The following is a 124,212-nucleotide window of genomic DNA, read 5'->3' as shown; positions in this document are numbered from 1 at the left end:
ACACAGGTGTTCTTCACACTGATTCGTGGAAGTCGTTAGTCGAAAGCTCACTAGTGACGTCACGACCGCAAAAAATAACTGTGGAGTCTACTCGATACATAGAAATCAACTATTCCGGCATCATAAATTCCACGACCGCTTACGACAGGTGGTGGGAACAAAGACTTCGAAATTACAGTGTGGACGGCCCCTCAAGAGGTTTTACCTCGTTTCCTGGTCTTACAGCTCTTTGCTTTCTTTGTATGATTCAACTAATTGCTTCTGTGCGTTCTCTATTTCGCATCTGAATTGTTTCTTCAGCTTCCTATGTAACTGAACGTGCATGGATTTCTCCCTGTCTTTTTATTAACTAACTTGTCGTTTCTTTCTACACCCTTGTTCTGGCCTATCATTCACTTCTTACCATCCTCGTCGCCAAATGAAACTACAATGAACACATCATTCACTTCTTACCATCCTCGTCGCCAAATGAAACTACAATGAACACCTGTCCTGTTATGACCTCATACCTGATACCAGGCTATCGCCACACCACTATTCTGGTGGGATGGTGGCATAGCTATTCCTTTCCCTCGTCAAGGTTTCGCTATTTGCTATGGGCTGGCAGAAAGAAAGAGCTAATCTGCTCCTGTAGCCATTGGCCCACTGCACGAGGTCAGCAGTCGACCGCCACTCTAGTCCAAACCGCGCAAGAAGCTCTCAGATTGCCGGCAGCACTTTTGACCGGCTCTCCATGCGCGAGATACAAATGGCTCCCGACAACATTATGTATATTACCCATCTTTTTCAACACCTTACTCCTATTTTTCTCATAATTTTGATCATATTCGCACCAATTTACAATATCCAATGCTTCCTCTAGGTCTACAGATTCTATGAGTGTGCCTTGATTTTCCTTTAGCGTTGCTCCATTTATCAGCCTCAACGTCAGAACTGCCTCTCTGATGCTTCTACCATTCCTAAAGCCAAACTGGTCGTGATCTATTAGATCCGCAGTTTTCTTTTCGATTCTTCTATATAATATTCTTGTCAGCAGCTTGGATGGATGAGCTGTTGTGATGACTATGCGATGGTTCTCGCGCTTATATGCAATCTTCGGCGTTGCGAGCCTACATTTTTCCGAAAGTCTGATGGTACGTCGTCAATCTCATACATTCTATTTACCAGCTTGAATAGTCGTTAGTTCCAGGCAGTATTTCCTGGACTGAAAAGGGGCAAACAGTATTGGTGAATACTACACAACTAGATTAAAGCAAAAGAGTAGCGGTTAGCTCACTGGATGAGGATTCGGAAGGAGCAGGGTTAGAAACCACTCCCAAAATCATGTGAGATGATGTCCAGACAGTTACTATAAAGAGGAAGTGGTCAAATTGATTTCCTTCCATATCCAGTCTTACCCTCACTTTGGCTGTAATGACCTTGTCGTCCACATACATGAAGTCCTAACCTTTCTTTCTTTTTTCTTGTAAGTAAAAAATAGCACGATAATAGCCCTGAATTGAAAGTCATCATACTTCAAGCGACGTCCCTCTTCTAAATGAGCTTAGGTGATGACAAAGCTACGGAATTTCAAGTGCGAATTGTTAGGAAGTTCATCTTATTCACCAATTCTTCACCCTCTTGTTTTGAGTAGTCTCGCATGTCAATGCCATTCTTCCTGGAAAACGTTTCTAGTCCAATGAGGAGGCTGTTCTGATATTTGTAATTGTATTTTTCAGATATCTTAGATCAAAATTAATCGATGAAACCTACTCACTAGAAGAGACTCTGCACCAAAACTTATTGCCCAGAAAGTGATCTTCACGTTAGAGTGATCCTTTTGCAGCCACCAAGCGAGGTGACGCTGATGTTGGCACACTGGACTCTCACTTACTGTAACGACGGCTCAAATCCGCGTCCATCTGTCCACATTTAATTTTTGCGTGATTTCCCCAAATCGCTGCAGGCAACTGCGGCAATGGTTCCTTCGAAAGGGCACGGCCGATTTCCTTCCTCATCCTTGGAACAATCTCACGTCGTGCTCCGTCTCGTTCACTACTGGTAGCTAAATCCTAATTTTCCTTCCTTCTTCCTTTGGCAGCCCTTGGTTGTTGTGGTCGGAATTGAAGTGGCTTTAACAATATTGTGAACTAAGAAGTGTAATTAACGTTTACAGAAGAAAGCGTGGCTATTGGATTGAAATGAAACGAGAAAATTAATGTAAAACCATCGCAGGAATGAGATATTGAGTCGAGTATTCAGCTTTCTTCTAATGGTTAAAATAAAATTGTTTTGGGTGCACTGGCAAGGTGCTCACAACATTTTTCACTCATTCAATATGTAAATCAATTTTACACATCATTTATTCGGCTTTTAGTATAAATTATGTATAATTTTGTGTAAGGATTTCATTTATTGTGAACAGTACCCAACAGTGTGTTGAAATTCCAGAGGAAGAGGACATTCGCTAAATGCACTCTTTTCCTGTATGTTCATTTTGGAAGGATTTTTTTATTACGTTGTAAGTGTTCATAAATGAAAAATTTCTTTTCCATTTCTGCATGTAACGTTATGTGTACTCATTATAGTTTGGTTCTTTTAGAATTTTTGTTGATATTTGATCTTTTGAGAAATTATAAAGCTTTAGATAAGTAAATGACGACAAATGAAATGCAAGAGAGAAATGACATAGCCGTTATTTATTATTATATTTCTTGTATTTTATCCAACTGGACACTTCTGTGCCTGACTCAGTATCATTGGCTGATTAACAATGTACATAGAATTTACTCAAAAAAAGGAGGGAGCTGTGAAGTACGATAATAAAAGTAACACTTTCTAATGGGAAAAGAAATGACATAATATTACCAGCTGTAACATTCAACTGGAACGGGTAAGCAAATAATTGAAATAAGTATTGACGTCACTTAAAGAATATACAGCTTCTAGCTGAATGAAGTTATTACTTAACTACCAGTTGTTTATATACGTTATCTGTCATACCTGTCTACCATGTTACTACTGAATATGTAATACCTCTATAACTTCTATACGAGCCATTAAATAGGTGATGTAGACAAGTGAACAGTCAATCTAGACAGAACATTCACTGATAAAGGTTCCTGTAGGCTTTATATTCAGACAGATCTTGACGCTCATATATTTAAATTAGATTTGTTGAAGTCTTTGTGGATAGCTGACGTATTATGTAAAAATAATAATGAAACCTCTTATTGGCAAGTTTATCACGTGATAATAAATGTACTTTACCTAGAAATTTAGTGCAATTCCGACGATTCTTAAATATCTTTGAGGGCATATCAGTTCGTGTACTGTATAAGAAATGAAAATAAAGATTGAGGGAAGTAAGGTCAATGATCTTTGAGTTTTGCCGTCCATTTTCGTAGTTTAAACGGAAAGATGAGGAACATTTATCCGAGGAAGACGGTACAACAATTGTTCTGCCACCATCGTTTAAGTTGTGTGGGGGCTATGAGAATTGTAGAAACTAGGGCGCGCGCGCAGAGGCAAAAATATGGACAACATTCTTCCGTCGCTTAATATGAGCATGTAACTAGACAAAAATTCCATAATAGTGGCTTGAAGTACCCTGCGCCTCACACTGTGTAGTGTTTTTGCAGAGTATATGTGAAGGTATAATTAGCAAATACGTGTTCCTGCAGAATTACTACGGTTCAGGTTACACATAACGTAATACAAGCTTTGCTATGATTTACTAGAAGTACGAAGAAGCCTTGCTGCAATGCTTGCAGTATGATAGACGCTGAGAGAGTCAAAGGTGGACTTCTTAGCTGCATAGTAAATCTTCGCGACACCCCTACATGGGACCTTTCTCCTAGATGCAAAAAAGCAAATATATAAAGTATATACAATACTTTTTACTCTGCAACGACTATGAGATACACAGTTTTGCAGTTTCATTGCAAAGGCTCTTGAATAGGAACATATGAACAGAAACATAAGGCATACAGTAGAATAAGCTTATTACTCTCAACCAGGGCTATAATTATCTCCCGACATACTTGACATCTCTTCGCGACACCCCAACATGTCGCGACATGGCGGTTGGGAAGCGCTGATCTAAACCATTATATAAAGACATGAGGTTGTTTAACCCCTCGTTTTAAGCGGCTTCAATTCCATTCAAAGTTTTGTTTGCAATAACAATTAACAGTGTTCAAGAGCAGAGAAAGGGGGCAAGAGATGATGGACAAAGAAGGGGGTGAGGAAGACATGGGCAGAGAGACAGGGAAGGAGGCGATGGACAGAGGGAGAAAGAGGATCAGATGGATACAGAGAGGGGGAGGGGAAGATAGAGAGGCGGAAGGAGGACCTTAGGACTTATTTCAAATTCCAATACATATTAAGCAGTCGCAAAGCATTTATTGGGTTTGCTAGTCAAAGATTAAGCTTGCAGGTAAAAAGCCATCATTATTCCAGGAAATCAATTCAGGCAAGGGAAGTTATCGTATGTCAAAGAATGTATGTTCGATGGTTATTGGGCTAATGACAGCCGACAGCTTGTCTGCTGGAGTGTCTCAGCAAGAGCAGAGTTGCTCATTCAGTCTGTGACGAGTAGCGGAATTAGAGCTAAGAAGGACTCTGGCAAAAATACAAGACAGCGATGGCCTGGCAGCGGGAACTTGGCGAAACGGCGTTGGTGCTTCTTGCCGTTTTGTTTCATGTCGCGGCTCTGGACGAGTGAGTGCGACAGCAGAGAAGAGCATGCGACGTGGAAGCAAGACAACTGCATGTTTGTTTTTGGTGCTAATCGGAATACGACCTGCCATAATCGGAACTCTGCAGAGTAATTATTACGGGACCTGTTCATACACTAGTTAAGAAGCAGAGAAAAGAGACGTAAAACACTCACTGCTGTGACGTAATATAGAATGAACTATTTGGTCCAGTAAGCGAAAGACCAAGAGCCGTGTGTGACTGAGTAGCAACACAGACCTACCTTCTTATCCTGTGTCCAGTCGCACATATTCTACCTGTTAACCTTACCTGCCCTTACTAGTTATGTAATTGTTAATACTTTTCACCTCAAAGTGTGAAACCTGATTCAGATTGTCAAAAAATGGTTCAAATGGCTCTGAGCACTATGGGACTCAACTGCTGAGGTCATCAGTCCCCTAGAACTTAGAACTACTTAAGCCTAACTAACCTAATGACATCACACACATCCATGACCGAGGCAGGATTCGAACCTGCGACCGCAGCGGTCCCGCGGTTCCAGACTGAAGTGCCTAGAACCGCACGGCCACTCCGGCCGGCTCAGATTTTCTTTAACACAATAACACTCCATGAGAATTTAGCGCATATAAAGTAAATAACAAGCTAATTTGATAAAATCATCGTACATTGTTGTATGCAGTTTGGTTGGTGCACATTAGTTACAACGATTGTGCAACGTAAGATGTGACATTCATCATAATTCATGGAGCTTATCCAACTGAAATCTAATTTCGATAACCAACATACTCGTACATTCGCGCCGCGCGGGGTGTACGCGCGAACTGAGGCGCCTTGTAACGGTTCGCGCGGCTCCCCCCGTTGGAGGTTCGAGTCCTCCCTCGGGTATGGGTGTGAGTTTTGTCCTTAGCGTAAGTTAGTTTAAGTTAGATTAAGTAGTGTGTAAGCCTAGAGACCGAAGACTTCAGCAGTTTGGCCCCATCGGAACTTACCACCTCTTCCACCTCCGTACGTCCGCCTTTACCAAAATATCTACTCGGGTATACAATTGCCATAACAATGCTGCTCTATAAATTGGGGTGCAGAAATATAACTCCAGGGTAGTTTTGACTTAGTGACAATAATTCACAAAATATTTTCCACGACAAAAAATAATCTAATCTCACAATCAATTAGAAGGCCATCAGCGGCTATCTATTAACAGTAATATTGAAGCGGTACACAACCAAATAAACCACATCGTCGAACTCACCAGCAGAAGACTGAGTGATGTCACATTTCTTGACATAAGCATTGTTAATGACACTGCTTTCATTTGGGCTGGAAATATTATCACCATCAAAATATATTTACTGTGCGGCTCGTCCCGCGGAGGTTCGAGTCCTCCATCGGGCGTGTGTGTGTGTGTGTTTGTCCTTAGGATAATTTAGGTTAAGTAGTGTGTAAGCTTAGGGACTGATGACCTTAGCAGTTAAGTCCCATCAGATTTCACACACATTTGAACATTTCTGAAAATATATTTAGCAACACCAAAAAAAAGCAATGCCCACGTAACTATACTTATTCATACTTTGCCGACATAAAATCAATACGTAACTGAGGTGGAACTGACATTTGGCAAAGGTCCTGTCTCAGTTAACACTCGATCTGTTCTCACTCATACAATGGTCACACGTATTTAAAACTTTTGGACTACTGTGATACCAGACAGGCCGTTTTACCAATATTTTCCCTGCTAATAATATTGTGACCTACATCGGTTCCTTCAGTGGAGACCACTTGAAATAAATTTCCCTTCATTCTGTCTCTTAAAAAAATTTGGATTTTTTTTTTTTTTTCTTTTTCTGGGCTTCAGGGCAAGGGACGGATCCACGTGCTTGTTGCTAAGGGGTATCAATCCCCGCAAATTAAAATCGCTCGTGAGTCGTAGATCGGATGACAATGAAGTTGCACTAATCGATCTTAAATAACAGACCACACACATACAGGTTCCAACCCTCTTTCTTGTAGTGATCAGCTATCAGGATTTCATAGCGAAAGAACTTGGGAATGAGCAAGGTCAATGAGGTTACACTTACTGCCACGTCCCATGTACCGGAAGACAGTAGAAGAACACATGAATAGGGAAAGCATTCAGGGTAAAAGTAATGCCAGTTACAGAAGGTGCCAAAAAAGGTTAGCAAATCACTTACAGAAAAAAGAAGAGCTGTGGGAAGGAAAGTGACTATAATGGTCAATGGAATGAAAAACAATTAATAATCATAAGATTCGTTATTTAATAAAAAGAAAGCGTTCCGCTTTGCATAAATGGGTATACTTATTGGAACACTGTTATTAGTGGGAAATGAAGTAACTAAAAAACCTGCTCAAATTAATAGCACTGAGATCGAGAAAATGTTATGCTGTGGAGAAACTTGATAATGAGGAAAGGATTGCTGTACGCGGAAAAACAGGCCTAGTTAGAGTTTAGGAATAAAATGATTATCACTTTTAATTATAGGCAATGTTTATGACATAATACTGTATACAAGGTCATATTAACTTACACACATACTGTAATTACATCATTTATCGTTATACTCATAAAATGTGTATTGCATCATCCTCGTTCCCAGAACTCTTGAAGATAGACGTCGACTGCGGATACTGTATCACAGACACAGTCCCTTTGACTGTTCAGAGATGTCGCTAAACCCGGGCAAAGATGTAAACAACCATGCATGAGTAGCGCCTATTAGACGGAGGGGTCCGACAACCGATCAGTTACAGTCATTCCACCAGGAAGGAGGTACACGGCTCGTGTTGTCTGAGGTTCAACCATGTCTAGACGGTCAATACCGCGGTTCGATCGCGTCCGCATTGTTACTTTGTGACAGGAAGGGATCTCAACAAGGGAAATGTCCAGGCGTCTCGAAGTGAACCAAAACGATGTTGTTCGGACATGGAGGAGATATAGAGAGACAGGAAGTGTCAATAACATGCCTCGGTCAAGTCGCCCAAGGACTACTACTGCATTTGATGACCGCTACCTACGGATTATGGCTCGGAGGAAATCTGATAGCAATGCTTTTCATACAGCCACAGGACGTTGTGTTACAACTCAAACTGTCAAATAGGCTGCATGATGTGCTACTTCACTCCCGACGTCCATGGCGAGGTCCATCTTTGTATCCACGACATCATGCAGTGCGGTACAGGTGGGCCCAACAATATGCCGAATGGACCGCTCAGCGTTGGGTCAAAATGGCTCAAAAGGCTCTGAGCACTATGGGACTTAACAGCTATGGTCATCAGTCCCCTAGAACTTAGAACTACTTAAACCTAACTAACCTAAGACAGCACACAACACCCAGCCATCACGAGGCAGAGAAAATCCCTGACCCCGCCAGGAATCGAACCCGGGAACCCGGGCGTGGGAAGCGAGAACGCTACCGCACGACCATGAGATGCGGGCTCAGCATTGGCATCACGTTCTCTTCACCGATGATTGTCGCATATGCCTTCTACCAGACAATTGTTGGAGACATGTTTGGAGGCAAACCTGTCAGGTTGAACGCATTAGGCACACTGTACAGCGAGTGCACCAAGGTGGAGGTTCCCTGCATTATGTGGGGCCGACGTATGCCACTAGTGGTCATAGAAGGCGCAGTAACGGCTGTAATATACGTGAATGCCATCCTCCTACCGATAGTGCAACCATGTCGGCAGCATATTGGCGACGTATTTGTCTGCATGGAGAACAATTCGCGCCCCCATCATGCATGTCTTGTGAATGACTTCCTTCATGATAACGATATCGCTCGACTAGAGTAGCCAGCATGTTCTCCAGACATGAACCCTATCGAACATGCCTGGGATAGATTGATAAGGGCTTTTTATTGATGACGTGACCCACCAACCACGCCGAGGGATCTACGCCGAATCGCCGTTGAGGAGTGGGACAATCTGGACCAAGAGTGGCTTGATGAACTTATGGCTGGTATGCCACGAAGAATACAGGCATGTATTAGTGCAAGAGGACGTGCAAGTGGGTTTTAGAGGTACCGGTGTGTACAGCAATCTGGACCACCACCTCTGAAGGTCTCGCTGTATGATGGTACAACAGTCAATGTGTGGTTTTCATGAGCAATAAAAAGGGCGGAAATGATGTGTATGTTGATCTACATTCCAATTTTCTGTACAGGTTTCACAACTCTCGGAACCGAGGTGATGCAAAACCTTTTTTTAAATGTGTATATAAAATTTGAAGTGTCAAGTCAGAGGGGTGTTCTGAACACAATTTCGACAAAAAGCAGCTCAATAGGCTGTGGAGTGGAAGGGGTAGGCTAGCAATAGAACAGTGCATCACCATTGACTAGACACTCATTTATTGGATACATAAGTCAGGTATTACCCAAAAGGAACAATCAGTACAAATTACCAAATAATATTCTTTTCCTTTAAGTCACTCAAACATTTAAACAGGCAAATAGCAATCATTCAACTGAAAGCCTTTTAAGAAAGCAAGACTAGGAAATTTGAATAATGAGTTAAAATCATATTCAAATAGGCTCTGATTGAGCACATATTTTAAAACGAAATACTTTCTTTAAGAAACCAGCGACCAAAATTACAGAAATATATAAAATCAGAGAGCTGTAGTCCCAAGTTTTAAGCAGCACGTTTCAGATGGACTGCACTGCAACAGTACAATACAAGTCTCTCAGAGGATCTCCCCACACAGGAAGTTATTGCCGCAATCGACAAAATATCAACATCATTCCATGTACAGACATAAAACAAACTAAAAGCTCTCTTAGGTTTGGTACAGTTAATTCCCTTTCAACATAACATACATCACAAGCCTATCCCTAGGACTTCACCGACACCCCGCAATTTAGCACGCGAAAAACTACAGCGATGCACTCATCACGTATCCTTACAAAATCCAAGAACAGAGAGCCGGCTCTCCAATAGCGCAACATTTAACCACGCGCAGCGTGAGGGATTGCGGGATGCTGATCTCGCCCTTAACCTCAGCCTACAATCTTGAACCACCATGCACAATCCTTCACTTACTGCATAGAAAGCCAATGTGATAGGCAAACAGACCAGCATATGATAAAAGCTTAAGCAATTTCCTTACTAGACAACCCTTATGAATAGTAGCCGTATTTTTTTAAAACGTGAGCACACCCACAATCCAAAGAAAAACAACGCCAATCATAAGGACAGTAGCACATAAGCAAGTAGCAATGGTAACTTCTGCTTAGATTGGCTACAAATCAGCGCGTGATTTAACACACCAGAGAACAGTCCTTACAACTTAACCATCAATACAATAGCAATTTACTCACACGTGTACTCCCCCACGATTTCGATTCGCAAAGCCATAGACAAAACGTGGAGAACGTATCACTTAAACCAACATAATGGTGCTCCCTCAGTTACCCCAAATAACTGACTCCCTTAGTTGCACAGCAAAGAACCAGACCTAATGAAACCACCACAGTTTTCGCCTCTAAATTGTACAGTACAAGTAAGACTCAATCACAAATGTAATTTTACATCACCAGTTCCCGTATAGTCAATACGAGCGCCTGATTTTCACCCGTTTATAACGGCAGGAAGCAACATCGTACGGAAAAGAGCGTAGACACAAGCTCTTACCAATTCTCTTCTCCGAAAGCAGCCACCGCAACTCTCGGGAACCACTGGGACATTCAATGGAAAAATCGTTACTCCTTCACACAAATTACAGGACGCCCGCTTCCCGCTGCTTGCTACGGCGCCTTCCGTTCAGAGCCAACTTGTATAGCTCCATGCGATAGGTCCGGTCCCACACTCTCTGCGTCAACCCGACAACCGTCTTCCACCACGTCCCGGAGCACAACACCCCAGTACCTCGCCTCGTTACTCCTCGCGTAGGCCCCAGAGGGCGCTGCTTACCGCCCTGACCGTGGCACGAAAGATAAACCACCAGAGTGGCACTATCGATATGAGCCGCCACGGCTCAAAATTGTTTTTACTCGATTTGTAAATTTCATTGACATGATCGTTTGATACTAACTATACATTTAATAAAAATGTTCTTTGCTAGTGGAGGTAACAAGGAGATTCGAACCAGATATCCACAGCTGTTTTCAGAAAAATAAATGTTTCGAAATATTAACGGAGTTTTTAATATTGTTCCTCAATATTCGTTGCCGAAATTACCTCAAGACTTTTCTGAGCACTCTCAAATATCTCAATCAGAGTATCTTTTGTACCATAAATCTGTCAGTTTTTGATGTGAAAGTGCACATGTACAGAAACCCTTTTTTCAAAGTAACGAAGCAGTTCCATAAATCGTGCTCCATGCCTATGTGCAGAAAAATGTGGCCACATATTCACAGCAAAGATTTTTCACGTGCAGATCCTGACACATTATCACAGACGTGCTTCTTATTGACTACACAGCTGAATGTTTACTCAGCTTTGACCTCCACTCTAAATCCTGAGAGGAGCTGGGCGATTCTCCGAGTGGATATGTACACCAGACAGAATTCGATGGGGGTCATCAGAAGAACGAAGCCAATGACATCGAGTAGCAGTCGCTGCGATCAGTGGAGATCGAGGGAAGCACTGCGCATGTGCGGGGCCCCCTTGTGACGTATCACGTATTCCAGCCACCACACGGCGCGGTCCACTGAATCCGTCTTGTCCTCGCGGAATGTCGATGACAAAATCCTCATGTTCTCCTTGCACCTAGAAACAACAGAATGCTAAAGGACTGGATTTTACACTTGAGCGTAGCTGGAAAAATGAACAACCAGGGAGTCTGTCACCTTAACAGCGAAAGATTTATGTCACTACAGCATTAAACCAATTTACGAATTCAGTTTTATAATGTTGCAGCACACTACGCTCAGAGTAAGTGTTGTTCATGTGTTTACCTGCTGGCTCCATAAGCTTCAGAAATATTTACTAGCTTTGATATGTAGTTGTTCGGTTCTACAAGCTTTCAACATAACAAATATAAAGAATAACATAATCAATACTGAAGTCTGCTGTGTAGGAAACAATTTCGTGAGTCACTGCATGTATATCGCATTCTCTTTTACTCAACCTCTTTCTCTCTGTCTTTCTCTTCATAGCAGCTTCTTTTGGTGAGAGTTTTCCTTTGGAAAGTGGAGCATCTCTGATTTGCACTAAAGGACGTTGGAGCTGGTGCCAATTTTCTAGGAAGGCATCTCCGATTTTGCGAGTCAAATGACGTGAAGTCACAGGTACTTCTGTCCCAGGACGCAGAATTACATTCTTATGTATTTGTGCAAGCTGAACAGCACTGAGTCGGGTTGGTAGCAGGCTACCAGATACAGAGCGAAAAAAAAAGATATGACCAGTCTTTCCACAAACGTTCATCACACGTAAGTTGTATGGATATGGTTCTGGAAACCCTTCACCTACATATTAGGGCTCACTTTTCCACAACTCTTCACACATTAATCGTGCAGAACAAGTAGGAAGAGATATTACAGTATGAAACACTTTTCTAACCTGAATGTTCAAAATGCCCTCCATAAGGAAGGATACATGTATCAACCCGCAGTTGTATTGAATATCTGATGCACCAGTGCGTCGTTGGAGAACTGCGTGCTGTTCCACAGTCTTCTACAAAGACTCTGTGCATCTAGTACTGGAGTTCCATACACTAGAGCTTTCAAATCCTCCACATATAAAAATCTATTGGATTTAGGCCCAGAGAGCCTGGAGGCCAAGGAATGGGCCACCGTCTATAGATTCATCTATCACAGAGTTTGTTAAATTGAAGCCAACGAATATTAACATTAAAATGAGGAGGAGCTCCATGGTGCATGAAGTGTGCGTTTTGTCTCACTCGTAAAGGCACATTATCTGGAGAACAGGGTAATATTCCCTAAACGGAACGACATGTTTCTCCTTTGAGCGTGGATGGAAGAACATGTGGCCCTAACAAATAATCACCAGAAATGCCAGCTCAAACGTTGACAGAAAATCTGTGTTGATGATGCGATTGTACAATTGCATGAGGGCTCTCTGTAGTGTATATGTGCTAAATGTGAAATTTTACCTCTGATCACGATGAAACGAAGCCTCGTTCGTGCACTGAACATTTGCACTAATGTGGGAGTTGACACATTGTTGAATGAACAGTTTGCTGAAGTGTACCCTTGCAGGTAATTAGCTGCTGATAATGTATGCACACACTGTACGTGATACAGACACAGCACATTCTCATGTAGCTCTTCCGGACAGTCACGCGGTCAGCATTACCTGTTGCAGATAATTGTCTTACGCTGACACTAGGGTTGTCGTCAACTGCACAAAGAAGTTGCTCCTCCAGGTGAGATGTTCTCGTCCTTCTGGGCCTCCCATAGTCGCTTAAACATTCATGTTCCCCGAAACGACTCGCAGTACCATCGAACGTCCTTCCGTCGTGGCAAATGGGTATCTGCCATCTGCGCATTTGAGTACATTCGCATTGCACTACACCGGAAACTAAGTCCTTGATGATGCTAGTAGAGCGATAAGGTAATCGCATGTCAAGACAAGCAGTGAAATGAGTCACATGTCGTTATCTTCGTTCCATTGTAACAAAAAACACCGGCGGTGAACCTAGGAATTACACCTTACAGGGCATTGTAACCAAAGCTAACTAGGTGCATATTTTGAAGTTTCATGTAATGTCGGAACGCTCTGTTTTTGTGTGTTTCCCATGATGAATGTGATTTTTAAGAGAAGTAGAAAATGAGCTCTAACGTGGAAATATAGCGTTTTCTGAGCCATGCCATTTAACACTTTCTTTCTCTATGTGTGAGTAATGTTTCCTGAAAGTTGGTCATTCTTTGTTACAACCTGTACGTAAGTGTCGGAGCATAAACTAAATGGAGCAGTTAACGATGTATTCAACTCTAGTTGTCTGATTTAGTTTTCAATTTTATTTGTGGAGATTATAGTTCCGGCAGTAAAGTCTCATGTAGCGCTTGGCTCCGTTCAATCTCTTGGCATGTATTCTGGTCAATATGTTGCGTTTGAGTGCAATTCCAGGGTAATATAGTCACTGCCCGTATTTACTGTTTAAGCTCTAGATGAGAGATTTTTCTAAATTTCAACTTGGGCATTGTTCAGTCCACTTGTAACAAGGCATGGTAGTTTTAGTTTTTCTTTATTTGTACTGGCGCTTTCTTCACGGTCAGTTTTGTTCCGAATATCATTTCATAGCCTTGCATGTGTCTCATTTCTTGTGTTTACTTACTTATAAAAGTTATACAATAATTATTCGTGTTTTTCTCCTACCATTCACATTTATTAATTTAATCTTTAATTTAACACGTTTTGTGCATGTTTTGCTCATCATCAGACGTTTATGCGTACAGGTTTTACATGAAGCTAAAATGTTTTGGTTTAAATTTATGTGGGACTGTTTTGAGCACGTGTTCTGCTACTGGAGTGGCCATTGTGTTTTGTTTTTTTTTGCGTTGGGGGAGGGGGGGGGGCAGACATCGATGTCCAGCGTTGCCTCCTGCTGGCGTGGAACTGTGCCTCTCGCCTGTGCAGAATGCAAATAGTATTGTGTAAGTTGTCATCACGTGATGATCGTGTGACACGATATACTTTTTATATGTCGGTTGTTCACTTACGATTCTGTCGTCCCAAAACTTCATCTACATCGCTAGTGGACTGATGGAGCTGTTGTAGAACGTTGTACTGTTTCACTGCTTGTTTTAACGCTGGTTCTTGACGTTCTTTGACAGTACAGTCGTTTCTTCATAGATGTAAGCAACATACAATATACAATGGTTGTGAGATGCACATGGCAGTCAGTACATAAAGATCCTTTGTGAAAGGCCAAGAGATCATCACAGTCTGTTTCCTAGCATAGCTCACATTGCACCACTGATATTCACTATTCTTTCCGTCTTCTTTATTTGCGGAGCAAATGCGAATCTTCTGCTCCATCTACTATGCATGTGGTGGTCATGAAAGAATCTTACGTTCAAATAATGTAACCCTTCACGTGTTGAGCGCTAATAAATCTTGTGTACCTGCGAGCTAGGCTGCACACGTGTTAATGAAATTTTATATACATAGAAAAAAACCGTCATGGCTCGCGACTTTAATTTTCACAGTAGTCACATTTCTCGGCTTTTACTGATATATTTCAGATGACAGGTAAGTATGTCGCTCCCAGACTCTACGAAAACATATTTTAGTGAGCGAACGTAAAGGAAAAGTTTCTTCTATATCAAATCTGGTGATGAATTTTCTGTGATGTTTTGAGAAAAATGTATTGTGAGCACAGCCCATATTAGTAATTACACAAACACCACATTCACGTTCTGCATTATTTAAACGCTATTTCTGGTAGCCATCTGTACACGTTAAATACAGAGTGAATCAAACTGCTTGATTCTATTTCATTTTCTCTGATGGCAGCGAGAATTAATGGTAGAAAAGATTATTATTCTATCTCTACTTTTGCTAGCACTCATCGTATCAGTCAACAAATCTTTCTTGTATGTGCGTATGTGAAAATGTCAAGTTTAGACGTGATTTAGAGACTGTCTTATACACCATACTTCGCCGGGTCAATCAACTTGTTCGGTGGAGGAACGCAAAGCATACTATTTCCAATACGATAATGTCAGCAGTGATCTGTATCATTGGTATGTCAAACTTTAATATTTATGTTTTAGTAAACTTGACACAAACATTCATCACTGTAATTAATCCCTTCACTTCTTTTTTTTCACAAAATTGAGACTTAGGAATGCACTCTGATAGAATTCCAGTTATCTGTGAACTTTCATGATTAAGAAATCGATTTCTTGTAAATGTTTGATAACCAAATCGTGGAATCTGGAAAAGTGGTATCTGAGTTATATTTTCACTGCACATAACGCATTGAGGGCGTATAAAAAGTGTCTGATATTCGAACCGGAGATATTACTAATCAGAACTAGAGGAAAAGTCCTATAGATACATGTCCAGAAATACTTGCGGAGAGCCGCCCGATTTAGGTCTAAAGTAACAATACTCTAGCACCTCATCGAGATCTGGTTTCCTAGACGACAGAAAATGTGAAATGGCCCATTACCTGAAATGCGGCACGTTTCGTGCCTATGAAAGAGAAGTTATGATGTTTTTCACACGCATAATATAACACAGTAAGTCCTGTCCACATTCGTCAGTACAGAATACAGTTTCCTGTATCTGTAAGTTTATTTACATACACAGACAAATTCACTGATCACGAGAGTTTTAATCTAACAATGAGCACGTGCAGATGATTGGAAAACAATATCTCCCGCCAAGTATGGGTGCCTGCCGAGATATTTCGCCTGATTTCATGCAACCTCACGTAACATAATTGTCGTGCATTTTCTTCTGCATGACAATACTCGGCCGATCCCTATAGGAGCAGTGAAGACGCTTCTGCAGTATTTTCGAGTAGAAGTGTTCGATCACCCGCCAAACAGCCCGGACGTGCCTCCCTCTGAGCTTCATCTCTGCTCAAATGAGCCGCTCGCTATCAAGACAACTTTTTGCACAATCAGTGCGCAGCAGACCATAGCAGAGAACTGCGGAAAGCACAGGCAGGTACCTCCTATGATAAAGATACTGGATTGGTATAACGCTACGACAAGTGTCTAAGGCGGAGCGACGACTATATAGAGAAATAGCTGGAATGTGTGGCTAAATGGTTCAGATGAAACATTTCTGATTTTCACTATGTTTTTTTTTCCCATTTCGCTTCCGATCGGAACTTACTTCCTTCACAACTCTGGTAATGAAGAACCGTACAAATGACAAATTACAAATAGAATCCGAATGTATTTATACTCATTGTTTCATAAACAACCGAAATGGTACTTGAATGCGTGGGACGTATTGATCTGATTTCAGACTGAGAGTTTCTCTTAAATCCTGGCTACTTAAGATCATCTGATTTTAACAGTCAAATCGGTATCACATATGAGAGAAAAACTAAGTTATGGATTACATGGCGTGGTGACGTCACTGTACTCCAGCCCGACGCCTATCCCCGCCTGCTGTATATATCTTGGCGGCGTTGTGCGCCTGGTCGGAGAAAAACGGGATGACGAGCAGCGGCACGACGTGGTAAATGGCTTCGTTCAGACTCTGTAGGTCTCCTTGCGTGATGAAGAGCCGCACGTTTGGAAGTAAAATGTTACAAGTCTGAAAATTCATTAAACTTAAAACTAACGGCACATTACTGAAGAAACCTCTTCTGAACCTCACAGGTGGAAGTATTATTAACGTGTGTAGACAAATTAGGCTCTCTGTTGTAGATTTGTTGTGTCTGTCAGACGGAACGTAACTGATATGACCACATATCGTTATCACGGAACATATCCAAAATGCTGTGATGAAACTGTCAAGTACGATGTGAATGTCTGAAAACAGAGAATGTAACACTTAATTAATATGCTATTTACATCTACCTGATTGATCAAAGGCCTTGTCGCAGTGGTAACACCGGTTCCCGTCAGGTCACAGAAGTTACGCGCTGTCGGGCTTGGGTACCATCTGGATGGGTCATTGCCCTGGGTTGCTTGATGTTGGCAAGAGGGATTACATAGTGCTCAGAGCCATTTGAAGCATTTTTTTTTTTTTTTTTTTTTTTTTTTTTTTTTTTTTTACAATTCCTTAAGACTCTTCCTTTGTATCTCAGTCTGGTATATGCTTTTTCTACTATTTGTTTTATGTCGTCGTTGCACTTAAGGTCGCTCTGGATGGTTAGGCAAATAGTGTTTAGATCAATTTGCCATTAATAATGTAGTTGTAGAGTTGTGGATTTCTTTTCCTATGTATGTAGAGTATATTACTTTTCTTCCTTTTTTGCATTCAAAGTAAACTGCCAGAGCCTAAACTATCCACCAATCATCTGTAGGTCATTTTGCAAATCGATACTGTCCTATGGCGTTGTTACTTTCTTATTGACAACGACATCAGCTGTGGGTAGTTTAAAGAGCTTCTGATGATTTCTGCTAGCTCATTTATAAACATAAACAGATGAAGATGTGAAAGTTCCAAAATTGTAAGTCCACACACTAAGCACGCCAGAATCGAAGTTCAGGAGCGACGTGCAAAACCTAGTACCAAGACAACGGGCAAAGATAAAGTGCCAAACAGATGTACAAGACTTTATGTCAAGCGTATTGCCAATGAAAAAGAAAGACAAATGTTATACAGTACAGTTGCTGATCATGGCGTCAGAGGCGATGTCTCTATGATGTAGAGGTGACGAATGGTATAGGCAGCAGGGGGCAGCTCCTGGAGGCAAAGGTCGAGGTGAATATCGTCGGTGTTGTAGCAGCGACTCCAGAGTGACATAGTTTCGGTCATGAGACTCATGAAGGAGAGAAGGTCTGCACAGCCAGTGACTTCTGTTAGGACTTGTGTTGCCACGTGGTAGCTGGGTAGATCTTGGTCATTCACTATCTGTCGTCTGAAGAGCTGTCCCCTGCAAATTATGTGCCCAAATAATCCTTCTGTTTTGTTTGGTGGCTGAGTAGGTGCAAGACTTTCGCATCACATTCCTCCTCCCTCTCCTCCACTGAAGGGGACCAAGATTGTACCACATCTCTATGTCCCCAGAAGGGCTTGGTACCTGCCAGAGGCCAGCGTGTTTGGGGGCTGCAGTCGACTTCCATCGATACTGGTGAGGCATGTGTAGCACCTGAAGGCCCCTCTAGGGAGCTGACCACAGGCCAGAGATAAGACAGCCTGGTGGTGTCCAGTATGGTCATTGTGGAAGTTTTTACCTCTGGAAAGAAAGAACATCGGATAATACTGTACCCAGGCGAGGACCATGGTGATGCCACAAATGTCTTTTGTGTTTGTTGCACACTGTGTTGTCCTGAAGCATCACCTTGTCACAGAAGATAAAAAACGATCACAGGAAACCAGTTTTAGCGGCCTTTGCTGAAGACCCAGGCCCACATGGAATCTTGTAAACAGCAACAGTGATGGATGGATCACTGAGAGGGTAGTGGTGGCTAGTGGAATGGATGACAAATACTTCCAACCATTGTGGTTGACCATGGACTTTACTGCTGGGATTGACAGATACTGAGGAGTGGAACGACAAGAAGCCAGAAAGAGCATATGAGCCTCATCTAAAGGGCGTGGACAGCTGTGATTTAAAGGTATGGTCGAAGGGTATGGCTACACCATTACAACCTGGGTTGCAGGGTGTAGTATGTTACAGCTTTGTGCCATTTGCTTCACAGAAAATGGAAAATTCCATAGAAGCAAATTGATGGCAATTACCCACGACAGAAAAAAAATTGTGGGACCAGGTTTGAAAGGTCTATCATGTGGATGCATGTGACACAGGGAAAGTTTGCCAGCATCTATGGAGATTAACCAATAGTACCCCAGGATGGGACCTGCAAAATCCAGATAAAGCCAGGACCAGGGGCAAGAAGTGTCTGACTAAGGAAATAACTGATATGGAGGGGCGGTGTGCTTGTTCTGGCAGTGGGGGAGGTAACCAAGTGTGAGATCACTATGTCCATGCACCACCAAGCAGGCCAAGCGCTGGTGAGTGCCTGACATGCAAGAGAGACAAGATGCGCTACTGCAGGACTGTCAGGATTACAACTTGGTGCGACTGTTGAACTTATGGAGCAGGAGCACATTGTTGAAGGTAGAAAGCTCGTTCTGGCAATACCAGTATGCCTGGACCTCTGAGCGTTGCAGCTGCCTGCAGTCTCATGGCCAGCTGTGTTGCATCATGCAGCTACCTCTTCGACGACATTCAGGTGGAAAAGAACCTCGGGATCCATGTTGAAGGCTGGATTCTGGCCCAGGGGACACATATGGGAGGAATTAAGTATTACATAACAGTACTGAATGTGATAATTATAACTTGATAGGTACAGAGCATTCCTTTAAGGGTAGTGGGGTGTTTTGGTCAGAATAAATGCTGACACTTTGAAAAGAGGGAATAAGGGCTTGTGACTCATGAATGGCCTAAACTGGTAGCCATAGACTTAGTCATGAAAATTTTTTAGGCCAAATAAGATTGGTAGAGATTATTTTTCTATTCGATTGTAGCCACACTGTGCAGTGGAGGACGTCTTACACAAATATGCAGTTGGTCACTCCACTGTGTCAGTCACATGTGAAAGTTCCACCCCAAACCATAATCATATGCATCAACTGCCAAGATTAGGGGCTTGGTGGGATCATATGTCTTGAAGGACAGGCAAAGGCTTGGTGCAAGTCTTGGAAGTCTTTATCACATGCCAGAGTCCATTGCCAGAGACCATTGCCAGAGTCAATTGCCAGCAAATGTTCTTGTGTGAGAGGTGGTGTAAAGGTTCTGCAATGGCGGTTGCATGCAGAATAAATTTACTTTAATAACTGATTTGCCACAGCACTGATTTCGTCTGGCTGGAGTCGGTAGGGCCTAGAAATTTTGCACCACCTCAATTTACTGTGGGTACAGAAGAAGAATGACACACTAAAACTATGATGCAAGTATTACATATGGTAAAAAAAAAAACAAAAAGAAAACAGCACTTGTCATTATTACGTTTTAGTTTGGCCTGTTGGAGGACCATGAACAGACTGTGCAGCTTGTTAGCCAAGTCGCCCGCGATGTAAATGTCATCCAAACAATTTGCTGTGCCTGGCTCACTGTTGGTGGAGTGCTTGAGGTAGTGCTGAGGAATGACTGGAGCACTGGCAGTGCCAAATGGAAGTCTATTATACTAATCCAATCCAAATGTCTTTTTTTTACAGTGACATTAGGGACGACACATTGGCTGTTAGAAAGGGGAAGGGGAGAGAGAATACGATTATCCTCAGCTGGTAGTTCCAGCCGATGTTTGCCCCGGAGTGCGAAGGGAACATTTCTGACTTAGATGGACTTTGGTGCCGCTGATTGAACGAGAGCTACATGTGTCTTGAAGTCTTTGACACCCAAGGATGGTTGTGTGAACAATGAGCTAAGCTTGGGAAGGAAGTCCTTTAGATAGGGTTGTCACCCAGCAAATTGATGGTGGAGGCAGAATCATGCAGGGTTTATTGAACACATCCAGGTCCAAGAAACTGATGACTTCAGGACCATCGACAGCTGACATCCTGTCAGTGAGGGTGGTCAAATGGTATTAAACATGGATAGCCAAATGGCTGTTGACTTAACTGTTGTCATTGGTGTAACTATGCAGCAGAGTGTCAAAATGTTGAAGGGGAGAGGACCCTATCAAGGTTGCAGACTATCCTGTGTCTATCTCTAGCTCGATGGATACATTGTTGATGGCTACCATGAGCGATAGAGACTCCTCTGAGTGGAGAATCCCGTATTGGATATAGGACACATCTGGGTACAGGTCTGCTCGGTCGTCCACCCCTGTGCGTGAGGTGTCCATGCATGCACAGTCGACATTCATTTTGAGTGCTGCTTGGCATACTTCAGAGCTGTTTGTGTATTTCCCACAAGAGGTGCGCTTAGCACGCCAGTAGCTGCATTGTCGTATCCAGTGACTAAAGAAACACTGGCTTCAGGAATCTAGCTGTTGAGGGAGGCGCCTGGCCGCTGAGTCTTTGTCTGCAATGGGAGAATCCGACCTGGGTGGGAGGTGTGACGGAGGCTGAAGGTTGGTGATGTGACAAACACATGTGATTGGTCCTGCAGGGTGGTTGACTATCTGAGAGATTATTCAAAAGCTCTGACAATGGACAGACGTGTTTTTAAGAGAGAGTCCTACAGTTTAAGGATATCTATGTCTAGTCGTTCATTGGTGGTGTGCACGGAAATTATATCCCAGACCCAGGAATCAACATATAATTGCTTACTCTGAGGATTGTTACACTGGAAATGGCAATTGCGGATTCTGCATGGCCAGTGACCTGGAGGCAGGCGATCAATTCGCAGTAAGATTGTCCATTAAGTTTATGGCAACTGAAAAACTTGTGTCAAACTGGATGTCTATCTGCCATAGGGCAGAGCTTGGGGTTCCATTAACAGGTTAAGTTGTTGCAGAAGGTGGTAAATGTCTGGACCCAAATAAGCCAGAAATAAGGTGTGTTGCTCGGTATCATCTGCTATCCATGGGCTTCAAAGTGGGGAGGGGGGGGGGACAGTGTGTCCAGAAGCCCTCGAACATGGTGTCGATTCAAGAGACGCGTTGGAGAGATCTAGAGTTGATTTGGAGATGGCTGCCAGCCACTTGATTAGGAGTCTGTGGTTGCACTAGATCTGCTGGAGCAGAGACAACACTTGAGCAGAGGCAACCATGGGTTCCTTCATGGAGGAAGTAACGTAAGAGTAGGTGTTCCTGATTGTTGAAGAACAGATATCATAGCACCGTCTACCTGCGTCGGAGAACATACGTGAGTCACTGACTCTAAAACAAAATACCTTGTCACTAAATGGTACATGGACCGAAGGTGATGCAAGAAATATACCTAGCTACAAAATGAATGTGAAGTTTATTGTAACACACATATAAAATTATCTCTGATGAGAGTTAGTCTGGAATACAATTAGTGGAAACAAGTAACTTCCTGAATACTGAAAGAGTAACAATAATATCTGAAGGCTTGTAAATGTCACCATAAATTTGAAATTGCAAAATCCGATGCCCATACACTAAGTGCGCCGCAAACAAAGATCGTAAGGAATGTGAAAAAGTTAAAGTCCTGGGAAGAAGAGCAGGAGTTAAAATCATGAAGCAATGCACGAAAGTTTGGTGTATTGGCAATGAAAAATGAACACAAATGCTACCAAGTCAGTTGCTGTTCATGGTGACAGAGATAACTACCACTTGTTCCAAAGGTTGGCTCAAATGGCTCTGAGCACTATGGGACTCAACTGCTGAGGTCATTAGTCCCCTAGAACTTAGAACTAGTTAAACCTAACTAACCTAAGGACATCACAAACATCTATGCCCGAGGCAGGATTCGAACCTGCGACCGTAGCGGTCTTGCGATTCCAGACTGCAGCGCCTTCAACCGCACGGCTGTTCCAAAGGGAACAGGTCCTCAGCTGCCAGCTCCTGAAGGCGAAGGTCGACCACGGACGGAAGCGTCCTTACAATGGCGGTAGCGGAGTGAGATCCTAATTGTGGGAGTGCTTTCGTAATCGGAGACTGGGCTAGGATATTCACTTAGAGTGAACTCCTAGAGTGTAGCGTGCGCGTTGGCCTAAATACTGCCTGAGGACCAGGATACTGGTCTTGTGGCCTGCCAGTGATATTTAGCGGTGTTGGTTGCCGCCTGGTAGCCACGTGGAGTGCAGGCATCCCTTCTCTGTCGTGTGGAGAGCTGTTCTCTGCGGGGTCTTTGCCTGCATAACCTGTCTGTTGTTGGCTGCTGGCTGAGTAGGCCTAAGACCTCGACACAGCAGGAAGTACAATGAATTGTAGACAAGGATATTTGCTCCAACATTGACATCATGATTGTCAAATACTCAAGATCATAGTCTGGCAAAGGATGCTTGTAAACAATTAATTCTGTCTGAATCTACACTTACATATCTTGAGAGGGTGCTGTCGAGGTGAGGAAAGGTCTTAACTGCTTGAAGACTCACTCCGTTGATGGCGGCATTGATGTTTGTCTGTCCTTCCCTAGATGGTTCCATTATTTTTATCAAGTATGGTATGGAGAATCTGGAAATTATGAAAAAAATTACAATGACGTTGCTTAAATGCTATAAGCCACCACATTGTATTTATTTTCACCTGAACGCACAATTTATGCATAATTTCACGTAAATTTTAATCAGATGCAGAAAAAACATACAGAACGTTTTAAAGGACTGAACTGATGAATAGGTTTCTTTTTAGCTCAACATGATGACGCAGGCGCTTCACAAGCAGCAGCTCGGCGGATGTTCTTTCTGCCTGGCTTTCCAAACAAACCGTCATTTTGTCCACCTTCATTGTTCCTTTCGTGTGTGCCATAATGTATTCATATTGAGCACCAGCTTCTGAAAAGTCACGAAATTGTCGCTTATACTCGCTCTCTGTAATAGCCGAGCCAATGCACGAAAAACGGGAATTTGTGTTAAGGACTTATGGGACCAAACTGCTGAGGTCACCGGTCCCTTAGCTAACACACTATTTAATCTAACTTAAATTAAATTACACTAAGGACACACACACACACACACACACACACACACACACACACACACACACACACATGCCTGAGGGAGGACTCGAACCTCCGCCGGGATGGCGGGGGGAGGGGGAGGAGGGAGCCGCGCGGACCGTGACAAGACGTCCTAGACCAAGCCAATGTACGTACAGGGTGGAGCAAATAAAAGTGGCTCAGACGAGTGGATACGACTGGACGCGAATGTGTGCATATATCCATACCCCGAGACGCCTAAACGATATGTATGCCCGCCACGTAATCCACGCCAGTTCAGAGAATAGTACGGGCTGTGTCAGTGTGAGTGGAGCACTGCAAAGGGGACGATGCGTGGGAAGTTACGTGACAACAGAGTCATGGATAAGGTGTCGTCAGTTGTTTGCTGAGAAGTTCAATGGTGTCAAAGTGCTAGCAGAGTGCCATGAAACGCTTAGTCAGAATATGGTGTCAGACAAGGTGTGTTTTGAACAAGTCAAAAAAAGATTCTGAAAAGTGCCAGCACATCAGAAATTCTGTCTGAAGTACACCAGAAAATGCTTCAGGGTCTTATCAAATCAACCCAACGCATGATGCAAGAGACAGGCATACCACTTCGATCATGCCGGCGAATGCTCCTTGCGGACATAGTCTCTGGGTCACTTTTTTGTCCCAAACTGTACAAGCCGTTTTATAAGTTGTATTATATGTTGAAATATGTGTCTGTTATGTGAGTATGGAAATTATAGTTTTCTCTTTCCATGTAGCGACAGATCACGGGGAGAATGTGTGATGCTTTTAAACACTGGTCGCGCTGTCTAAATCCGGTCACATACCGTAACCCTCCGATGACTATCTTTCCTAAGAGCAACGATCACATATTCTCCATGTAATTTTTTCTTTTCCGTGAGACTTTCACAGTAATTATTCTACCGGGAAGTTAAATGGAAATGTTTTTGAGGTGACAGCAGTTATTATCAGATTGGTCTGTTCATTCAGATGAAGAAAGCTTACGACAATAAATAAATGTTTTTGAACCTAGCAGGTTAATGCTAAATTTGCACCCGGATGCAAATCAATTTTACCAAAAAATCTATTATAAATTTTATTATAGGCTGGAAGTGGAAGAGGAGTTTATGGGACGGGCAACAAGAGGTTGTTGAACTACGAAACGATATTGCGGTTGCGAATACGGACAACCGTCAGCTGTACAATGGAATGACAACAGTGAAAATTTGTGCCGGTCGGAACGGGATTCGAACCCCGATTTCCCGCTTGACGCGATCGGTTCCCTTAAACACCTGGGTGGGGAGGGGGCGCGGGGGGGGGGGGGGGGGCGGGGGGAGGCAAAGTGGACAGGAGTCATCTCTCGAGGCTTGACCACGGTGTCCACCTAGCACTCAAGGGAATAAACGCTATCCACAAGCAGGAATTCCTTAAAATTATTTATTTATTTTACTTTATTTTTGAGTCGATATATACGAGTCACGTCTTGCCATGAAGAGAGAGAGTCACCCTACCACTGAAAAAAAGTAAACATTCAGAATACTAGTAGTTGCAACAAGGGATTCTCACGTCGCAAGATCATTTTAGCGTGTCTTCTCGTGTCTTTTGTTGGTTCACCATTGTTTGTTCTAAAGTCATCTGCTTTACTTCATGTCTATCGCCTCTCGTCATGGATGATCCAACTGTGTGGCGGGTTGTATAATACACTCCACAGGTAGTTCGAAAAATATCGTCTATACTTGGATTCCTAACTATCGCGCAATGTCATTTTTGAATGTAGTTCCAAAAATCGAGAACCTTTGGAGCGTCATTTAATAAGTAATGGACAGCATGGTCCCGGATCACGTGATGGCGTTGGTTTTCGTCCACGGACAGTATTGAAAGAAGAAGAATTTGGGTGGTGATGTGCGTCGGTGTTATCCACAGTAGACAAGGCAACATTTGATTGGCGAAGTACCAAACTGCCGCGTCCTCTCCGCGGCTCAGGAGATATTCGTCCGAGTCAATAACGTAACATGGAATTGTCGGACTCTGCCAGCGCCAAACCATTTTTTGTAGACATTCTTGTGGCAACTGGTGACGGTCGCATGCCACGTGGACTGGACGTCTGAGTCGAGCATGACTGCGTGGACTGTCCGCCACATCACTATCGCGTGCTGGGGTATTTCGTTTCCGTCTCCGATGCAGGACCTGCTTAGCTGGGTGGTAACGTGCTCGCCTGCCATGCAAGCTGGCCCAGGTTCAATTCCCGGCTGAGTTGGAGGTTTTCTCCGCTCGGGGACTGGGTGTTGTGTTGTCCTCATCATCATTTCATTCTCATCACTGGCGCGCAAGTCACCCAATGTGGCGTCGACCGAAATAAGACTTGCACTTGGCAGCCCAACTTCCCAGGATGGGGCCTCCCGACCAACGATGCCATAAGCGCATTTCATTTCATTTCTGATGCAGGGTGCAGTAGATCTCCTTCACCGTCGCCAAGGTTGGAGGCAGGAAAGCGTCAGCGTGTGTAACTCAGTTTCAAGTAGAAATGCCCAAGATAGAAGAACAGTGCCGGGATGGTTTGCAACGACACCGGGGACTCGAGAGAGACCTGCACTTGTGTTTCCAGCAGCAAGCTCGTTTGGCTGCGGGGTGTGGGGAAGTGGGGCAACTATTCCATAACAATAACCGTAAAGCTGAACTAAAATCGGGCCACGTCTCTATCGTAGACGTTTACTATCCCTAATCCTCCCCCGTCCTATCGGAGGGTGAGGGATTCATATGAGCAACATTACTGTGCTAACGAAGTTACCAAGGATCACCATAAAGCTTCAGGCCATTGGGTTCGTAATAGGAAGAGACCGTGCAAGGTGCGAGATGCGTGACGCTAGGTAGAAATTAACATACCGTGTCGTTTGGAGGACGTTCACCGCAGGCGGTGAGATGCTATCCCTGCTGTAATTTGGTGCAGGAGCCGTCTTTAAGTACGGATCGTCGTATGGATTATATCACCCATGAGATCTAAAAGCAAGTATCTCATCTGGTGCTCGCCCGTGTATGACTCATGGCCACACCCATACTTCCACGTGTTGTCTTTCATGCGTCACAACCCGCACTTGTACTCAGTATGTAATTCCCGTCAGGCAACAGAGACATTGCAGTATCGTACTTATCAGCCGATACCAGGCAGTTACTTTCAGTAGAGATGTCCTCCTCTTGTACGAGAATTACATAACGTGTACAAGTAAAGGTTGTGACGCATGAACATACGGAAGTTTGGGTCTGGCCGTGAGTCGTCCTTGGATAGCGAAAGCGATTAAAACGACCGCTCGCGTAAAGCGGCACAAAACTTCATTGTCGTCATACCACTTTACAGCTGGTAGTTCTCCGTTTCACAATTGCGAATACGTTTCATGGGTTGTTGAACTATTTAGACAAGGCACTCTTAAGAAGCAGAAATGAGATTTATTATTTTTGGACGACAAATAGAAGTTCGCTGCGGGCCTGCTTCGATTTAATGATTGCTATACAGGACACGTAGACTCGAAGTTTATCACAGTCGTCATCCCTGCACTACGTTGCTTATTACCTTCTCCTTCTCACGCTGAACCCGCCAACATAAAGAATGAAATTATGAAGAATTTTGGTACACAGCAGAGTACAGAGTATCTGCAGAGAGATCTTTTGCTGTCTGAACTGTTACGTGATTTTCGGGGAGTGTTCGAGAAGCTAAAACCGTGTCATTCGACAACGAAACAACATCATACTTCGTTAGCTAATCCGTTATCATTGTCGTCTTGACTGCAGACGAACAAACGACGACAATCTCGTCGTTAGAAATCATACTGTAGCCAGTGTCATTGTCTTTTTCCAGCGTATCAAAATGGTTCAAATGGCTCTGAGCACTATGGGACTTAACATCTGAGGTCATCAGTCCCCTAGAACTTAGAAGTACTTAAACCTAACTAACCTAAGGACATCACACACATCCATGCCCGAGGCAGGATTCGAACCTGCGACCGTAGCGGTCGCGCGGTTCCGGACTGAAGCGCCTAGAACCGCTCGGCCACACTGGCCGGCTCCAGCGTATCATCAGTATTTTTAACATCCATGTCTGAGCATTCTGTGTGTCCATGGACACTACAACCATCCTTCTCCTCCGGACTATCAAGTTCTCTACACAGCTACTATATTAAAAATAAAACTTAAATATATAAAAGCGACTCGGATGCACTGAAGATAAAATTAGTCTACGTCTACAACTACATTCATACACTGTAAGACACCGTGCAGTGCTTGGCGGAGGGTACTCTGTACCAGTAATAGTCATTTCCTTTCATGTGCCATTCTCAAATAGAACTAGGGAAAAACGACTGTCTATATGCCTCCGTATGAGCCCCAATTTCTCGTATCTTCTCTTGATGGTCCTTATGCCCAATGTGTGTTGGCGACAGTAAAATCGTTCGGCCGTCAGCTTTAAATGCCAGTTCTCTAAATTTTCTCAATAGTGTTTCTTGAAAAGAACGTAGTGTCCCTTCCAGGGTTTCCCAATTGAGCTCCCGAAGCACCTACGTAACACTTGCGTGTTATTCGAACCTACCGGTAATAAATCTAGCATCCCGCCTCTGAATTGCTTCGACGTCTGCTTTTAATCCGATCTGGTACGGATCCCAAACACTCGAGCAGTACTCAAGAATAGGTCGCACCAGCATTGTGTATGCGGTCTCTTTTACATGTAAATCACACTTTCCTAAAATTCTCCCAATAAACCGAAGTCGACCATTTGCCTTCCACCGGCCGCTGTGGCCGAGCGGTTCTAGGCGCTTCAGTCCGGAACCGCGCTGCTGCTACGGTCACAGGTTGGAATCCTGCATCGGGCATGGAGGTGTGTGATGTCCTTAGGTTAGTTAGGTTTAAGTAGTACAAAGTCCAGGGGACTGATGACCTCAGATGTTAAGTACCATAGTGCTTAGAGCCATTTGAACTATTCGCCTTCCCTATCACAGTTCTCCCACGCTCGTTCCATTTCATATCGTTTTGCAACTTAGCGCCCATATATTTAAACGACATTGCGTCAAGCAGGGCGCTACTAATACCGTATCCGAACATTACAGGTTTGTTCTTGCTACTCATACGCATTAACTTACATTTTTGCACATTTAGACCTAGCTGCCATTCATCACACCAAGTAGAAATTTTGTCATCCTTGTATCTTGGTACAGTCACTCAACTTCGACACCTTACCGTACACTACAGTATCATCAGCAAACAACAGCAGATTGATGCACACCCTGAACGCCAAATCATTTGTGTTTACAGAGATCAACACCGGTCCTATCAAACTTACCTAGGGGCACGCCTGATGATTACCTTGTCTGATAAAAACTCAAAGTCGAGGACAACATAATGGGTTCTATTACTTCAGAAGTCTTCGAACCACTCACATATCTGCGAACTTATCTCATATGCTCGTACCTTTGTTAACAGCCTTCAGTGGGGCACCTTCTCCAATGCTTTCCGGAAATCTAGAAATATAGAACCTGCCTGTTGCCCTTCATCCGTAGTTCACAGTCTATCACCCGAGAAAAGGGCAAGCTGAGTTTCCACGAGTGATGCTTTCTACAACCATGCCGATTCGTGGGCGTAAGTTGGTCAGTCTCAAGAAAGTTATTATATTCGAACTGAGATTATGTTCAAGGATTCTGCAGAAAACCGAAGTTAGGAATATTGGTCTGTTATTTTCTGGGTCCGTTCTTTTATCCTTCTTATATACACGAGTCACCTGCGCTTTTTCTCAGTCGCTTGGGACTTTTTGCTGGGGGGAGAGATTCACGATGAATGCAAACTAGGTAAGCGGCCAGTGCCGTACAAATCTCTTTGTAAAATCAAATTGGGATTCCATCCGGACCTGGTGATTTATTTGCTTTCAAATGTTTCAGTTGTTTCTCTATGCCAGGGATGATTATTTTTATGTCATCCATGCGGAAATATGTCCGATGGTCAAATGACGGTATGTTTGTACGATTCTCCTGTGTGAACAAATTCTTGAAGGTGAAATTTAGAGCTTCGTCTTCCGTTTCACTATCTTCAACTGCCACACCAGATTGGTTTACAAGAGACTGAGCAGTAGCTTTAGACCCGTTTATCGATGTTACATAGGACCAGAATTTTGACAGGTTCTCTGCCAGATTTTTTTACTAAGGTATCACGGTGGTAGTTGTTATATGCTTCGCCCATGTCTTACCACAGATGTACGAATCTCTACTAATCTTTGCTTGTCGTCATTTGTGCGTTCTGTTTTCAACCGAGAACGCGACAACTTCTGCTGCCCTAGCATATTCCGGATTTCTGTATCAAGGAATGGTGTTTTTTACGCCGTTATCCTCTTATGAGGCACGTAACTCTCCAGACCACGTTTTACAGCCACCTCAAATTTTGTCCACAATTCCTCTACGTCCCCATCTTATTGGACCTAGGTGATGTCAGTTCACTGTCTAAGTGAGATGCTAACAACAACTTATCTGCTCTATCCTCCTAGCTTTCTAGAGATGTATTACCTTTCGTAACCACTATTGCTACAATGACATCGTGATTACTAATCCCCGTTTCTATACCCACATTGTCCGTAAGATCCGGCCTATTTGTAGCTACAGGGCCAATATATTTCCACTGCGTGTGAGCTGCCGAGGTAGATGCTGAAGGCAGTTTTCAGAAAAAGTGTTCAAAAGTACTTCTCACGACTGCCTGTCTGTACCCCCTGCAGTGAATCAATAGACATGCCAGTCAAAAAAATGGTTCAAATGGCTCTGAGCACTATGGGACTTAACTTCTGAGGTCATCAGTCCCCTAGAACTTAGAACTATTAAACCTAACTAACCTAAGGACATCACACACATCCATGCCCGAGGCAGGATTCGAACCTGCGGCCTTAGCGGTCGCGCGGTCCCAGACTGTAGCACCTAGAACTGCTCGGCCACTCGGGCCGGCATTCCAGTCAATACTGGCTGAATGAGGTATACATAAACGAGACTCCACAGAACCGAATGTCTAAGAGCCTTCAGGCGCATTTTTTCTTGTGTTTTGGCAGGTATTTGCAATTTCTTTTTTGCGCTGTGTAGCTGGAGTCATCCGAAACAATTACTGTCCACGTCTTTCATGCGACACTCAGTAACAACAGAAGTGTCGGTTTGATCCCATTACAATCAAAATTGATTTTAAATCGGAATTTTACTTCCCCATTCGACAGAGAGCTCACAAATTAATCTATTCCGATATTCGTTTTACACACACATCAAAGAAAGTTTTGCATCATGCCGGTTCCCAGAATTCCTGAAGATAGACGTTGACTGTGGATATTGTATCACTAAAGCCGCCCAAAGATGTAAACAACCATGCACGAGGAGCGCCAATTTTACGGAGGGGGTACGACAGCCGATCAGTTCCAGTCATTCCACCAGGAAGGAGGTACACGGCTCGTGTTGTCTGTAGTTCAACCAAGCCTAGTCGGTCAGTACCGCGGTTCGGTCGCGTCCGCATTGTTACTTTGTGCCAGGAAGGGCTCCCAACAAGGGAAGTGTCCAGGCGTCTCGGAGTGAACCAAAGCGACGTTGTTCGGACATGGAGGAGGTACAGAGGAACAGGGCCTGTCGATGACATGCCTCGCTCAGGCCGCCCAAGGGCTACTACTACAGTGGATGACCGCTACCTACGGATTATGACTCGGAGGAACCCTGACAGCAACACCGCCATGTTGAATAATTCTTATCGTGCAGCTACAGGACGTCGCGTTACGACTCAAACTGTGCGCAATAGGCTGCATGATGTACAACTTCACTCCTGACGTCCATGGCGAGGTCCACCTTTGCAACCACGACACCATGCAGCGCGGTACGGATCGGCCCGACAACATGCCGAATGGATCGCTCAGGATTGGCATCACGTTCTCTCCATCGATGAGTGCCGCATATGCCTTCAAACAGATAATCGTCGGAGACGTGTTTGGAGACAACCCAGTCAGGCTGAACGCCTTAGACACACTATCCAGCCAGTGCAGCAAGGTGGAGGTTCCCTGCTGTTTTGGGGTGGCATTATGTGGGGCCGACGAACGCCGCTGGTGGTCGTGGAAGGCGCCGTAACGGCTGTAAGAGACGTGAATGCAATCCTCCGACCGATAGTGTAACCATATCGGCAGCGTACTGGCGAGGTATTCGTCTTCAGGGATGACAATTCGCGACCCCATCGTGCACATCTTGTGAATGACTTGCCTCAGCCGGCCAGGGTGGCCGAGTGGTTCTAGGCGCTACAGTCTGGAACCGTGCGACCGCTACGGTCGCAGGTTCGAATCCTGCCTCGGTCATGGATGTGTGTGATGTCCTTAGGTTAGTTAGGTTTAAGTGGTTCTAGGTTCTAGGGGACTGATGACCTCAGAAGTCCCATAGTGCTCAGAGCCATTTGAACCATTTTAACTTACCTCAGGACAACGACATCGCTCGACTAGAGTGGCTAGCACGTTCTCCAGACATGAACCCTACTGAACATGTGTGGCATAGATTGAAAAGAGCTGTTAATGGGCGACGTGACCCACCAACCACTCTGAAGAATCTACGTTGAATCGCCGTCGAGGAGTGGGACAATCTGGACCAACAGTGCCTTGATGAACTTGTGGATAGTATGCCACGACGAATACAGGCATGCATCAATGCGAAAGGTCGTGCTACTGGGTATTAGAGATATCGGTGTGTACAACAATCTGGACCACCACCTCTGAGGGTCTCGCTGTTTGGGGGAACATGTAATGTGTGGTTTTCATGAACAATCAAAAGGACAAATGTGATGTTTATGTTGATCTCTATTCCAGTTTTCTGTACAGGTTCCGGAACTTTTTTTGATGTGTGTAGACATGTATTAACAGGGACCGTAAGACACGAAGAATAAACAGCAGCGACTTTCTATCACTGTATGCTTGGCAGTAGCAGACAGCGCTTGCCAGCTCAGTGGTGTCGTTGCTGGGGTACTCGTTACGCTACGTGTTTTACTGCCCCTGTTAATACATACTACAAAACGGGTGTCGGACGAGACTTACCTGGAACTGCTCTGTCGAAAGGACACGTAAAATTCCGCTATAAAAATAATTTTGTTTGCAAGGGGAAACGAACCGACGCCTTTCATCGACACAGAGTCATATGTGAGTCGTGATGATGAGCAGTATTTGTTTCGACTGACTCCAGCCACACAACACAAAAAGGAAATTGCAAGTGCCTTCTGGACGACCAGAGAAAATGTGCCTGACGACTCGGAGGATCCAAAAGATTAGTTTGACTGCTCTCCTGTAGGTAAGTATCTAATTATATGACTCACGACTGCCTACTTGTAACGTCAACGCTGTTGGGCCGTCTTAAAGGGGGGTTCTCCTCTTTGAAAGTTTCAAAGAATTTCTCTCTTTTCATTCTTTTTTATTCTTTATGCTTAATATATTGTTTTCATCTCAAGTCCGCAGAAACTCCGTTATCGAGTTACAAGGCGATTTGGGAAAAAACATTTCCGAAAACCATTCAAGCAAAGGGGGAAAATAGTCGACATCGCGGCCAGTGTGGCAGCATGTAATTTCAACGACGGGGTGACAGGTATTATCGAAATTATGAACATGTTCGAACTTGAGATCGGACCAGCCTGTTACAACTTCTGCTGACAAGCGGACTGAAACCGTATTGGGCGAACAGCGCAGCCGATGACAGAAGCTGCCAAAGAGGCCCGAACGACCACCATGGCCTCGGAAAAATGGATCTTTCGATCTGGAAGAATTGCTGTATGCTCCATAAATCGCTGATTACGGGCATGTTTAACTTAACTAGAGAAATGGAAGCTAAAACTCTAAACGCCATTCTCTCCAAACTCTATTTTTCAGATCGGTGGGAAATATAACGTGCGAACGGTACATACGAACGAGATCGAAATTTGATGCTGTAATTCTAAATTAAATTTTCTACCAGCGTATGTAGCTGATATTTTCAAAAATTTATTTTCTGTGAACGGTTTCGTCTCGATTTTGTGGGCAAAGAACATGACAATCGTTTCAAAGTGTCACCATTTTGCTGGAACTCAATATATTGAAAACTGCTTATGGAAAGTTATGTTGTCATAAGTCCAATAGAAGGGTGTCCGGAATTTCTACCGACGACCAAAGTTCAGGGGGCCATGAGTCTGTCCACCTGGTGCTGCGGTTACAGGTAGCGTCTGAAGTGAACACAAAAATAATTTCTTAAGGACAAAAGTGTTAGAAGAGAAACTGTCTCATCTGATACAGCATTAAATATTTTAGTTGAAAAAAAATCATGATTGTAACTTATTTTTCAAGCGTTCAGAGAGGGCGATCCCCTTAAGGCTACTAAACATGAAGTAATCATATTTTATGGCATACAAGTGCATTTATATCATAGATTTATTGCTTTAGTTACTTGCTGCATTATTTCTTGTTTTGATTTAAATTTAATGAAACCAATTTTTTTTCTTATTTTGTGTACTGGGACTCAAACGAGGACTCCTGTATTTCATGGACAATGTTCAAAATGGCTCTGAGCACTATGGGACTCAACATCTGAGGTCATTAGTCCCCTAGAACTTAGAACTACTTAAACCTAACTAACCTAAGGACATCACACACATACATGCCCGAAGCAGGATTCGAACCTGCGACCGTAGCGGTCGCGCAGTTCCAGACTGAAGCGCCAAGAACCGCTCGGTCACACTGGCCGGCTGGTCAGTGCTGTCACCATGCACATCAGACACAAGTGCTCGAGTCTACCACCTGAAATCACTCTAGACACGCTTGACTTCTTTAACTAGAGCTCCTGGAAAAAGAGGATACGAGGAAAGTTACAGGGACTTTTTGAGCTTCCTTATTGCAAACTTGAGTCCATGAGTTATCAAGTGGTCATATGAGCTGAGATAACAATCTTAAGGTCACTTCTAGTGACAGGCTACACCTGGGACAGTTGAGTAACATGTATTCATTGCCACCCAGAGGAACACCAGTACAACGCACATACTTCTCCCCCCCTCCCCCCCCCCCCCCCCCCGAGACCAGCCCATGCACTGGTAGTGTTACATTCCAGGTCACATCTCTCCCTCGTCTCCTTTCCGTCTTAAAAGAAGGCGTGAAATCCTTGGACCAATAGGAATCGAGTTCTCTCTTCACCTTCCCTACTTTATTTTATAAAAATCCTGTTGCCTGAGCCTCCTAATTCGAGTTCTGTGGTGAAAAGAGCACCATTGTCAGGGACTAAGCAGCGCTCCTAGGCAAAATAAGAACAATAAGACTTTCATATGAAAGTAAGCATTTATCCATCCATTATTATTAATATTTTTACTGTTATAATCATTTATTAATATATTCAATCATATATTCACATTGTTATTTACCAGCAGCTCTGTGTGCTTCTGTCCAGTACTTGCAGAAGGTGTGCCACCGCAGCTGCAGCAGCAGGCACAGTCTTGCTATCCTGTACCTCCACAACCGCTACAGCAGCGACGACTCGAACATCCTCACATCGCCCATCGTTGGTTAAGTTCTAGCAGAATACTTCTATTCGCCAACACATATAATTTGACTGCCAGTGGGTCTAAATGTGTAAATGTAGTCATAGCAATATGAGTTTGACAAGCATTATCTATTTTTTTACTATCGAGACCAACTTGTAGATCTTAAAGTTGGTCTCTCCAGTTTTACAAAACGAGGTCAGGACAGCCATCAACAGCGCAAATTTCCTACTCAAACCGTTTCAGAAGAAAATGCTCATTAACATGTACCCTCAGCCCCCAAAACGTCGGTCTCAATTTAAAATCCAATAACCTAATCATCAGATACGCCCGATATCTAATAGTATGAATAGTGCATACCATGATCTGGCCAAATTTCTGCATGAAGCTCTTAGGAAATCCTTTGTTTTTGTGAACAATTTTTCCTTCCCAATCAGTCACACCTTAGTCCAAAAAATAAAAGATTTAGAATGCAGTTCAGACACCAAGTTAGCTTCTTTCGATATTAAAAATCTTTATACTAACGTCCTTGTACAGGAAACGCTTACAACTGTAGAAAAAAAAAATACGTCGGTTCAAAAAAGATATTTCAATTGAACAAATCACGGACTTCATGAATCTCATCTCAGTCGTAGTCAAGTACAACTATTTAGAATTTAATGGACATTTGTACCAGCAATCCGACGGTTTCGCTATGGGAAATCTGTTAGATGGTATCCTTGCCGATATTTTCATCAACTCCATAGAAGAAAAATTTTTAATTGTTTTCCAGCTGCGTCACTAGGCACTCTTTCTTATCCCAGATACGTTGATCATATTCTAATAATCTAAAAAGGACCCGTTGACGGTGTTGATCGTATCTTTAACCTATTCAGTGATCTTCATGAGAAAATTTCTTTCACTATCGCATTTGAAAATTAGGCCTGTCAATTAAACTTCCTTGACTTGACGCTTACTATAGAAACAAATAAAATTTCTTTCAATATTTTTCGTAAAGTAACATATACCGACCAGATCGTTCCTGCATCTTCTACTCATCCACAATCGCATAAAAAAGCCTTCTTTCATTCTGCTGTTCACCGAGCCATTTCCGTCCCACTTTCTAAAGAAAACTTCAACGACGAAATCAATTTACTTAAAACAATAGCAGTTAACGACGAGTATAAACCTAACATAGTAGATGACGTCCTTAAAAAGGAAACTGCTAAAAGAATTACTACGCTAGGCACTTCTGTTATCGAATCTAACGAAAAAAAAAAAATTCTCTATTCTTTTCGTGGGGCCTATCTCTTATCAAATCCAACGCATTCTTCGAAAGAAATACGATTGCAACGTTGCTTTTTCTACTAATAACAATTTGAGAAAAAGAGCTTCATTCATAATTTACATCCTATGCGTTCCCCTTTAGAAAATTCTGGTGTCTACAAAATTGTCTACGATACTTGCTCCTCTTACTATATAGGACAAACTGGACGTGCCTTCGCTACCAGATATAAAGAACACTTGCTAAGAAAAAATGGCACTAGCCCCCAAAATTCGTCTTTTGCCGACCATCTTCTAATTACAGGTCATTCACCTAAAGCCATCTGCGATAGCAACATTTTGCACACCGAAAAGAAAGGGCGTAGACTAGATATTCTAGAAGAATTAGAGATTTTCAAGCATTTTGCTCGAAAGGATAGCCTCATCCTTAACGAACAGCTACAGCTACGTAACAAAAATTTTTTCAACGGTATAAAGCCGTTACTCGATATCTGACTTCGGATCTCCTTGTGCAGGTTGCCAATATGTTCTTTTCCTTCTAAGGTAGTCCTACGTTTTTCAATTATCAAATGTTTCTTGGCTCCATTTCACGTAAAATTGCTTTCTACAATTTGTCATTCAGTTCTATCTACATTTTCATAATGATGTTTTCATGTTTTATCTGTTACAAGTTTTGATGTAGACAAAATGTAATGTTGTATGCTAACTATCAAACTAACATTGCTTTCCATTATGTATCAAATACTGTTTATTTATAATCATTTCTGCCTATATTTCAATATGAAGTAGCCTAATTGTATCTACGGCTACTAGATGGCGCGCTCGTCGCAGTGCCATGTTCACCTGGCCGCATTTGTTAACGAGGGCACCTCGGTCCGTTTTTCAACCTGCACCACGCAAGTAACGAGCAGCCCTTAGTGACTCGCCATCACAGTTTTCTTTATCTTGAATATCTTTGTGACTAATGCCCTTTTGGCATATTTATTATTTTATAAATGACATAAGTACTGCCAGTCTTTCACGATAATTGCGTACTTATACTCTATCATACGTTTTTAGTCATAATTCTGTGACCATGTTATAGACCATTCTTTGATTTAAATTCTGAGGAAGACACTCCTAGTAGTGTTGAAACCCGGTTAATAGTGACCGAGGGCTGTTTCCTTTTAATTGTAACTATTCACGGTCTCTGAACGTGCAGCCATGTACAAAATTTTCGAAAACTTTCAGTGTGTTGGTGCTAGAGTGCTGTATTCTTATTACGAATGGGACTCTCTGTGCAGCCAGATAGCAGTGAAGCACGTTGAGAAGAAGATGAACACCGAGTTTGATCCATCACATACCCGAATCGACGTTTATATGTTTAGGAGGAATGTTCCAATAGTTAATATACATGAGGAAGCTGTGCTTGAACTGATTACGTTGGCACAGGAATCTACGTAAAACGAATTAGTATTCTTAATATGCTGTGCTTTGAGAATTCCCATAGACAGACTGAATCACTGGTGTCCGTATGTTAGAGGCGTGTACCACGACTTTGTGAACTATTTGCACAAAAACATAAATACATAATATGAATTTATAAATATCTAAATAATGTGAATCAATTATAACAGTGTATGAATGCATATATGCAGCCAGTGCCAAAGTACACAAGTGTTTTAAGAATACAAGTGTTGACCTTATAAAGTCCATAGAAGCACAATTCTCAGACAGTATTGCTACGTACATTGTCATGCCTACTGGACTGAATGTAATACAAGCTAAATTTAAGGCTTATGGAAGACAATTGTTTGTAAAATATCGCACAATACAATGGAAGTAAACTGTACGTATGGAAATAAAAACAAAATGTTTCCTACAAATTGTTCTTGTTCTTGCCCTGCCTTATCGAAGAAAGCTACCTATGTTGTTGAAAGAGTGAGAAACACAGAAAGTACTGTTACTTGCCATGAATGGGTGCTAGTGTCCCACTACCCTCTTCACCGCTGCCGCCGTCACCCTCTGTCCTGCCACGCGCCACATCAAATGCTCCCTTTATGCAGTAGCAGCAGTGGGAGACAGTGTCCAATGAACATAGAGATACTCGTATAGCCGACTCTAGGTCAAGAATCGCTGGCTTGAGAGCAGCTAATACCATAAGGCACCCACATTGTCGGACAACCACACAAATACAGCCATGGCTAAGTCGACAGCTGCTGGCTCTAGATTCGCCATTCCAATAAGCCACCCAAATTATCTGACGACTGTAGAGGTGCAGCTACACCTGCGTTGATAGCCAGTGGCTCGAGAGCTGGAAATTCGATAAGCCACCCACATGTGTATACCTTCATAATGGCCAACTCAATCACACACACACACACACACACACACACACACACACACACACACACACAGTTGTACTTCTTCTTCTCTGAGAGCGGTAGTCAATATTCGAGTATGAATTAAAAATTAATGTAGTCACAATGGCTTGGTGAGTAGCTTGTCTGATTCCTAAAGAGAATTAGAATCCCATTACCATAACCCAGCCTACTTGCTAAGTATGGTGACAACAAATGTTATTGCAGCCAATCATGCAGGTAGGGCAACCAGAGATATGAGCAATCATCTTGGGTAATAAGAAACCGCTTCATTGTATTCAGTCCTTTATTTTCATATCACCACCGGTTTTGTGGCATTAAAAACCACATCCTCAGGTGATCATATAACTAAAACATTATACCTAAAGTGCTCGGACCTTTGTGCCCACAAATCGTTGTCCGTCACACTACTAAAAGGCGGTATGTCAATTAATAAAAGAGCTAGATGAATGTATTGCTTCCAATTTAATCTGGTGGGTGGTGCCATTTCTCCAGTCTATAGACAATCATGAATAGGGGAGATGGGCACGTGCTGTGTCTAACAGAAGCACATGGCCGTGTCCCACATTTGTAGTTGTCTATAGAAGCGGCCCCATCTACCATATGAGACTAAAGTCAAACCATCCATCAGGCTGTTTTATTCAATGGCGCACCGGCGTTTAGAGGCGTTTTATTGTGACAGGCAACGAATGTTGGCTACAAACTGTCAAGCCTTTTAGCTGTAATGTTTTACTTAAATGTTCACCCTCAGATGTGCCTGTTAATGCCATGAAACCGATAGCGGTCTAAAAATAAAGGACATTATTTTAAGAACGAAAAAAAAAAATACACTGAGAAGGAAATCGATTACTTGTTTCCTCTTTACAACCAATACAGTGCAGTACAACAGGATCAATCTGGTGTTGTGCATTCGCATCATAATGTTTATAGCATGACTCATACTTAGAAAGAAGAGTACACTCTTCAACATTTGAGGCAGTTCAGTATGAGAAACGTGATTAAACAGCTAAATAGAGGCGTCGTACATCACAACTGTTTCTTATCTTTTCTCTTAGTATCCTTCATCGCAACAGTGATCTGCCGTATGAAGTAGAAGGCGGCGTACATAACGGCGCACGTTGACAGCAAGATGAAGGCGATGACGTCGAGTAGTAGCAGCTGCCACCAGTGCAGGTCGAGGGCGGCACTGCGCATGTGCGGGGCCCCCTTGTGACGTATCACGTACTCCACCCACCACACGGCGCGCTCCAAAGAGTCCGCCTGGTGCTCGCGGAATATCTCTGATAGCCTGTTCATGTTCTCTTTGTACCTGCACAGGAAGACGAAAGATATGAGTAGGAAGAGATACGAGCAGAAAGTTCGTAGAGTTTTTCCGTGAGCTAAATAAACAAAACAGATAAACGTGACAACATGGTTCAAATGGCTCTGAGCACTACGGGACTTAACATCTGAGGTCATCAGTCCCCTAGAACATAGAACTACTTAAACCTAACTAAGGACATCACACACATCCATGCCCGAGGCAGGATTCGAACCTGCGACAGTAGCGGTCGCGCGGTTCCAGACTGAAGCGCCTAGAACCGTTCGCCCACACCGGCCAGCTAAACATAACACTTTATAGTCGTCAATAATGTGTTTTCCTTCACTATTTAGGATAGTCTGCTAACGTTGGCGTAACTTTTCGGTTCCGCAACTGTGGAAATCACGTGGCTTTGAGACGAGGAACTTGTCGAGTCACGTTCGGAGCGCAGTTTTATCCAGAAAGGAAGTTCCTTGAAAGTTGTTCGATAAAGAGTGGAAAAGGTGAATATCTGTGGGCCCTAGATCAATTGGTTAAGGTGAGTGCAGAATAACTTCCCATAGGAACTCTCGTGCAGTGTCTTTTTTATTTCCTCGGGGAAGCAGTTTTTAGTACACCACACTGTCGTTGTTCCACCAGATGCAAAACACTTATCGTTTCTGTATGTGTACAGTTGTTGTTGTTTTTTGTTTGGGCTGAACCGTTCCTTCTTTTCCTTATGCTAGCATAAAGACATTATTTCTCGTCACACTAACAGTACAGGATACGAATGATCGGTGTTGTTCACGAGCTAATTGATGACGATCAAGCAGAGATGCACGTATGGCCACTTGCAGATTTCTACGATTTTTTCTTAGATAATGCAGTGCCCATATATGAGAATTTTCAACCTCTCTCAATGCATGTAAATTTTGCTCCATGATGAAATAGTCACAGTTCGTCACATCTGCCAGTTCTGGGGTACAGTGACGTCGATTATCGTGGATTAGATCTGCCTGAATATGGAGACTAACTAATATCAAAACGATCCTCCTTAAAACGAGAAGACCATTTGCTTTCTGTCCAATGGCATTGTCCCATGCACGACGCAAATGTCTCTGGCTCCCTCCGCTGCAGTCACTCCTCTGTTAAACTCAAAGAGAAAAGTAGGTTGTTAATGTCCTGATTGTTCTTGGCGTTCCACTGTCTAGCGTCCACAGCTTGACTCACTAACTCACAAAATGACGATGTTTAAACTCAAATAGTAACAGTGAACTACAAATGAAATACGACAATCTACAAACAGACCTATTGGAATGGAAATACCAAAATGTAAAACAAAAGCGCTATGAAGTTGTGCACAATACAGTATTTTGGATGTTGTGCTTTAACTTCTGTGATTGCTAAGAAAAAAAGGGCAGAAACTCTACTTAATCATTTATTTAGTTTTGGTTTCCCCAAATATGTTTCAGCATCTTCTGTCTTATGTTGACTGGGTTTTGTCTATTATTCCCCCCCCCCCCCCCCAAAAAAAAACGCAGCTGTACAAATGAACATAGAATGCCTACAGTACAATAACACGTGACCTGGCAGTAAAAACTTTTGTTTTGTGATAGAACCAATTAAACAGGAGTGTAACTGTCAAGGGCAGTAGTACTACAAGAATTGAGTCTTTTAATACGCCTAAAATAACGAGAAACAAGGTTACAACATCAGATGCCGTAAATAACGCGACACATAACTCGAATTTCAGTCTGAAGTGAACAAAAAACAGAAAATAGGAAATGGTTTGTTGTTTGCATGTGGCAAACTGTAGAAGGTATGATAGATAATAGGCAGCAGTCGCCGACCAAGGCAGAGCAGCAACACTTTACAAGTTCCTAACCAGCAGTGAATTATATAGTTTCATCTGTGTTCTTTGGTAGTTAAGATTATGACTTTCTGCGTGTCAATCTGTTTTATTAGACGCAGTTCTCACGTTACCGTTTGCGTCGGAAAGTATCCAATTAGGTTACATTTAACAGGTTCCTAACAAGGAGTGAATTATTTGGTCTCACCTGTGTGCTTTGGTAGTTTAGTTTTTGAATCTTTGAGTGTTAGGATAATTTATTAGACAGTTCTTGCATTTTCGTGGGGTCTACACTAGAATTCCGCAGCGTCTGCCGACAGTCCCATGCCTGTCTGTATAGTGTACTTTTCCACGGACTTTAGCACGGATAGGGACTGTGACTGCTATGTGCGGATGTGACACTTCGCTCTCAGCTTCAGGCTGTGTTGGCTTCAGGTACACAGCTTGAGGCTGCAGTGGATAGGTATCACTTATGTGGGCCGCCTGTGGGGACCCAGCGGACGTCCAGAACGACCTCTACGAGTTCGCCATTCAGTCCGCCCCTATGGTGAGGCCACTTTCTCCTTACATTGAAGTTGATCTCTCATCCGTGGTAGAATGGGAGTTGGCCTCAGGGCATGGAAGGCTGAAAAAAACTTCCCAGGGGCGAATGTAATGTCTACCCTGTTAGTCTGACAAACAGCTTCCAGGTGCTGTCTGTGGCTGACACTTTCAGCCAGATGCAGTCGCAAGAATGGGGTGCCGCAAGGTTCGGTCTTGTATCATCGGCGAAAAATATATATTAATAACTTGCCATTCTATATTCACGAAGATGCAAAGCTGGTACTTTTTGCCGATGATACAAGTATAGCTATCATACCCAACAGACAAGAATTAACTGGTGAAATTGTAGACGATGTTTTTTCAGAAACTCATTGAGTGGTTCTCTGCAAATGGGCTCTCATTAAACTTTGACAAAACACAGTATCTACAGTTCCACACAGTAAATGGAATGACACCATTAATAAATATAGACTTCTATCAGAAATCGGTAGCTAAGGTAGAATATTCAAAATTTCTAGGTGTATGCATTGATAAGGGGTTGAACTGGAAAAAACACACTGAGGATCTGCTGAAACGTTTGAGTTCAGCTACTTATGCTATTAGGGTCATTGCAAATTTTGGCGATATACATCTCAGTAAATTAGCTTACTAAACCTATTTTCATTCTCTGCTTTCGTATGGCATCATATTCTGGAGTAACTCATCATTGAGTAAAAGAGTGTTCATTGCATTGTAGTCAGAATAATTGCTGAAGCTCATCCAAGATCATCCTGTAGGCACTTATTTAAAGAGCTAGGAATTTTCACTGTAGACTCACAATATATATATTCACTTATGAAATTTGTTATTAACAATACTAACGAATTCAAAAGTAATAGCAGTGTACGTGGCTACAACACTAGGAGAAAGGATGATCTTCACTACTCGAGGTTAAATCTAACTTTGGCTCAGAAGGGGGTAAATTATGCTGCCACAAAAGTCTTTGGTCACTTACCTAATAGCATCAAAAGTCTGACAGATAGCCATACAGCATTTAAAAGGAAATTAAAAGAATTTCTTAATGGCAACCCCTTCTACTCATTAGATGAATTTTTGGATATAGTAAGTGGGTAATTTCCCCAATCGCCACAAAAAAATTAAAAATATTAAGTGTCATGTAATATTTTGTGTAATGTTTTATAACCTGACACGTTCCACATCATTACGAAGCGTAGTATTCATGATCTATGGATTAAGTACAAATCTAATCTAATCTGACCCTGATTCAGAGTAAACCTCTCAGCCTGCAAGATTCGGACAGTCATAGAGGATATGATTATTGGTAGTTGGAAACTCCTATGTTAGACGCGTTATGGGACCCTTCAGGGACACGGCTGCCAAGGATAGAGCGAAAGTCAATGTGCACTCCATGTTCATACTGGCTGAAATCATTCAGGACGTGGAATGTGGGCTTCCGACGCCATGTGGAGCACAGTGTGCAACGCCAAGTGCAGGTAGCGGCTCACGTTCCTACCAAAGATGTGTGTCGCTTTCGATCGGAAGAAGTTATCTCTGGTTTCGAGAGAGTCATAAAGGCTGCCAGTCTAGCTTACGAGATGGAAGCAGAGCTCACCGTTGCCAGCACAGACGACGGGACCGATTGCGAACGTGTGCTACATAGCCGAGTGCAGGTTCTGAGTCAGAGCCTCAGATGGTCCTGTTACAATGTAGGCTGCAGATTCTTCCACTTGCTCCATAGGCTGGTGGAGTTCAGACTTCCGCTAAATGGGTCAGAAGTCCGTTATACAGCCGGTCAGGGTGGCCGAGCGGTTCTAGGCGCTACAGTCTGGAACCGTGCTACCTCTACGGTGGCAGGTTCGAATCCTGCCTCGGGCATGGATGTGTGTGATGTCCTTAGGTTGGTTAGGTTTAAGTAGTTCTAAGTTCTAGGGGACTGATGACCTAAGAAGTTAAGTCCCATAGTGCTCAGAGCCAGTTTTGAATCCATTACACACAGGAGGTGGCTACACAGGTAGCGCCAATACGAAGCACTGATGCTCAAATCAATATAGGCACTGAAAGCTGGCTAAAGTCAGAGGTAAGTTCTGCCGATATTTCTGGGTAAGACCTAACGGTGCTCGGAGAGTATAGGCTAAATACAGTTGGCGGTGACGTGTTTGTTGCTGTTAGAAGTTCCACGTCTTCTCTTAAACCTCTAGAGCGATGTCAACCAAAGTTCGCACACATATCACTTATTACTTAGAAAGAATCACTGTGGGAGGTAAGAACCACCTACTATCAAAGGTATGGGGAAGGGGGTGAAAATGGATTAAGGCTCACGCCTCGACAGTACCCAGAACTTACTAATCCAGTATTTGAGAATGAGAGAACTTCGTGAATTCTAACAAACTTCACACAAAATTTAAAATCTTTACGAAACTTTTTCTCGCAGAAAACCCCCGCAAAATGACGAAAAAAATTATTGCTTACTACATTTTTGCTGTTCATGCATTGGGCATGGCGTTTTAATTTATTATTTCTTTACTGCTAACTGTATAGGTACATACTTGGCAGACACTGTTCACATAAGCCACTGAATATATCATTGTAGGCGCGCAGTCCGGAACCGCGCGACTGCTACGGTCGCAGGTTCGAATCCTGCCTCGGACATGGATGTGTGTGATGTCCTTAGGTTAGTTAGGTTTAAGTAGTTCTAAGTTCTAGGGGACTGATGACCACAGCTGTTAAGTCCCATAGTGCTCAGAGCCATTTGAACCATTTATATCATTGTAGGGCAGATAGTTCAGGAGACATAACCTCATAAACTCTTGAGATGCGTGAAAAATTACTGCACTATGCATGACGTTTACATTTGTTATTTCTTTCCTACTAACTCTATTCGCAACACATTTCAAAGAAGTACCTACACTGAAGTGCCAAAGAAACTGGTATAGGCATGTGTATTCAAATACTGAGATTTGTAGACAGGCAGAATACGGCACTGCGGTCGGCAACGTCTATAGAAGACAGGTGTATGACACAGTCCTCAGATCCGTTAGTGCTGCTACAATGGCAGGTTATCAAGATTTAAGCGAGTTTGAACATGGTGTTATAGTCGGCGCACGAGCGATGGGACACAGCATCTCCGAGCTAGCGATGAAGTGGGGATTTTCACGTACGACCGTTTCACGACTGTAACGTGAACATCAGGGATCCAGTAAAACATCAAATCTCCGACATTACTGCGGCCGGAAAAAGATCCTGCAAGACCGAGACCAACGGCTATTGCAGAGAAGCGTTCAACGTGACAGAAGTTTAATCCTTCCGTAAATTGATACAGATCTCAATGCTGGGCCATCAACAAGTGTCAGCGTGCGAACATTCAACGAAACATCATCGATATGGGCTTTCAGAGCGGAAGGCCCACTCGTGTACCCTTGATGGTTGCACGACACAAAGCTCTACACCTCGCCTGGACTCGTCATTACAGACATTGGACTTTTGGTGACTGGAAACATGTTGCCTGGTCGGACGAGTCTCGTTTCAGATTGTGCAGATGGACTTGTACTGGTATGGTGACAGCCTCATGAATGCATAGACCCTGCATGTCAGCAGGGGACTGTTGAAGCTGGTGGGAGGCTCTGTATGCAGTTGGGGTTTTATGGGACTCGTGATGTGTCTAGATACGACTCTGATAGGTGACAAGTACGTAAGCATCCAATCTGATCACCTACATCCATTCATGTCCATTGTGTATTGCGACAGACTTGGGCAATTCCAGCAGGACAATTAGACACCCCCACACGTCCAGAATTGCTACAGAATGTCTCCAGGAACACTCTTCTGACTTTAAACACTTCCGCTGGCCGCCAAAATCCCTAGAAATGAACATTATGGGGCATATTAGGAATGTCTTGCAATGTGCTGTTCAGAAGAGATCTTCATCCCCTTGCGCTCTTACAGATTTATGGACAGCCCTGCAGCCCGCATCTCGTGGTCGTGCGGTAGGGTTCTCGCTTCCCACGCCCGGGTTCCCGGGTTCGATTCCCGGCGGGGTCAGGGATTTTCTCTGCCTCATGATGGTTTGGTGTTGTGTGATGTCCTTAGGTTAGTTAGGTTTAAGTAGTTCTAAGTTCTAGGGGACTGATGACCTAAGATGTTAAGTCCCATAGTGCTCAGAGCCATTTTTGACAGCCCTGCAGGATTCATGGTGTCACTTTCCTCCAGCACTACTTCAGACATTACTCGAGTTCATGTCAGGTTGTGTTGCGACTCTTCTGCGTGCTCGTGGGGGCGCTACACAATATTAGGCAGATGTAACAGTTTCTTTGGCTCTTCAGTGTGTGTATGCCGTTGAAAGTGCCCTCAAAATTATATCATTTGTTCAAGAGATATGATGTCACAATCCTTAACCTGCATAAAAACGAAACTGCCAGGGGAATTTCGCTGGAGACACAGGAGAAATATGTGTACATATATATGTGATACGTGCGCATGTGGGCAAAGCTCCTGATAAAAAGCTCCTCCTAAACACCTCGATCGATTTCAATCAAAACTAGTACACACATTACTTACTATCTGAAAATAAATGCTGTGGGGGTAACACCAGCAACCTCGTATTGGGGTGGGGATGATAAAGCGGAGAGAGAATGAAGGCTTGAATCCAGTAAGCAGGTTCAAAATGATGTAGGTTGCGGTAGTGATGTAGCGATGAAGAGGTCTCCACAGGATAGACTGCCACAGAGAGTTGCATCGTATCACTGTTCGGACTGAGGACCACTATAACAAGGCAACGATTGTTAGAGTCGGGTCAGTGGTCTAACAGAAGATTGCGCTGGAGTGATGAACGTCACTAAGTGTAACAGTCTCGAGCGATTATTTAATATTATATTACATCACATTATATTGGTGAAAAACACAAGTGTAACGGACATCATCTGAAGTAATTGTAATTTCCTAGAGGCATTTGCAAAAATTTCACTTAGTTTGTTTGGTAAAAAATGAAGAGACTTGAACTAAGGTATCTTTTTTTCTTTGCCTCTGCGTTATGGTAGAGGACAGGCATAAATAACTGTTCTCGTGATTGTCTGTATACCAACATTACTCATATTTATAAGCTGTCGACCAACAGTTAATAAACTGGGTGATATATGTTCAACTGTGTGTGAAATCTTATGGGACTTAATTGCTAAGGTCATCAGTCCCTGATCTTACACACTACTTAACCTAAATTATCCTAAGGACAAACACACACATCCGTGCCCGAGAGAGGACTCGAACCTCCGCCGGGACCAGCCGCACAGTCTACGACTGCAGCGCCCCAGACCGCTCGGCTAATCCCGCGCGGCTGGGTGATATATAACGAGTTTTAATAATGTATAATGAGCCTTATGACTCAACTTCCCTAACGAATTTTTCTAGTTCTTTTAGCAGCATTGGACATCAAATCCTATATTGATTTTTCCTGCTGTGAAGAATTATACAGTACGGGTAAAGCTTTAATTAGCCTTTAGGTAAGCCCGATGCCACAACGAAGAATAGGAATCCAGCTCCAACACCGATCTGCTAGAAAGAAGGTATTTAATGGCTAGAAGAGAACCTGCTTTGGCCGTCCAGTAGCCTGGGTGGCAAATTTCTTATTCCTTACATAATTATCCCGCATGTCTAGCAATAATATTGTAAGGTTCCAATAAACCACAAATAGACGTCTAGGGCATGGTAACAGTGTGGCTAAAGCCGTCAATACTTAATTCGTGTCTATGATAATGAGTTGCCGTGGAGCTTCCTTGGTACGCCGGAAGTTTGGATGCTGTCTTGTAGTCAATGTGGATGCAAATCTTTAGGGAAGAGTGTAGAAACACCCCAGCTCACTTTTCCTCTCTTTCACCAGTGCAGCATAAACATGCCTAGAGTAAACTTGGCCAAAACCTGACCCCAATTCTCACAAGGGCATTCCTTCTTTCCCTGCCACAAAATTTAAAGACAGCTATAGTTTACCCATTATCCGTTGACAGATAAAGACCGTCTGGTGGCTTCGTGAGGTTACAGTCACTTTTACATGGTAGAGTAATTTTAGTAAAGTCTGAAGAACGTCTTCGGCTTATGACGTAGGTCTACTCTTCTTTGTGCACGCAATTGCAACAGTCAGAATGAGATAAAAAGAAACTTTTCAGGACTAGGAAAGGAAAGGAAAGCGTGAAAATTTAAATTTTAGAAAATAGTCTGTACCTGGATTTGACATTTTCCCGAAATTTATGGAGTGAACGCTGCGGAACGTGCAGTCATACAATATGAATACAGCAGCCCTGTTTAGATGGCTGCAGAGTACTGTAGTGTGCAATGAAGCGGAGACCAGCGGGTTGCCGCGTTGCAAATCCACCACAGGCAGTACAACACAGTCTGGTGCGCTGCGCATGTATACCAACACAGTGGCCGACCAAAACACGGTGGTCTGCTTCTGAGTTAGCTTCCAGTGGACTCCACGGGAATGAGTGGCACCCGCATAGCCACCCACTGCTGTCGGCGCCACATTCGCGGCACGACTTTGCATCCGCCGATCACGTATTCGGAGAGCTATTGAACAAGTATCAGACCGTCGAGATTGTAGTTAAGTAGCCACGAGGACACAGAGCGATCAGATCCGTTCATAAAGCCACAGTGGGATCTACTGCTCGTGCCATCTAGGGTTCCAACTGCAGCAACATCAATGGAGCATCTACACAGAAGTGGTACTGCGAGGAGTCACCAGTGTCATCGCCTACCCTGACAACGGCATCAGTTAGACACTGCGCTCCTGCGACAGTATACATTGCTTCAACTTAATACCTCATGCTGGTGTTATGCGATTGCCTTCATCTGACCAGATTCAAAATAATAAAAGTGTTGTTTTTCGCAATTAAGATTTAATAACCTTAGGGGAGCTATAATTTTCTTGCTACTCCTCATTCAGGAACATTACATCTTGTGTGTCCTTCAGATTTACCTAGAATAGCGTCCCTATGGAAATGCAGTGGAGACCAGGGCAGGTTGGCAGAACTTTTTCCTTGATCTTTTTCCAGCTTGTATATAAAATGTTTCCATTGATCTTTTATTCTATCGGGATCTTTACAACTAAATAATCATGGCGTCTCACCGACTGTCTTTTCATAAAAAAATTGTTTGGTAGAGTAATATCACCTAGGGCAATCTATCTCACCCATGGGGCAACTTGGCCCAGCAAGTGCGGCAAGTTGACCCAGGTGATTGTATCATTTGATTAATTACGACTTTGGTTATTTAATCGAAAAAATATCGACTTTAATATTCACAGTTTATTTTGATATAAATTCCTACAGCTTTATGACAAAGGCTACAATCATAAATCGTGTTTTCTTTGTTATAGTAATAGTTTGGCGGAAAAGTATGTCCAGAAATTTTATAAATCTTCGTTTGAGTGTCCAACAGTATCTTCATAGTTCAACATTATTTAAAAACAGTCCTTTTGTGTCATTTTTAACACATGACAGCTGTGACCAACGCTTACATTTTGTCCATTGAATCGTTTCACCCCCTAGATAGCGGTGAGGAAAAGGCTTAAGACAACTACGAGACAGGGCATCCTCATCTTCTTCGTCTTAAAGAATCATCTTAGGAATATATACTGGCTTACTGAGTTTTATCGTGTGATTTTGCATGATCAGGGGAACTTCTTTAGAGTATAGCTTATTATTACGCAGAACACCCATCTTTCCCTTTATAGTGTTTTCTTTTCTGTCTGTGGAGGCTTGTTGTTTTTATTGTAACGCGTATTTCACTGGAGGGTCGGTCAGTATTGCTGAAGTTCCTTATCGTCAGTTTTCTATCGTTTTCTTTGGTTGCCATTTCTCAAATGGTTACGTTTTTCAGGCGTTGGGTAGCACGACTTTCAAATTAATAGCTATTGTTTCGACAGCATAAGCCTACCACTGAGTTCTTGAATAATTGAAGGGACAACTTAAACAATGAAAACACAGCCAACAGTATCGGGATCACGTACGTCTATCTGTTATCTAAGAGGGAATCGGTGACAAAAAATTAAATAGAAATAAAAATGAAAATCACATACATGCCACCGGCTAAAAATCGATGCAAGACACAATTTTCTTACGTAAAAATTGCATCCTATGTGATGTAGACTTTGATTACGAATATACTTATTAGATAAGAGTACTTACTTTCATAAAGAGAGTGGGGCAGGCTGACCATATGAACAGACGTGCCCATACTTAAGTGGGCCACTGTGCTCCATTATCATATTGAAATTATTTTAGTTCTTTTATGAAAACGTTTAGAACTTTACCTCTGTAAACACTGTTAAAATAATTCTTAAGCTATAGACTTCGATCGCTCTACTTATTTGTTTAGAATGAGTATTGTATTCGAGCACACAACAAAATAGCTTGAGTAAGCAAAATTTACTTTCACGAACAAGAAAGCACGAAATGCGTGCATACCGTCACTCGACAATTTAACTGTATCGACATGTTTGTGGGAAAACGACGGTACTGTTGCTACCAACCCCCCTTGGTCGGTTGCGTGTTCTGACGGCAGTTTCACGAAATAATATCAACTGCTCATCGTGCCTCTACGGCCAATGTGCCCCACTCTCACCTACTTGTTACTTACTCTCATTTCCTGTGTTAGAAATAAAGTGTTCGTTGTTGTAATATCTGAGAACAATTATTTGTTTGTTTGGACTCACTGTGGTCACTATAGTCTTGGTTAAGTCTAAGGTCAATTTAACTATGGTTTTGTGAACGATCGCATATTCATCTAGTGGAATGCTGGCCCTCGATTCACTTTGTAACGAAATTAATTCAATGAATCCATTAACATAGGTGATGTAAAGTTTCGAAAGCAAACAAAATATTAGTGATTCTACGAAAGTTGTACCATAATTATTTTTAAAACTTTATTTCTTGATTTTCTATTATTTTTGTGGCTATACAGCAAAAGTTTCTCAGTCATTCTGACTTTTTCGAATGTCAAGCCATTATTATTGGTATGTGAATAAAATCATTAGCCACGCGGGGTAGCCGCGCGGTCTCAGGCGTCTTGGTACGGTTCGCGCAGCTACCCCAGTCGGAGGTTCAAGTCCTCCTCGGGCATGGGTATGTGTGTTGTCCTTAGCGTGAATTGGTTTGATTATGTTGCGTATAAGCCTAGGGACCGATGACCTCAGCAGTTTGGTCCCATAGGAACTTACCACAAAAATATGGAAAAAAAATAATATCATTTATTGTGAATATTTTCTAAATTTACTTGTTAACTGGAAGTGGACGTTCGATTTAATCATATAGAAATATAATTTTAAATTATTAGCTCTTAAAGGACGGCAGCCGTAATCATGTTAATAATTTAAAAAATGTGCACAGCATATACTAACGAAATGCCCTCACTTCTTAGGTGTTAATGTAAGTTACCTTAAGGGAGCCCGGAACCTAAAAATGATGAAATTATGGGTTTTCAGTTTATTGTGAAATAAAATACTACAGATCTTCCTCTTTAAAATGACATATTAATCTTACCTGTAGCTCAACTCCAAGTATTGAAAATATTATTTTCAATAATGTGCTGTAGAGCGCATGTCGCGACATTGAATTTCCATGGATACATGTTCATTGAAAACATCGTTTTTCAAAACTTCCGGTCTTTCCAAAGACTTTATATTATGTTGGCAACACGATTTGATAGGCAATTCTTTTGTCTGCGTATTGTAGTCTTTGGATACTGTTGTTTACATTGAGCATTTGGTGATTATTGCACGATTTGTGTTGTATTTCTATTGCGTAAATGGAACTTATCATAATGCCTCGATTTAGTGACAGAGTTCACAAGAGGAAGAAGCCTCCTCCGAGGTACACTAATGGAACTGTGACAATTTCTCCGACCTTGGGAAATGATTCTGAAAATAGTGAGGTTATTCATGAAGTGAAATCTACTCCTGTCTCTAGCAGAAGCAAGAAGTTGCATGGATCAACTGAAAAATACTGTAGTTTATTGGAGAAGTGTAGTGAGGATAATGTGAACGAAATAATTAACATTTCATTGCCCTCAGAGGTGATTGAGAGTTCAGTACTGTGTAAGGAATGTTGCAAATTGAGTATGTCAGTAAATGTTAAGCGACACATAGGACTTGCAGCAGAAATCTGTCTTCACTGTACTTGTTGTCATTACAGTGTTTCATTTTGGAACTCAGAATATGTCGAACTAGGCCAAGGTGAAACTGATAGTGAGAAAAGCAAGCACTATGGTGTAGATATTAGATGTGTTTATGCTCTAAAGTCAATCAGTAAGGGATACTCTGCTGGCCAAATGTTTTGTGGTGTAATGAATCTACCATCACCACCAACGAAATTCTCAAAATATAACTCGGTTGTTGGATCCTGTGTTGAAGATATTGCCCAAGAACCCATGAAAGAAGCAGTGGAGGAATCTGTGGCGGTGAATGAAGAAATTCCAGACGTTCAGAATCCTAGGGACCTGACTGTCGCACTAGATGGTACGTGGCAGAAGCGTGGGCACACTCCACATAATGGGGTAATAACGGCAACAAGTGCTGATACTACAAAAGTTATAGATGTTGTAATTAAATCCAAGCACTGTAGTGTCCTAAAAGATTGAAGGACGAGCATGCAGAAAACTGTCGAAGGAATTACAGTGGGTCTAGTGGGGCCATGGAACTTTCCGGTGTGAAAGACATTTTCAGTCGCTCTCTTCTGTGGTACAAGGTCAGATACCTACAGTTTCTGGGTGATGGTGAATCGAAGTATTTTGCTGCTGTATCTGAGCTGAAACCTTATGGAAATAATGTTACCATTACTAAACAGGAGTGCGTAGGTCACGTTCAGAAACGTGTGGGAACAAGGCTGCGTCGACTGAAGACCACAATGAATTTCCAAACAATTGTTATTATTTAGGGTAGACGTACCTTTGATTCTCTAGAACAGCTCCCCCCTAGATAGCGGTGAGGAAAAGGTCTGAATACAACGAGTTTCTGAGAGTTTATGGGATACGTTGACAGAACATACACGATATCTCTAGTAGCTGATTTACTGTAAACAGAAAATTATATTCGAATTCTTTTGGTAAGTGAATATTAAATATCTTAAATAATACTGTGCAGTGTTTCTGTGCAGTGACTTAAACTTTACGTGTGGTTGAATATACATCCCGCGGTGATGTGTCGTAAGTTTTAAGATCATCTATTCTTATATGTTCAGCAACAGTACATATTTATCTTTTGCTTTTTATATGTTCTGCACTCTAACAACTTATCATCGATCTATTTTATGTTTTATAGTTTATAAAAAAAATATGCCAATGCATTTTAGATATTCTCCTGCGTCTGCTATGTGTTGTACGTACATTTTAAATTTGAATTACTACACCATTCACAAAAGTACAAGAGTTATTTAGTGTTAATAATTCGCAAAACCAATAATACTATGTCTTCACGTGACACATGTCACATAGAGGGCGTGTCAAGCCCCGTCACACCGAGGTCTGCTGAACAAGTGCAGGTAAACAGCGACCTCAGTCTATGTGATTGCCGTAAGCTTAGTGACAACAGTGCATCCCAATTTAAGTTATGCAATATAGGTTTGTTTCTAACAAGTGTTATGTTCATATGCAGATGTAATTGTGATTTTCTATGTTGTACTCTCTGATCGTAATGTGAAAAAATTTTTAACTTCTAGCACTGAAGATGGTCACTCAGTGACAGAAAATCGATTTTGCAATAGTAAAAATATACGACCAATGCTGTCTCTTTTTTCAAGTATATCATCAATTTTTCGAATTAATCTTATGCTTAAACTCTACCACTATCTGATTCTGTTCTGGCCTCGATAAAACTCTAATAAATACGGTATGCTTCCTATTTATGTGTTTGTTGTATTTATTTTATTTATTGATTTGAGTACCCTGGCAACATTGTAATACATTTTCAGCATGGATTTTATTTTTAATGGTCTCATTGATCTTGATGGATAGCATGTCAAGCAGATTTTAAGAGTAGCTGTTGTATCTTTTTATTATTTTGATGGTGTCTATCTCCTGCCACAGCTAAGGTTCTTTTAGTGGTAATGAATGTGACCTGTATAACATGGATCTGAATACAACGAGTTTCTGAGAGTTTATAGGATACGTTGACAGAACACACACGATATCTCTAGTAGCTGATTTACTGTAAACAGAAAATTATATTCGAATTCTTTTGGTAAGTGAATATTAAATATCTTAAATAATACTGTGCTGTGTTTCTGTGCAGTGACTTAAACTTTGCCCGCATCTCGTGGTCGTGCGGTAGCGTTCTCGCTTCCCACGCCCGGGTTCCCGGGTTTGATTCCCGGCGGGGTCAGGGATTTTCTCTGCCTCGTGATGGCTGGGTGTTGTGTGCTGTCCTTAGGTTAGTTAGGTTTAAGTAGTTCTAAGTTCTAGGGGACTTATGACCACAGCAGTTGAGTCCCATAGTGCTCAGAGCCATTTGAACCATTTGAACTTAAACTTTACGTGTGCTTGAATATACATCCCGCGGTGATCTGTCGTAAGTTTTGAGATCATCTATTCTTATATGTTCAGCAACAGTACATAATTTCCAAACAATTGTTATTATTTAGGGTAGACGTACCTTTGATTCTCTAGAACAGCTCGCGAATGTTGAAGTATGGAGTCCTTTGTGAGATCGTTGAATTGCAGAGAGACTCCAAGTTCATCTTGCACAATCTTGGCCACATTGTACGGTTGGTCAGCAAAGAACGGAATGGCAAGAAAGGGAACTGCGTGATACATCGCTTCGTTCATGCTCTGGAGGCCTCCCTGTGTGATGAAGAGGCGCACTTTTCGGTGAGCTGTTGACAGAAGAAGTCACGTCATCCAGGCAGCATGGTGGCAGCTGTAAGAAATACTATTTTACTACGATCTTTTTGCAGGAGACTGCACATGGGGTGACCCATCTTTTGAGATCTGCCTACTCTTCTATGTTCGACAACAATCAGAGCTCGCAATATGAAACATTTTTCCCAGAGTCGATCGGGGTCCTTTGGTTTGGAGCCAAGTGGAGGGTCTCACTTAAAGGTTTCGTCGAGTCTAAGACGTTATTGGCTACAGATTTCTGGAGCTTTGTTATCGGCTGGGGAACTGAAGGACTCCCCTTGATAGGCGGGGGTGCACTGTGCAAAGGAAGCTGCTACTCGGGTAGAAGTGTACTTCTGGAGTGCACATGGGTCTTGTTTTAGGCTAGGTCATAGATTGAGGTTCTCTGATGAACAATCGCCAGACTTCTCGCAGACAGAGAAATCTGTCCGCGTTCAGAGTAATGACACTTCCAATGTCAAAATTTTAGCTGTCATTCGCCGAAGTATTCGTAACAAAGTTAGCGAATTTACTCCCCTCCAGGAAACTTCTAGCGGTCAAATCATTACCGGGACCGAGAGCTGGCTGAAACTAGGAAAGCTCTGAGGTATTCAGCGATTCATGGAACATATATCGAAAAGACAGATTAGAGGCCATAGGAAGGGGTATGTCCATTACAGCCGATCAGAACATTATGTCTACTGAGGTCGAATTTGAGTGCTGCGTTAAAGTTATCTGGTCGCGTACAACAGGTCTAGGTAAAATAAAGTTAATTGTTGGATGGTTTTACCGGCCGTCAGATTCCGCTGTGACGGTTTTAAAGCCAGTGAAAGAAAATTTGATTTCAGTAGCGCGGAAATACCTACACTGCTGGCCACCGTAAATGCAACACCAAGAAAGACAAGAGGTAGCACAACAAAATTTATTTTGTAGATAACATGTTGACCAAGTATCAAATGGACCACATGTTTTCTATCGGCGAAAGATCCGGAGAGCGAGCCGGCCAGGGAAGCAATTCAATCTGGTTATTGACGAAGAACCTTTGGACAATGCGTGCCACGTGTGGTCGCGCATTATCCTGTTGAAATATGGCTGTGGCCGAGCCCTGAAGGTAAGGAAGGACAACTGGCTCCAGCACCTCGGATATGTAGCGCCGGCTATTTAAAGTACCAGCAATGCGTACTAGAGGCGTGCGAGAGTAATATCCAATACCGCCCCACACCATAATACCCGGTGCAAGACCAGTGTGGCGGTGCATAATGCAGCTGTCCAGCATCCTCTCTCCACGGTGTCCCACACTCGAATCCGACCATCGTGGTGCTGCAGACAGAAGCGTGCCTCGTCAGTAAAGACAACGTCATTCCATTCTGCCGTCCACATCCGTCTGTCATCACACCATTGGCGACGGAGACGTCTGTGGTTCTGCGTCAATGGTAGACGAAGCAATGGACGTCTTGCGGACAGACCACTCTTCTGTAAACGGCGACAAATGGTACGCGCAGACACTGGATGATGCGTTACAGACGCAATGTGCTGTGCTATGGTTCGGGATGTCACTGAGCGATCCGTCACTGCCATGCGCACAATTTGCCTATCAGCATGTGCAGTGGTGCACCGAGGTGAATGCGATCGACCACGTCGGTCCATCGTACCCTCCTGCATCCAACGGTCACATATCCGCATTACAGTTGTTTGGTTTCGTCCAACACGACTAGCGATTTCTCTGTATGATAATCCACAATCTCGGTAAGCCACTATCCTTCCTCTGTCGAACTCGGATACTTGATCAAAAGATGTTCACTGTTGTCTATGAGGCATAACTAATCGTCTTGTGAAACAACCACGAGGTAAACACACGTGCCGAACGTACACTCGTCGAAATCGCCAAGCCTTAAATGGCGCTATGAGGTGGCGCCACAGGCGCGCGTGATATGCGTCTGCGCTGAAATTCTAATCAGTTGCATATCTCATCGCTGCAAACTCATGGTGTAAATTTCACTTGATTCGGATGCTTCCTTCAGGGTGTTGCATTTACGGTGGCCAGCAGTGTAGATCACGCAATTTTAGTTGGAGGCGACTTTAAACTAGCGATTGGAGACTGGGCCGTGTACGGATTCATTGCAGAAATACAGTCTTCTGATGTTCTTTTGAATACGCTTTCCGAAAACTATCTTGAGCAGCTAGTTCGATAGCCCACACACAATGGAAATATTTTAGACCTAGTAGCTGTAAACAGTCTTGACCTAATCGATAGCGTCACTTTAGAGACAATGATTAGTTACCACGATGTCTTCATAGCGGCTTTGGTTACTGAAGTTAATAAACCAATCAAGAAGTCTAGAAGGGTATTTCCGCTAGAAAGATTAGATTAGATTAGATTAGATTAGATTTACTTTCATTCCAATTGATCCGTAGTGAGGAGGTCCTCCTGGATGTGGAACATGTCAGAAAAACAACAATACATGACAAATATTTACAACTAAAACAAATAAGCTAATGTACCATTCCACAGGTCCCAAGTGGAATGATCGTCATTTTTAATGAACACTAAGAGTCATTTTACAAATACTAATGCACTGAATTTAAAATAAAAAACGTTTTTTATTTATTTATAAGTTAATAAACATGTAATACAACTACTGTAATACTTATTTACAATGAACACATTACTGCACTGAAATGGTGCAGAAGTTAGATTATACTTACACACACACACACACACACACACACACACACACACACACACACACACACACACAAATTTTCAGTGAACACATTACTGCACTGAAATTGTGCAGAAGTTATGTTGTACTTATATACAAATCAGTTGGTTTTACTAAGAAATTCATCAATGGAGTAGAAGGAGTTGGCCACCAATAAATCCTTTAGGCTTCTCTTAAACTGAATTTCATTGGTTGTTAAGCTTTTTATGGCTGCTGGCAAGTTATTGAAAATGTGTGTTCCTGAATAATGCACACCTTTTTGTACAAGACTAAGTGACTTTAAATTCTTGTGAAGATTATTCTTATTTCTAGTATTGATTCCATGAATTGAGCTGTTGGTTTGAAAAAGTGATATATTTTTAATGACAAATTTCATTAAGGAATAAATATACTGGGAAGCTGTAGTTAGTATCCCTAGTTCCCTAAACAGGCTTCTGCAGGATGTTCTTGAGTTCACACCACATATAATTCTTACTGCACGTTTTTGTGCCCGGAAAACTTTAGCTTGGCTTGATGAATTACCCCAAAAAATAATCCCATATGACATTATGGAATGAAAGTAAGCATAGTATGCCAGCTTTTTCATTTTTATATCCCCTACGTCTGACAAAATTCGCATTGCAAACAGAGATTTGTTAAGACGCTTCAGCAGTTCTGTGGTGTGCTCCTCCCAATTGAATTTATTATCAAGCTGTAATCCCAAGAATTTAACACTGTCCACTTCTTCTATCTTCTTGTCATCATATGTTAGACATATACTCTTGGGACACCCCTTACAAGTTCTGAACTGCATGTAGTGTGTTTTTTCAAAGTTTAGTGACAAAGAATTGGCTAGGAACCAGTGATTAATGTCCACAAATATTTTATTGGCTGATCTTTCTAAGACTACACTTGATTTGCTATTTATTGCAATGTTTGTATCATCGGCAAACAAAACAAACTTGGCATCTGGTAATGTTACTGATGAAAGGTCATTGATATACACAAGAAAAAGTAAGGGCCCCAAAATGGAACCTTGTGGGACCCCACATGTAATTAGTTCCCAGTTGGATGATGCCTGATAGACATGTATCAAGCTCTTTCCTAATAACACCCTTTGTTTCCTGCCAGAGATATAAGATTTGAACCATTTTGCAGCATTTCCTGTTACACTATAATATTCTAGTTTACTTAAAAGGATATTGTGATTTACACAGTCAAATGCCTTTGATAGATCACAAAATATACCAGTTGCCTGCAATTTTTTGTCTAATGAATTAAGCACATTTTCACTGTAAGTGAAGATAGCCTTCTCAATATCAGAACCTTTTAGAAATCCAAACTGTGACTTTGACAGTATGTTATTTGAGATAAGATGGTTATAAAGACGACGGTACATTACTTTTTCGAAAATTTTTGAGAATGCTGGTAACAGTGAAATTGGACGGAAATTTGATGCTATTTCTTTATCTCCCTTCTTAAACAGTGGCTTAACTTCAGCATATTTCAGCCATTCAGGAAATATTCCACTGATAAACGACTGGTTACACAGATAGCTTAATATGTTACTTAGCTCAGAATCACATTCTTTAATTAACTTTGTTGATATTTCATCATACCCACTAGATGTTTTTGATTTTAAAGATTTTATGATGGACATTATTTCTGTTGGGGTAGTGAGGGTCAAATTCATATTATGGAAATTACTTGAAATGTCTGGTCTAAGGTAATCCATAGCAGCATCTACCGAACCTGACAACCCCATCTTTTCAGTAACAGTTATAAAATGTTTGTTAAAAAGTTCTGCCACACTATACACATCTGTCACCAATGTATCATTTACTCTTAATGCTATTTGTTCCTCTTCATGTCTGGTCCTACCGGTCTCCTCCTTCACTATATCCCATATTGTCTTTATTTTGTTATCTGATATGACTATCTTTTCCTTGTAATATATTTGCTTTGACATCCATATTACAGTCTTTAATATTTTGCAGTATTTCTTATAATGTGCTATAGCATCAACATTGGAAATGTTTCGGATTGACAGATACAGTTTTCTTTTTGTTTTACAAGATACCCTTATTCCTCGAGTAATCCATGGCTTCTTTGTAGATTTTCCTCTAACCTTGGTAAGTTTTGGGGGAAAGCAGTGTTCAAATAAGGTAAGCACTTTATTAGCAAAAATGTTATATTTTTCATTCATGCCATGAGCACTGTAAACATCAGTCCAGTGAATGTCTCTGAGGAGTGTCCTAAAATAATCAATTTTTGGCTTACTGATTACCCTCTTGAGCTCAGATTTAACAGATTTTATATCCTGTTCAGTATTAACATTTAACAGAAGGAACTGCATGTCATGGTCTGAGAGGCCATTGGCTATTGGTTTTGTAATATAATTTTGTTCATTGGACTTTTCTATAAAGATATTATCAATGGCTGTTTGTGAGCAAGTGGCTATCCTAGTGGGGAACTTTACTGTGGGAATTAAGTTGAATGATAGTGTTACTAACTCAAATAAGTTCTTATTCGGAGAGTCTTTAAGGAAATCTACATTGAAATCACCAGCAACCACTATTTCTTTGTTTTTGGTTATTAAATGGGCCAGTACAGCTTCAAGGTGGTTTACAAACAGATTAAAGTTACCTGCAGGTGCTCGATATACACTTAATATTATGAAAGATTTTTTGTGAAAATCTAATTCTGTTGCACATGCTTCCATATGCTGTTCTAGGCAAAATTTATGAATGTCTATGTTCTTAAATTTATGACAGTTCCTGATGAATGTGGCAACTCCTCCTTTCTCCATTTCTGATCTACAAAAGTGAGATGCTAACCTAAACCCTGTAACACTTAAAAGTTCTATACCAGTGGTCACATGATGTTCAGAGAGGCAGATTATGTCAGCTGGGTTTGAAGACTCTAATTCATCTATGCATATAGTTAATTCATTAATTTTATTTCTCAGTCCTCGAATATTTTGATGCAATAAAGATAGCTGACATTTCACATTGTCTGAGTTAAAATTGGGTGGAGTTAAAATATCTGCTGACAGTTGAAAATTCTTAACCAATGGCTGTTTATGCTGATGTAATAAGCTGGAATTATGTTTTTTGATTTCTTTTTCAAACTGAAGGTTTGTCTCAGTTCTAACCTCTCTTAAAATTTGCTTTCTTTCTGTCCTCCCTTCCCTAAAAAAGGGTCTTTTCTGAATCCTATAACCACTGGTATTTTACCACTCATGACAGTGCCTCCCCCCTTTAACTTTCCTGCTATTTCCCCAGCCAATTTACCCTTCCCCTTCCTGTTGAGGTGAAGGCCATGCCTAGTATAATCCCACCTACTGAGAGAATCAACATGAACCACACCAATGTGTGACCCCGCACCCGACATGAGCAGCCGTTCCAGCTCCAAATTAACTCTCTTGACAGAAGAGTTCAAATGAGGTCGGTCATGGCGCCCAAGAACAGATACAAACTCAACACTAGTATGCTTCGATGCTGATGCAATCTTCGCCAGGTCACACTCTATACTGTACCCAGGATTTCTGTCAATACTGTTACCTGCCCCACCCACTATAACCACGGTGTCTTCCTTAGTGAAATCTTTGCAAAGTGATCCTAAATCCTCTGTCACCTGCTCCAGACCAGCACTAGGTTTAAAAAAATTGGTGACCTGGTATTCTGATCCTAGTTCATCCTGCAAGAGTTGGCCAACACCTCTTCCATGGGAACTACCTAACAACAACACTTTCTTTCTCTTTTCTGATTTCCCTACATTCTTACTTTTCAATCTGCTGCTGAAAGTTTGTTGTGCCCTGTCTACACCTGCAACTGCTTGAGGCTCACCAGCTTCTAACTGAAGCAACAGGTCAAATCTATTTTCCACATTCACCATAAAGCTGTCAGACAAAGTTCTAAGCCTGTTCCTCCTGTTGCCTGTTGCCACTTCCCACCTCTCTTTACCCTTCTCCCTCCTTAACCTGTCAAGATCTCCCCTGGCCTTGTCTAATTCAGCCTGAAGGGCAGCAATTTTCCCCTCCTGTTCCAGTTCCAGTTCCAGAGCAGATAGACAGTTGATAGCATTCCACTTAGACAATAAACTGACTTCATTTAGTTCCAGCACGATGGATATAGAGGATATATGGGCAAAGATTAACCGAAACTCGATAAAAGTTGCATGGATTTGACGTATGGATACATAGTACCTAGTTATCCATTATGAACAACGGACGAGCGCGAACTACTTCCTGCTACTACCTGCAGTCTTAAGTGAAGTAGGCTACAAGAGGGCCCTAGGGTAACAATTCGTATTTTTACATATAATAATTTTATAGACGTGTATATCACCATCATCATTCATCCCCACTACGGTCGGAGGAAGGCAACGGCAAACCACCTCCATTAGGACCTTGCCAAGTAAGGCGGTGCGGGTCTCCCGCATCGTTCCCCTACGCCCTGTAAAGAAGCATGGGACTTCATTTCCATTTTTTTCATAATAAATTAGACAAAGATTAAAAATGAAATGAAACAAGTAAATTGTCATATTCAGACAACTAACTGCACCGTTAAACGCATACGACCCATACTTTATAGCAACATACGTGTGGTTGCTTATGAAAAACAATTTCAGCATACTTACGATTAAAATTTGCTGTATTTCATAAATATATCCTTCATTTGCATTAAATTTAAACATATTTACAAACTCTGACGATAAACCAGAAAAGTCTTACATACGCGAATAGAATAGCTACTTCACAGGATAAAACTGAAACCATATGGTCAGTTGCGAAGGAACTGTCTGGTCAGCAGCGCGATGTCTACGATATAAAGTCAGTACGTAGTAAAAATATTTCTGTTACTGATAAGTCAGTTAAATGTAAAGTATTTAACAACCATTTTCTGAGCATTGCTGGTGAATTAAAAACTTAGTTTCTACAGGGAATCACATAACGCTCTTGGAAAATGCCTTTCCGAGATTGATGTCTGAAATACCCCTTTGTGATACTGTCAAGAGTGAGACTGAAGCAGTAATTAAATCATTGAAGACTAACGACTCTCATGGATATTATGGAGTGCCTAGCAGAATATTAAAGTACATATAACCCCTGTATTTAGCGATATTTGTAACTTTTCCAGTAGAAATGGTCAGGTTCCTGAACGATTAAAGTACTCGGTGCTAAAGCCGCTTTATAAAAAGGTAGGAAGGGATAATGTAGGCAATTTTAGACCTATTTCTATGCCATCAGTGTTTGCTAAGGTTATTGAAAAGGGTGTTATGAAAAGCTAATTGATCATTTTATTTCACATAATTTGCTATCAAACGTACAGTTCGGTTTTAGAAGTGGTTTAACAACTGAAAATGCTTTCTCCGCTATCTGTGAGGTACTGGATGGATTAAACAAAAGGTTTCGAACGCTAGGCATATTTTTTTGATTTAACTGAGGCATTTGATTGCATTGATCACAAAATACTGCTCCAGAAACTGGATCATTATGGATTATGGGGAGTAGCTCACAAGTGCTTCACGTCTTACTTTAATAACAGACAGCAAAAGGTCATCTTTCATAGTGTTGAGAATGGCTATGATATGGGGTCTGAGTGGTGTATGGTCAAATGGGGGTGCCCCAGGGATCAGTGTTGGGGCCACTCCTGTTCCTTACTTACATATGTTATATGCTCTCTAGTAATATAGGAAGTTCTAAAATATTTCTGTTTGCTGATGTTGGATAGTGTTAGATAAGAAGGATAAAGGAGACATTAAGTACTGAGTCAAGATCATTTCTGGTATGAGAAATCATTTTTGTTTACAATCACTTAAAAAAGGACACTTAACCGTTACATTCAGTGTATAAATCTGTTATTACAGTCTTAAAATTATTACAGCTAATATGAGAAAAGAGAGGGGTGGGGGGAGGGAAGGGAATGGAACATGGGAAAAGTAGCCGACTTCACTGAAGACCACACGCAGTACAAGGAATTAGTTGGCACTCGTCTTTTGCTCACAACAGATGACTAGGAACTATGTATCTGTGGGAATTGGTTGATCTCATCTATCGCTCTCGGATGCACTAAACAAATCTGTGACAAATCTTGCACCTCTGTTTCGAGTAATCTCCATCTTTTAGCTTTAAATCAGACTTGGTAAATGTGTCTGGGAGAGGAAGGATTGCTCTAATGGGGATTTCATGAGCGATCTTCTGGTGAGAGAATTCCGGATTCTACTTGGAAATCGCACTTTATCGTCTATACTAGCTTCATCAGTGTTAAATCACACCGAGTATATACTCTCCAATCTTTCACAGTTGTGACTGTCGCCGATAGAATGATCAATCTATATCGGGTCTTTTCCCCTGTTTAAGTACATTATGGAGGTTCAATGCATATGGGCAAAGAAATCATTTGGATTGGCACGACACAGTTGCAACATTTCCGCTGCTGCCGAAAACAAATGAAGCAGGGATTTCTAGGAGCAGGACCTTTGCGCTACTTTAACAGCATAGGGCGTTTTGCATTGACAAGAACGCTTAACTTACATAAGTCGCTCATTTATGTTTTCCCAGATAGCAGGAAACAGAAAGCGCATTAACTATTCACACTACACGTGCTGTCTTGGAAGAGAGTTCAGATAAAGTGTTTTACATTAACGTTGTTTTATTTGAGTTCTCTTACTTGTCTTATGACAACTTCACCAGTTTCTGTCCCAATTACTTCTTCACTATATTTCTAAAGTCAGGATTCATCATGTCTAATGAACAGATAGGTACAGACAATGCGTCAGTTAACAGTTCATCTTCCCAGGCACTCAAACGCACTTGTATCTTTTTAGCACACTCTGTAGATATTCTTCACACGAACGTAATGTGACATTCAGCACTTACTTCACTTTGAAGCGCACAACGCATTAAACTCGTCCAGACCAGTTAGCTTGTTACGTAAAGCACCGACGCGCTACGAATTGCGCCCTGATTACGTATCAGTGATTTGTTACTCTCGGGGGATGACATAAAATGCGGCGGAAAATTCCAGCTTCTAGGAAAACCTGGCTTTACGCACGATACCCCATATTACCAACGGGCTGTTCCATTCTGTGTTACAAAATTACCCGTCAGATTGTTTCTATATTTTATCATGAACAGTAACAGTTCTACCACATTGCCTTGAGCACCGGCGGACGCTTTTTCGTTTCTGCATGTGCAACCCCTTTACGAGACTTGTTTGGTAGCAAGGCTTCAGTTACGTACCTGATTTCATATTCCGAAAGTGTGTTTAGTAGGCGACGATGTGAAAGTGTATGAGATGCTTTTTAGGAAGCCAAGAAATGCACCGATGAGCCAAAGCATTATGACCACTGCCCACCACGAGATTGAATGCCGCTTGATGGTGATGCGCCCACGACATTCGCCTACATAAGTGTAGCAGAGGCGAATGGGTAGGAAACATGGATATCCACTTACATAGGTACCTTTGCCAAAGGGCATATTAATATGGCGCAATGCTTCGGGAAAAAAATTTTGAAAATTATGAATCAGTTGTTCGCGCGCTGATGTCTTAATAATGTATGGAAAGTGGATGAACGACTGTGAAACTAGAAGGCGACGAAGTGTTGGAAGTCCACGCCTAATCGTAGAACTTCGGAGATTTGCTCCCTCTGTGAAATAGAAGAGGCTGCGACCAGTGGCAGATTTGAAGACAGAGTGCAAAGCTCGATGTTGCAATCCATCGGAGCATACCGTTCGGCGCACACTGCTGAATATGGAACTCGTCAGCAGATGAAACTACGCATTCCCATGCTAACTCAACGACATCGTCGCTTACGATTGCAGTGGGCACGAGATGGTCGATACTGGACGCCTTGTCGAATGAATCAATTTTCTCGTTAGACCAGGGCGAAAGAAATGTCTGGATACACCGTCATACGGGACAAAGGCTGTTCCAAACATGCACCACGCCACAACTTCAGAACACTGGGGGCAGTGTTAAGCAGGGAGGGGGGGGGGGGACATTCTCCAGGGCTTCCAAGTATCCTGTGGTAGAAATCGAAGGCACCACGACAGCTATGGACTATTTGAAAGTTATTGATGATAACCTGAATCCGTTCATGCTTGATTTTTCCCTGACCGTGTTGCTATCTTCCAGAGGGATAACTGTCCACGTCACAAGTACAGAACTGCGCTACAGTGGTTTCAGGAGAATGATAATGAACTCGCGTTGATGCCACTAAATTAGTCTAATGTATACCCGATGGAACACATCTGGGACGCTGTCCGCCGCCAGCTCCGCACTCACAAATCAACAGCCCGATGTTTTGGGTACTGTGTGACCGGTGCGTAGAACTCTGGTACCATATAGAACTTGCCGAATACAAGCGACGTGCAATCACTGCTTGCGTTCCAACGATAGAGCAGCACACTATGTTTTCTCTCAACCGTGTACGTCATCAGTCAGGGCCTTTTCTAAAGCCTTCTGCATCTCATGAAATAACACGGTAGGGTAAGTTTTACTCTATTGATGTTTGCGGAAACCATGTTCGTTATTACAAAGCATTTGGTCTGTCTCCAAAAATATCGCAATTAAGCAAGTACAGAGTTTGTCTCATTACTCCATAACAGTGTGACGTCAATGAGATAGGTCTGTGCCACGCGGTGTGGCCGCGCTGTTAGATGCGCCATGTCACTGACTGCGCGGCCCCTCCCGCCGGAGGTTGGAGTCCTCCCTCGAGCATGAGTGTGTGTGTTGTTCTTAGCATAAGTTAGCTTAAATAGTGTGCAAGTATAGGGACCGATGACCTCAGCAATTTGGTACCTTAGAAATTCACACACATTTGAACATTTTGAGATAGGTCTGTGGTCTGCACATTTGTCCTGTGACCCTGGAACGCTCCGTTATTCCACTAGCAAGAGGCACCAGGTTTTTCGCATATTTAACCCTCGCAGTACCAGGGGGGTTACTTTATGCTCACCTTCTGAGAATATTGTAATCCAGTCAGTCACTTTACATTTTAAAACTTTGAAAAAGATTTTTAATGTTTTTAACGATGTCTCTTACCAGATGCTATAAATGTCTCAAATTTTTCAGTTAAACTGAATCCAAAAGTCTAAGTAATACATGTCACTTTCTGCAATGAATGTTTTTCAAGATTTTCATGTTCACGATCTCACTTACGTATCAAAATCTTTCAAAACTGTGTGTTGGTGTGTTGGGAGTAAATGTTAACGAAAACAAAAGAAATTTGCCTTTTTCAATTTTTTTTGTGGTGGTATGAGATAACCCCGCCTTGGTAATATACGTAATTGAAAATGCATTTATGTTACTAAGAATATGGAAAAGATATTTTCAGGTTCTGGAGCGAACATACATATCAGTACTTCTTTACAAAGTATGCTGTTGATGTAATTCAACAACAGCTAACGAATTTTTTACTAACATCTTTTAAGGTAGAAATAAATCACCTCCCCCCCCCCCCCCCCCAACGTCGTAATGCGCGTTATGGAAAATGCATTGGCGACGTTTCTTGTCTGTTCAAACTTTAGTTATGCACAATGTTTTGCTGCTTTGTGACAGAAAGAATCAACGGTTGGTGCAAGGACTGACAGTTGCTCCTCACCACAAAATGAGAGTTATTGCTTATAAATAGTGGAAGGATTCATATTTTTTCGAGGACATTATCGATGAGAAAACACAGGTAACAGCACAAAATGTAAAATTTGTTGGAGTAGACTTCCGGAACAACGTAAAATGAAACTACCACAAAAAATTAACTGTAGGAAAAGCAGAAGTAGCAAAGATTCATTGAAAAACTCTGACGAAATTCAGTTCACTTACGACAGTAGTAGTCCAGGTAGGATTAATAGAAGAGGGAGTGAGAGCGAGAGAGAGAGAGAGAGAGAGAGAGAGAGAGAGAAGGAGAGAGAGGGAGGGAGGGAGGGAAGGTAGAGAGTAGAGAGAGCGTGAGAGAGAGAATCCAACGAAGAGGGGGCATTTTGTCACGGAAACGTATTGAAAAAGGGAGAGCATAACTATGATGTTCAATGATCTCCAGTAGCAGACCTTGCAAGAGAGGCGTTGTGTTCCACGGAGAGGCTTACTGTTGAAGTTTCGAGAGCCTTCATTTCCCGCGCGCTGCTCGAAAAGCGACCATCACGCAAAAATCGAGTTCGTATGGATGCTTTACGAATGCAGTTCACGCACTATTCACGAACTGTACCGGAAGTGCCCCACGCCACACACTGTAAGGTGGTTTGCGGCATAGGTATTTAAGATGTAGATATAGATGTACTGCAACACTGCTCATCCCTCATCTTCCTTCCACGCTACTGCATGATAATGCTAATGGATTAGCAGATCGTGCAAAACCTGTAGAATGAGCTGCAGTGGAGGCAAATCACCTGTATAACATAGAAGCAATTTATAACTTGCTTATGCGTAGATTTCCTCAGCCGATGTCAGTTTCAATACGCTGTTCTGGACTGGTGACTTCGAGATTGTAAAATGAACCGCACTTTCGGCCTAACAGCCAGATCTGAGGTATGTCGGATAATGCTGGCTCAATGCAATTTCATCTCTAATACCACTTTTATGTTGCAGCCTCGCAGTCCGCACGTCAAAGTCATTATCGGGGGATGAGCAGACAAGGCCACGTAGTCACCGACGCTTTTACTTTGCAGCATCGCCACTCGCCCAGCTGTTGGCTTCGATCCACTCCAGACGAGGATATCGAGCAACGACTGTCACCGGCCACCCTGAAACTTGGACTTTAATGTCATTCCAGGTGTGCTGGGATTGAGAATTGCTCCTCGTTGTTTCAAGAATGAGACTCTGTGACTGACGATTTGAGAGGGCATTTATTTCAGTCTTGTTTGAACCCAAAATATCAGGTGAAATAAGTGCGAATTTAAGAACGTCACACAACTGTCTGAGTATAGTGCAAGATACTGGTGAGTATTGGTAAGGTACTGGAAGAATGCTGTGAGTCTGCGAAAGAAGTTCCTCAAAGGACTGTCGTGTCACCCACCCTAGAAACCTGGTGAAGTGTGTGGGACCCACAACGAGTAGTACTGTCTGATATACTGAAACAATACAAAGAAAGACAACACAAATGGTCACGGAAATTCAGAAAAACATTAGCTTGAAGACAAAGGCCAACTATCCCACAAAGTCCTACTAACAGAGTTTCAGAAACCAGCATCGAGGAATCTAGGAACGTTCTTCAACGCCTCTAGGTATCGTGAAGACAAGATTAGAATAATAACAGCGCCAGCAATTTAAGCAGTTATTTCCGCACACCATATGAGAATGGATCGGAAAATGTCCAGTGACATCTGGTACAACGGAAATGCACTTCAAAGTGCTTTGTAGAGTTCGTATGTAGATGTAGGTGTATTAAGTCGGAGAACCAGTGTAATTGAAGAGCAGTTCTCTAAATAACGGCGTGGCTAGAGTGACACTGACGTAGCCAGTCACAGGTCCAGTATCAAGACAGCCAGCGATGGCCTCCGTTCGAAATACAAACCTGCTTGATATCTCCGAATGCGACGGCGATACTGCGGGCTAAATGCGCCGACAAGACTCAGTGGCCTTGTTAAATTATCGCCGGGCCATTGTGGCGACGTGCGAGCAGCGAATACCCTTAATCTGGGTTTCCACATGCAGCTGAAGTGGCGCACAGCAAATGGCACGACGGCTGAGACGCCGTGTACTGATGTTTCCATACGCTCCTGTCAAAATTATAGTGCTGTCGCCGGAACTGCTGTTCTCATTCATAAGAACTGAGACAAGAATCCAATAACAAGAAGAGGAAGCACAAGAGTTGGATTCGGAAGTGGATTTTGCGTAGAAATAACAAGGGATTCTCAAACCCGTAAAGGAAGTAGCACTGATAAGCGAAGATGCATTCGTGAACTATTTTCGAATAACAAACCTAAATTTTGAGTTGTTAAGCTGACTGTAATAATAAATCCTGACATTCAGACATGCAGAACTGTCTCGAGTAGAACAGCTACAGAACTGGCTCGAGTAAAACTGCAAGTGATACGTCGGTATTTGACATCCGCAGCTCGTGGTCGTGCGGTAGCGTTTTCGCTTCCCATGCCCGGGTTCCCGGGTTCGATTCCCGGCGGGGTCAGGGATTTTCTGTGCCTCGTGATGACTTGGTGTTGTGTACTGTCCTTAGGTTAGTTAGGTTTAAGTAGTTCTAAATTCTAGGGGACTGATGACCTTAGATGTTAAGTCCCATAGTGCTCAGAGCCATTTGAACCATTTGATTACCTGTCACTTTTTCAGTATACAAAATACCCACATCAAAAAAAAAAGTTTTGCATCACCTGCTTCCGAGAGTTCGGGAACCTGTACAGAAAATTGGAATGGAGATTAACATAAACATTATGAAAACCACCCATTGAATGTTGCACCACCATACAGGGAGTCCTTCTGAGGTGGTGGTCTGTACACATCGGTACCTCTAATACCCAGTAGCACGTCCTCTTGCATTGACGCATGCCTATATTCATCGCGTCATACAATCCACAGGTTCATCAAGTCACTGTTGGTTCAGATTCCTCAAGGGCGATTCGGCGTTGATCCCTCAGACTGGTTAGGAGGTCACGTCATCCATAAACAGCCCTTTTAAATCTATCCCAGGCATGTTCGATAGGGTGCATGTCTGGAGAACATGCTGGCAGCGCTACCAGAGCGATGTCGTTACCCTGGACGAAGTCATTCACAAGATGTGCACGATGGGGGCGCGAATTGTCGTCCATGAAGAAAACGCCTCGCCAAAATGCTCCCGATGTGGTTGCACTATCGGTCAGAGTATGGCATTCACGTATCGTACAGCCGTTATGGCCCCTTCCATGGTCACCAGCGGCGTACGTCGGCCCCCATAGTGCCACCCCAAAACAACAGGGAACCTCCACTTACTGACTCGCTGGACAGTGTGTCTAAGGCGTTCAGCCTGACCGGGTTGCCTCCAAACACGTCTCCGATGATTGTCTGGTTGAAGGCACATGCGACACTCATCGGTGAAGCGAACGTGATGCCAATCCTGAGCGGTCCATTCGGCGTGTTGTTGGGCCTATCAGTACCGCGCTGCATGGTGTCGTGGTTGTAGAGATGGATCTCGCCATGGACGTCGGGAGTAAAGTTGCGCATCATGCAGCCTACTGCGCAGCGCACAGTTTGAGTCGTAGCACGACGTCCTATAGCTGCACGGAAAGCATTATTCATCATAGTGGTGGCGTTACTGTCATAATTCCTCCGAGCCATAATCCGTAGGTAGCGGTCATCCACTGCAGTAGTAGCACTTTGGTGGCCAGAGCTAGGCATGTCATCGACAGTTCCTGTCTCTCTCTATCTTCTCCACGTCCGAAAAACATCACTTCCTTTCACCCCAACGCGCCTGGACACGTCCAGAGCCCTTCCTGGCACAAAATAACAGTGCGGAAGCGATCGGACCCCGGTATTGACAGTCTGGGCATGATTGAACTACAGCCATCTCGAGCCGTGTACCTCCTTCCTGGTAGAATGACTGGAACTGATCGGCTGTCGGACTCCCTCCGTCTAATGTGTGCTGCTCATGCATCTTTGGGCGGGTTTAGTGACTTCTCAACAGTCAAAGGAACTGTGTCTGTGATACAATATCCACAATCAACGTCTATCTTCCAGAGTTCTGGGAACCGGTGTCATGCAAAATTTTTTCTGATGTGTGTACACTCTAAAAACTAAAATTTCAGGATTCTTGCCTGATCTGTTGAATGCTATTTACTATATCCTGAAGACTAATTTGAAAAATAATGTTTTCGGTCATGCCGCCCACATCCGTTACTTGTGTGAGACATAGTACGTGTTGTAAATATTGATGTTATTTTTTATAGAATTTTGGAGTTACGCTTTGTGCACTAAAACACAATGTAGTATTGCTGCTAATTGGGTAATAAAATTGCTTTACTAAAAACTACAGAAACGCTTATATCATACTGTCCCCATATGCAATGTTTCTTCCTTTCTCAGATTCATTGGACTGGTGTCTAAGTGCATTTATGTCCTTATGTTGCTAATATTACAAACATCAAACAAAGTTTTGCATCACCCTGGTTCCCAGAACTCCTGAAGATAGACGTTGACTGTGGATATTGTATTACAGATGCAGCCCCTTTGACTATTCAGAGAGGTCACTAATTCCACCAAAAGATGTAAACAACCATGCATGAGTAGCGCCTCTTAGGCAGAGGGCGTCTGAAAGCCAATCAGTTCCAGTCATTCCACCAGGAAGGAGGTATACGGATAGTGATGTCTGTAGTTCAACCATCCTCAGATGGTCAGTACCACGGTTCCATCGCGTCCGCATTGCTACTCTGTGCCAGGAATGGTTGTCAATAAGGGAAGTGTCCGGGCGTCTCGGTGTGAACCAAAGCGATATCGTTCGTACATGGAGAGATACAGAGAGAAAGGAAACTTCGGTGACATGCCTCACTCAGGCCGCCCAAGGGCTACAACTGCAGTAGATGTCCGCTACCTACGGATTATGGCTCGGAGGCACCCTGTCAGCAACGCCACCATGTTGAATAATGCCTTTCATGTAGCCACAGGACGTCGTGTTACGATTCAAATTGTGCACAGTAGGCTGCATGATGCTCTCGACGCCCATGGCGAGGTCCATCTCTGCAACCACGACACTATGTAGCGTGGTACTGACGGCCCCAACAACATGCCGAATGAACCGCTTATGATTGGCATCACTTTCTCTTCACCGATGAGTGCCGCATATGCCTTCAACCAGACAATCATCGGAGACGTGTTTGGAGGCAACCCGGTCAGGCTGAACGCCTTAGACACACTGTCCAGCGAGTGCAGTAAGTGCAGGTTCCCTGCTGTCTTGGGGTGGCATTATGTGGGGCCGACGTACGCCTCTGGTGATCATGGAAGGCGCCGTAACGGCTATCTGATACGTGAATGCCACCCTCCGACCGACAGTGCAACCACATCGGCAGCATTTTGGCTAGGCATTCTCTTCATGGACGAAAATTCGCGCCCCCATCGGGCACATCTTGTGAATGACTTCGTCCAGGATAACGACATCGCTCGACTAGAGTGACCAGCATGTTCTCCAGACACGAACCCTACTGAACATGTATGGCATGGATTGAAAAGGGTTGTTTATGGACGGCGTGACCCACCAACCACTCTGAGGGATCTACGTTGAATCGCCGTTGAGGAGTGGGACGACCTGGACCAACAGTGCCTTGATGAGCTTGTGGACAGTATGCCACGACGAATATAGCCATGGATCAGTGCAAGAGGATGTGCTACTGGGTATTAGAGGTACCAGTGTGTACAGAAATCTGGACCACCACCTCTGAAGGTCTCGCTGTATGGTGGTACAACATGCAATGTGTGGTTTTCATGAGCAATAAAGAGGGCGGAAATGATATTTATGTTAATCTCTATTTCAATTTTCTGTACAGGTTCCGGGACTCTCGGAAACAAGGTGATGCAAAACTTTTTTTAATGTGTGTATAATTGAATATATTGCCGGTATTGCACTAATTAATATTGTGAATCCACAAACAAGGCTTTCCTTGTATACTTAAAGAAGCTGCTCAGCTGTTACTAATGAACACTTTTCAGGTATTTTTTTAATAAGACAACTAGAACACAACGATGGTGCCCCGAAATTCAGCCACGAGGTGGCAGTCGAAATGAAGCTAATCGGGGGTGGGAGAAGGAGAGGTATTAGAGAGCAAAAAATACTTATTTTAGTGCCATGTTACCACGCTAGTGACATTACAGGAATCCACTTGCAACGTTGGTGACGCCATTCGAGTAGTGCGACTTCAGTTCATTGCAGAAATTCAGCCTTAAGCGCGTCAATGTAACGCGTGGCTTTGGCGGAAATGTTTAAGGGCACGTCTGATGGGACAACATAGCGATCCGTATGCTGGCTACTGGCAGTGGTTGAAGACTATAGAAGCCTATGCACATCATCGTGGTCGGCTAAACCATCTCGTGTCGTCTCTTTCGAATGTATCTGGCTGCCTAGCAACCGTGTGAGTTTCGTCGAACGGCCATTTTCTTTTTCAAATTACTGGGGTGGGGTTGTTTGGGGGGGGGGGGGGGGGAAGAGACCAAACTGCGAGGTCATCGGTCTCATCGGATTAGGGTAGGTCCGGGATGGAAGTCGGCCGTGCCCTTTCAAAGGGACCATCCCGGCATTTGCCTGGAGCGATGAAGGCAAATCACGGAATACTTAAATCAGGATGGCTCGACGAGGGATTGAACCGTCGACCTCCCGAATGCGAGTCCAATGTGCTAACCACTGCGCCACCTCGCTCGGTGGTTCAAATTACTGTCTTAGTCATTGTTTCGTTCGCGCCCTCTTAGTGGTGTGCATATCTTGTCGATCACTCAATTGACGTCATGCATTTCTGGCACGTGGAGACCAACAGTTTGCCATTTTAAGGTTATTAAGCTAAGAGTTTGCACCTGTAGTCTGAGAGTAGCTTCGCTGTCTGTTAATCTAAAACGAGGAGGGGACCGGTTTCGAAATCCATCACTGCTTCAGTTATGAACAAAAATCACCGGCAAAGGCGGCTCATGACTTCCGGCATAAGAAGTCACCCCCAAGCTGCAAATGGACTCGTCAAAGAGGGCAAAATATTCCTGAATAATGCCCCATTCAGATGGCCGGTAGCTGAGTGGTCAGCGCGACAGACTGTCAAACCTAAGGGCCCGGGTTCGATTTCTGGCTGGGTCGGAGATTTTCTCCGCTCAGGGACTGGGTGTTGTGTTGTCCTAATTATCATCATTTCATCCCCACCGACGCGCAAGTCGCCGAAGTTGTGCTCGACAGAAAGGACCAACAACCTAACTATACTACTAGCCAAGAACTTAGGGAGCTGGTCAACGGTTCAAAAAATGGCTCTGAGCACTATGGGACTCAACAGCTTAGGTAATAAGCCCCCTAGAACTTAGAACTACTTAAACCTAACTAACCTAAGGACATCACACACACCCATGCCCGAGGCAGGATTCGAACCTGCGACCGTAGCAGTCCCGGGGTTCCGGGCTGCAGCGCCAGAACCGCTAGACCACGGCGGCCGGCGCTGGCCAACGGGATGGAATTAGTCGATACATGGAACCTGAAGTATCGCAACCAACCAGGATATACATTTTTTACTAGCCACTCCGCGGGCTGTTTGGACCGGATCTACGTTTCAAGGGCGTTAGCAGTGTCGACGGTGGACGCAGAAATATGGCCGACAGCGTTTACAGACCACGAGGCATATATTTGTACGGTTAACCTTGATAGACAGCAGGTATGGAGACGGAGGGGTAATTGGAAGATGAACGTCCCCTACCTGCGAGATGCAGAATGCTGACGCATGGTGGAGGACGCGTGGCATGGCTGCCTCCGTCGACGAAATTCTTTCGGTTCTGTCCTGCAGTGGTGGATCGAGTGCGCGAAGCCAGCTTTACGGAGGACGTTAATAGGTTACGGGAGGGAGGTTTCTCAATGGCTGTGCACGACCACTGAGTTTTACTTTACGGCTCTCCGGGAACTGTTAGCTCAACCACCTACACCAGAACGCCAGACGGCCGTCCACCGAGTTAAGGCGGAGCTGGTACAACTTGCGACGCAGAGGAGGGCAGGTACGATGATACGCGCGAGGTCGCAGGATTTCCTGCCCAACGAGGTTCCCTCGATGCATTATATGATAAAGGAAAGACGAAGAAGACGCAGGAATTTAATACATGAGATCGATCTCGGCGATGGCCGTCGTTTTACAACACAGAGGGGCATAGCACAGGCGTTCACGGATCATTTTAGCAGATTCTATGCGAGCAACGGGGAGGGTCAGAGGGAGCTGGGGAACGTCCTGGAAGAGATCCCAGACGCGACGAGTGTGAACGGGGAAGCGGACGGGTTATCTGAAATTACGTGTGAAGAGCTGGAGGAAGCGATTACACGAGGTGCTTGCAACAAGTCCCCAGGTCCAGACGGATTCCCGTTGGAGTTTTACCGTGCCTTTGTGACCATTATGACACCGATGTGGCTATGTATGTTTAATGAGCTTCTGCGGCAAGAAGTACCGGTTCACATTCAATTCACGGAAGGGCTCACGATACCGATATCGAAGCCCCGTGGTGGCAAACGGTCTTGTGATTATCGCCCCTTGACCCTCCTTAACAGTGACTACAAGATCTTCATGCGCATCCTGGGAAGTCGTATCAAAAAGTCGCTGGAGAATCGAATACATGCCAATCAGACTTGTCTTGGCGGCATCAGTAATATCCACACAGCCTTGGGAGACTATCGTGACGTCGTCGCCCTCGCGGCTGCATGCCGCCTCCGGGGGGCGATGGTTGCAGTAGATTTCGATCATGCTTTTGATCGCGTGGATCATGTGTACCTCGCGGCCGTGATGAACAGGATGGGTGTCTCGCCATTATTGACCAATGCTGTGATGCGGCTGTTGCACGGAGCCCGATCAGCGATGGTGGTAAACGGAGGGAGAACTGAGTATTTTAAGATCTTATGATCAGTGAGACAGGATTGCCCCTCGTCGATCCTCCTTTATGCGATCGCCTTAGAACCGTGCCTCGCAGGCCTTCGCCGCCGTCTTACCGGGATCTCCCTGCGGCATTTATCACTCAAATGCAGAGCATACGCGGATGATATTGTGTTCCTCGTAAGGAATGAGAGGGAGACTCAAACAGCACTGGATTGACTACGGACGTATGGCAGCTGGAAGTGTGGTCAACTACCGAAAATCACAATTCATGCATGTGGGGCGTGGACTAGAACCAGGAACGGAAGGACCCTTACCTGCGGTGGAAACCCTCCGCTGTTTGGGTATCACCTTTCATAAAGAGACAGCGAGAACGGGTGCGGACAACTACCGAAGACTGTTACTCAAGAGTCCGCACGGCAGTACGACTACACGCCCTACGGTCGATGGATATGCTGCAGCGAGTGTTACTCGTCAACCTTTATCTCGCGCCCATGATGTGCCACCTGACACACCTTCTCCCCTTGACGCGCACGATGGCTATGAGGATTCAGGCGGCTTTTGGGTACTATGTGTGCCTGGTGGTGGTGGTGGTTAGTGTTTAACGTCCCGTCGACAACGAGGTCATTAGAGACGGAGCGCAAGCTCGGGTTAGGGAAGGAAATCGGCCGTGCCCTTTCAAAGGAACCATCCCGGCATTTGCCTGAAACGATTTAGTTAAATCACGGAAAACCTAAATCAGGATGGCTGGAGACGGGATTGAACCGTCGTCCTCCCGAATGCGAGTCCAATGTGCTCACCACTATGTGTGCCTGGGACAACTCTTTAAGGTACAGTACAACACGCTTCCCTCCCAGCGCGAGAGGGGGGCGTTGGTTTAGTGAACGTGCACGAGAAGGCGCGTGGCATGTATATTAATACTATGCTCAAACGGTGGCGCAACAGGAATCACTCGCTTACGGGGACGATCATCGAAGATCTCATACCAACATCGCATCTTCCCCCAGTCAGTGTCGGCCATATATCGCCCCCTTTAACGTATGTGCACACGTTCATCGTGGAACACAGTTACGTTCGAAAGCGTTCACCGACGACCCGACAGTCGACATTGAAGGACGTGTACCATCTGCTTCTTCGACAAATCGCCCGGAATAGAGTGGAACGCAAACATCCAGCTGTTAATTGGCACGTGGTGTGGCGCACGGTCCACCACCCCCACCTACCTACATAAGTCAGATTCACATGGTACATTGTCGTCAACCGCAAATACCCTACAAATGATAAAAAGTACCCAATACATTTGGCGGATTCGCCCTTGTGTCAGCAATGCGGCGTGCTGGATACGGACGACCATCGGCTGGTCTGCGGCGAGGCATTGGCTGTCTGGACTCTCGCAAGAAAGATAATAGCATTCATGCGGCGCACTATCTATACAGCAGTCTGTTCTGACATAGTATTTTTTCCAGAGGAAACGTATTTCCGCGCCATAAGACGAACGCAGTGGCGTTGATCACAGGTATGACGGTCCATTACATCTATAGCGACACACGTACGAACTTACTGAACGTCCTGGATTACTGGCAATACTTGCAAGATGGACACACAAAACTATTACGGCTACAAAAGTACAAAGATTGGTATGCCAATTTCATAGTAACGGTTTTTGCGGACCCGCCATATACTTGGGGTGTGCCGGGTGCGCAAAGATGAGCGGCGGTGCTTTCGTTGTGAAACCGACCAAGTAATGTGAGCGACTAAGAACACTATGCGCGTATGCGACCTACGAAAAACTCACGCTTGAACAGTTAGCAAATGGATGTACTTCAAATTTTGTTTTAATATCCATAAATACTTTTCTTTAGGGTGCCGGAGGTGGCCCCACTTTGATTTTGTTGTTATTTCATGCTGCATGGTAGGACGGCAGCGAGGTTCCTTCCAGGACAGTTCTCATGTGTCAGGACGTACTATGTTTATTTTGTGAATAATAAAGGTTTATGTTCCTCCTACCTTCTTTCATATAAATAAATAAATAAAAACCCCTCACTCCAAAAAAAAGTTGGTACAGCACTTGCCCGCGAAAGGCAAAGGTCCCGAGTTCGAGTCTCGGCCTGAAAAAAAAAAAAAAAAAAAAGAGTTGCGTCGAATCGAAAGATTTGCACCAGGCGGGCGGTCTACCCGACGGGAGGCCCCCGTTACACGCCATTATTATCATTATCTCCGGAAGTGGACTGCCTAGGGGAAGGTGACCATAGGGAAATTACTGAGTAACCAACGACAGGATAACGTCCTGCGAGTTGAGGCGTGAAATGTCAGAAGTTTGAATGAGGTAGTGAAACTAAAAAAATCTGATAAGAGAAATGCTAAGGCTCAGTCTACATATGGTGGGGTTCAGTAAAGCGAAGTGGAGAGAATCAAGGGCTGTACTGCTGAATTCCTCCTCTTTACCTCAGGACATTTTCAAAAGGTTAAGACAACATAACTGCGTATCAGCAAGACTGTATGGATTTCCAAAAATTCGTAAGGAAAGGGTTCCATTACATCCAATAGCGAGCAACATTGGAGCGCCTACATATGTTTTAGCCCAACATCTCACTTCTTTGCTGAGACCGTTGGTAGGTAAATGACCACATCACACCCGTAACTCAGCTGATTTTATCAATAGACAAGGGGGTTCCCCGTCTAAGCAGTTCTGTCCGTTTGCCTAATTTTGATGTGGTGCCACCTTTTATAAAGGTTCCTTCGCTCATTTTTTGTCACTAATTGTGAACAAGTTTCAGGTGGACGCCACCGCTTTCTTTCGGCATCCTCAATCTTCAACCTGTATTATGTTCAATGAAGAATATTTTGAACAGACTAACAGTGTCACCATGGACAGGCCTCTGTCTCCCATGGTGCCCAACCCTATTATGGAGTAATTCGAGGAGAGAGCTTGAATTAGCTGCCCATAAACCAACTGTATTTTGCAGGAAATACGGACAGTACTTTCATAGTGTGATCCCATGAAGAGGATAAACTGATGGAGTTTCTTCATCACCTCCATTCATGACAACATTCGGCTAACTATGGAAATGGAGGAAGATGATGGAAGTATTGGTTAGACGACAGAACGACGGCACTCTGGGGCTTTCAGTTTATCGGAAAGCCACTCATACGTATCTGTATTTGCAAGCGCGAACAATAAGCGTGCTTGAAACACTCGTACTCAGAGCTTACACAGTCTGAGATCTAAATAGTTCGGCTAAAGAGCTCGCCCACGTAAGACAGAGTTCAGAAAAAAATGGATATTCCACCCAGAAGATAAACGGAGTACTGTCAGTTAAAAGAAAGAATCAGGGAGTGGATAAAGAGGAGAACCCGCCGACAAAGTCTTTAGCTTTCCTTCCTTTCGATGGGGAACATTTCGTTTAAAATAGCAAGAATCCTCCGTAAATTTCAAGCGAACGTGACTTTCCGTCCACCATGTAAGATTCAAGGCTTATTGGGATCGATGAAAGACGACTTCTTACTGCGGAAGGCCGGAATTTTGCAAAATACTTTGAATACTTTGTCAGTTTAGTATGGCTTACGTAGGACAGACCACACGGACTGTGAAAGAACGCTGCACTGAACATCAATGTTGCACTCACCTTTTGCAACTAAGCAAGTCGCTATTGCCGAAAGCAGTATGTCCACGGACATTCAGTGGAGTGTGATGGGCCTATGATTCTGACCACAACAATATCTTTCTGCGACTACAGTATTAAAGAATCTGTGGAAATATGCCTGCCAGAAAATCTGACGAATGGTGATAGCGGCCACCAGTTGGACAGTGCGTGGAACCACGTCATCTGTACGATTAGCTCTAATAGACCCGTGATCTAGGGGTAGCGTCTTTGATTCATAATCAAAACGTCTTCGGTCCTGGGTTCGATCCCAGCCACTGCCTAAATTTTGATAAATAATCAGCATTGGCGGCCGAAGACTTCCGGCATAAGAAGTCCGCCTCATTCTGCCAACGGCCTTGTCAAAGAGGGCGGAGGAGCGGATAGAGGTTCAGGGCATTCTCTTGTCCTAGGGGTGGGAAATTGCCCCTAAAGGCGGAAGAATCTGCAATAATCAACGACATGAGGATGCAGAAGGCAATGGAAACCACTGCATTAAAGACACGTAACGTGTATCCACAGGACATGTGGCCTGTAATTGAAGAAGTGTCATGATGATCTCTCCATTGGCAAAATATTTCGGAATAGTCCCCCATTCGGATCTCCGGGAGGGGACTGCCAAGGGGGAGGTTACCATGAGAAAAAGATTGAATAATCTACGAAAGGATAACGTTCTACGAGTCGGGGCGTGGAATGTCAGAAGCTTGAACGTGGTAGGGAGACTAGAAAATCTGAAAAGGGAAATGCAAAGGCTCAATCTAGATATAGCAGAGGTCAGTGAAGTGAAGTGGAAGGAAGACAAGGATTTCCGGTCAGATGAGTATCGGGTAATATCAACAGCAGCAGAAAATGGTATAACAGGTGTAGGATTCGTTATGAATAGGAAGGTAGGGCAGAGGGTGTGTTACTGTGAACAGTTCAGTGACTGGGTTGTTCTAATCAGAATCGACAGCAGACCAACACCGACAACGATAGTTCAGGTATACATGCCGACGTCGCAAGCTGAAGATGAACAGATAGAGAAAGTGTATGAGGATATTGAAAGGGTAATGCAGTATGTAAAGGGGGACGAATATCTAATAGTCATGGCCGACTGGAATGCAGTTGTAGGGGAAGGAGTAGAAGAAAAGGTTACAGGAGGATATGGGCATGGGACAAGGAATGAAAGAGGAGAAAGAGCCGGCCGAAGTGGCCGTGCGGTTAAAGGCGCTGCAGTCTGGAACCGCAAGACCGCTACGGTCACAGGTTCGAATCCTGCCTCGGGCACGGGTGTTTGTGATGTCCTTAGGTTAGTTAGGTTTAACTAGTTCTAAGTTCTAGGGGACTAATGACCTCAGCAGTTGAGTCCCATAGTGCTCAGAGCCATTTGAACCATTTTTTGGAGGAGAAAGACTAATTGAGTTCTGTAACAAGTTTCAGCTAGTAATAGCGAATACCCTGTTCAAGAATAACAAGAGGAGGAGGTATACGTGGAAAAGGCCGGGAGATACGGGAAGATTTCAATTAGATTACATCATGGTCAGACAGAGATTCCGAAATCAGATACTGGATTGTAACGCGTACCCAGGAGCAGATATAGACTCAGATCACAATATAGTAGTGATGAAGAGTAGGCTGAAGTTCAAGACATTAGTCAGGAAGAATCAATACGCAAAGAAGTGGGATACGGAACTACTAAGGAATGACGAGATACGTTTGAAGTTCTCTAACGCTATAGATACAGCAATAAGGAATAGCGCAGTAGGCAGTACAGTTGAAGAGGAATGGACATCTCTAAAAAGGGCCATCACAGAAGTTGGGAAGGAAAACATAGGAACAAAGAAGGTAGCTGCGAAGAAACCATGGGTAACAGAAGAAATACTTCAGTTGATTGATGAAAGGAGGAAGTACAAACATGTTCCGGGAAAATCAGGGATACAGAAATACAAGTCGCTGAGGAATGAAATAAATAGGAAGTGCAGGGAAGCTAAGACGAAATGGCTGCAGGAAAAATGTGAAGACATCGAAAAAGATATGATTGTCGGAAGGACAGACTCAGCATACAGGAAAAACAAAACAATCTTTGGTGACATTAAAAGCAACGGTGGTAACATTAAGAGTGCAACGGGAATTCCACTGTTAAATGCAGAGGAGAGAGTAGGTAGGTGGAAAGAATACATTGAAAGCCTCTATGAGGGGGAAGATTTGTCTGATGTGATAGAAGAAGAAACAGGAGTCGATTTAGAAGAGATAGGGGATCCATTATTATAATCGGAATTTAAAAGAGCTTTGGAGGACTTACGCTCAAATAAGGCAGAAGGGATAGATAACATTCCATCAGAATTTCTAAAATCATTGGGGGAAGTGGCAACAAAACGACTATTCACTTTGATGTGTAGAATATATGAGTCTGGCGATATACCATCTGACTTTCCGAATAGCATCATCAACACAATTCCGAAGACGGCAAGAGCTGACAAGTGCGAGAATTATCGCACAATCAGCTTAACAGCTCATGCATCGAAGCTGCTTACAAAAATAATATACAGAAGAATGGAAAAGAAAATTGAGAATGCGCTAGGTGACGATCAGTTTGGCTTTAGGAAAAGTAAAGGGCCGAGAGAGGCAATTCTGACGTTACGGCTAATAATGGAAGCAAGGCTAAAGAAAAATCAAGTCACTTTCATAGGATTTGTCGACATGGAAAAAGCGTTCGACAATATAAAATGGTGCAAGCTGTTCGAGATTCTGAAAAAAGTAGGGATAAGCTATAGGGAGAGACGGGTCATATACAATATATACAACAACCAAGAGGGAATAATAAGAGTGGACGATCAAGAACGAAGTGCACGTATTAAGAAGGGTGTAAGACAAGGCTGTAGCCTTTCGCCCCTACTCTTCAATCTGTACGTCGAGCAAGCAATGATGGAAATAAAAAAAAGGTTCAGGAGTGGAATTAAAATACAAGGTGAAAGGATATCAATGATACGATTCGCTGATGGCTATCCTGAGTGAAAGTGAAGAATAATTAAATGATTTGCTGAACGTAATGAACAGTCTAATGAGTACACAGTATGATTTGAGAGTAAATCGGAGAAAGACGAAGGTAATGAGAAGTGGTAGAAATGAGAACAGCGAGAAACTTAACATCAGGATTGATGGTCACGAAGTCAATGAAGGAATTCTGCTACCTAGGTAGTAAAATAACCAATGACGGACGGAGCAAGGAGGACATCAAAAGCAGACTCGCTATGGCAAAAAAAGCATATCTGGCCAAGAGAAGTCTACTAATATCAAATACCGGCCTTAATTTGAGGAAGAAATTTCTGAGGATGTACGTCTGGAGTACAGCATTGTATGGTAGTGAAACATGGACTGTGGGAAAACCGGAACAGAAGAGAATCGAAGCATTTGAGATGTGGTGCTCTAGACGAATGTTGAAAATTAGGTGGACTGATAAGGTAAGGAATGAGGAGGTTCTACGCAGAATCGGAGAGGAAAGGAATATGTGGAAAACACTGCTAAGGAGAAGGGACAGGATGATAGGACATCTGCTAAGACATGAGGGAATGACTTCCATGGTACTAGAGGGAGCTGTAGAGGGCAAAAACTGTAGAGGAAGACAGAGATTGGAATACGTCAAGCAAATAATTGAGGACGTAGGTTGCAAGTGCTACTCTGAGATGAAGAGGTTAGCACAGGAAAGGAATTCGTGGCGGGCCGCATCAAACAAGTCAGTAGTCTGACGACCAAAAAAAAAAAGAAGACGACAGATTTCGCCGTCGGCCGCAGCGAGCGGTAACACAGAGGGGAGTTGAGCCAAGCGGTTCCACTAGCGAGGGCGCTGCCGCCGGGAGGTGTGGACCCTCTAACTTGAATTTTAAGGGAATGAACTCATACTCGCAGCGCGCTACATATGGCGGAACGGAGGAAGTCTTCGTATTGGGTGGCTCATCTAGAGTTGATTGGCAGGTGCCCACTCGAAATATCGTCCGATGAATTAAACGTCGACAGCTGCAAGCTGAAATTCAATGTCCGGAAAAATTTTAAAATTCACACAAGAAGATCCTTTTTCACAGTCTATCACTTCTTGCCATGTAACTCTCATCTGCCTCAATTTAGCAGACTTCAGTGATTATATCTGCCCAAACTTTGCTCTCATACTTCACAATGACAAATAATTTTAATCTCTTCCCTCTGACTGAGTTTTATTCAAGTATTTCGCGCAGTCATGAGACCAATGTGTTTGGGGCATAAGGGCGATATGGTGTACCATCTACTTTCTTGCTCGTTATTTACTGCAGTAAAATCTGCAACTGGTATTAAAAAGCTACTTTGATTTATGGTATTTAAATACTGTACCAATAAGGCTAAATACACTGAAGAGCCAAAGAAACTGGTACACCTGCCCAGGCGAGCATGCTGAAGTGCCGCAACACTACTTGGCATGGACTCGAGTAATATCTGAAGTAGTGCTGGAGGGAACTGTCGCCATGGATACTGCAGGGCTGCCCATAAATTCGCAAGAGTACGACGGGGTGGAGATCTCTTCTAAACAACACATTGCAAGGCATCAGTTTGAAACGAGACTCGTCCGACAAGGCAACATGTTGCCAGTCCTCAACAGTCCAATGTCTGTGATGACGGGCCCAGGCGAGGCGTAAAGGTTTGTGTCGTGCAGTCATCAAGAGAACACGAGTGGACCTTAGGCTCCGGAAGCCCATATCGATGATGTTTCGTTAAATGGTTCGGACGCTGGCACTTGTTGACGGCCTAGCATTGAAATCTGCAGTAGTTTAGGGAAGGGTTGCACTTCTGTCACGTTGAACGATTCTCTTCAGTCGTCTTTGGTCCCGTTGTTGCAGGATCTTTTCCGGCCCAGCGATGTCGGAGATTTGATGTTTTACTGGCTTCCTGATGCTCATGGTACACTCGTAAAACGGTCGTACAGGAAAATCTCCACTTCATCGCTATGTCGGAGATGCTGTGTACCATCGCTCGTGCGCCGACTATAACACCACGTTCAAACTCATTTAAATCTTGATAATGTGCCATTGTAGCAGCAGTAACCGATCTAACAACTGCTGTGTTGTTTTATTTAGCCGTTGTCGACCGCGGCGCCGTCTTCTGCCTGTTTACATATCTCTGTATTTGAACACGTATGCCTATACGAGTTTCTTTGGCGCTTCAGTGTAATTTAACATGAACACCCGGTGGATAGATATTTTGAGCGTAGTTACGTCTCAAGTTTACTTTTCTTTGTAAAATACATTGTACTACAAATATATTGAAAATAGATGTGACAGATCAAAGCTAAATAATTAGAAATATGAATAGTATACAGTATTACTTAAATTTTCTTACATATTTGTGATCACACGCAAAAGTATATAACAAAACTGAAATCATGTTCGCTTCTCAAGGAAGTTCAACATCAACTTCCGCTTTCCATGTATACCAATAGAGTAATTTATCGGTTTCAGAAAATGTAGCACAATCGAACTGTCAAGTGGAGTGCAAAAGAAATGCAGATAACAGCTGTTCGGGTCTACACAACTAATAATTCGCGACTGAGTGCTTACACCGCAGTTACGTGATCGGGCCATAGTTGCAGAAAATTACGACATTAAAGACACTGAGGTGACAAAAGTCATGGGATACGTCTTAATATCGTGTTTGGCCTACTTTTCCACGGCGTAGTGCAGCAACTCTACGTGACAATCGTTGGAAGTCCTTTGCAGAAATATTGAGCCATGCTGCCACCATAGCCGTCCATAATTGCGAAAGTGTTGCCGGTACACATTTTGTGACCTTCCGATTACGTCCCACAAATGTTCAATGGAATTCATGTCTGGAAACCACGAACTGTCCAGAATGTTCTCCAAACCAATCGCAAACATTTGTGGCCTGGAGACATGGCACATTGCCATCCATGAAATTTCCATCGTTGTTTGAAAACATGATGTCTATGGCTTCATATGGTCTCCAAGTAGCCGAACATAACCATTTCCAGTCAATCATCTGTCAGTTAGACAGAGGACACAGTGTGTGTCACATGTATCACAGCCCTCACCATTATGGAGCCACCATCAGCTTGCGCAGTGCCCTGTTGAAAACTTGGGTCAATGGCTTCGTGGGGTCTTCGCAGCACTCGAAACCTACTATCAACTCTTACCAGCTGACATCGGGACTCACTAGGCCAAAGTATTCCAATCGTATAGCGTCCAACCGACATGATCACGAGCCCAGGAGAGGTGCTGCAGGCGATGTCATCCTGTTAGCAAAGGCACTCGCATCGGTCGTCTGCTGCCATAGTCCATTACCGCAAAATTTCGTCGCACAGTTCCAACAAATACGTTCGTCGTACGTCCCACAGCGGTTTCTGCGGTTAATTCACGCAGTGTTGCTTGTCTGTTGTCTCTACGGAAATGCCGCTGCTGTCGGTCGTTAAGTGAAGGGCGTCGGCTGCTTTGCCCGTGTTGAGAGGTAATGCCTGAAATTTGGTATTATCAGTACACTGGGACTGAAATGTCCCACACGCCTAGTTCCAATTACCATTCCGCGTTCCAAGTCTGTTGACTCTTGTCGTGCGGTCACAATAACGTCGGAATCCTTTTCACATGAACCGCCTGAGAGCAAATGACAGCTCCGCCAATGCACTGCCCTCTTATACCTTGTGTACGCGATATACCGCCGTATGCATATGGGCATATCGCTATCCCATGACTTATCATATCGGTTTAATACCTACCAGCAACATATCTCTTGACGTGTCGACATGAGGTCTGCTAAATTAATCTGAGACTTGAAATTTTCATTTAGTAAGCAAGCCAGGATAAAGCTTAGCTGGCTGTTTATCAAGGAGTGTCTTGCTGGGTGGGAGAGTGGCTATGTACGTAGAAAATAGCATTCCCTTTGAGTCCATAAATGTATCACGACAGTGCACTGAACAGATATTTGAATGTTGTGCAGGGGCAGTTGAATTTAGTGAAATTAAACTTCTAATTGTTGTTTATAGGTCCCCTAACTCCGACTTCGAGCATTTCTGCTCAAGCTAGACAGTGTTCTTGATTCAATTTGTAGGAAGTACCAGAAATTAGTTACATTTGTTGACTTCCATATTAATTTTGTATATGATGGTGCAAGAAAAAGAATGTTGGTACATCTCCTAAATTCATATGAACTGATGCAGACTATCTTTTTTCCAACTAGGGTGCAGGGGAACAGTAGCACAGCCATAGACAATATTTTTATTCAATCTTCATTACTGGATGAACATTCTGTTAGTAAGAACGTGAATGGACTTTCAGGCCATGACTCACAAGTTTTAACATTAAAAGGCTTTTGTACCCAAACCAGTGTCATATTTAATTACTAACTATGTAGTAACGTTAATCCAACAGCAATAGAGAGTTTTTTAAACCTTGTCAAGGAACAAGAGTGGCAGGATATTTATAGTGCCGATAACATAGATGATAAATACAATCTTTTAGAACAAAGTGGAAATTAATTACTAAAATGTTAGAAGTAGTCAAAATCAAGCAACAGTAGTCCATTACAAACTGTACTGAAAGACGCTGATAAATGTTATTAGGAAGGCGAAGAGTATGTGGTATGCAAATAGAATACCTAATTCACAGGATAAAATTAAAACCATATGGTCAGTTGTGAAGGAAGTGTCTGGACAGCAGCACAAGGTCGACGATATAAAGTCAGTTTGTAGTAAAAATATTTCTGTCACCGAAAAATGAGATATATGTACAGTATTTAACAATCATTTTCTTATCATTGCTGGCGAATTAAATAAAAATTTGGTTTCTACAAGAAATCATATAACTTTCTTGGCAAATGCCTTTCCTAATGGATGTCTGAAATACTCCCCCGTGATACAGACAAGAGGGAGATTGAGTCAATAATTAAATCACTGAAGACTAAGGACTTTCATGGTTATGATGGAGTGTCTAGCAGAATATTAAAGTACTGTGCTGTACACGTTAGCCCAGTATTTAGCCATATTTGTTATTTTTCCTTTAGGTATGGTCAGTTTCCTGAGCGATTAAAATACTCAGTTAGTAAAGCCGCTTTATAAAAATGGGAAAAAGGACAATGTAGATAATTTTAGACCTATTTCTATGCCACCAACGTTTGCAAAAGTTATTGAAAAGGCTGTGTGTGTAAGGATAATTGTTCATTTCATATCACACGATTTGCTATTAAATGTACAATTCGGCTTTAGAAGTCGTTTAACAACTCCAAAAGCTATATTCCCTTTTCTCTGTGAGGTACTGGATGGGCTAAACAATAGGTTCCGAACGCTTGGCATATTTTTTGATTTAACTAAGGCATTTGATTGTGTTGATCACAAAATATTGCTCCAGAAGTTGGACCATCACGGAATACGGGAAGTAGCTCACAATTGGTTCACCTCTTACTTTAGCAACAGGTTGAAAAAGGTCATTATTGACAATGTTGGTAATGCTGTGATGTGGGGTCAGAGTAGGGTACTGTCAAGTGGCAGTGCCCCAGGGATCAGTGTTGGGGCCACTCCTGTTCCTTATTTATATAAATGATATGCCCTCTGGTATTACCAGTAACTCTAAAATATTTCTGTTTGATGACGACATTAGCTTGGTAGTAAAGGATGCTCTGAGCAACATTGGCTCGGTTTCAAATAGTGCAGTACATGACCTAAGTTCATGGCTTGTAAAAAATGAACTAAATCACAGTAAGACTCAGTTTTTACAGTTTCTAACAAACAATTCAGCGAAACCTGAAGTTTTTCACAGAATGGACATATGATTAGTGAATCTGAACAGTTCAAATTCCTAGGTGTTCAGATAGATAGTAAGCTGTCGTGGAAAGCCCATGTTCAGGATCTTGTTCAAAAACTTAATACTGCCTTTTTTACTTTGCGAACGGTATCAGAAATGAGTGAAAGTTCGACACGAAAATTATTTTGCTTATTTTCATGCGCTTATGTCGAATGGTATTATATTTTGGGGTAACTCTTCCGATTCTAAAAGGATATTCTTGGCTCACAAACGGGCGGTTCGGGCAATAAGTGGTGTGAGTTCATGAACCTCTTGTCCACCCCTGTTCACGAGACTGGGTATTTGGACAATGGCCTCTCAATATGTATATTCCTTACTGCGATTTCTTATTAACAATATTAGCTTATTGCCAAGAATAAGCAGCTTTCACTCGGTTAATACTCGACAGAATGCAGACCTGCATTTGGGTCGGACTTCTTAACACTTGTGCAAAAAGGTGTGCAGTATACTGCTGCGTCCATTTTCTATAAGCTACCACACGAATTCAAAAATCTTAGCAGTAATCCACGCGTTTTCAAATCGAAACTGAAGAGTTTCCTGATGGGTCACTCCTTTATTCTGTCGAGGACTTCCTTGAAAAATTAAGCTGATTCTTGTTGTATTGTTGATTGCGTTTACTTAAACTTATGGAGTGACTTTTCTCGGGTTCATAAACATTTATTTTTATCTGTTATTACTTTTACGTTGTAATTTACTGACACCTTCTGTGACCTCGGAAATTTGCTCCTCAATTTGGTCTTACGGAAATTGACGAGTAAATAAATAAATAAATAAGCGGTTGTTAGGAGCCGAAATCGGAGCTCACCTAGTATGTCCTGCTGAGGCAACCACTTGCTGACCATCACGTTTGGTGGCTGTCCAGGTAGGGTCTTGTTCTCCCACTTCCAGAGGACGCGCTGTGGGAGTTCCCGAAAGGCGTCCAGGAAGGCCTGGACTTTCTGCCACGGCAAACCGCTGCTCCTGACATTGGATCCCAGACTCATGTATATCAGACCGTGCTCTGCCCCGTCAATAAACTCCTGGATATCCTGGAACAGCCACGAGAATATACAACCAATGTCAGTTCAAATGGTTCAAATGGCTCTGAGCACTATGGGACTTAACTTCTGAGGTCATCAGTCCCCTAGAACTTACAACTACTTAAACCTAACTAACCTAAGGACATCACACAAATCCATGCCCGAGGCAGGATTCGAACCTGCGACCGTAGCAGTCGCGCGTTTCCGGACTGAAGCGCCTAGAACCGCTCGGCCACCGCGGCCGGCCCCAATGTCAGTTCTTTGGTTTGAAGTACTGAAACATACACTCCCAGAAAAGAAATGCGACATTCTCAAAATCAAGTTCATTTTAGTGACAAGTGACAGATAGTCTATAACTGTAGGAATGTATGATAAAAAATTAAGTCCAAATAAAACACATATTTCGCACAGAGGGTGACCAAACAGTCGTACGGATACACAGAGTGCAAAGCAGGCGAATATTCTTGTGTGTAAACGACCATAAAGGTACCGAACGGCATCCTGCGATCGATTATCGTAAGCAGCTTGGGCCTTTTGTTCTGATTCGGCAATGGTTCTTGTAGGCCCTGGAGAACGAGTGAGTCCCCAGTTCATCATGTGTGATACGTTTTTCGTTGGCAAGAGATCTGGTGATCCTGCTGGCCAGGGCAGTTTTATACCGCAAAGGGCACCTTCCCTCGCAGCAACCGTATGTGGAGTGCACTGTCATGCTGCAGGTCATCACCTTCCTGTCGCAGAAACAGAAGTAGCACGGGGATAAAAACCTGTGCAAAGTAACAGGCACTGGTTACTGTAGGCTGCAGAAATACCAAGTGTGAGCGCGAGCTGTAACTGGTGGCTCCTCACAACATGAAGCCGGGGGTGGGACCTCTGTGTCGTCGGCAAATGCACTATGGAATAGGCCACTCTCCAGGTGTACATCGTACATATGTACGAGGGCTATTCAGAAAGTAGGGAACGTTTTGGCATTAAAAAAACTAAGTGCAAGAAGTGTATTTTATTATACATCTGAAAGAGCGACTGACATACTACTTTTCCACTTAGTCACCAAACACATTGAGGCACTTATAGCGGTGGACAAGATCTGAAATACCTTCGTCGTAAAATTCTTCCACCTGAGCGTTCAGCCAGTGAGTCACGCCCGCCTGGAGTTCCACGTCGTCACCAAAGCAGTGCGTTGCAAGCCAGTTCTTCATCTTGGGAAACAAGTGGAAGTCGCTTGGTGCAAGATCGGGGCTGAAGGGCGGATGAGAGAAAATTTCCCATTTGAATGCATTAAGGAGTTCTGTAATGCGGTTTGCCGTGTGAGGTCGGGCATTGTCGTGCAAAAACAAAATTTTGGACGTCAGCTTTCCTCGGCGTTTGTTTTGAAGTGATCTTCTAAGGCTGTGCAACGCTTGACAGTACCAGGCAGAATTTATGGTTGCTCCACGTTCGAGAAAATCAATAAGAAGCACACCTTGCCTATCTCAAAACAGTGTCACCATCAACTTCCTTGCTGACAAGGTTTGCAAACATTTTCTTAGTTTTTGGGGGGACCCTGTGTGCTACACTCAATGGACTGTAATTTTGTCTCGCAATTGACGTGTTTCACCCAAGTCTCGTCACCGGTTACAATTCGATCCAGTAATGAATCACCATGTTTGTGGTAGGCCTCCAGAAATGTCAACGTTGTCCCCATTCGCTGTTCTCTATGGTGCTCTGTAAGCATTTTGGGCACCCGTCGGGCACAATATTTGTGGTAGCTTAGCTTTTGAGTGACAATTTCAAATAACAAAGTCCGTGAAACTTGTGGAAAAGAAAGCGAAAGCTCCATTATTGTGAAGCGACGGTTTTCACGAATCGTTCCATCAACTTTAGCGACAAGATAGTCAGCCACAATGCTCGGGCGTCCACTCTTCTCTTCATTATGAACGTTGTTTCGGCCATTTTTAAACCGAATGCACCATTTCCGGACGAAACATTCACTCATTACGTTATTTCCGTACACTTCGCACAGTTCATGATAAATTTCTGTAGGTTTTAGGTGTTTTGCCAACAAAACCGTATCACAGACCGCACCTCACAACTGGCGGGATTTTCGAATGTAGCGCACATTTCAGATTCGAATATCGAAAAAAACCAGAAGCGCAGAGACGGCCCCGCTGTCGCAGATGGATTCCGACTGAGCTGCTGAGCACGCACATACGAAAATATATGGGATCAGCGCGTGCCTAGCGGCGTCAGACGGAAACGTTCCCTACTTTCTGAATAGCCCTCGTACGTCCATCACTCGCATGCAGTCAGAAACTACTCTCATCATTGAATACAGAAAAGCGCCATTCTACTCTTAAGTCAACTCTTTCACGACAGAAGAGTAGCCCAGATTGTCGGTGTCGTGGTGTCAGATTGGCCAGATCCACAAATGTTGTTAGTCCTGTTGCAAGCAGACAATTCCCAATGGTCATTTGAGACACTGCAGGTGCAACATGTTCCCTGTTTTCTTCCCTCGATGCTGTGCAGTCGGCCATTGCTGCTCGCACAATGGGTCGAACTTGAAGTGCGTCTGCTTTATGCAGACTCCAGAAAGTGATCAATGCGTGTGGGAATGTTCCACAGACTACTGCTGAAAGCAGAGACGCACCACCGTCTCTGGACCTAAATAAATGCAATGTATTGTGCATATATAAAACAAAGCACACCGTCTTCAGGCCACGAGCGGCCTACTGGGACCATCTGACCGCCGTGTCATCCTCAGAGGAGGATGCCGACAGGAGGGGCATGGGGTCAGCACACCGCTCTCCCAGTCGTAAGATGGTATTCTTGACCGATGCCGCTACTCTTCGATCGGTCGAGTAGCTCCTCAATTGGCATCACGAGGCTGAGTGCACCCCGAAAAACGGCAACAGCGCATGGCGGCTGGACGGTCACCCATTCAAGCGCCGGCCACACCAATAGCGCTTGACTTCGGTGATCTCACGGGAACCAGTGTATCCACTGTGGCAAGGCTGTTGCCACATTGTGCCTGTATAGGAAAAGAAATTCACTACTGTGAACTACACTATTGATGAGAAATTGCTGGAAATATTTAGGCGTAACTATCCAGAGCGTCATTACGTGGAATGACCACATAAAGCAAACAGTGGGAAAAGCAGATGCCAGGCTGAGATTCATAGGAAGAATCTTACAGAAATGTAGCTCATCCATGGAGGAAGTAGCTGACAGAGGAGATAAAGATCCAATGGAGAGCGGCGCGTTTCGTCATGGGATCATTTAGCTGGCGCGAGAGCGTTAGAGAGATGGCCAACAAACTTAATGACAAGTGTTACAAGAGAGGAATTACATACATCGCGGAGAGGTTAATTATTGAAGTTTAGAGAGACCAATTTCCGGAAATAGTTGCACGACATATTACTTAATCTCACATATACCTCTCGAAATCACCACGATGAAAAAAATCGAGAAATTAGAGCTAATACAGTGGCTTACCGGTAATTGTTCTTAGCCCGCGCCATTCGCGAGTTGAACTGGAAAAGGGGAATCAGTTTGTAGTGCTAGAAGTACCCTCCACCATGCAGGTGGATTCTAGTGTATTAATGTAGATGTGGGTTATGCGCAATATGCAGAGCAATCCATCTTCGTGAAAGCTCGCAGTGCGACCCCGTTCAAATGTCTGAAGTTGTTCAACAGGAGTACGTAGTCTTCAACCGGCTACCCGAGAATGAATGCTGCAAACACTGTTCACCTGTAAACTCAGCACATTCGCTGCACGCAGACTCAAAACAGTTAGACCTCCTGAGCGCCATCTGATCGCTGCTGGATGTGACGAATAAATAACACACTACAACACCTTTGTATGCGCATATTATACGTTCATGCAATTAAACACAGTCCTTGAATGTGTTGCACATTTTGCCAGCAGTTTATAAATTGCATCGAAAGCAGAATTTATTAAGTTTTCTTACCTGCTGACGAGTTTTCACAGCCAGTCTAACGGCAAGTGAAAATTTCACTAAAACTGCAAAACCACTTCAAATATTCAAAACGTACGACCTGACGGTATATTATATACTCTAGTAGCAGCAGGGAAATGTTAAATCAGTCATACTCTGATGCAGCCATCCGCCATGGTTTATTTATGGACTACAGTTGATAACTAATGAATCGGAACCAGATTAGGTATTAAAGGATTTACATGAGGAAATGACTGAATGAAAATTTATAGTTAAAAGAAACATGCTCGTTGACACTTTCAAGGTAAATATGAACAATGTACAACGTGCGAAGCACGAGCAACGTCTATGTATGGTGAAAATCATGCTATTCCACGCACTGTTGCGGGAATGAAAGGTCTCTTTCTAAGTACTGTCATTTTATTTCTGATTAAGTACATAATAGTCTATGGCTATAGATGGACAACGTGGACTGATAAAGTACGAAATCAAGAGATGCTAGAAGTGTAAATGGGAGATTTCCTCACTGGAGATGCACGAAATGTTTAGAGAGATGTAGACAAAAGTCGATAGTGCCGCACTCCCTGAATGATCATGTGAAACACTGACAACATATCTAGTAGTGAAACGAATTGCTTCTTGATGGATTGAGTTTTAAATGATTTTCTTTGAGCATTTACATTTTTCCAAGATCTTTTCAATGAATAGACTCATGATCTAGCTGATATTAATATTCTTCTCCTATTTCCTCTTCTATCTTTTCATGACTTCTCGTTCAGTTCCTCTATTGTGGGTGCTTAGTTAGTGTTTAATCTTTCCACCTCTTTCTTGGTCTACCTTTTGATCATTTGCTTATTGGTCGATAATTCATTGCTCTTGACGCATTCTGTTCACATTCATTCTTGTGACATGACCTGTCGATTTATTTCTATATTCCTTCATCTGATCATTTATGCTTTTAAGTCCTAATTATAGTCTGATTGTTGTATTCCTTGTATCAGATAGTCTATAGCTACCTGCTCTTCTTAAAAATATTTCTTTTGTGTTAGCAGAAGAGCCAACACCGTGTTAGCTCAAGCAGGCTAGCTTGAGGAGGGAAGAACTATATTGACGTGAGGTCTGGAACATGACAAGGAATGAGAATTCAGAAAGCGGACGTAATTAGTTAACTTTAATCCATTAATGATGAACGTCGCTCTTGACGGTGCATGATTCACAATATTATCTGTTCAGAATACATTCTTGAAGAATATGGCGCCTTGCTAGGTCGTAGCAAATGACATAGCTGAAGGCTACGCTAAACTGTCGTCTCTGCAAATGAGAGCGTATGTAGGCAGTGAACCATCCCTAGCAAAGTCGGCTGTACAACTGGGGCGAGTGCTAGGGAGTCTCTGTAGACTAGACCTGCCGTGTGGCGGCGCTCGGTCTGCAATCACTGATAGTGGCGACACGCGGGTCCGACGTATACTAACGGACCGCGGCCGATTTAAAGGCTACCACCTAGCAAGTGTGGTGTCTGGCGGTGACACCACAATTTCTGCGTCTTGGATTCGTGATTTACGTTTAGCTGTTAGTGTCCAAGACTCACTGTCATAAAGCACGGATGGTACTGCCATTGTTTTACAGAATTTGATTAGGGTTTTATTCCTCACTTTTCTATTCAGTTCTACGTACATGGTCCCAGTAACATAAATGAATATTTTAAATTCTTTTGACATATCTTTTTAGTCTGCCGAGGAGACGGTATTTCTCAAACAGCAGACGTAATTCAGTGCCCCGAACTTCTAGCCGTTTGTTACAATTTTGCATAAGGCGAGACTGGGTCCTGGCATTCAATACCCGTGAACCCACAGCAGACGTAATTCAGTGCCCCGAACTTCTAGCCGTTTGTTACAATTTTGCATAAGGCGAGACTGGGTCCTGGCATTCAATACCCGTGAACTGGGTTACGGCCTAATGCCCATACAACAAAAACCAGCAGTGTGTTTGTATCGTTATGAAAGTTCCACATAGGAAGAAAGAATATAAAACACTGATTACCTTCGGCAATGGCTTCGTCTGCGTCTGCACATGGATACCAGTGATCTCCAGGATATTGGGTAAAAGGGGGCGAGGGTAGTCGACGGAAAAGTGGCTGTTGATGATGAGGAGGCTCACGTTTCGCTCCGTCTCGTGCACTGGCGGTGGTCCCGGTCCGAAGTACTGCCTCATGATCGCCTCCTGGGTCGGCTGTATCTGGAAGTACCACATGTAGCAGAATCTCAGCTGGAAGTAGGCGTTGTACGCGCGCTGCCAGAAGCTCATATGGTCGGAGTACCCGACCCAGACGTCGGGCGAGTAGGCCGGGTTCATAAGGTTGCCCATGGCGTGGTAGACGGGCGCGAACGCCGGCAGCGTGATCATGCCCACCAGCGGAGGCGATCCCGCGTTGTGGATCAGGCCGAAGAAAGCCTGGGATGGCATCCGCTCCATGATCACCAAGTCGAAGTTGTCTCGCTTGCTGTAAAGATAAATGGATATTTTTAGCGAAAATTACTTTTTGAATGATGGTTTTGGTTCAAAATGGTTCAAATGGCTCTGAGCACTATGGGACTTAACTTCTCAGGTCATCAGTCCCCTAAAACGTACTACTACTTAAACATAACTAACCTAAGGACGTCAAACACATCCATGCCCGAGGCAGTATTCGAACCTGCGACCGTAGCGAGCCTGTAGCGCCTAGAACAGCTCGGCCACCCCTGCCGGCGAATGATGGTTTCTTAAATTTTAAATGAGGAAGAAAGGTTAGTGTTCGTAACCTACAGAGTTTACTTGAATGACACCATCTTTAAACATTGGTAGTTTCGATGTAAAAAATTATTTTCTACACTGAAACATTTCGAACGAAGCACAATTTCTAGAATCGTCGTTGGTAAAATAACCTTCATAAGGACTGTGACACCATTTTACAAATACTTGAATTTGACGGTATCATTATTTGGAGAGGATCCTAATTCCTCAATGTAATACACTGCGGGGAACAGAGAGCGCCGAGCGGTTCTAGGCGCTACAGTCTGGAACCGCGCGACTGCTACGGTCGCAGGTTGGAATACTGCCTCGGGCATGGATGTGTGTGATGTCCTTAGGTTAGTTAGGTTAAGTAGTTCTAAGTTCTAGGGGACTGATGACCTGAGAAGTTAAGTCCCATAGTGCTCAGAGCCATTTGAACCATATGATTTGAACAGAGAGCAGCAGCAGGGGTGAATAATATCCATTTCTAGGTGGCACTGTACCTAGTTTCCTGTCGACAATACGATTCCCTATCAAACATTTTCGAGATACGTAACAATCTTGATTTGCAGCAAAAGTGATAATACTTGAAGGAGTCGAAAGTGATAATCCACAAGAGTGTATTTTGAGTTACTGCATGTCGTGTGTATGGTTAAACTGGAAGGCAAGGACATAAACAAAAAAGGATAAAAGGATGTATTTACAGCACTAAATATGGAACTAATTATCATTTGCACGTATCACATTTGGAAACACATCACATCGGTTAAAGTGACAAGGCAAATCCTCAGTAAACTGAGGAATATTAGGACTTTTTATTTATTTTATTTTACACGTCTAGTTTCGTAGGACCAAACTGAGGAGCAAATTACAACATAAAAGTACTAACAGATGAAGTAAAATGTTTATGAATTCAAAAAAAGACAAGGAATATATGTTAACGTAATCAAAAATACCCCTCCCCCCCCCCCACCATGAACCATGGACCTTGCCGTTGGTGGGGAGGCTTGCGTGCCTCAACGATACAGATAGCCGTACCGTAGGTGCAACCACAACGAAGGGGTATCTGTTCAGAGTGTGGTTCCTGAAGAGGAGCAGCAGCCTTTTCAGTAGTTGCAGGGCCAACAGTCTGGATGATTGACTGATCTGGCCGTGTAACACTAACCAAAATAGCCTTGCTGTTCTGGTACTGCGAACGGCTAAAAGCAAGGGGAAACTACAGCCGTAATTTTTCCCGACGGCATGCAGCTTTACTGTATGATTAAATGATGATGGCGTCCTCTTGCGTAAAATATTCCGGAGGTAAAATAGTCCCCCATCCGGAACTCCAGGCGGGGAATACTCAAGAGGACGTTGTTATCAGCAGAAAGAAAACTGGAGTTCTACGGATCGGAGCGTGGAATGTCAGATCCCTTAGTCGGGCAGGTCGGTTAGAAAATTTAAAAACGGAAATGGATAGGTTAAAGTTAGATACAGTGGGAATTAGTGAAGTTCGGTGGCAGGAGGAACAAGACTTTTGACTTTTGGTCAGGTGAATACAGGGTTATAAATACAAAATCAAATAGGGGTAATGCAGGAGTAGGTTTAATAATGAATAAAAAATAGGAGTACGGGCAAGCTACTACAAACAGCATAGTGAACGCATTATTGTGGCCAAGATAGAAAAAAAATGGTTCAAATGGCTCTGAGCACTATGGGACTCAACTGCTGAGGTCATTAGTCCCCTAGAACTTTGAACTGCCAAGATAGACACGAAGCCCACGCCTACTACAGTAGTACAAGTTTATATGCCAACTAGCTCTGCAGATGACGAAGGAATTGATTATATGTATGATGAGATAAAAGAAATTATTCAGGTAGTGAAGGGAGACGAAAATTTAATAGTCATGGGTGACTGGAATTCAAGAGTGGGAAAAGAGAAAGAAGGAAACATAGTAGGTGAATATGGATTGGGGGAGAGAAATGAAAGAGGAAGCCGTCTGGTAGAATTTTGCGCAGAGCATAGCTTAATCATAGCTAACACTTGGTTTAAGAATCATGAAAGAAGGTTGTATACATGGAAGGTGGTATACATGGAAGAACCCTGGAGATACTAAAAGGTATCAAATAGATTATATAATGGTAAGACAGAGATTTAGGAACCAGGTTTTAAATTGTAAGACATTTCCAGGGGCAGATGTGGACTCTGACCACAATCTATTGGTTATGAACTATAGATTAAAACTGAAGACACTGCAAAAAGCTGGGAATTTAAGAAGATGGGACCTGGATAAACTGAAAGATCCAGATGTTCTACAGAGTTTAAGGGAGAACATAAGGGAACAATTGACCAATTGACAGGAATGGGGGAAAGAAATACAGTAGAAGAAGAATGGGTAACTTTGAGGAATGAAATATTGAAGGCAGCAGAGGATCAAATAGGTAAAAAGACGAGGGCTAGTAGAAATCCTTGAGTAACACAAGAAATATTGAATTTAATTTATGAAAGGAGAAAATATGAAAATGCAGTAAGTGAAGCAGGCAAAAAGGAATACAAACGTCTCAAAAATGATATCGACAATAAGTGCAAAATGGCTAAGCAGGCATGGCTAGAGGACAAATGTAAGGATGTAGAGGCTTATCTCACTAGGGGTAAGATAGATACTGCCTACAGGAAAATTAAAGACACCTTTGGAGAAAAGAGAACCACTTGCATGAATATCAAGAGATCAAATTGAAACCCAGTTCTAAGCAAAGACGGGAAAGCAGAAAGGTGGAAATAGTATATAGAGTGTATATACAAGGGCGATGTACTCGAGGACAGTATTATGGAAATGGAAGAGGATGTAGATGATGATGAAATGGGAGATATGATATTGCGTGAAGAGTTTGACAGAGCACTGAAAGACTTGAGTCGAAACAAGGCCCCGGGAGTAGACAACATTCCATTAGAACTGCTGACAGCCTTGGGAGAGCCAGTCCTGACGAAACTCTACCATCTGGTGAGCAAGATGTATGAGACAGGCGAAATACCCTCAGACTTCAAGAAGAATATAATAATCCCAATCCCAAAGAAAGCAGGTGTTGACAGATATGAAAATTACCGAACTATCAGTTTAATAAGTCACAGCTGCAAAATACTAACGCGAATTCTTTACAGACGACTGGAAAAACTGGCAGAAGCCGACCTCGGGGAAGATCAGTTTGGATTCCGTAGGAATGTTGGAACACGTGAGGCAATACCGACCCTACGACTTATCTTAGAATAAAGATTAAGGAAAGGCAAACCTGCGTTTCTAGCATTTGTAGACTTAGAGAAAGCTTTTGACAATGTTGATTTTAATACTCTCTTTCAAATTATGAAGGTGGCAGGGGTAAAATACAGTGAGCGAAAGGCTATTTACAATTTGTACAGAAAGCAGATGGCAGTTTTAAGAGTCGAGGTGTATGAAAGGGAAGCAATGGTTGGGAAGGGAGTGAGACAGGGTTGTAGCCTATCCCCGATGTTATTCAATCTGTATATTGAGCAAGCAATAAAGGAAACAAAAGAAAAGTTCGGAGTAGTTATTAAAATCCATGGAGAAGAAATAAAAACTTTGAGGTTCGCCGATGACATTGTAATGTCGTCGAGCAGCTGCGCAAATCTATAGACCTATATCTCTGACGCCGATCTGTTGTAGAATTTGAGAACATGTTTTTTGCTCGAGTATCATGTCGTTTTTGTAAACCCAGAATCTGCTCTGTAGGAATCAACATGGATTCCGGAAACAGTGATCGTGTGAGACCCAATTCGCTTTATTTGTTCATGAGACCCAGAAAATATTAGATACAGACTCCCAGGTAGATGCTATTTTCCTTGACTTCCGGAAGGCGTTCGATACAGTTCCGCACTGTCGCCTGATAAACAAAGTAAGAGCCTACGGAATATCAGACCAGCTGTGTGGCTCGATTGAAGAGTTTTCAGCAAACAGAACACAGCATGTTGTTATCAATGGAGAGACGTCTACAGACGTTAAAGTAACTTCTGGCGTGCCACAGGGGAGTGTTATGGGATCATTGCTTTTCACAATATATATAAATGACCTAGTAGATAGTGTCGGAAGTTCCATGCGGCTTTTCGCGGTTATGCTGTAGTATACAGAGAAGTTGCAGCATTAGAAAATTGTAGCGAAATGCAGGAAGATTTGCAGCGGATAGGCACTTGGTGCAGGGAGTGGCAACTGACCCTTAACATAGACAAATGTAATGTATTGCGAATACATAGAAAGAAGGATCCTTTATTGTATGATTATATGATAGCGGAACAACACTGGTGGCAGTTACTTCTGTAAAATATCTGGGAGTATGCGTGCGGAACTGGATGCTGGACTAGAAGGGATCGGTTGGTAGGACATGTTCTAAGACATCGAGGGATCACCAATTTAGTATTGGAGGGCAGCGTGGAGGGTAAAAATCGTAGAGGGAGACCAAGAGATGAGTGCACTAAGCAGATTCAAAAGGATGTAGGCTGCAGTAGGTACTGGGAGATGAAGAAGCTTGCACAGGATAGAGTAGCATGGAGACCTGCATCAAACCAGTCTCAGGACTAAAGACCACAACAACAACAACAACAATCGACAATATACCTCAGGAGTCAGATTCGATTGGATTGCGCATGGATTACTGCTAAAATTCTTGAATTCTTGTGGTAGCTTATTGAAAATGGATTCTGTAGTATACTGCACACCTTTCTGCACAAGAGTTAAGGAAGTCCGATGTAAATGCAGGTTTGATTTTTGTCGAGTATTAACTGACTGAAAGCTGCTTATTCTTGGGAATAAGCTAACATTGTTAACAGTAAGGAATATATATACACTCCTGGAAATGGAAAAAAGAACACATTGACACCGGTGTGTCAGACCCACCATACTTGCTCCGGACACTGCGAGAGGGCTGTACAAGCAATGATCACACGCACGGCACAGCGGACACACCAGGAACCGCGGTGTTGGCCGTCGAATGGCGCTAGCTGCGCAGCATTTGTGCACCGCCGCCGTCAGTGTCAGCCAGTTTGCCGTGGCATACGGAGCTCCATCGCAGTCTTTAACACTGGTAGCATGCCGCGGCAGCGTGGACGTGAACCGTATGTGCAGTTGACGGACTTTGAGCGAGGGCGTATAGTGGGCATGCGGGAGGCCGGGTGGACGTACCGCCGAATTGCTCAACACGTGGGGCGTGAGGTCTCCACAGTACATCGATGTTGTCGCCAGTGGTCGGCGGAAGGTGCACGTGCCCGTCGACCTGGGACCGGAACGCAGCGACGCACGGATGCACGCCAAGACCGTAGGATCCTACGCAGTGCCGTAGGGGACCGCACCGCCACTTCCCAGCAAATTAGGGACACTGTTGCTCCTGGGGTATCGGCGAGGACCATTCGCAACCGTCTCCATGAAGCTGGGCTACGGTCCCGCACATCGTTAGGCCGTCTTCCGCTCACGCCCCAACATCGTGCAGCCCGCCTCCAGTGGTGTCGCGACAACCGTGAATGGAGGAACGAATGGAGACGTGTCGTCTTCAGCGATGAGAGTCGCTTCTGCCTTGGTGCCAATGATGGTCGTATGCGTGTTTGGCGCCGTGCAGGTGAGCGCCACAATCAGGACTGCATACGACCGAGGCACGCAGGGCCAACACCCTGCATCATGGTGTGGGGAGCGATCTCCTACACTGGCCGTACACCACTGGTGATCGTCGAGGGGACACTGAATAGTGCACGGTACATCCAAACCGTCATCGAACCCGTCGTTCTACCATTCCTAGACCGGCAAGGGAACTTGCTGTTTCAACAGGACAATGCACGTCCGCATGTATCCCGTGCCACCCAACGTGCTCTAGAAGGTGTAAGTCAACTACCCTGGCCAGCAAGATCTCCGGATCTGTCCCCCATTGAGCATGTTTGGGACTGGATGAAGCGTCGTCTCACGCGGTCTGCACGTCCAGCACGAACGCTGGTCCAACTGAGGCGCCAGGTGGAAATGGCATGGCAAGCCGTTCCACAGGACTACATCCAGCATCTCTACGATCGTCTCCATGGGAGAATAGCAGCCTGCATTGCTGCGAAAGGTGGATATACACTGTACTAGTGCCGACATTGTGCATGCTCTGTTGCCTGTGTCTATGTGCCTGTGGTTCTGTCAGTGTGATCATGTGATGTATCTGACCCCAGGAATGTGTCAATAAAGTTTCCCCTTCCTGGGACAATGAATTCACGGTGTTCTTATTTCAATTTCCAGGAGTGTATATTGAAAGGCCAATATCAAAATACCCAGACTCGTGAACAGGGATTGAGAAGAGGTTCGTTAACTTTCACCACTGATTGCCCGAACCGCCCATTTTGAGCCAAAAATATCCTTTTAGAATGGGAAGAGTTACCCCAAAATATAACACCATACGACATAAGCGAATGTAAATAAGCAAAGTAGACTACTTTTCGTGTCGAATTATCACTTACTGCAAGTACCGCTCGAATAGTAAAAATGGCAGCATTAAGTCTTTGAACAAGATCCTGAACGTTGGCTTTCAACGACAGTCTACTATCTATCTGAACACCCAGAAATCAGAAGCGCTCAGTTTCACTAACCATACTCCCATTATATAAAATTAAAACGTCTTGTTTTGTTGAATTGTGCATTAGAAACTATAGAAACTGAGTCCTACTGTGATTTAGCGTTAGTTTATTTTCTATAAGCCATGAACTAATGTCCTGAACTTATGTCTTGAAACAGCGCCAGCGTTGTTCACAACATCCTTAAGTACCAAGCTAGTGTCATCATCAAACAGAAATACACTACTGGCCATTAAAATTGCTACACCAAGAAGAAATGCAGACGACAAACGGGTATTGATTCGACAAATATATTATACTAGAACTGACATGTGATTATACTTTCACGCAATTTGGGTGCATAGATCCTGAGAAATCAGTACCCAGAACAACCACCTCTGGGCGTAATAACGGCCTCGATACGCCTGGGCAATGAGTCAAACAGAGCTTGGATGGCGCGTACAGGTACAGCTGCCCATGCAGCTTCAACACGATACCACAGTTCATCAACAGTAGTGAAACGCGTTTTGTGACGAGCCAGTTGCTCGCCCACCATTGACCAGACGTTTTAAATTGGTGAGAGATCCGGAGAATGTTATGGCAAGGGCAGGAGTCCAACATTTCCTGTATCCAGAAAGGCCCGCACAGGACCTGCAACATGCCGTCGTGCATTATCCTGCTGAAATGTAGAGTTTCGCAGGGATCGAATGAACGGTAGAGCCACGGGTCGTATCACACCTGAATTGTAACATCCACTGTTCATAGTGCCGTCAATGCAAACAAGAGGTGACCGAGACGTGTAACCAATCGCGCCCCATACCATCACGCTGGGTGATACGCCAGTATGGCGATGAGGAATACACGCTTCCAGTGTGCGTACACCTCGATGTCGCCGAACACGGATGCAATCACCATGATGCTGTAAACAGAACCTGGATTCATCCGAAGAAATGACGTTTTGCCATTCGTGCACCCAGGATCGTCGTTGAGTACACCATCGCAGGCGCTTCTGTCTGTGATGCAGCGTCAAGGGTAGCCGCATCCATGGTCTCCGAGCTGATAGTCCATGCTGCTGCAAACGTCGTCGAACTGTTCGTGCAGATGGTTGTTGTCTTGCAAACGTCCCCATCTGTTGACTCAGGGATCGAGACGTGGCTGTACGATCCGTTACAGCCATGCGGATAAGATGCCTGTCATCTCGACTGCTAGTGATACGAGGCCGTTGGGATCCAGCACGGCGCTCGGTATTACCCTCCTGATCCCACCAATTCCATATTCTGCTAACAGTCATTGGATCTCGACCAACGCTAGCAACAATGTCGCGATGCGATTAGCCTCAATCGCGATAGGCTACAATTCGTTCTTTATCAAAGTCGGAAACGTGATGGTACGCATTTCTCCTCCTTACACGAGGGATCACAACAACGTGTCACTGGGCAACGCCAGTCAACCGTTGTTTGCGTATGAGAAATCGGTTGGAAACTTTCCTCATGTCAGCACGTTGTAGGTCTCGCCTCCGGCACCAACCTTGTGTGAATGCTCTGAAAAGCAAATCATTTCCATATCACAGCATCTTCTTACTGTCGGTTAAATTTCGCGTGAGTAGCACGTCATGTTCGTGGTGTAGCAATTTTAATGGCCAGTAGTGCATTTTAGAGTCACCTGTAATACTAGAGGGCATATCATTTATATAAATAAGGAACTGCAAAGGCCCCAGCACTCATCCCCAGGGCACCCCCATTGAACCGTGCCCCATTCAGACGCCACATCATAGCCATTCTCAACACTGTGGAGAATAACCTTTTGCTGTCTGTTATTACAGTAAGAGGTGAACCAATTATGAGCTACTCCCCGTATTGCATAATGGTGCAACTTCTGGAGTAACAATTTGTAATCAAATGCTTTAGTTAAAAGGATGTCTAGACTTCTAAATCTTTTGTTTAAGCCATCCTGTACCTCACAGAGAAAAGAGAATATAGCATTTTCAGTTGTTAAACCACTTCTAAAACCAAACTGTACATTTGATAGCAAATTACGTGAAATAAAATCATCAGTAACCCCTACAAACACAGTCTTTTCAGAAACTTTAGCAAACACTGATGGCATAGGAACAGGACTAAAATCGTGTACGTTATCCGTTTCCCCCATTTTATAATGCGGCTTTATTACTGGGTACTTCAGTCGTTCAGGAAACTGACCGTTCTTAAAGCAAAAATTACAAATATGGCTAAGTACAGGGCTAACAAATGCATCCCAGTACTTTATTATTCTGCTAGATACTCCATTATATCCATGAGGGTTCTTAGGCTTCTGTGATTTAGTTATTGACTCTATCTCCCCCTTGCCAGTATCACAGAAGTGTGTTTCAGACATCAGTCTCCGAAATGCATTTTCCACAGGAGTTGTATGATTCCGTGTAGAAACAAAGTTTTTACTTAATTCACCAGAAATGCTCAGGAAGTGGTTGTTAAGTACTGTACATATATCTGACTTAACACTAACAGAAACATTTTTACTGAGAACTGACTTTATATCGTTGACGTTGTGCTCCTGACCAGACACTTCCTTCACGGCTGACATTATGGTTTTAATTTTATCCTGTGAATTAGCTATTCTATTTACTGAGAAGAAGCGGCACTGGATGCGGAAACTGACAGCTGTCGGGAGAGCGGTGTGCTGAGCACATGCGCATCCATATCCGCTAAGGCTCAAGATGACATGGTAGCCGCTCGGTACCACTGGGCTTTCCGAGACCTGTTTGGACGGCGTTTGTTTTATGAGTTAAATGATGATATTTTAAGTTGTTAACTTAATTTAAACGTTGTTATAAGTTTTAAAACAATTTAAAAAATTAAAGCTTACCCAGAGGAAGGATCGAAGCTGGACCAGCCACGTGGCAAGCAAGTCTGCTGGAGCTGCAGCTACTTCGCTGTACTGCCATAGCATATAGATTGACTGGTACATGAGCTGTGAGTAAAACTTCAGATCCGTTTTCCGCGGAATGTACTCCGTTTTATAACTTTTATGGAGGTACACCCTTGAGGGATGTCAATAACGCGCTCGTCGATCTCTGGCCTGAATGCAAGCACTTATTGATAGAATTGTTGGATGTCCCCATGAAGGATGCCAAATTATGTCCAATTGGCACGTAGATCGTCAAACTCCCGAGATTGTTGGAGGGCGCTGCCCGTAATGCTTCAAATGCTTTCAGTTGGGGAGAGAACAGCGAAATTTTTGCCTGAGGTAGGGTTTGGCAAGCCCGAAGACAAGCAGTAGCAAATCTGATCGGGTGTAAGCAAACGTTATCTTGCTGCAATGTAAGCCCAAGATGGCTTGCCCTGAATGGTATAGAACACCGTTGACGTACCGTACCACTGTGCTCTAAGGGTGACGCTGATGACAACCAAAATAGTTATGCTATGGAGTGAAATGGTACCCCAGACTATCACTTCTGGGTCGTACGGCTGGCGACAGTTAGGTTGTTATCCCACCGCTTTCCGTGGTGTGTCCAATGGTCATCTGGGCTTGCTTCCTTTTTTTTGGGGTTAGAGTCTATTAGGGAATGTGATGTGTGTGACAACACAAGCAGCTAAAAAGTTGTAAGTAGGAGTCGCAGGCCCTTGTTCGAAGAACAACGTGAAGGGTGTAGAGCGAAGACGGACCTGTTACTGATGAGAGTTACCTCAGAAGCAGAATTAAATTTTTGATCGTTTATCATAGGTTGGGAAAGTCAAAACACCGGGTGATCAAAAAGTCAGTATAAATTTGAAAACTGAATAAATCACGGAATAATGTAGATAGAGAGGTACAAATTGACACACGTGCTTGGAATGACATGGGGTTTTATTAGAACCAAAAAAGATACAAAAGTTCAAAAATATTAGTAGCTTAGGTGAACAAAGGTTATGTCGTGTCGTTACGTCATCTCTCATCCTGCTGATGGTAAGCAGGACGATGGTAATCATCGTTTTGTGAACTTTCTCGGTGTTGTATTAAACAGTCGCTGATGACAATTTTCGTCGCGACTTTATCTGTCGTTTGTTGTAGCCTTGAAGAATATGGTGGGTACTTAATTGCCAAGTGGATCGTAAACTATCAAAGTCCTTTGTGAAAGTATTATTATTATTATTATTATTATTATTATTATTATTATTTCAGTCAGAAGTCGGTATCAGTATTATTACCATTATTTCAGTCAGGAGTCGCTTGTGAGTTGAGTATAAAAGTGTTCTTGTCAATCAGATTTAGCCGCTACGGATAGGCTCCGAGAATTCTGGTGCATGGCGACTACATAATGCACACCAGGTAAGAGCAGGTAGGTTTTGACAGATAGAGGAAGAGTGGTTGGACCAGGAGTACACAGAACCGGAAGGAAGGTCTCTGTTATCACCCAATCACGAACCCCGATTATTACACACAGATCGTTCTAACGTACGATGCTGGCTTGTTTTTGGCCTATTCCTCCTATCCAAATCGACGTACTAATTAATCATGGCTACACAGCTTGAGGCGTTTCAAAGTAGCGCAGCTCGAAACCACTGGAATAAATAATAGTGAGTAAAGTGGCTTCACGTTCCTATCTGTGATACTGATTGTTTTACTCGAATTAGTCTTTACTACTTTCTCGCAAAGTACTTACTATTCTTCGTGGCACACCCTGTACGTATAAGTCAACTATCCGGAAACTGACAAAGTTGGTACGTTCGCTTCACTGCGAAACGGATCTGAAGAGACGTTGAGAAAACACCCACCTGATGAAACGCTGGACGGCGGGTTCCCTCAGCATCCACTGCACACACACTGGTGTGGCGTCTCGAAGCATCGACATCGTCTCCACGGGGGACTGCTGCGCTGTAGATTCCAGGTCCAAATCGCCGATGATGTTGTACCCCACAGATAAGTCGATTTCTGTTAAGTTCTCATGACTAATCTGCAAAAAAGAGACACTGGATACGACGAACGAAGCTTGGTAGAATGCTTCTCTTATACCAACAATGGATCAAATGCTGCTCGGCCACCTTGTTTAGTAGTCATAGAAGACGCTTTCGATATTGCATGCCATTCAGCTTTTCTGTTTAAACTCTTAACTAAATCAATCTTGTCTACAAATTTTCCTTGTTTTTATCCCAACGGACTTCGTATATTACCGTCGACCATAACCAATTTCATGTCTTTCATTGGTTTTTACAAGTCTCCTGTGGATACTTCCGTTTTCGATTATCTTCCCTTTACACAGCTGACATACCCGTATCACTACACCGCTGCCTTCCGAAGATCCACCGAGCACACTTCGCTTCGCATGACGGCCGAGAAAGTTCTGCTTGTTCCCACCTCTTTCTTAGCAATACAAGAGTTTCCTTATTTGTTCTCAATGGCTTGTGAGTCATTGTGTTCCTTACATAATTGATTGTCTCTCGGCGTCTCGTGTTTGTGATTTCATTTTGATGCGGCTTTGTCTTGCCCCGTGATGTCAATGGCTCCCAGGAACATTCTACCCACTTCATAACAAACATATAAGAAACTATCAGCCTCGATTGCGGTAATGAAACCAAACTTTACCTAGGTTTCAACCCAAATAATTGAGCCTTCTTCAGAAGATATACCTGAATCTATAATTTTTCTAAGAGGGCATGGTCTAGAAATAAAACTAAAACAGCCTGAATAGGCGTAGTCACATTTTAAAAATGCGGTACGTATGTACTAAGTCAACACCAAGACCCAAGCTCTGGCGTGCGCCTCGTCTCCTCGGGAGCTCACGTGCCCTCTTAGACAAATTATAGACTCAGGTATATCTTCTGAAGAAGGCTCCATTATTTGGGCTGAAACCTAGGTAAAGGTTGGTTTCATTACCGCAATCGAGGCTGATAGTTTCTTACACATTAAATTATCACGGTTGCTGACTGAGCTGCAATGTTGAAAGTACAGAAATCACTTCATAACAGGGTCACGTGGCTTACTTCGGTTCCGAATCGTATGTATTTACTTCAAGTTTCTACACGATCTGTATGTTCACAGGCTCCTTTTGCAGCACGGACAAGTCCCCTTCACTGATCGCGATGGCTCTGCTATTACGGTTATTCCGGCGAATGCGGAGGTAGAATTTTCGAATGTTTGGCTGTTTAACCTTCCGCCCGAAGTTGACATTTTTCTGAGGACCGTCCTGCTTCCATTTGGGGGTATATGGAATATACGGCAGGAACGCTGGTCCGCTCACCAACGGTTACAAGTTTATAGCGGACTTCGCTCCGTGGACATGGTTATCATTTCCAGATGTGTGGATACAGGGTTCCTATAATCTACACAGGAGAAGAAAGGATCTGTTATATATGTAATAAGAGTCGACAGCTGCGTAAAAGTTGCTCTCGTCGTGACCAGTTGTGAACGACGTAAAAACTAACTTTAGCGGATTTGGTTTCACAAATGACAATCGTTGTGCCTAACCAGGTTTCAGAGGGGCAAGGCGAGCCGTTGCGTGATGGTCCTCGCGCATTTCCGCCGTTAACCTCGCAAAGGGACTTCACCACTGTAGCTTCCGCGCCGCCACCACATCCACTACACATCAAATACCAAAGCAAGATGGTAACGAGGCAGACATTCCTCTTCGCTTCTCCGCTCTACTGTAAAGATTTCGGTGGAAGGGGCCTCTCCCCTCACTGAGTTTAGACCGAATGGTAACATGTCGGATGCCGTTCATGTGTCGAAAGCGTCCAGCACTCCCTCCGACCTGACTCCCGAGACTGAGACAGCCTCTTCAAAATTACATGAAGATAGATCTGTTCCGGAGCTCCGTACTATATCTATGGACTTTCTGACATCGCTGAGTCTGTAAGGTATCCCCCCCTCCATTTTTCTGCTCCCCTGTATGGGGAAAGCATGCCACAAACCGCTGCTGATCATAATCAGATCGGCCCAAGTTTGCCAGCGGAACATGTGGTGACGGTAAAAGACGTACCATCAGTTTTCGTTTCTGTTGATTCCCAGGAGCCTCACCGACCACCTGTGAAAGAGTGGGGTGTATCCTCTGTATCTGACATTGAATTTCCAAGGACCCCACACACCCCTCCCCCCCACGTTGCCCCATGCGACAATCGCCTTTCTGCACAGCCGCAAAACACAGCTTTTCTATTCACGGCTTTCCTACTTTCTCTAATGTGACTCCTGAACTGTCTACTGATACTGCATTATTTTACAGAGAGGGAGTACCGCTGATTGATTTCGTAGTTTTTGATAACGGCCAAGAAAAGGCTACTTTTTTGTGACCTTACTTAAATTCTTCTTTACGCCCATAAGGGGTCGGGTAATTCCATGGATCGTGCGCGTTTATATAAATAGGTGTATAATTTATTTATTTCGTAAAAAATCGCAGAAACTTCTGTTAGCTCAAAATATTAATTGTGTTTTGCGTCCTGTGGATCAGACCACTAATTTTAATTTCAGTAAGAAACTAGGCTATTTGGTACGTTCTTTGCAAATACGAGACGCATGTATCTGTCACTACTCCACTCTCGTCAGGTATACGCACTTTACAGCTACTTACAGCAGTAGACTCGATAGTTTTTATCTTTCTGACTCTTTATGTTGGCAGCTGTTAGCAACAGACGTATACCCGCTTGTTTCACTGTTCACTGTGCCGTAGCTGTAACTTTAAACCCTGTGCCGCAACCAATAAAACCGTATCTCCTCGCCTGGATGTTGAACGCACCGAACTAGATGGCGCAGTGGTTAGCACACTGCACCAGCATTCGGCAGGAAGACGGTTCAAATCCACGTCCGGCCATACAGATTTAGGTTTTCCGTGATTTCCTAAATAGCTCTAGGCAAATGCCGAGATGGTTTCCTGGAAAGGGCACGGCCGATTTCCTTCTCCATGCTTGAAACAATTCTAGCTTGTGCTCCGTCTCTAATGCTTCGATGTTTCGCGGGACGTTGAACACTTGTCTTCCTGAAACTTCCTGGCAGATTAAAACTGTGGGCCAGACCGAGACTCGAACTCGGGACCTTTGCCTTTGGCGGGCAAGTCCTCTACCAACTGAGCTACCCAATCACGACTCACGCCCCGTCCTCACAGCTTTACTTCTGCAAGTACCTCGTCTCCTACCTTCCAAACTTTACAGAAGGTCTCCTGCGAAGGAGAATATGTATTACGAAAACAGTTGGTGCAAGAGGGATCGTATGAGAGTCCATGATCTCCACGAATATTTAAGAAATGATTAGCAGAGGAACTGAACAGAGCGTTGGTATTGGCTTCTCGAATTTTTCGTCGTACTCCTCCACGTACTCCTGGCATTGACGCAACATTGTCGTAAATTCGAGCTCCACACAACGCAGAATCGACCCATCTTGTTCCTACTACTGTTGAATACCATTTGATGTATCCTCTGAAATTTTTCCCAACTATTTTTGCACAAATTTTTCATACTTATGGGACCTTCAAACAGTCTCTTCTTTACAGAACGTATTTTGTGTTTGTTTGGGCCTGGGGGCCTCCAAATCTCGAGGCCCTCATAGCTAGTAGGCGCTCCAGGACAATTGGTTCAGCGTGGAATGCCCCCTCCATCCCCTCCACCCCCGCCCCCGACACTCACGCCTACCCTTAGTCCGCCACTGCTGCAGTCCCACACCCGACAGAGCAAAGTGGGTGAAGACCACGGTGCGGCAAAATGCCCCCAGTATTCCACAGTATGTCCATTGATCGGGAACAATGTGACCTACAACTCGTCAGATAACGGCAACAATTTTATCATTTCAAAGCATTATATGGTGCGATCAATTTTTTGAAACAGCCACTCAATGGTGAATGTTTGGGACATGCGGTTCATGCCAGACAGTTTTTAATTGTGCAGCTTCGCAGAGATGTATATCTCAAATGGTTCAAATGGCTCTGAGCACTATGGGACTCAACTGCTGTGGTCATAAGTCCCCTAGAACTTAGAACTACTTAAACCTAACTAACCTAAGGACAGCACACAACACCCAGCCATCACGAGGCAGAGAAAATCCCTGACCCCGCCGGGAATCGAACCCGGGAACCCGGGCGTGGGAAGCGAGAACGCTACCGCACGACCACGAGATGCGGGCGATGTATATCTCAGATGTTACTTCAGTTGCTGTTCTTGTCTTGTGCATTTTTGTAACAAAGAGCCTTAAACTCTTTGTGTGCCTCCACAATCTTCGCCTTTCGATCAATTTGCTTGCTACTTGACGTATTTCTTATGGAGAGTGTCATCATAGTCGACGCGGTACTTCTAGCGACACCATTCTCACTACAGAATCTCAGTCAGCATGAGCCCAAATGTCGTGCTTGACCGATATAATGTTGCTAGGTAGGTCACCTTGTTGCAACATCGAACTCAGCGGTACTGCATAAATTCGTGCAGCAGGGGGCGAGGTGAGAGGTTCCATGCCATCTTTTGCATGTCTCCTCTCATTTTCATCAATTTTATTAATGTTCTGTGTCATTGCATGGCAGTAACAGACCGAATAAGGTTATTGTAGTGAGAGTATTTGTACTGAGAGCTCAAAAAATACTTTTCACTTGATTCCTAAACATGTTGTTTTACTTCCTTGGGTGGCCTGTGCGAGGTGAGCATCAGAGGACGCGGCACACTGCGTTTCCGGTTGGGGGCTGCACTTCCCTGAATTCGGGGGGGGGGGGGGGGGGAGGGGTCGTACAATAGGCTTAAGCGCCTGGCGGAACGACTGACGTCGGTCGAGTTTCGCCTATTGTATGCAGGACGAAACGATCTGCCAGACGTCTGTGTGTCACAGCAGTTTATGTGTTTACCGTTCCGGCGTCCAGAACGAAAATTCCTGACACCGACTTACTGCATTGTCCTCTTGATTCGGAGAAAACTTGTGGACTGTGCCCTTCTGAGTACGACTGTCTGGCACTGGATGGCCGGTGGTCTAGGCAGGTTGTTTTGATAGCCGGTCAAACGGCAAGTTCAGTGCCCTCAGCTGAATAGCAGAGGCATGATTGGTCAGCTTAAACTGAGGCTAGTTGACGTCATAAAGCCCTGCTCGAAATTGGAGGGAACGGTCACTATTGGCGCGAATGATGTTCTGAGACAGTGTGGGGGGAATTTTGGAATCAGAACTGAATGCTGATTCGCGGTTTTCGAGGAGAGTAGGGAGTTGAGCAATGCTTGCTTCGCTGCTTGCATCGCATCACAGAGGGGTATTCGGGATCTGATCTTCCTCGGAGTCAGACGGTCTTGCGACTTGGTCGCTCGTTTTCGGAAGAACTTAGAATTCTCGGACAGCCTTCGCGGCCAGGTTTGGACACAGAGTCGCTGCACGGCAGAAGTCGGCGCCTACATCATCAGGACGCTCCCTACCGACGACGTGCTGAACATTTCAGTACTGGTACAGTCTTTTGCGGCTCCGGCATTGTAGGACCTTATCAATTTTATACTGAATCGCTCAGCAGCATGCGCGCTCGCTTTGCTTGTTTCTCCATGTGATCCCATTTGAGCTCCCACTACTAATTGCGATACTGCTATATAGTCGGGAGATTAATATTTGATTCATCAGGACCTACAGTCATTATCGTCAATCTATTGCATCACAGAGAGTAGGAGCCCCTTGTTCACGAGCCAAATCTTATTCTCATAATATTTCAGTATACCCTATCCTTTAACTTACTGTGTGTGTCGACAGTCATGTGTATTTATGTCCTGATGTATAATAAATCTCATTGTAATATTTAATCCGCATATCATTTCGTAGATATAGGCAGAATCCCATTTCCTGTTGTTTCTTATGAAGTTCTTTTTTTTTAGTAGATTACAATTTTTATTAAATTATTGTGAGTGTGCACTCCTTATTTTACAACTAACAGGGTCCACCATCGTTTGCTTCCGTTACCATTGTGCTCATAATTAATTAGCTGGTAGATAAGGAGGGGGTCGAGTTCATGTCTCGTTCTCATGCAAAATTCGTCTGAATTAAAGAGGTATAAACTCTTCTCCACCCCGGCACCTCGAAACCACACTGACAGTGGCAGTGGTGTTTCAGGTAGTGGCGCATATGCGCAACTAGCGGGTCATTGTTGAGTATATTGTATTGTATTGTGCCGTATTGACCTGGGGATCTAGAAATGACGGAGAGGCCTTGTCCCCGCCGTAGCCCGCAGTGGTAGACAATCCCACAAAAGACTACAGCAGTCCCGTCACCTAACTGCCGCCCCACGCCAAACCCAGGGCTATTGTGCGGTTCAGCCCCAGTGGAACCCACCAGGAAGTCTCACAGCAGACGAGTGTATCCCCAATGTTTGCGTGGTAGAGTAATTATAGTGTACGCATACGTGGAGAAAGTGTTTGCGCAGCGATCGCCGACATAGCGTAACTGAGGCGGAATGAGAACCAGCCCGCATTCGCCAAGGCAGATGGAAAGCCGCCTTAAAAACCATCCACAGACTGGCCGGCACATCGCATCTCGACACTAATCTGCCGGGAGGATTCGTGCCGGGGACCGGCGCAACTTCCGGCCCAGAAAGCAGTGCGTTAGACCGCACAGCTAACCGGGCTGGCTTGCTTATTGTAAGTAGTGGATATTTTGTAACGAAATTATTCTCAGTCTTGCAGATCTACCAGGCCAAAAGAACTGTGCCAGACGAGGTCGCCACATGGAACTGTCAGCAGAGGTCACCGGTTAGAGGACACAGTAGGGCAACAGCTTTATGCTCCAAATCCCTCCCGGACTTTGTGTCACGGCACAGCTGGCTATTCCGTGTTTACTTCAGAATGATGCTGCCCAAGGAGCAGCGGGTAACTCTCCTACACACCATATGTGTTTCACCATCACAGGACGGGTACCTCGTTGTGGTTGGCATCCCCCATGTGACACAGCCGGGTGCCATGCGGATCCACAGCAGAAACGCCATTGTTGAATATACACACGCCACTGAAAAGGTAGCCTCACTGTCGGCTTACGTAACGAGGCCGGCGGGGCGGCGTACCATGGATATTCCGCGCCAGCATGGCAGGGCGTGCAGGCAGCCAGCCCAGAAGAATTCAAAGGCCAGCCGGCGACTGACCCGGTGTACTACGCAGAGCACGTGTTTCAATAGGGAACTTTTTAAATTTGCAACCGACTTTCTCTGGAGCCTCCTGGGGATGGATCTTCTGCATCACTGGCCCACAGCCTCCCCTGGGGCGTTATAGTACACACCTCCCCATACACCACAGCATCATTAGAAAACAGCTGCAGAATGCTGCTTACACTGACCGCCAGATCATTTACGCCGAGGTATCTAAAGTCATGGGATACCTCCTAATATCGTGCCAGACCTCGTTTTACCCGGCATAGCGCAGCAGTTCGACATGGCATGGACTCAACAAGTCGTTAGAAGTACCCTGCAGAAATACTGAGGCATGCTGCCTCTATATCCTTATATAGTTGCGAATGTGTTGTCGGTGCATAATTTTGTGCGCAAACTGCGCGCTCTATAATGTCCCGTAAATGTTCGAGTAGACTCATTTCTGGCGATCTAGGTAAGCAAATCATTCGCTTGAATTGTCCAGAATGTTCTTCAAACCAACAGCGAACCATTGCGACCAGGTGACATGGCGCGTTGCCATACATAAAGATTCCATCATTGTCTGGGAACATGGAGTCCAAGAATGGCTGCAGATGGTCTCCAAGTAGCCGAAAATAACTGTTTCCAGTGAATGGTCTGTTCAGTTTGACCAGAGGATCCAGTCAATTATATGTAAACACAGCCCACTCCATTACAGAGCCACCACCAGGTTGCTCAGTGCCTTGTTGCCACACTGGGTCCATGGCCTCGTTGAGCCTGTGCAGCACTCGGAGCCTAACATCATTTCTTACAGACTGAAGTCGGGACTAATCTGACGAGGCGACTCTTTCCCGGCCGTCTAGGGTCCAACCGATATTGTCACGAGCCCGGGAGAGATGCTGCAGGCGATGTCGTGCTGTTACCAAAGGCAATGACGTCGGTCGTCTGGTGCCATACCCCATTAACTCCAAATTTCGCCGCACTGTCGTAACGGATACGTTCGTCTTACGTCCCACATTAATTTCTGGCTTTTTTCACACGGTGTTGTTTGTCTTTTAGCACTGTTAACTTTATGCAAATGCCGCTGCTCTCGGTCGTTAAGTGAAGGCCGTCGGCCACTGTGTTGTCCGTGGTGACAGCAATGGCTGAAATTTCGTATTATCAGTACACTTTTGACACTGTGGGTCTCGGAATATTGAATTCAGTACCGCTTTCCGAAATAGAACGTTCTATGCATCTCGTTACAACTACAATTACGCATTCAAAGTCTGTTAATTTCCGTCACGTTGCCATAATTACGTCGGTAACTTTTCCACGTGAGTCGCCTGAATACAAATAACAGCTCCGCCAGCGCACAGCCCTTTTACTCGTTGTGTACGCGGTGTTACTGGCATTTGTACACGTTTAAATCACTACCTTATTATTTCTGTCACACTAGTTTACTTCATAATAGTAACTGCTACGACCACTCAGTGATTTTTGCCAACATAGCGGAACCCTCCAACAGTAGAGTACCTGAGTATGCGGTGTATTCCATTTGAATTCTCGTATTGCCCCGTTATTCATATTAATTTGCTCAACGACTATATTTTTGCACTAATCTCATTCTAAATGCTACCTCCACAACCGTTTGTAAACTGCTGTAACAGCAAAAGTCTGATGAATCCAGTCCATAAATATTAGACTTGTTAATTACGTTGTGTTTGGGAGACTTAACTCCATCATGTAATTTGAACTGATGAGGTGTGAGTAAGGAAGCACATCTTACAACCAGGTCCTGACGTGTTAAAGAACTCATTAGTTGGGTGGTGCTGGCCGGAGTGGCCGAGCGGCTCTAGGCGCTACAGTCTGGATGGATGTGTGTGATATCCTTAGGTTAGTTAGGTTTAAGTAGTTCTAAGTTGTAGGGCACTGGTGACATCAGAAGTTAAGTCCCATAGTGCTCAGAGCCATTTGAACCATTTTTAGTTGGGTGGCAGCTAGTAGTCAACATGTGACTCGTCCCCTGCGTTCGTTACTGGCTATTCACAGTGAATGCATAGGCTTTAAATTCGTTCACAGTAGCTCCTGGAAGCAAACGATCTCTGCCGAGGCGGCGATAATTCCTTGACATGAAAAGCAGAATATTTTGTAACTGAACGACATGTAACACTTATAAAGTTAATCTAGCAGGACGATCTCTGATACAATTTTAGATTTTAGTTCGTCAGCATGCTTACTAGATCTCTCTTGACCACTGTGCTGAGCAATTAAAAGCCGAGTTTAGCCTGGAGTTAAATCTCCGAAACACGTCGTAACTAGTTAAGGAGTGCTGTTGTTATATCATGAAACGTATGACTTCATCTGCTGAAATTTGGGTTACCGTGACTCACCTTCAATGGATTAGCGGTGAAGAATGTGATTTGGTGTCCTCTTTGAAGAAGAGCTGTTGTTAAGATTTGGAACGGCTTCTGGTGGCTAATGGATGGAGTGGGAGCAACTACCAATATTTTTGAAGCGAGGCACCCACCAAATAGCAGTGGCAATAGAAAGGAAGGCCGAAATACGTTTTCTGGAAACAAATGTGATAGTCACCGTTTTTATGCATCACATTTAAAGTAAGTAATCCTGTATAAATTACTCTATGTATTCCATCCATTTAAACTGTTTTATTTGTGATCCAAAGAAAAAAAAGAAATCTGTTACTTAGCTAAGTTGCAAAAACACGATGGTACAGTTGAAAGTATTTTTGCAGTAATCGCTTACACGATAGGTGTTGCTGAGCCAATATTATTCCCTGGTAATGGATACATACAGATCGAAAAAGTATTGATGGAACAGAAATTAGCCACTTTTACGATCGCTACTATGCACTTTACTACATAAGAAATTATACATCGCCGAAATGACCTCAACAAGTGGATGCAGACGTGGATGAAAGTCCCCTGGAAGTATAGTGAGCCGGGCCAGTTCACTAATAACTCTCTAGTTTTCCTTGTTGGCAGATTTAATCTACGAACAGAAATCTGCACAGTGCCTCATTAGAGGATCTTACGAGTTCATTTCATACGCAGTCGTAATCACTGGTTGAAAGTCTCCACAACGATTATCACCGCAAGTTAGAATATTGCCAAACCAACAAGTGTCTGAGTTATCGTGAAGAGAGATTGTCTCATTTTGAGACTGGAGACCGAAAGTAGTCTTCAGAATGGAAATTGTCATCAACTGATGAGAGTGGCAAAGGTATCTGTTGGCATAGGTCAGCGCAGCGGAATGTGTATCACAAATGTACAGAGTGATCCACAGCTTGCTTTACGGTTCTTCACATTAAGGAATTACTGTCTGTGTCACCCATAAACCTTAAACATACGATATTTGTATACTGTGATTCACCTGAACAGCCACTCCGTCTCATGAATACGTCGACAGTACTGCGTTCTTTGAACATATGTGTGAAATATGTACAAGACGAAACATTTTGTGGGTTCGAAGGTAGAAAGTGTCCCAAGTGTTTCTAAAGCCAAAATCCAAACAATCCAGTCTCTTGCAGCTCGAGTCATATGTTCGATTCTGGAGCAGGTCACAGTTTTCCACTGTCTGTGTCTCCCCTCCCTCCCAAATACAACATGGCTTCTCCTCACTTTTGACATGCCACATGTGTATACGATTTTAATAATAAGAACAATAAATTATATAAAATATTTAAATACAATAAGAATAAATTATTTACCCCGAACCTACTATCAGGTCATAGCGGCGCGAGGCGCATCTTAGGTGGTGGATAGGAGAGCCTCGCTGGCTGCTTGCCGGCGGACTTTAGGGGAATGAAATAGCTCTCGTGGACCAAGCACACCCCGAAACTCTGGAACCTACAGTTCAGCTTTAAGAATGAAATGAAGAAATACATTTCCTCCTTTCGAAGTTTATATAACTTCTGAATGTATGATGGAAACGTCACAGGAATAAAATATTCCAGAGAGCGTCCTGAGAAGAAAATCTTCATTCATTGTAGGTGGTGCAATTTATCCTGCGGATTCTGTAGAGTCCAAAGCAACATGTAAGAATTAGTCGTCAAAATTAAAACCCAAAAAGAAATACTTTCTTGGATACTCCGAGCAGAAATTCCCTTTTAAAAATGGAATACTTTAACAACTACGAAAAGTTTTGGATCAACAAAGAATTTCCATATTAGCATTACAAGAAACGGTATTGATAATGCTGCGGAATATGAGAACTATTGCATCTTTAAATGAAAAGTGGGATGTAGTCACAAATGAGGTATACCATATTTAGGGACGGCATCTTCCCTCAACTATAAAGTGTTAGATACGGTGACAAACTTTAATTTTCTGTCAGAAAGACTGTCACCTTCTAACACTGCGGTGTGGAAACAAATATCGCACGCCGATTAAGTGCATACTCCTTTAAATAAAGGCAATAAGAAGAACCCAACTAAGATGGAACTTTTGGGAAACTTTAGGAAGTATCTAAAATATGAACTAAAAGTGTCAAATTAATGCTAGGACATTTTAACTCTGAAATTGGAAAAGAGAAAGCTAGTCGCGAAACCGTCAGACATTGCCCAGCACAGAAAGATTCAATAGAGATTGTGAAAGGTAGATAAGTACATGCAAAGCTTCCAACAAAAATAATACTTCAAAAAGATATTCAGACAGCAAAAAACTTGGAGGTAACCAAATTCAAATTTAGGAGCGTTCCAAACTGATCATATTGCGATTTCAAGCGGAAACGTTAAATAAAGAACGTCTAGGTGAATAACGGAGCAAATATTGAAACAGACCATTACTTGACGATAATTAAGGTAAAATTTGTTCTCCAGACTAAGAGCAAGGAAAATAATATATTTAAAACTGACCTAGAGAAATTACGAAACAACAAATAAATCTTCCACAACAAATTAAACAACTTAGAAATTGGTGACTGTAAAACCATTAATTCCAAAATAATAGATGCTGCCAAGGAAACAGCTCCCCTGAAAAAGAAAGAAGCTCGGATGACGGAATTAAGAGTGTGAAACTTCCTTAGAGGAAAGGTTAAGAACGCGGAAGAGATGGCATTCTAAAAAGAAATTAGTTGATTATGTGGGATTCATAAACCATAGAAAGCGAATGGCTTGATGCTGAGATCAGAAATTTTAAAATGTTCTTCTACATGATATTGAAGAAGACTTCGCGAAAAATAACATGTGAATTTTTTTAAACTTTGGAAACTAAATTAACGAATAATCAAGCACCAAGTCTATGTTTTAAAGAGAAAACGGCAAAGTAGCCACAAAAAATATATATTTTGACAAAACAGAACCTGAAAATGTTTTTCCATATTCACAACCTCCGGATAGTTATTCAGAATATAATTTAGAAATTCAAAAATGAAAAGGCTTCTCAAGACGATTTAGCCATCGTAAAAATATGGAAAAAGACCAGCGCTGATGTGACTGAAAAACTTCGAAGAATCTTGCAGAAAATTTGTGAAACTGAAAAAATTCCAGAAGAATGGAATTGCGCTCTCAGACATTGCTTGCAAAAGAAAGGAAACTATAGACTGCCTTTAACGGCTGTTAGTTACAAAATCCTATCCAAGGCCGTTCTAATAGCTTGAGAGCAATTAGACCATCAGATCGGTGAATACCAACGGGAATTAAAGAAGGGCCGCTGCTGAGTTTATGAATTTGAAACAAATCGTAAAGAACTGTTGTCCAAGAAACAAAAATATCTCCAACAAAGCCGACAACTCCACAGACAGAGAAACAGTCTTCAGTACAGGGCAGACTAAAAACCTTTAAAAATAGTTAAGGAAATACTGACAGAAACAAAGTCCAAAATAAAATTCCTTGGAGAAATTTAGGAAGCATTTGAAATCAAAACTGGTTTAATGAAAGATGGCGGTCTTTCCTCAATGCTCTTCCAACTGCGTATTGGAGAAAGTAATAAGGCGTGGAATCTCGAACTTCAAGAGAAAGGAATCCAAGAAATCAATTTGGGATATAAAGATTGTAACGTCAAGCCAACTGTCTTACCTTTGCACATGATTTAGAAATATTTTCAATAAAATCGATACAGCAACTGGGAAAATTAACCTGTTGAAAGAGAGTACGGAAAAGGTCCGATTACCAATCTCTTTCGAAAATACTGAATTCATAACGTACATTAAAAATGCTCAAAAAATTCCTAAGCACACGTCACGGTAGGCCCAACACATTGAATAAATTTACTTAGGTGAAACAAACGGTCTAGATGAAGAAGGAAACAAAAACAGAGCACATAAGTTGGCAATTGCTTCTGAATTATCAAGAACATACTCAATAAAAATTATTCTCAATAGAAACAAAAATCCAACACTACAATACTGTCATAAAACCGGAGTGAGTTAAAGCAGTGGAATGTTTTGTCTTCAACAGAAAGGGTGAAACTGGTGAGCTGGAGAAGAAAAAGACAGGTACTGTGAAAAAATTTGGAAGTGCGAGGAAGAGAAGCAATAAAGAAATCTATGCCCAAATTTTAAAAAAAACTATGTAGTACTCTCAGGAAAAGGAGAATTTCATTGTACGAACACCAGAAAGATTGAACCCAGAAAGAATATTCGACAATTTCTGAAAAAATCACAAAAAGTAAATCAGTCAAGGGAAGTGAAAAACGACTTAGCAGAAACTAACGTTGCCAAAGCAGAAATTGTATACAGGCTAACTTTCCAAAACAGGGTTAGGAAGTTCGGAGGCTTTCAGAAAAAGGTGGGAAACCTCATCATTGTGTAGTCAGATGAAAGAGGACAAGATCACAGTGAAAGAATGAAGAAATACTCCAAAGACCGAAAATCAAGAAAGAATACAAAATCATGACGAAGTTACTTCACGTGGTCCATGTATGGCTGAAATCGAAGAAACAAGGTGACGAAGAAATTATTAATTACGATAAAATGTGTAAAATATTTTAATGTAATAATTTGTTTACATCAGTGAACTGTAACTGCTTTAGCGTAACGTCCAATAATATTCGATTGTAGGATGCACCACTGGTCAGTTTCGCTAACGTGCAATGTTATAGTCTTATTAATAATCAAAATATAACTCTAGATGACCGCGTTGGCTCATTTTATAAACGAATAACCGAAATCCCGTTTTATAGAGGAATTATCAATTGGCTGAACACAGAAATTTTCAATCCGTCACAATCCTTTTTGCCTCTAGACTTACACGGGGCTTAACCTTGACGGCATCATTCTGTCTTTCCGGATTCAAGTTCTTTCTTTTCAAGTTCTAGAAGAAACATATTTTACATTCGTATATTCCCTACGGATTCCTACATCTGGTTAACAAATGTCTCTCGTTGCTCCCCCACATCGACGACCTCTGTGTTTTCTACAACTCCTAGATCGTAATCGGCTCACTATTAACCTACAGGCCAAGCAGTCAATCCATAAATATTTCACAGGTCTATTTAATTCCAAACACAATACATCCGCAAGCTTTAACATTTTGTACATGGCTCGCGTAGCAACCATAGCCTTCCGGCTTTATTTTAATGTACCTCTACCACAAGATGCAATCCAGTTGTCTGTATTTCCTTATGAAGAAGACGTTAATGAAAGCACTGCAATTAACAACGTGACATTACGGCAGTCCTGCTTTTAAGGCACGAAATACAACGTAATAAGTATCTATTATGTCGTTTCCACCCCAAACGTCGAAATTTTGTATTTCATTTCTTCTTTGTAGAAACCCGATGGGCTTTCCACCTGCAATTTTCCTCCTTTTTAAAAAATCTGACATTGTCTGAGAACAATTCTTCCGAAAGCTGGCGGGTTTTTGACGACACTGATACTGGTTCTTTCGACTACTGGTTCTCCTCATTTCAAGATGATATTGATGACTTACTTTACTTGAAAAAAAGCTCGAGTTAATATCATAGTTTAATCGTTAGAATGAGTGAATCACGGACCTCGAAAAAAAAAAATGTGCCGTGCGTGTAGCTCAGGGGTTGAAGAAGGCTCCAGGCAGAGTTATAGGTAATAATTCGACACTATAAACAAGCAATGGTTGCTTTTCCAACGTTATCTAAATTTCTCACACTTGTTCCATAGTGTCTGCGTCTATAACATATGCTTAGAATGAGTGATAATGTACTGAAGAGCGTGAAGGAAAGTGAAGAATAGGTACATTACCAGAGGCGCCGATCATCATGTTCCCGTGTGACATTGAACCTCGTGCAGATACGAAGTTCGTTAGAAACAACCAGTTTCTTGCTCCGGATTAAATATGTTTGTGTTGGCACTTGTGTGATTCTTGCTGCTTCGTACGACCCTGACACTCAGAACGCAATCGTTGCTCCCCTATAAGAAGCGCACAACTGCTGGACAGATACTGACATTCCTGGATCCAGCTCTTTCATCTGTCTCCTGGAGGCTGCAATCGTGTCTGCTCCAGGCTCCGCTGGAGGAGCAGCGCGCAGGCGCGTGCCCTCTTAATGCCGCACGTGTGTACAACGTGGGTGTCAAAGTTTATCGCGGCAGCTGTTTGTTTCCCTCCGTCCCAGAATCCCACGCCCCGTTATTGCCAACTTTAGTGGAATTTACATATTGAAGTGTGGCACTACCAGCTATTACCACCCACATGAGTCTTGTGTAACGAAAATTGTATGAGGTTTTTTACTGTAGTTCACTAAAATTCCACTACTTATCGAGAGTGTGCAGCACAGCTACGTGATACTCCGCAAGCCGCTTAACGGTGCGAGCCGGAAGGTACTTCTACTAACACTAACTGATTCCCCTCCCCCCCTTCCTTTTTCAC

General features: G+C 43.3%; 1 protein-coding gene across 1 annotated transcript; it reads right to left on the bottom strand.

The window, feature by feature from the left end:
- Nucleotides 1–39,974: 39,974 nt before the first annotated feature.
- Nucleotides 39,975–123,840, bottom strand: LOC124776002 (UDP-glucosyltransferase 2-like). The gene is made up of 7 exons (XM_047250844.1): nucleotides 123,588–123,840; nucleotides 117,803–117,981; nucleotides 108,163–108,341; nucleotides 96,124–96,583; nucleotides 89,938–90,160; nucleotides 55,248–55,467; nucleotides 39,975–40,257 (listed from the first exon to the last, which is right to left on the bottom strand). Exons 1-7 carry the CDS (start codon nucleotides 123,619–123,621, stop codon nucleotides 39,975–39,977), a joined length of 1,578 nt encoding a protein of 525 aa, XP_047106800.1. The 5' UTR covers nucleotides 123,622–123,840.
- Nucleotides 123,841–124,212: the final 372 nt, after the last annotated feature.

Source organism: Schistocerca piceifrons, chromosome 2, assembly GCF_021461385.2.
Source record: "Schistocerca piceifrons isolate TAMUIC-IGC-003096 chromosome 2, iqSchPice1.1, whole genome shotgun sequence".
Classification (NCBI taxonomy): Eukaryota; Metazoa; Arthropoda; class Insecta; order Orthoptera; family Acrididae; genus Schistocerca; species Schistocerca piceifrons.
The sequence above is the reverse complement of the archived record's forward strand: the minus strand, read 5'-3'. Positions and strand labels throughout refer to the sequence as shown.

Excerpts from the sequence above, each read along its gene's own strand:
- LOC124776002 (XM_047250844.1), bottom strand. The coding sequence starts at position 123,621 with ATGTCACACGGGAACATGATGATCGGCGCCTCTG. Across the intron at positions 108,342-117,802 it reads TCACCGCTAATCCATTGAAG|ATTAGTCATGAGAACTTAAC; the intron begins GTGAGTCACGGT and ends TCTTTTTTGCAG. Across the intron at positions 96,584-108,162 it reads GCCGTCCAGCGTTTCATCAG|CAAGCGAGACAACTTCGACT; the intron begins GTGGGTGTTTTC and ends TTATCTTTACAG.